The sequence below is a fragment of the Arachis ipaensis genome, chromosome B10 (assembly GCF_059453495.1).
Source record: "Arachis ipaensis isolate K30076 ecotype BB chromosome B10, ASM5945349v1, whole genome shotgun sequence".
In the NCBI taxonomy this organism is placed as follows: domain Eukaryota; kingdom Viridiplantae; phylum Streptophyta; class Magnoliopsida; order Fabales; family Fabaceae; genus Arachis; species Arachis ipaensis.
The window spans coordinates 121,955,879-122,100,057 of NC_142435.1; the positions used below are offsets into that span (position 1 = coordinate 121,955,879).

Consider the following 144,179-nt stretch of genomic DNA (forward strand, 5'->3'; position numbering starts at 1 on the left):
TACTGACTCTAGTCTGACTGGTACCGCGTATTGAGAAACAAAAAAAAAAAGATTTTGAAAATTAAATTTATTGTTTTGAAAGAACAAAAATAATTTAGAAATGAAAATCGGGCGCTAATCTTAAAAGTTTTGGCCCAAAGTTGACGCTAACGGGTTGGACCGGGCCCAAGGCCCAACATATATATGCTCAATTAATGAGCTTTCACCTCATTTTCACACTAGCAAAGAGAAAGGGGCACTGGTGAGAGAAGAAAGGAAGAAGAGAGTTGCTACTATTTATCTCCTCCTTCTTTTGGCCATATCTTGAGTTATGGAGCTCCGACTGATGAGTCGTTTGTAGCCACGCGAAGCTCTCATCGAGCTCTTCGTTTCTATTTAAACAAAGTGGTAAGATTTTTGAAATCCATTCTCTGTTTTCCAGCCCTAATAGTTTCGCATTTTTTGTTCTAGTTCTTGAGTAGATTTTGTAATTTTGGTTGTTTAGGGGTGATCTAGCATCGAAATATTATTGGGTTTTATCCCTAATATCATTGGGTAAGGTAAGTCTCTTCAAACTCTTATGGTTTGATATTTTGGTTAGCCATAGTGTTGATTTTTAATGTGTTATATGTGTATAGCTTGATAGTTAGTGAGTCTTGGAAGTGGTGTTGGGGCTTGAGGCTTGTTGGTCTTGTTGGAATCAAGGCTTGGGTGTTTGTGCATAATGAAAATCGGTCAAGGTATGATTTTGATTTCCTTTATGTATATGTAATGTTTCTGGACACTTAGGCTAGTTAATCTTAAGATAGGATTGAATGATGTTGGTATATGATTAATTATATGTGAATTTATGTTTGATGATGAAGAGGATGATATAGAGTGTTGGAATGTGTGATATATGAATTATGATGAATATATGATGAACATTGATGTTGAATATGATTATGATGAGTGGTAATAAATATTGATGATGATATTGGGTTTTGACTATTGTAGTTGATGTTGATATTGAATGGTGGTGAATAATGTATATGAAGAGTTATATTGTGTGAAAATTATTGAGATTGAGCTATTGATTGTAAATTGTGGATTTTGTTGAATAGTGATGGAAAGAGGTGGAAGAGAATGAGTAAAATAGGTGTCCAATTGAGAAAATACTATGAAATGATAAATTGATGTAGGAGGTAGTGTTTTATGATGTTTGGGTATGTTTTGAGTTATTTTGGTTTTGGAAGTTTTGGAAAACTAGAGAATTGTCACTTTTGGTAAAAACTTATTTTTGGTGAACTTTGGCGAATCATAACACGAGCCTCAGTTTTCAAAATTAATTAGTTTTTCTCTTAAATTAAAGATGATTTCAAGAGCTTTAAAATGATATAAAGTTTGATGAAAATAGAGTTTTGTAGAGGAAGTTATGAAATCTTAAACTTTGATGTTTAAAACTGAAATTTCTGCAACTTAACATTTTTCTGGAATCTGAGGTACATGCGTATGCGGCCCCATGCTCCATACGCGGGTGATGACCTCTGTCCAGTACTCTCGTGTACGCGACCCATGGATGCGTACGCGTAATGGTCCAAATTTAGAGTGTGCGTACGCATACTTGGGCGTGCTTACGCACAGCCCCTGTTTTTTTTTCAAGGGTTCTCTAGCTTTCTAAACTTCTTTATCTACTGTTTAGGAGTGTTAACTAGTAGTTAGGCCCTAAGACTAATAGAGATGGATTGGTGAATTAAATTTGTAATTTATGTATGAGTTTAGAAGACGGTGACTTAGGCTTAGTATGTCAGTTAGGTAGTTTTTGTCTTGTGAATCAATAGGGAGCCAGATTGATGATGAACTTGTGATATTGAGGCTGGATGATGAGATTGATTATGTGATTGTGATATACTTTGTTCTCCGTCATAGAGGCTATGACAGTCTCCCGCCTATGTTCGGATGTGAGGACTGAGGCAGTCTCCCGCTCACATAACCTTTCTGTCGCAAGAGTGAACTTGGGCACTATAATCTGAAAGAGTGTGCCGAGCACTATATCCACGGGCCAATAGTGTGCATGACACTATATCCCTGGCGTAGCAGATTCTCTGCTACAAGAGTGTGCAGGGAACTATATCCCTGGCGTGGCAGAAAGGCGACATCCCCGAAGATGTGTCAGGTTGGCATTTTGAACCGACAAGTGATATCACGAACCAAATAGGATAGACATTCATCATATGCATTTTTTTACATGCTTGTTTGCTTTGATTACTTGAGTTATGCCTAATTGAATAATATGTCTAAATGCTAGATGATTTACTTGTTATACATGAATACTATTTGTGCTTTACTTGTTTGCATTAAATGTGTTATACTAGCATTGAAGAGGATAGGAAGGCGGTGGCGATGGGATCGTAGCTGTGGTTAGGTTGGTGAAGGCTTCGGGATACGGCGGTGTGATTAGTATTAGTTAGAAATTCCCTAAGTTTATATAACCCTGTTTATGGTTTATGGTTTAAGTTAATTTTGTTAAGCTTAAATATCCGTATTCGATGTGAAGTTTTAGGATTGCCTTTGGCGTCCTGAAATCTTACATCTTATATATTGGGCACTGTTACTATATTGAGAACCTCCGGTTCTCGTACTATATGTTGTTGTTATTTTTCAGATGCAGGTTGTAACCCACCTCAGTGAGTTGCGAGATGGTAACGGAGCGGAGGATCTTTTATCACCTTTTGTAGTTTGATATGTTCAATGTAGTTACTCTCTCATCTTTTGTATTTTTATAACTTTGTTGCCTTAGAGGCTTTATTTTTGAAAACTTTGAGAGATAGGTTGTTGCTATTTTAAAACTTCAAAAGTCTGTTGTATTCAGTTTGACTAGCCAGCCTAAACTCCGCAGGTTGTGACTAGTCCTCTTTTTGTATATCATACTTATATATATATCTTGCTTAATTTAATTATTATCTTGTGTACTCTGGAGCTATCTACGAGTTTTTATATATATTATGTCTTATTTTGTCCGTGCCTATGCGTTTAGTTATCTGTATGTGAACGCTTCGCGTTTTGTAATTCAGCTTTATGCGATTTTGAGCTTTACTCCTTCATCGGGCATCTAGTTATATAAACTCTTGGATATATATTATATATTATCAGCTTTAGAACTTTCGTGACACTTTGTTATCCTCTGCTTTACAGCTAGAGGTAAGGGTTTAGGGTAACATGGTGTTACAAACTAACCTTAAAGTGTGAAGACGAAAAAGAAGAGCGAGAAAAGCAGGCAGAAAGCATGAACAGCAAATGGCAGAAGCGGAATTTGAAAAAATGAGTAAAGTTTTGAGAATTCGAAAGAAGAAGAAGATGATGAAATAAAGTAGAACAAATATTTATAGGCTACTGAAAGTAGAGGTATTGAGGTAAATTCATCGATATTTTAAGTAGTTTTAAATGCAGGCACAATAAACCGATAGAAACTGAAAAGACGCGGGAGATATTAAAGCACAACACATCTCTTCAAAATCACATCGAGTCTGAGCCCGACCACAACATTGATGTTTCAACTTCACCAAACGGTTGACTATTTGACTGACTTATTACCCGAGTTCCGACCAGAGAATCAAAACTCGGGTTGGGACAGTGTTCATACCTAGGCTTGCGTGTCATAAGCCTATTCCACTCTTCCTTTTTAACATACAAGCTATGCCCAAAATTGGGCCTGTCAAAGTTGACGCAATTATCACTACAGAAGACCTGATTCACCTAGGTCGAATAGGCTTAGATACGGGTCTCCAAAACCTATACTTGATCCGACTTGGGGAGCAAGTTTAACGCTCTCTCCCCCCTCCCCCCACCCAATTATTTCAGAACATGGGGGTTATCTCCCACACTATAAGGGAAGTAACCGTTCATGATCTTCAGGAGTCATTTACAAGAAAGGACAAGTCCTACTTTCCTATTATATAAATACCCACCATATAGGTTTTTTTTTTCCAGGTCAATTTCACTTAAAACTTGATTAAACTTTTATAACTTAAGCATCAGAGTTTTTTACAGGTACCCCTACAACCGTCCAGGCAGAGATGTCAGACCAACCATCATACCGGCATTCAAGTTGAAACCCTTACAAGAAGGCATTTGGACCTCACCTCTAAATCTAAAATTCATCTGAGTTTCAGGTAACACATCAGAACACATATATTATTAAGATTTAGATTTAAGAGTTTATGATTTAGGGTTCAAAATTAAATATAAATAAAATAATTTAAAAAGAATTGATTGATATTGACTGAAAAAATTAGTTCTATGACATTATTCTATTTTTTTTATAGAATTTGACATAAATGTTGTATTAGTCTGTATTTAGATTAATTTTTGTAAACAGATATTAGAGTTAATATGTTTTTGCATAATTAATTTTGATTAAAATTTGATTGATGTAAATATAATTTGTGTTTGAATACTTTTTTATCAAATGAAATTTTAAAAAAGAAATTGTTTGAATGATATTACTCAAAATTATGTTGAGATGTATAATTCGGTTATATAGATGGTGCACGAAATTGTGATCTCAGGCAACGGCGCCAAAAACTCTGTACGCACGTCTTAATAAATCGTTTTTCATTCACAACTTCGATACAACTAACTAGCAAGTGCACTGGGTTGTCCAAGTAATAAAACCTTACGTGAGTAAGGGTCGATCCCACGGAGATTGTTGGTATGAAGCAAGCTATGGTCACCTTGTAAATCTCAGTCAGGCAGATATCAAATAGTTATGGAGTTTTCGAAAATAAATAATAAATAAATAAAAAATAAAGATAGAAAGTCTTATGTAATTCATTGGTGGGAATTTCAGATAAGCGTATAGAGATGCGTTCGTTCCTCTGAACTTCTGCTTTCCTGCTGTCTTCATCCAATCAATCCTACTCCTTTCCATGGCTGGCTTTATGTAAGGACATCACCATTGTCAATGGCTACTTTTCATCCTCTCTGTGAAAATGGTCCGATGCACTGTCACTGCATGGCTAATCATCTGGAGGCATCACCGTGGTCAATGGCTGCATCCTATCCTCTTGTGAAAATGGTCCAAATGCTCTATCACAGCACGGCTAATCATCTGAGGTTCTCGATCATACTGGAATAGGATTCACCCTCCTTTTGCGTCTGTCACTACGCCCAGCACTCGCGAGTTTGAAGTTCGTCACAGTCATTCAATCCCAGAATCCTACTCGGAATACCATAGACAAGGTTTAGACTTTCCGGATTCTCATGAATGCCGCCATCAATCTAGCTTACACCACGAAGATTCTGATTAAGAGATCCAAGAGATAATCATTCAATCTAAGGTGGAACGGAAGTGGTTGTCAGGCACGCGTTCGTGGGGGAATGATGATGATTGTCACATTCATCACATTCATGTTGAAGTGCGAATGAATATCTTAGAAGCGGAACAAGTTGAATTGAATAGAAAAATAGTAGTACTTTGCATTAATTCATGAGGAACAGCAGAGCTCCACACCTTAATCTATGGAGTGTAGAAACTCTACCGTTGAAAATACATAAGTGAAAGGTTCAGGCATGGCCGAATGGCCAGCCCCCATGATCTAAGAACCATACGTCCCAAGATGTCTAATACAATAGTAAAAAGTTCAATTTATAATAAACTAGCTACTAGGGTTTACAGAAGTAAGTAATTGATGCATAAATCCACTTCTGGGGCCTACTTGGTGTGTGCTTGGGCTGAGCTTGAATGTTACACGTGCAGAGACTCTTTCTGGAGTTGAACGCCAGGTTGTAACGTGTTTCTGGCGTTCAACTCTGGTTTGTGACGTGTTTCTGGCGTTTAACTCCAGACAGCAGCGTAGAACTGGCGTTCAACGCCCTTTTACGTCATCTAAACTCGGCCAAAGTATAGACTATTATATATTGCTGGAAAGCCCTGGATGTCTAATTTCCAACGCAATTGGAAGCACGCCATTTTGAGTTCTGTAACTCCAGAAAATCTACTTTGAGTGCAGGGAGGTCAGAATCCAACAACATCAGCAGTCCTTCTTCAACCTCTGAATCTGATTTTTGCTCAAGTCCCTCAATTTCAGCCAGAAAATACCTGAAATCACAGAAAAACACACAAACTCATAGTAAAGTCCAGAAATATGAATTTAACATAAAAACTAATAAAAACATCCCTAAAAGTAACTAGATCCTACTAAAAATATACTAAAAATAATGCCAAAAAGCGTATAAATTATCCGCTCATCACAACACCAAACTTAAATTGTTGCTTGTCCCCAAGCAACTGAAAATCAAATAGGATAAAAAGAAGAGAATATACTATAAATTCCAAACTATCAATGAAACATAGCTCCAATCAGATGAGCGGGACTTGTAGCTTTTTGCCTCTTGAATAGTTTTGGCATCTCACTTCATCTATTGAAGTTCAGAATGATTGGCATCTATAGGAACTCAGAGTTCAGATAGTGTTATTGATTCTCCTAGTTCAGTATGTTGATTCTTGAACACAGCTACTTTATGAGTCTTGGCCGTGGCCCTAAGCACTTTGTTTTCCAGTATTACCACCGGATACATAAATGCCACAGACACATAACTGGGTGAACCTTTTCAGATTGTGACTCAGCTTTGCTAAAGTCCCTAATTAGAGGTGTCCAGGGTTCTTAAGCACACTCTTCTTTTGCTTTGGACCTTGATTTTAACCGCTCAGTCTCAAGTTTTCACTTGACACCTTCACGCCACAAGCACATGGTTAGGGACAGCTTGGTTTAGCCGCTTAGGCTAGAATTTTATTCCTTTAGGCCTTCCTATCCACTGATGCTCAAAGCCTTGGGATCCTTTTTATTACCCTTGCCTTTTGGTTTTAAGGGCTATTGGCTTTTTGCTCTTGCCTTTTGGTTTTAAGAGCTTTCGGCTTTTTCTGCTTGATTTTTCTTTTTCTTCTCTTTTTTTTCGCTATTTTTTTCTTTTTTTTTCGCAAGCTTCCTGTATTCACTGCTTTTTCTTGCTTCAAGAATTAAGTTTATAATTTTTCAGATTATCAAATAACATGTCTCCTTGTCATCATTCTTTCAAGAGCCAACATATTTAACATTCTAAAACAACAACTTCAAAAGACATATGCACTGTTCATGCATTCATTCAGAAAACAAGAAGCATTGTCACCACATTAATATAATTAAACTAAGTTCAAGGATAAATTCGAAACTCATGTACTTCTTGTTCTTTTGAATTAAAACAGTTTTCATTTAAGAGAGGTGATGGATTCATAGGACATTCATAACTTTAAGACATAGTTACTAAATACTAATGATCATGTAATAAGACACAAACATGGATAAGCACTTAACATAAAGAAAACGAAAAACAGATAATTTAAGAACAAGGAATGAGTCCACCTTAGTGATGGTGGCGTTTCCTTCTTGAGGAACCAATGGTGTCCTTGAGCTCTTCTATGTCTCTTCCTTGTCTTTGTTGCTCATCCCTCATTGCTTTTTGATCTTCTCTAATTTCATGAAGGATGATGGAGTGCTCTTGATGTTCCACCCTTAATTGTCCCATGTTGGAACTTAATTCTCCTAGGGAGGTGTTGATTTGCTCCCAATAGTTTTGTGGAGGAAAATGCATTTGAGGCATCTCCGGGATCTCATGGTGATGAGCTTCATGCGTCTCTTGAGCTCCATGAATGGGCTCTCTTGTTTGCTCCATCCTTTTCTTAGTGATGGGCTTCTCTTCCTCATTGGGAATGTCTCCTTCTATGTCAATCCCAGCCGAATTGCATAGATGGCAAATGAGGTGAGGAAAAACTAACCTTGCCATAGTGGAGGACTTGTCAGCCACCTTGTAGAGTTCTTGAAGTATAATCTCATGAACCTCCACCTCTTCTCCAATCATGATGCTATGGATCATGATGGCCCGGTCTATAGTAACTTCAGACCGGTTGCTAGTGGGAATGATTGAGCGTTAAATGAACTCCAACCATCCTCTAGCTACAGGCTTAAGGTCCAGTCTTCTCAGCTGAACCGGTTTGCCTTTTGAGTCAATCTTCCATTGAGCTCCTTCCACACATATGTCCATGAGGACTTGGTCCAACCTTTGATCAAAGTTGACTCTCCTTGTGTAGGGACGTGCGTTCTCTTCTATTATTGGCAAGTTGAACGCCAACCTTACATTTTCCGGACTAAAATCTAAGTAATTCCCCCGAACCATGGTGAGATAATTCTTTGAGTTTGGGTTCTTACTTTGACCATGGTTCCTTGTGATCCATGCATTAGCATAGAACTCTTGAACCATTAGAATTCCGACTTGTTGGATGGGGTTTGTTAGAACTTCCCAACCTCTTCTATGGATCTCATGTCGGATCTCCGGATACTCATTTCTCTTGAGTTTGAAAGGGACCTCGGGGATCACCTTCTTCTTGGCCACAACATCATAGAAGTGGTCTTGATGAGCTTTGGAGATGAATCTTTCCATCTCCCATGACTCGAAGGTGGAAGCTTTTGTCTTCTCTTTCCCTTTTCTAGAGGATTCTCCGGTCTTGGGTGCCATCAATGGTAATGGAAAAAAAAAAAGCTTATACTTTTACCACACCAAACTTAGAATATTGCTCACCCTCGAGCAAGAGAAGAAAGAATAGATGATGAAGAAGAAGAAAATATGGAGGAGAGGAGGGAGAGGTGTATTCGGCCAAGAAGAGAAGAGAGGGTTGTGTGGTGTGAAAATGAGGAAGAATGGAGGGCTATATATAAGGAAGGGAGGGGGGTAAGGTTCGGCCATAAGGGTGGGTTTTGGGTGGAAAATTGATTTTGAATTTTGAAGGTAGGTGGAGTTTATGAGGTAGGTTTATGGGGAAGAGTGGATGATGTGAGTGGTGAAGTGGTGATAGGGAAGAGAGATTGAGGTGATTGGTGAAGAGTTTTGGGGAAGAGTGTTTATTGGGAAGAGAGGATGAACATTGAGAAGAGGGAAGACAGTGGGTGGTGGTAGGTGGGGATCCTGTGGGGTCCACAGATCCTGAGGTGTCAAGGATTTGCATCCCTGCACCTATTAGGCATGTAAAATGCCTTTGCATGCAATTCTGGCGTTTAAACGCCGAATTGATGCTTGTTCTGGGCGTTCAACGCCCAGATGCAGCATATTTCTGGCGTTGAACGCTAGCCAGATGCTTGTTTCTGGCGTTCAGCGCCAGCTCTTCTTCAATGTGCATTTCTGGCGTCTGAACGCCAGAATGCTGCTTGTTTCTGGCGTTCAACGCCAGAAACATGCTCTGTTCTGGCGTTGAACACCAGAAACATGCTCTGTTCTGGCGTTGAACACCAGAAACATGCTCTGTTCTGGCGTTGCACGCCAGACAGATGCTCCTTACTGGCGTTTAAACGCCAGTGAGATCCTCCTCCAGGGTGTGATTTTTCTTCTGCTGTTTTTGATTTCGTTTTCAATTTTTATATTTATTTTGTGACTCCACATGATCATGAACCTAATAAAACATGAAATAACAATAAAAATAAAATTAGATAAATAAAAATTGGGTTACCTCCCAACAAGCGCTTCTTTAATGTCAATAGCTTGACAGTGGGCTCTCATGGAGCCTCACAGATGTTCAGAGCATTGTTGAGACTCTCCAACACCAAACTTAGAGTTTGACTGTGGGGGCTCTGGTTGACTCTATTTTGAGAGAAGCTTACTGTGCCTCTTTTTCATGTTTACAGAAGGATGTCCTTGAGTTTTAAACTCAAGGGAGTCCTCATTCAATTGAAGAACTAGTTCACCTCTGTTGACATCAATCACAGCTCTTGCTGTGGCTAGGAAGGGTCTTCGAATCCATCATCCTTCCCAGTATCTAGGACTATGAAATCAGCAGGGATGTAAAGGCCTTCAACCTTTACTAACACGTCCTCTACTTGTCCATAAACCTATTTTCTTGAGTTGTCTGCCATCTCTAATGAGATTTTAGCAGCTTGCACCCCAAAGATTCCCAGTTTCTCTATTACAGAGAGGGGCATGAGGTTTAACCCTGAACCAAGGTCACACAGAGCCTTTTCAAAGATCATGGTGCCTATGGTACAAGGTATTAGGAACTTTCCAGGATCCTGTTTCTTCTGAGGCAATGTCAGTTGATCCAGATCACTTAGTTCATTGGTGAACAAGGGAGGTTCATCTTCCCAAGTCTCAATACCAAATAATTTGGCATTCAGCTTCATGATTGCACCAAGGTACTTGGTAACTTGCTCCTTAGTAACATCCTCATTCTCTTCAGAACAGGAATACTCATCAGAGCTCATGAATGGCATAAGGAGGTTTAATGGAATCTCTATGGTCTCTAGTTGAGCCTCAGATTCCTTTGGTTCCTCAGAGGGAAACTCCTTATTGATCACTGGACGTCCCAGGAGGTCTTCCTCACTGGGATTTACGTCCTCAACCTTCCTCCCAGGTTCAGCCATGGTAATCAATTCAATGGCCTTGCATTCTCCTTTTGGATTCTCTTCTGTATTGCTTGGGAGAGTACTATGAGGAGTTTCAGTGATCTTCTTACTCAGCTGGCCCACTTGTGCTTCCAAATTTCTAATGGAAGACCTTGTTTCATTCATGAAACTCACAGTGGCCTTAGATAGATCAGAGACTAAGTTTGCTAAATTAGAAATATTTTGTTCAGAGTTCTCTGTCTGTTGCTGAGTGGATGATGGAAAAGGTTTACTATTGTTAAACCTATTTCTTCCACCATTATTAAAGCCTTGTTAAGGCTTTTGTTGATCCTTCCATGAGAGATTTGAGTGATTTCTCCATGAGGGATTATAGGTGTTTCCATATGGTTCACCCATATAATTCACCTCTGCTATTGCAGGGTTTTCAGGATCATAAGCTTCTTTTTCAGAAGATGCCTCTTGAGTACTGTTGGATGCATCTTGCATTCCATTCAGACTCTGAGAAATCATATTGACTTGCTGAGTCAATATTTTATTCTGAGCCAATATAGCATTCAGAGTATCAATTTCAAGAACTCCCTTCTTCTGAGGTGTCCCATTACTCACAGGATTCCTCTCAGAAGTGTACATAAACTGGTTATTAGCAACCATGTCAATAAGTTCTTGAGCTTCTGCAGGTGTTTTCTTTAGGTGAATGGATCCACCTGCAGAAGTATCCAATGACATCTTAGCTAATTCAGACAGACCATCATAGAATATATCCAGGATGGTCCATTCTGAAAGCATGTCAGAAGGACACTTTTTGGTCAGTTGCTTGTATCTCTCCCAAGCTTCATAGAGGGATTCGCCTTCTTTCTGTCTGAAGGTTTGAACATCCACTCTAAGCTTGCTTAGCTTTTGAGGAGGAAAGAACTTGGCTAAGAAAGCCGTGGCCAGCTTATCCCAAGAGTTCAGGCTATCTTTGGGTTGAGAGTCCAACCACACTCTAGCTCTGTCTCTTACAGCAAAAGGGAAAAGCATGAGCCTGTAGACTTCAGGATTTACTCCATTAGTCTTAACAATATCACAGATCTGCAAGAATTCAGTTAAGAACTGGAAAGGATCTTCAGATGGAAGTCCATGAAACTTGCAGTTTTGTTGCATTAGAGAAACTAATTGAGGTTTCAGCTTAAAATTGTTTGCTCCAATGGTAGGGATGGAGATGCTTCTTCCATGTAAATTGGAATTAGGTGCAGTAAAGTCACCAAGCATCATCCTTGCATTATTATTATTTTCGGCTGCCATCTCCTCTTCTTGTTCAAAAATCCTTGTAAGATTATCTCTGGATTGTTGTATTTTAGCTTCTCTTAGTTTCCTCTTCAGAGTCCTTTCAGGTTCAGGGTCTGCTTCAATAAGAATGTTCTTGTCCTTACTCCTGGTCATATGAAAAAGAGGGAACAGAAAAATAATAATAATAGGGATCCTTTTTACCCAGGTATAGAGGTTCCCCTGTGTGAGTAGAAGAAGAAAAGAATGTAATGTAAAGAAAGAAACACAAGGGTGAGGAGAGCAGAGATGTGAGATGAAGAGGAGTGTTAGTAGATGAATAAATAAATAGAAGGAGATGAGAGAGAAAGAGAATTTTTGAAAATTATTTTTGAAAAATGGTTAGTGATTTTTGAAATTAGTTTTTGAAAAAGGTTAGTAATTTTCGAAAATTAGGAATAAAATTAAAATAAAAAATTAAAATAATTAGTTAATTAAAAAGAATTTTTGAAAAAGGGGGAGATATTTTCGAAAATTAGAGAGAGAGAGTTAGTTAGGTAGTTTTGAAAGAGATAAGAAACAAACAAAAAGTTAGTTAGTTAGTTGAAACAAATTTGAAAATCAATTTTGAAAAGATAAGAAGCTAAGTAGTTAGAAAAGATATTTTAAAATCAAATTTTTGAAAAAGATATGATTTTGAAAAAGATAAGATAAAAAGATATTTTTGAAAAGATGTGATTGAAATTAGTTTTGAAAAAGATTTGATTTTTAAAATCACAATTAATGACTTGATTCACAAGAAATCACAAGATATGATTCTAGAATTTAAAGTTTGAATCTTTCTTAACAAGCAAGTAACAAGCTTGAAATTTTTGAATCAAAACATTAATTTATGATGTTATTTTCGAAAATTATGTGATAAAGATAAGAAAAAGATTTTTGAAAAATATTTTTATAATTTTCGAAAATAAATAAGAAAAATGAAAAAGATTTGATTTTTTTGAAAAAGATTTTGAAAAAGATAAGATTTTTAAATTGAAAATTTGATTTGACTCATAAAAACAACTAGATTTTAAAATTTTTTGAAAAAGTCAAATCTAATTTTCGAAATTTTAAGAGAGAAAAAGGGGAAGATATTCTTTTTTATTTTTGAATTTTTAATGATGAGAGAGAAAAACATGAAAATGATGCAATGCATGGAAATTTTAGATCAAAACAATGAATGCATGCAAGAATGCTATGAATGTCAAGATGAACACCAAGAATACTTTGAAGATCATGATGAACATCAAGAACATATTTTTGAAAAAAAAATTTATGCAAAGAAAACATGCAAGACACCAAACTTAGAAATCTTTAATGTTCAGATACTATGAATGCAAAAATGCACATGAAAAACAAGAAAAGACACAAAACAAGAAAACATCAAGATCAAACAAGAAGACTTACCAAGAACAACTTGAAGATCATGAAGAACACTATGAATGCATGAATTTTTCGAAAATTTTATGCAAACTTTAAAACATGCAATTGACACCAAACTTAAAATTGACTCAAGACTCAAACAAGAAACATGAAATATTTTTTTTTTTGTGTGATTTTCTAATTTTTTTGGATTTTTCGAAAATTAATTTGAAAAAGAAAAATAAGGATTCCAAAATTTTTAATATGAATTCCAGGAATCGTGTACTCTTAGTCTAAAGCTCCAATCTGAGGGTTAGGCATGGCTTACTAACAAGCCAAGCTTTAGAAGATATTGATACTTTCCATGTATAGAGCAACTAAGTATGTGAAAATCAACAAGCTCTTGTGATGATAAGTTGAAACCCCAGTCCAAAAGATTAGACATGGCTTACAGCCAGCCAGGATTCAACAAATCATCATGAAACACTAGAATTCATTCTTAAAAATTCTGAAGAAAAATATATTTTTGAAAAAATTTATTTTAATTTTTTTTTTCGAAAATAAAGGAAAAATTTTTGAAAATATATTTTTTTTTGAAAGATTTTTGAAAACAATTTTTTTTGTGAAAAGAAAACGAAAAGAAAGTTACCTAATCTGAACAACAAGATGAACCGTCAGTTGTCCAAACTCGAACAATCCCCGGCAACGGCGCCAAAAACTTGGTGCACAAAATTGTGATCTCAGGCAACGGCGCCAAAAACTCTGTACGCACGTCTTAATAAATCGTTTTTCATTCACAACTTCGATACAACTAACCAGCAAGTGGACTGGGTCGTCCAAGTAATAAAACCTTACGTGAGTAAGGGTCGATCCCACGGAGATTGTTGGTATGAAGCAAGCTATGGTCACCTTGTAAATCTCAGTCAGGCGGATATCAAATAGTTATGGAGTTTTCGAAAATAAATAATAAATAAATAAAAAATAAAGATAGAAATACTTATGTAATTCATTGGTGGGAATTTCAGATAAGCGTATAGAGATGCGTTCGTTCCTCTGAACTTCTGCTTTCCTGCTGTCTTCATCCAATCAATCCTACTCCTTTCCATGGCTGGCTTTATGTAAGGACATCACCATTGTCAATGGCTACTTTTCATCCTCTCTGTGAAAATGGTCCGATGCGCTGTCACTGCATGGCTAATCATCTGGAGGCATCACCGTAGTCAATGGCTGCATCCTATCCTCTTGTGAAAATGGTCCAAATGCTCTGTCACAGCACGGCTAATCATCTGAGGTTCTCGATCATACTGGAATAGGATTCACCCTCCTTTTGCGTCTGTCACTACGCCCAGCACTCGCGAGTTTGAAGTTCGTCACAGTCATTCAATCCCAGAATCCTACTCGGAATACCACAGACAAGGTTTAAACTTTCCGGATTCTCATGAATGCCGCCATCAATCTAGCTTACACCACGAAGATTCTGATTAAGAGATCCAAGAGATAATCATTCAATCTAAGGTGGAACGGAAGTGGTTGTCAGGCACGCGTTCGTGGGGGAATGATGATGATTGTCACGTTCATCACATTCATGTTGAAGTGCGAATGAATATCTTAGAAGCGGAACAAGTTGAATTGAATAGAAAAACAGTAGTACTTTGCATTAATTCATGAGGAACAGCAGAGCTCCACATCTTAATCTATGGAGTGTAGAAACTCTACCGTTGAAAATACATAAGTGAAAGGTTCAGGCATGGCCGAATGGCCAGCCCCCATGATCTAAGAACCAGACGTCCCAAGATGTCTAATACAATAGTAAAAAGTTCTATTTATAATAAACTAGCTACTAGGGTTTACAGAAGTAAGTAATTGATGCATAAATCCACTTCCAGGGCCCACTTGGTGTGTGCTTGGGCTGAGCTTGAATGTTACACATGCAGAGGCTCTTTCTGGAGTTGAACGCCAGGTTGTAACGTGTTTCTGGCGTTCAACTCTGGTTTGTGACGTGTTTCTGGCGTTTAACTCCAGACAGCAGCGTAGAACTGGCGTTCAACGCCCTTTTACGTCGTCTAAAATCGGCTAAAGTATAGACTATTATATATTGCTGGAAAGCCCTGGATGTCTACTTTCCAACGCAATTGGAAGCGCGCCATTTTAAGTTCTGTAACTCCAGAAAATCTACTTTGAGTGCAGGGATGTCAGAATCCAACAGCATCAGCAGTCCTTCTTCAACCTCTGAATCTGATTTTTGCTCAAGTTCCTCAATTTCAGCCAGAAAATACCTGAAATCACAGAAAAATACACAAACTCATAGTAAAGTCCAGAAATGTGAATTTAACATAAAAACTAATAAAAATATCCCTAAAAGTAACTAGATCCTACTAAAAACATACTAAAAATAATGCCAAAAAGCGTATAAATTATCTGCTCATCAATAGACAAGTCTCTCTAGTTTTATATATGTCATTGTAGTCCATAATTTTTAGAAATTGTACTGTTATCCGAATAGAATTAAGAAAATACAAACCAACCCATCAAACTTGAAAATTTACTTAGGCCTTAGTATTTTAGTTATTTAATTAGCTTCCAACAAAACACTTAATTATACAATTGTACCCCAACAGCAAGAAAATAAAATTATCTCAGAGGCCTGAATTTATAAATTTTATAGAAAAGCCTCGTTCTAATAGGTTTTCATTATGACTATAAAGTTTCGATCTCCATCTTTAGATTTATCACCTTTCTATATTTTTTTTTAATTTTTTTAGTATTTTTTATTTTGACTGGCTAATAATTAATTTGTTGCATATTAGAGCCCCGTTTTTTCTTAGATTTTTGTAAGAGCTTCGTTTAAGAACAGAAAATTGATTAAAAGTCTCTACCAAATTGATGAATTTAAGCCTTACAATAGCAAAGAGGGAGGTGAGGACTACAACGGTACAACTAAGGGTGAAAAAAGGCCAGCAACCTGCTAGAGGTCTGTGGTTTGGCCTGTGTTTAACCTGATCTGTTATAAAATAGGCAGATGCTCAAGCTCTTGTAAAAGCCTTAATATATTAATAGGTTAGATTCAGACTCATTAATTAGTTTTATTTGTCTATTAGGTCTGCTTGGGTCTGTTAAAATATAATTAAATATAAAAATAATTTTTTATTATTAATAAATTATGAGATATTTTAAATTTATTATATTTTATTATAAACACTTTTGTATGTTTTAAATACTTTAAAAGTTTAAAATTTTTTATAAATTTAAATATGATATATTATATATAAATATTTTTATTTAAAAATATTTTTTTAAATAATATTTTATTTTTATTAAAAAAAATTATCAGGTCTTTTAACAGGTTTCAGGTCAGGCTTAGTGTTTTTATATTTTCCATTCTTTTTTTTTTTCATCCAAACAATGGAAAACTAATTTTTTCATCCATTTTTTTCTCCTTCATTTTCTTTTCTTCCAAATTCTTCTAAACCAAACAAAGTGTCAAACCAATTAACTACATAACCTGTTAAGGAAAAAGTTTGGCCTGGTTGGCTTGTTTTTACTCCTATGTACAACTAGGAGTGAAAAAAAATTAAGCGACTTGCCAGAGACCTGTAGCTTGACCTATGTTTAGTCTGACCTGGCCTATTATAAAATAGGCATAGGGTCAGACTTTTATAAAATGTTTAATATGTTAATAGGTCAGATTCAAACTCACTAGTTAATCTTATTGGCTTGTCAGACCTGCTTGATTCTATTAAAACATAATTAAATATATAAATAATTTTTTTATTATTAATAAAATTATGAGATATTTTAAATTTATTATATTTTATTATAAATATTTTTATATATTTTAAATACTTAAATATTTAAAATTTTTTATAATTATTAAATATGATATATTATATATAAATATTTTTATTAAAAAATAAATTTTAAAATAATATTTTTATTTTTATAAAAAAAATTATGAAATCAGGTTGAATAATAAGTCAAATTTAATATTTAAAAAAAAAACTTATAACAGGACGGTTAAGAACAAAGGCTGGCGGCTAGGCCAGCCTGTACAGAGAATCCTTCTTTCTGGGCCAAATATAGGGTTTGGTCGAGCACTCTTAAGTTCATTAAACTATAAATTCTTCTTCTTTTTGCTTTTTTGCAGTATGGGCCTTTAAGAATATCTACACGACCAAAAGAGGGGAAAAAACACACTGACACACCTACCTGAAGCCCCTAGGAGAAAATCCATTAACATAGTTACATAACTGCCACGCTGTGTCTCTAATCTTCCCATGCCCAAAAAAAAAGGTCTTCTAAACTTGTAAATTTATTTAAGAATGCACGAAGCTTCATGGGAGTTAATGATTAATTTTGTGTTGAGAGAATATAAAATGTTAATAATTTCATTGACATATTCTTTTGGGTCTTAGTACACAACACACCCACAAGTGTGCCACTTGAACCAGGCGTCCAACCACAATTTCATTGACCTTAAGCATTGTAGAATTAGTTCATGAGATACACAAGTGATGGCACTTTGGAGTTTGGACAACCCACATGGGTTTGGGACCACAATTTTCTTACCCCAATGCCAAGCCCGTTAGATTTAACACCATAATGCAAGATGCCGCACTTATAAACACTGTTCAGTGTTCACCATAAACGTTTGATATAAACCCAAAAGGTTGCTACCCATGCTCACATGTGACCTTGACCATACGACCAAAAACATATTCAATGGCACGTGTAGTCTTCTCAATGACCGGTTAAAAAGATGTTTAGAATATTCCAATTCATAATGTCTAGGTTCTTAAATCCTAGCATTAAACTTCACTAAGATGGGGCCTGAAATTGCTGTTACTTTGTTATGTTAATTATTGGTCTATTAATCCTAAACCCACCCTAACAACGATGATTAAATGTTGGGATAGTACTTTATTAAGTACTTGTTTCACTGTAGTAATTAACGATAGTAGTAGCTTAATTTCATTAGTTGCAGCGTTCAATTAAAGGACCTTGCTTGCTTCTCAATATATCCTCCACTATCACATGCACGTAAACATGTGTCCCAAAATTTGAGATATATTTATAATTAATTTTCTAGTATTTAGTGTTTTAATTACTCATTAATCACGACGTATAGAGCCCGTTTGGAGAATTGAGACGCGTGGTCAAGTAATTAATCAGGTCAAACAAGGTACTCATCACTCATCAGCATGCACTTTCAATTCGTATAAACCATTAAATTAAACAACAACTCATGCGTTTACTTTGACCACTATTAGTCCTCTCTCTCTCTATATATATATATATAATAACGAGTACGTGAAAAGACTAATCTCTACTCAAATATATAAAGGTGTACGTGGTGCTCACTCACATAATATAGCAGATGGAAAATGTTTTCCAAATTTGAAGAACGAGAGTTAATTAGTAAGCTATTATATGTCATTATCATCTATGCTTGAGAATAAATTACACGCCCATCAATTTTCGACTACTCGTTATTGAAGAGCTTTCCACGATGAATTTTCGTGGCCCAATTGTAGTTTAGAGTCACCACTTCAAAGATTACGTGCTTTATAAAAAATATTTGAACGCCAAATCACATTCTCAACAAAATATATGTCAAGAGAAATGTTTTAAGATATAATACCGACTTTATGAATGAAATTATATGAAATAATATTGTCTACTTACGGTTTTCTTTATTATTATTTGATTTTAAATTAGGATAATTATGCTAGATAACCAATAATTTTTTTGAATAACATGAACAACCACCAATTAAATCAAAACATATTACACCTCCAAATTATCTACTTAAATCTTAATATTAGAATAACTATCTGCACACCTAATAAAATGAATATCCGATATATCTATTGTTCACATTGTTTAATATTTACCTATGCTTTTCTTTTAAATTATTGCTTTGAAAGTTGCATTCTATGCGCGCGTATAAATATAAATAAATGTACATCGGTCATGGTAGTCTCATACAAGAGGAGGGTTTGATCAAGTCATCAGTGCGAATAGTTGAAGGATGTGGAAAAATTCTGCCAAGAAAAATGGTGGAAGCTTGCAACTATTTTCTTATAGGTGTTATTTGTACTTAGCATTTATTATCACATCATTTATGGGCAATATATTTGCGTCTAAAAAGAATAGATTATGTTACATATGTGCCAAAATTAACTACCAATTAAAGTTAACTATTAGTATAAAATATATGTTAGAATATAAATACATATTAAAAATAAATTAAATTACACATATATTTATATACACATATATTGATAATTAATTTTAGTGACTAATTCTAGTATATAAATAATATTTAAAAAAAATTATTTTAATAATAAATAGTAAAAGACATTTTAAATAGGTCAGAAACTAAAGTATTTTAGTACTTTTAGTGGTAAATTTTAACTATATATTTTATGATTAAAATTAATGACCAAAAATATTGATTACTCATTTATCCGAAGAATTTATAAAAACAGATACAAATATTTGTTTTTTTCTTTCATACTAAGATATATTATAAGGCCAATTCACAAAAATATTATAGTACAAAAAAAATTTATATAAATTCTATCAATATATCTGAACCTTATTCTATTGTATAAAGAGAAAAAGAAGTTTGTTTCTTGAGTTGTTCTACAGAGATCAACTTTACTTCTGCTATACCTGAATTGTTTTCTAAATTATATTAATCATAAAGTATCCATAAAATAAAATGATGAGTATATAAAACATGCATGTTTCGCTTTCACAGGGACGAATCATGAAAAGGGAAAGGTATATGCAGAAATTATAAAGAGAAAGGACAATAGAAATTAACGAGCCCCTAGAACGAAATTAAGAAGCACGCGCAGCATGAAATTAAATCTATGGGTGAGAGAATATATAGATAGCTAGCTAGGTTGTTGGATTCTCTTGTGATGGATTCTTCGCGTTTGTCGTGTTAGTCAATGACACTTGCTTAGGTCAAAGCCATTCTTAACGTTTTCAGGTTGAGCTCTGATCTGATTCCTTTTTTTGTCGTTACTATCAGATTACTTAATTAATTTCGGAATTTTAATTATGGGTTCTTGTAACCGGACACACAGCTATATGGTCACAAGTGTTCTGATCTGAATTTTTAATTAATATAAAAAGAAAAATTATAATATAGTAGATACTACATGAATAACGAGGGATGTGTTATCTATATATTATTGTACCAACTCCCAACTAACTACAAGAAAAATGATAAAAACGAGCTATCTACAAGTCCTAACTAGCCGGCTAGAATTAGTTCATAATAAGTAGTTTAGAAACTAATTATGTATATGTATGAGATTCTAAATTTAAAATACATTGCTCTAACCCTAAATAAAGAGTTGGATGATGTCTCTAGACTCTAATTAAAACAATTGGAATTTCTTCAATTCCATTCTTTAATTAATTCTCATCTTTATTATTCCCGGCTTGCAAAATAAAATCCTTACATACATTTTTATTTTGATGTTTTCTATTTTCAAATTTTTGTTTTTTTTTTCTTTTACAAAATTCTAAACGTAGAAAATATTAAAAATAAACATGCAAACCAAATGCATCATTTACATTCTCTCTTCAATCATTCAATGTGTGTATATATATCATCAAGACTGACCTTTGATTATTATTAGGCCTGCTGAGCCGTTACTTGGTCAGGATGTATTTATACTCATGTGTAGTTAACCTAATATGAATTTGAACCATATAAAATTATATAGATTATTTGTAATTGAAGTACAAAATGAACATCCCCTATACTATCTAGAATAACCATCCGAGTACTAGCGATAATAAACATCTTCTCAAAAATTTAAATTGATTTTGGGGTTCACCAAGGATCAAACCTTTGACCTTTCGGATCTAGCGTTCTAATACCATGCATGATACCACTCATCCCAAAAGCTTCAGCTGATGGAAAAGAGTAACACTAATGATTATATCTCTAATACTCCCTAAACCTCCATTGTACACATTGTATAAATATTCCATTGGCTTCTCATACTTTCCCAAAATTAAAATATGATATATAAAAGAGAAGGGAATGAAAGTTGTGGTGGTTTCTAGCTTCTACTTTCTAGGAAGTTTCAGAAACAAAGATGGTTATCGAACCTCATTTAATTAATTTTGGTGAAGCAAGAAGGAAACAAAGGAGGGAACATGATAGTAGTTCAACCTAATATTCTGTTGCCCTCAACAAATCAAACCACCAGCTGGCTAATTATATATTAAGAATAATTGACGTACTGACCAGGGTACAGCCAATAAATAAATATAATCCCTATACTAATTTCTCTTATTAATAAGGATATGCTTTTAGAAAACATATGAAGATACAAATAAAGCAAGAGACTAAGACAACATTATGGTATTAGTATGTCGTAGCTTTCGAATTCAATTGATGGTTGCTGATGATTTGCGAAGGAAATAAAGCAAACTATATATAGGTACGTACTTGTCGTGCGGTCCACTTGTATACCTAATATAAACATCGAAAATAAAGTTGTCATCATCTTTCATTGAGTAATTAGAACAAAGTTGTATTCTCAAATGGAAAGATGACCAAGATTTATATTGCAACGTAACATCGTTTTAGTAGTATATTCAATCAATGGCTGTGGAAAATTTCGTACGTACCACTGCACTGAAGGACATTTCGGTATTATGTCACATTTAATTTTGGTCTCCCTTGTCATATATTAGTTCTATATATATTGATATGGATTAGTTAGTCATTGGATCTTATCTTAAATTAAAGGAGACCCGATGGGTGTATGTGTGTGACTATGAGGGTACGTATACCACGCATAATCTATGGTTACTAATTAAAGAGGTGAGCTAATAAACAATGGCCAAACAAACAATTAATAGGTTAAAGCTGAATTAATTTTCTTATTATTCCTATCATTGTTATCTAGAAGTCTGTATCCAAATAAAGTCATTATCTAAAGTAGCGTTTAGAAGAGAGACTAAAATTAAAAGCTAGAGATTTAATTAAATTTTAGTATTGTATTTAATGTAAAATGTACACGATTGAATTATATTTTAATATTTTGTTTGGTTCAAAATAAATATAGAGACTAAAATGAGTGAAATAACTAAATTACCGTTAGTTATTAAAATGAATATAGAACTAAAAATTCCTAACCCTATCCCATCTCTCATCCCTTTCCCCTTTTTCACTTGAAGGTGCCAGAGCAGAGCTTCACCACCGGAGAAGTCCATCTCGCCGACGATATTCACTTTTCCCAGCGTTGAGTTCACCTCGCTCCAACGAGGAAGGTTTGTCACCATTTTTCTATTTCTGCGAAGACAATACTCTCCCATTTTCTCTTGCGTTCTCTGTCGTGATTTGTCGATCCCTCTCGCTCTCTGTGGTCGCTGGCCTCTGTCCATCGCTCTCTTCATCTCTCTTTCGCTCTCTACGACAAGTGTTATGGTCGTTGATTTCTTTTTCATCCATTCTCTATTTCGTTCTTTTTTGCCATTTTTTGTATGATTTTTTTATTTTGTTTTGTTTGTTAGTTGCAAGTGTTAGAAGAGAATACGTTGAAGTAATTATTAAATATTGACATTGAGTAAAGGTAGAATGTTGCAGGTGAGTTTTTTGTACAAGATATTATAGTTATGTGTTGTGAACTGTTGAGAATTTGAGTTGTTGAAAATTTGAGTGTGTTTTATTTAATTTTCTGGATTTAGTTAATCAAAGTCTGGATTGAGGTGAACAATTGAATGGAATTAAAGTTATCAGAATATATTTGAATTGAATAAAAGTTAGTAGCACAATCTGTCTTATTTTATGCAATATTTTTTAACTTCATATGTTTAGTTGGAGTGAATATTTGAATAGAATTAAAGTTATCACAACAGATTTGAATGGAATTAAAGTTATCAGAACAAGTTGTCTTATTTCATGTAGAGTTTTTTAGATATGTTTGGTTGGAGTGAAGAGTTGAATGGAATTAAAGTTACGAGAATTGATTTGTATTGAATGGTGGTATACTAAACAGATTTTGATAATCAAAGATGTGCTAGGACTAGTTGGGCATTTGCTATTAAATAAGTTGTATTTGGACTAGTTGATACTAAACATGTATATATTACTCTTTCTTAAATGTTGTTTTGAGTTTTGTCTACTCTCACAGGTACAGACGTACAGTAGCCTATTTGACAATGGCATCTAGAAATAGAAGATCACACAAGTGGTTTTTATGGCAGCAGCAGTTCTAATGTCATAGGAGAACGATTTTGCAATTGTAGTTTGAGAACTCTGTTCCAAGGGTTACCTGAAACTGAAGGTCGATCTCGGATGAGATCTGTTGTGGTGGTCGGCGCCGATGTGTCCGACTTGTGGGTGGTGGCCGGAGCCACCATGTCCGACTTGTGGACTTGATGATGATGCTGATCCTTTGTCACCGGAGGGTGGTGGTACCTGCAAGGGACTCCGATGCTTAAGTTAGTAAGGGTATTAAGCAGGTTTTTAGTAGAATCAGAGTATGAGTTATACCTAGGTGCTCCAGTGTATTTGTAATGGTGTGGAGTGACCTTCCTGGAGATAAGATAGTTATCTTATTTTATCTTATCTTTAAGTGAGGTCATCTTATCTTCTGGGGAACCGCCCTTATCTTTCTAGGCTTTAACTGCCTTTTAGATTGGGCTATGCCCCTTCGTTTGGGTCTTCTTAGGCCTCTGTAGTGATTGGGCCGAACTCTTTGAGAAGATGTCGAGTAATTCGGACCTGAAGAGGTCGGTCGACTTGTCGCCAAACATCCCGGGTCGGACAGCTCGACCCAGGGTATGAACAGTGCCCCTGCTCAAGTACGACCTTCCTTTTGAGGTCGAGTCCTTTGGTCTTTAGGACTTCAATCCTTCTCTGGTAAAGCCGAGCTCGAGCACTTTGGTCAATTCTGCTGAAACTTTTTGAATGTGAAGCATTTTCCTTTGTTTCTTTTAGTTTGAAAAGTGCGCGCTTTGCATTTGCACTCTTGTCTTGGGAACGTGCGAGATTTTTTAAATGCTCATTAATTTCCCCTTTGCCGTTTCTCTCTTTTCTCTTGTATTTTCAAATCCTTCTTTTCAGTTTCTTTAGCTTTCAAACCTTTCGCTTCTGCTTTGCTTTTGTTTCTCTCACCCCTTTGCATTCCGTCGTTTTTGCTTTGAGGTGCTTCTTTCCTTCTGTTCGCTTTGACGTGAGGGTGCTTCGTTGCCGCCGTTACCTCTGAACCTTTTCCTTACACTCGTCTCTTCCTCCTCTTTACAGGTTAGTACTTTCTCTTCTTTTTAATCGCTTTCTTTACATTTTCCTGATCTTGGAGAAAGTTTGGATCTTTCTGCTTTTGGTGTGTCTTATTGTTGTTGTAATGTGTGTTCTGGGATTTTCTTTCGTCCTTTTGTATGCACCTTTTCGCCTTTCCTGATGGTTGGCGCTTTTAGGACTTTGCATGTTGTTACCTGTTTCTGTATTTTAGGTTGCGTCTTTGATGATTTCCTCTTGGCAAAAGTTTTGCTGTTGGTAGTTCCTTTTGCTGATAGACTGAAACTGTAGTTTGAAAGGTGGCTATTTTTGACGACTTATTTGATTTGTGGCTTTGTGGCTTTCTTCTCGGAGTGTCACTTCTGTTGAAAGAGGGTTATAATTTTCTTGTTTAGGAGGTGTAGAGATGTAAGCTTGTAGATTTTCCTGAGTCCTTGTTCCATAATTGCCTCCAAAGGACGCCCCTGGATCTTTAGTGTGGGTCCTGGGGTTTTCTTTTGTTGCTTTGTCTGACTTTTTGACACTTATATGCTTTAGTTCGAGTTGTATCCATTTATGCCCGAGTTGCTCTCTTTGACTTGCCCGAGCTATTTGATTAGTAACCCCTTTTCCTTTTTCTTACTGTAGGATTTTAGTTGACCCATGTCGTCTCGCAAAAATATTGTCGAGACCTCTTCCAGAGTCTCCGAGGGCATGTCGGACTGGCTGGACTCCCTTGTGTTGATGTGTGTTTCTGTGGTAAATTCTGAGTACTGTGTGGAGCTGAGAAAACATCACAGAATTTGTAGTAATCGAGAGCAGGAAAAAATTATGAGCTAGTAGCACCTGATTCTGATGAGAGGGTCTGTTTCCCTACTTCGGTCCAGGGGGAACGTCCCCTTTTTTTACACCTACAACTATTTCTTCAGCCAAATGAACATTACCTTTCCTTTTACTCCTTTTGAGACCAATTTGTTGTGGTCGTGCAATGTTTCTCCATCCCAACTTCATCCGAATTCATGGGGTTTTGTTAAGATTTTCCAGTTATTGTGTCAGGAGCTAGATGTTAAGCCTTCTCAAACTCTCTTTCTTTACCTTTTTATTTTGACCAAACCCAGAGTTTCTACCAAAAAGAAAGCTTCCTGGGTTTCTTTTCGGTCTGCCCAGGGAAAGAAAGTATTTTCGATGTATGATGAGTCTTTTAGAGACATCAAGAATTATTTCTTTAAGGTTTGAGCTGTTGAAGGAGCTCGGCCCTTTTTTCTGGATGAGAATGACGAGCCGGCCTTTCCTTTAGAGTGGCAAAAAAATGTTGTGGTGTCAAGGTATTCGTGAGAGATGTTGGACGAGGTCGAACAGGCCTTTGTTAACGTGTTGGAGGAGAACAAGGGACAACCTCCTTATCTTGACACTAAGAGGTTTTTAGGGGATCCCTCGCTTCTCCGAGCTGAGCTGGGTAGTGGTTGACTTATTTTGTTTTCGTTTTGTTTTATTTTTGTCGAGCTTGTTCTTTTTCTTCCAATTTGTAACTGGGTTTTTGTTGTGTTTTTTCAGAGATGGTTAAAAACAATGATTCCATGAAGTCCTTTAAAAAGGCGAGGAAGACGACTGCGGCCCTAAGCATCTCGGCCAAGGTGGCTGGGGAAGGATCTTCTCATGCTTTGCCGAAGCCATCGGTACCGAGCTCTCCTGGACCGAGGAGGATGATTCCTACCCCTCGGGTTCATTTGGTCGATCCTCCACAGACTTCTGCTGCTACCTCTTCTCCTACCGGCACTCCTCCTCCAAAAAAACAGAAAACAGCTGAGCCCTTTAACCTCGATGTCCCTGACTTTGATGCTGTCGAGTTTGTGGACCAGCAAATTGGTCCTTATGGTACCATCCCTACTGACGATGTTTCTCTTCTTCGCCATCTGGATTTTATTACTCGGAGCAGTATCAAGATGGCACACATGTAGGCGGCTTTATATCGGACTGCCCAGGATCTTTCCATTCATGCTACAAAGGCTTTTATGGAGGAGGCTAAGTTGGAGTTCGACCGGATGAAGGATTTGAAGGAAGAGCTCAAGGTGAAGGTGGCCAAGTTGGAGAAAGAGTTGGAGGGGGAAAAGACTCGGGCTATTGCTTTGGCGGCTTCTGCCAAGTTGTCTGAAGATATGGCTTTGAAGCACAAGGAGAGTTATGTCACGACCTACAGGGAGATGATGGGTCTTAGGGAGGATTTGAAGTCTGCCCAAGCTAATTACGCCGAGCTCCAGGGTCATCTTGTAGGCAGTGTAAATACTGCTTATGAGAATTTGAAGGATCAAGTTCGAGTTCTTGCACCCGAGCTTGATTTTACTCTCTTCAGCTTGGACAACATCGTAAAAGATGGTAAGATCGTCCCTGATGACCCTGACGATCATGATGATGTCGACCCTCCTCTTGTGCCTTCTGCCAAAGTCTCCGTTGCGCCAACTTCTTCAACTCATGCAGGTGGTCATCCCGAGTCAGATCCTGATTGTCAGATCTTGAACCGGGATGATGGGACGGTAGATGCGGTGCCTCTTCAGACTCGCCCTCCTTCACCCCGTGATGCTGCAACTGAGAAATCTTTGGATCCTCAATGATTATTTCTTGGTGTTTTTGTGTATAGCCCGACTTGTGGGCTTTGAACTTTTTATATTTTGTAGTTTGTGATTTCTAACTGTTGGATACTTTTAGTTGCTTCTCTGTTAGCAACTTTATTTTTGGAAAAATAAAGGTAGCTTTTCAGGCTCTTTGGGGTTGGCTTCAGGTGGCCTCTCGAGTCCTGTTATTATTATAACCTTGTTTCTTGAATGATATGTTGTCTGCACCTATCTGACACCTTTTAGGTTCTTGGGAGTGTTAGAGCCTTGTCGTCCGACCTCTTTTGATTGCCTTCGTACTTTCATACTTTGTAGCTTGATTCTCTTGAGGTCGTGGATTTCTGGGTCCAACTCGTATGCCTTCTGTTGGCCGACTTCTTCATCTCGGCCTGAAATTATTTGTAGTAATCTATTTTGTTTGGACCTTTGTTAGGTCTCTTCCATGGATTTACCTTTAATTTTTGGCATCTTGGTCAGGCCGACTTCATCATGTCGGTCCCTTCTAAGTTACTAGATCCATTTTGGATCTTTTTGTCAGATCTTTTTTGTGGATTTCTTTTATAATTTTGTCTTGTGGGAGGCCGATTTCATCATGTCGGTCCCTTCGAAGTTATTTCTAGTAATCCTCTTTTTTGGACCTTTGTCAGGTTTCTTTTAGGGATTACTTTTTATAACTTTTTGGTTTTGGGCGGACTTCTTTACGTCGGTCCCTTCTAAGTTATTTCTAGTAATTCTCTTTTTTGGACCTTTGTCAGGTCTCTTTTAGGGATTACTTTTTATAACTTTTTTGGTTTTGGGCCGACTTCTTTACGTCGGTCCCTTCTAAGTTATTTCTAGTAATCCTCTTTTTTGGACCTTGGTCATGTCTCTTTTAGGGATTACTTTTATAGCTTTTTGGTTTTGGGCCGACTTCTTTACGTCGGTCCGTTCTAAGTTATTTCTAGTAATCCTCTTTTTTGGACCTTTGTCAGGTCTCTTTTAGGGATTACTTTTTATAACTTTTTGGTTTTGGGCCGACTTCTTTACGTCGGTCCCTTCTAAGTTATTTCTGGCAATCCTCTTTTTCTAGGGCTGGCCAGGCCTCTTTCCAGGGATTTACTTTTTATAACTTTGGTTATTGTGACTGGTCCGAATTCTATACGTCGGCCTGTCTTTTAAGTTATTTTTAGCAACCCATTTTTATTAAGACCTCGTCAGGTTCTTTCTATGGATCACTTTCGATAACTTCTTGCATTATTTCTGTTTTTGTCGCTTTTTCATCTTTGCCGATTTCGTAGAAATTGGGTTTGATCCCTGTTGGTCGACTTTCTGATGAATTTGGTTTTCATCTTTGTTGGTCTTTATCGTGATCGTGCAGTAAATTTAACTTTCACTTTCTGCCGATCTGTAGCTTTATAATCGGGCGATGAATTTTTTGCGTTTCAGATTAATGCGTCTTGATAAAGAATTTGTAGGAAAGCTTGAAAAACTTTATTTCAAAATGAAAAATATGCAAATATATACACGTGGGAGTTTTACTCCTCTAAGTTAGGTATTTCATGAATCTTGGCTTGGTGCCTCATTAAAAAACCTTTTCAGGAAAAAGAATGCACCTTATCCTAATATCCTTATTACCTTTAACTATAATACCTTCATAGGTTGCAGGCGTGCCATGACCTAGGAAGCTCTCGCCCTTCGAGTTCAGACAGTCTGTAGTAGCCCTTTCCAAGTACTTCTATGACTCGGTAGGGTCCTTTCCAGTTTGCTGCCAGCTTTCCTTCTCCCGGTCGAGTTGTTCCGATATCATTTCGGATTAGGATGAGGTCGTTCTCGACAAAACCTCGCGGCACTACCTTTTGATTATATCTTGAAGCCATTCGACGTTTTAATGCCTCTTCCCTGATCCGAGCTATTTCTCGGATTTCTGGAAGTAGGTCTAATTCTTCCCTTTGAAGTTGGGAGTTGGCCTCTTCATTGTAGTGGATCACTCTAGGCGACCCTTCTTCGACCTCCACTGGGATCATTGCCTCCATTCTGTAAGCTAATCGGAAGGGTGATTCCTTTGTGGTGGAGTGTGGAGTTGTCCGATATGCCCATAGGACTTGTGGAAGCTCTTCGGCCCAGGCTCCCTTTACATCCTGTAATCTCCGTTTTAGCCCGGCTAATATGACTTTGTTAGCAGCTTTTGCTTGTCCATTAGCCTGGGGGTGTTCTACGGATGTGAATTGGTGTTTTATGTTTAGATCAGCCACCAACTTTCTGAAGCCTGTGTCTGTAAATTGAGTGCCATTGTTTGTGGTTATAAAGTATGGAACCCCAAATCTTGTGACAATGTTTCTATATAAGAATTTTCGACTTCTTTGAGCAGTGGCGTTAGTTAGGGGTTCTGCCTCGATCCATTTTGTGAAATAGTCTACCCCTGCTATGAGAAATTTGACTTGTCCTGATCCTTGAGGGAAAGGTCCGAGAAGATCGAGTCCCCATTTTGCGAATGGCCAGGGTGAGGTTACGCTAATGAGCTCCTCTGGCGGGGCGATGTGAAAATTGGCATGTTTCTGACATGGTGGACATGTCTTCACGAATTTTGTTGCTTCTTTTTGTAAGGTCGGCCAATAAAATCCAGCTCGGAGTACTTTCTTGGTGAGTGCCTGTGCTCCGAGATGGTTGCCACAGATGCCACTGTGTACTTCTTCTAAAACTTCTTTTGTATTGGAAGTCGGTACACATTTTAATAGTGGTGTTGAAATTCCTCTCTTATATAGAGTATTATTTATGATGGTGTAGTATTGTGCTTCCCGTTTTAATCTCTTTGCCTCCTTCTTATCTGTAGGGAGTGTTTCTGTTTTGAGGTAATTAATTATGGGAGCCATCTATCCTTGATCCAGACCTGTTATGGCTAGGACCTTTTCTTCTTCCGAGATTGACGGGTTCTGCAGCATCTCTTGGATGAGGCTTCTATTGTTGCCCCCTGGTTTGGTACTGGCTAATTTTGAGAGTGCATCAGCTCGAGCATTCTGTTCTCGGGGTATGTAGTGGACCTCATATTCCTCAAGTTGTCTGAGCTGTTCCTTGGTTTTGTCCAAGTACTTTTTCATGGTAGGATCCTTGGCTTGGTAACTCCCTGCTATTTGTGAGGTGACTACTTGTGAGTCACTGAAGATGATAAGCTTTTGAGCTCCAACCTCCTTAGACAGTTTCAAACAAGCTAGTAGTGCCTCATACTCAACTTGGTTGTTCGAGGCAGGGAACCCAAATTTGAGGGAAAGTTCGATTTGGGTTCCCTGGTCACTTTCAATTATCACGCTTGCGCCACTTCCAATTTTGTTTGAGGAACCATCTACATAAAGATTCCATTCTGTAGGGATTTTTGGGGTGTCTGTAAATTCTGCAATGAAGTCGGCCAAATATTGTAATTTGATGGTTGTCCGAGCTTCATATTGAAGGTCGAATTCGGACAACTCGACCGCCCATTGTAAAATTCTTTCTGCTAAATCTGTTTTCTGCAGAATGCCTTTTATGGGCTGGTTGGTCCGAACCCTGATAATATGGGCTTAGAAATATGGACGAAGTCGCCGAGATGTTGTTATGAGAGCATAGGCGAATTTTTCTATCTTTTAATAGTTCAATTCGGATCCTTGTAGTGCTTTGCTGATGAAGTATATAGGTTGTTGTCCACTGTCATCTTCTCAGACCAGTGCTGAAGCTATTGCCTGATTTTCCACCGCAAGGTATAATACGAGTGGTTCTCCTTCCCGTGGCCGGGTTAGGATAGGTGGTCGTCCTAGGAATTTTTTGAAATCCTGGAAGGCCTGCTCGCACTCTGTTGTCCATTCGAACTTCTTTCCCTTTCTTAGAGTAGTGTAGAAGGGTAGAGATCTTATTGCCGATCCAGCTAGAAATCTGGACAAGGCTGCCAATCTTCCATTGAGTTGTTATACCTCTTTGACACAGGTTGGATTTTTCATGTCGAGTATGGCCCGGCATTTATCTGGATTTGCCTCGATTCCTCTTTGTGTGAGCATAAAACCCAAGAATTTGCCTGCTTCTACTGCGAAGGTGTATTTTGCAGGGTTAAGTCGCATGCCATGCCTTATTATAGTATCGAATACTTGGGTGAGGTCGGATAGTAACGACTCTTCACTTTGTGTCTTTATTAACATGTTGTCCACGTAGACCTCTATGATTTTCCCAATATGGTCTGCAAAGATCTTATTCGTTAATCTTTGATAAGTGGCTCTTGTATTTTTGAGTCCGAAGGGCATGGCGATGTAGCAGTAGTTTGCTTTTGGGGTTAAAAATGAAGTTTTTTCTTGATCAGGTGGGTACATCGGGATTTGATTGTACCCCGAATAGGAGTCCATAAACGAGAGGTATTTGTATCCGGAGGAGGCATCCACCAGAGCGTCGATATTTGGGAGTGGATAAGGATCTTTTGGGCAGACTTTGTTGAGATCAGTGTAGTCGGTGCACATCCGCCACTTCCGTTTGATTTTTTCACTAAGACAATGTTAGCTAGCCATAGTGGGTATTTGACTTCTCTTATGAAGCCTGCCTCCAGTAGAGCTTGTACCTGCTCTTCCACAGCTTAGAATCGTTCGGGTCCGAGCTTTCTACGTCTCTGCTGTATTGGCCGAGACCCTGGGTAAACTGCCAGCTTGTGGCACATAAACTTAAGGTCTATGCCCGACATGTCTGCGGCCTTCCATGCAAAGAGGTCGACATTGTCTCGTAAGAACTGTACGAGCAATTCTTTTATGTCTTTTAGGATTGTGCCAATATTGGTTGTTTTGTCTGGGATATCTCCAATATGGATTTTTTCTATTTCGCCTTCGGGTTGTGGACGAAGTTCTTCCCGTCCTTGAACTCCCCTGAGTTTGATGGTATGGAATTCTTCTCCTCTGCCTCTAAGGTTTAGACTTTCGTTGTAATAGCGGTGCGCTGTCTTCTGATCTGCTTTTATCGTAGCTATTCCTTCTGTGGTTGGGAACTTCATGCACAGGTGTGGAGTCGAGACTACTGCGCCGAGCTGATTTAACGTTGTCCGGCCTATTAGGGCATTGTAGGCTGAACGTACATCGACCACAATGTAGTCTATGTTGAGTGTCCTTGACTGGTTTCCTTTTCCAAAGGTCGTATGTAGCGAGATGTACCCAAGTGGTTGGATTGGAGTGTCTCCCAGCCCAAACAGGCTGTTCGGATATGCTCTGAGTTCCTTTTCTTCCAGGCCGAGTTTATCAAAGGCAGTTTTGAACAAGATGTCTGCCGAGCTTCCCTGGTCTACCAGTGTGCGGTGGAGATTTACGTTGGCTAATATTATGGTGATGACCATGGGGTCGTCATGTCCTGAGATGATTCCAGCTGCGTCTTCTTTAGTAAAAGTGATAGTGGGAATGTCAGGTGCTTCTTCTCCTCCCTCAACATGATATACTTCTTTAAGATGTCTTTTGCGGGATGATTTGGAGATTCTTCATCCTGCAAATCCTCCATGTATCATGTGGACATGTCTGTCCGGTGTACGAGGTGGTCATTCAGTGAGTCCAACATCTTTGTCCCTTCTTCTTTTCCTTGGTTCGTCTGCTCTGCCAGCTAGGTACCAATCTAGCTTTCCTTCTCTCACCAGTTTTTCTATGACATTTTTCAAGTCGAAACATTCGTTGGTGGAATGTCCATAGATTCAATGATATTCACAGTATTCTATCCAATTTCCTCCTCCTTTTTTACTTTTAAGTGAGCGAGCTGGGGTTATCTTTTTAGTATGGCATACTTCTTGATAAACATCTACAAGAGACACCCAAAGAGGGGTGTAATTGTGATATTTGTTTATCTTTTCTCCATGCTGATCTTCTTTTTTCTTGGACTCTTTATCCTTATCTCGGGAGGAGTAGGAGAATCCGGACTTTGAGGTCTCTCCTAATCAAGAGTTTTCCTCCATGTTGATATACTTCTTTGCTCGCTCTTACACTTCATTCAGAGATGTGGAATATTTTTTCGATATAGAGTGGCTAAAAGGTCCTTCTCGCAAGCCATTGATGAGACCCATAATGGCGGCCTCCGTTGGTAGACTTTGTATGTCCAGACACGCTTTGTTGAATCTTTCCATGTAGCTGCGGAGACTTTCTCGATCTCCTTGCTTGATTCTTAATAGACTTGGGGCGTGCTTAGTTTTGTCTTTTTGAATGGAGAATCTGGCCAAAAACTTCTTGGCTAAGTCGTCAAAGCTCGAGATGGACCTAGGGGGCAGATTGTCGAACCATTTAATTGCTGTCTTTGTTAAAGTAGTCGAGAAGGCTTTACAACGGACTGCATCTGAGGCGTCGGTGAGGTACATTCTGCTTCTGAAATTAATGAGATGATGGCTTGGATCTGCCATGCCATCGTATAGAGTCATGTCGGAAAGTTTGAAGTCTTTTAGGATTTTGGTCCTCATGATCTCTTTGGTGAATGGGTCTTGATCCTTACAGGAGCTATCTTCGTGGTCGGATCGAGTAGTTTTGGTCTTGAGATCTGCTTCGAGTTTTAGGAGCTTGTCCTCTAACTCGCGCCGTCGTCTAGCTTCCCTTTGTATGTCTCTTTTGGCTTTTCGTTGATACTCGACCTCTTTTTCGAGTTGTTTTAAGCAATCCTGAAGTGCCTCCAAGACTCCCGTGTTTGGTGAATTCTTATCTTTATTAGGCTGAGGATTATCCTTGGATGTAGTGTCCGCATTCTTGTGCGGCGTCCTGTCTTCTAGGTCAGAATCGTGGTCGTTGTCAAGGTTGTCCGCCATGACGATGGGATGATTTCCAGGTTCTCCGGCAATGGCGCCAATGTTCCAAGGGTTACCTGAAACTGAAAGTCGATCTCGGATGAGATCTGTTGTGGTGGTCGGCGCCGATGTGTCCAACTTGTGGGTGGTGGCCGGAGCCGCCGTGTCCGACTTGTGGACTTAATGATGATGCTGATCCTTTGTCACCGGAGGGTGGTGGTACCTGCAAGGGACTCCGATGCTTAAGTTAGCAAGGGTATTAAGTAGGTTTTTAGTAGAATCAGAGTATGAGTTATACCTGGGTGCTCCAATGTATTTATAATGGTGTGGAGTGACCTTCCTGGAGATAAGATAGTTATCTTATCTTATCTTATCTTTAAGTGAGGTCATCTTATCTTCTGGGAAACCGCCCTTATCTTTCTAGGCTTTAACTGCCTTTTAGATTGGGCTGTGCCCCTTCATTTAGGTCTTCTTGGGCCTCTGTAGTGATTGGGCCGAACTCTTTGAGAAGAGGTCGGGTAATTCAGACCTGAAGAGGTCGGTCGACTTGTCGCCAAACATCCCGGGTCGGACAGCTCGACCCAGGGTATGAACAGTCCATTACAAATCTCAAATAGTATTGCAAACCCTGGTAGAGAATATTATTCATGTCCTGTTAGACGATGTGGATCGTTTAGGTGGGCAGTCCTATCTAATCAATATCAAAGTGTGAATTATACTGAAAGAGGTGCCGAAGATCACTCTTGTGATGTTAATTCTAGGATAAAGCTGAATGAACGGGTTGCAAAACTAGAAAATAAAATGCTATTACTGAAATTTTAGATTGTTTTCTTATTTAGTTTTGTAATTTGTATGTTTCTGATCATAGTCTTGTTTTTAACATTTTAATAGGTGCTTTGAATTGTATTAAGCATATGAACATTATTGTAAAAGCTAGATTCTTCAATAAAATTACTTTATGTTCTTATATATTATGGCTACGTTGAATAACCACTTTGTGGGTTGGATATTGCTAAGAGTAAATAAAGTAGTGATGGTATATATTTGAAATGATATGAGTATAAGTGTGTCCATGCTTGGGGGTTACTGAATTAGTTGAACTTCATAGTTAATCAATAGTAGGAAGTCAGAGACTATTTTAAGTGCATAATTCTTATTACATAATTCTATATAGAATCCATACAAATTATGAAATTATTATTACATCAAGAAATCAGAGATATTATGTGCATAAGTTTACAAAGAATTAATATAGATGGCTGCAATAACTTGCTAATAGCATAAATGGTAGGAAACTATGAATTTGGCATATTGAACTCATCAATATAAATTCACAAAGCATTAATAATTGGTTTTATATCATAGTCTAATAATAACTTATGCATACTTAAGAAGCATTAAAAAGTTTCATCTAATAAGTACTTGGATTTCGTGCATACTTAAATCATTCTAACTAAGTTCCTAAAAAAAATCTTAGACCACATACTCAAATACACATGACTTCACAACTTGAGACAATCACCACTCATTCTACTTAAGAATGGATCGCACTAACACACTCTTTTGAAAATCTGTCAAACCCTAAAAGCTCTTCTCCAGTTATGGGTTATCATAAAATTTCAACACGACTTGCACCACCTCATCATCACCAAATTCAAGTTGTTCAAGCTTCTTACTGATCTTTAACTTCTCATTCACTCCAGAAATGACATCTGCAAGTACTTAGACATGCTTTTCTTGGGTAGCAATTGAAAACTACACATGTTCAACCATTCTCTGTAGAATATCATTTTGCTTTTGTTTCTTTCTTGAACTCCTTCCGCTAGCTGCACCAGCATCAGAGTATGAAGCTGCTTCTTGCCCTTCATCAAAACTTGGATTTGCTAGCATTCAAAATTGTCCACATCCTAGACTATGATCTTCTTCCTCCTCATGAACTTGCTCCTGTGCATCAAAACCACTAACTGCACCTGCACTCGTGGCTATATCTTTTTTGAATATACCCTCCAATCAGTGGAACAAAAAGAATGGATTACCAAGAGTATAGAATTTGGTTGGGTGTGCCTGCGATGAAACTTACAGAAGTTAGTATACATATTCTAAAGTGACAAATCAATTAACTTCAAGTAATTTTGTTAACGACCTTCATCCATGCATCAAGAACGTCTCTACTGTCAATTTCTACACACTATTTATCAAAATCTCACCCAAATCCATTGCAAGCCAGCATCTCAAAAGCATATTGATACTCATCCTTCAGTCACTTTTGCTTATTCTTGCAATGCATGGAGGTTAACATACAAGTTGGAAAGGCATCTAACATCTTTAAGGTTAGTTTTTTAAAAGTTTCTGGTCTGAATTCCCCACAATCAGCTTTCAGGTTGTCAACAATGCACTCCTCCATAAAACCGACAAATGCTTCAGTTTCTTCATCATTCGACATGCGTTTGTCTATTCTCACCTAAGAAGAAGTGTACATTGAATAAGTTGTATAATCCAATAACATCAAACAACACCTCTTATAATAGAAGACAAACAAATAACATCAAACAACGCAATACTAAGTCATATTGATACTTTAGAAAGTCTTACAAACAACTCTTACAATAACCATTTATAAATTTCAATGACAATAAGTTTAACAACATAATAGAAAGTCTTACAAACACAAATTAAGCTATTACATCCCAAGTGTCATACCAAATTAAACAATGAGATTCAAACTGGGCCTATAAGTTATTCCTATTCCATATGACTAGTTCGCCACTCTTCGTACATCTCAATTGTAATGTTACCATGCCATTATGTCTACTCATTCATATTTTCAACCACATTAATCAACTTGTCCGCAATTTTCTCTCCAACAGGCAAAAATTCATCTAAGAGGTCAGTTGCTCTTCCGGATCTGTATCTATATTCATCCGAAGAGAGTTTTGCAATAAACAACAGGCAATTATAATCTGACTTTGTGTCCTTAGATGGTAAAAGCTAGAGCTTATTAATATTGACCATCTCTTAACCAAAGCATCTCTCAATATTATTCCTAGCAGAAGAATGCTTCTTATTAAAATACTCCTGGTAGTTGTGAGGTGCGCGTGCTCCTTAGGTCCACTTTCTAATATGATAACAGGTGCCTCTATACAGTGCTAGGAACCTAGGGCCATTTTTGTAACTAGCATCAACTAAATAGTAATTACCTTTAAACATTAAATACAAACAACGTAAGCTAAACTACAGTGAACTAAAGCTCAATGTCAAAATATAACTTGTGGTTTATAAATTAAGTACTACCATTGATATTTTGAGATTATTACTACGAGTGATTGTATCTCGGAGTATTCTTGGATCAGATGTCGATCCCTCCCAACCACTAATAAGTACATAAACAAAGCTGATATCTCAGTTACACACTCCTACGCTGTTGGTTCATATTTTATCCTTTCTTGTTCGATATCTTGGCTTATCAGACTCTGGGACTGTCACTTCTATATATAAGTGTCGTCTAATGCTCCCAAGCAACTCCATCATCCATAAAACATTATGACTTTTTAATAGACAGTCCTTCCAATTGAAAAACAAATGACACTCATAAAACATTAGCTATATCTTAAACTTTCTCCATGTTGGATCTACACAATCCTCTTCAACTGGTGAGGTATTGGCGAATAACTTGCTTTGGATACGTATAACAACCTTTAAAACCTTATTGAAATACTTACTAATTATTTTTTCATACCAACAAAATTTAACTTGTAGACTATGATTTTTTTTGTGATGTGCTAAGATAATTAAAAAAGTTGCAACTTGCTCCAATAAACTTACTTGACCATCCTCTCAAAGTTCTCCTTGGACTTGAAGTAACTCACACAAATTAGCAAAGGTATTTGTGTTCATTCTCAACTCCCAGATACAATTTCTATCATCCTTGCCAATAATACGTTCTAAAGTATCACGTCTAATTCTACTATTCATTCTTCTGCCTAATGATACTTGCCCACTATCTCTATTCCTAAAATACACAAATAATGTAAGAATAAAGAACAACATCAAATTATCATGTCTCGATCTCATCATTTGATAAAAAGCAACACATCGTTTAACAATTTTTGAACGCTCTATTCCTTCATATCAAAATAATTATTTCAGTCAAAATAAACATAAATAATCAATTAAGTCTACTGAAAATAAAATTCATAACACTCACTTTAACATCCATCAAGGGCTATTTGATTACTATCATTTATAGTTACTAATACTTCTACTTATACCTTTACAAGGACTAATGCAACAACAATAATAAATAACATGTTCTTGAGTCCCGTTCCCCCTCCCTAAACTATATTCAAACCAAGATGATGTTGCATGGCTTAGAAAATCATATTTCAACTCTCACAATTAAAACCCAAAAGTTATTATTTGAAGTGTCAATTGTGAAAAATAAAATGGTTCTTATTAAAATAAAAAAAATAGTTCACTAACTCCTTAAATGACATTGATGTTTTTTAAGATAAAATGCTATGAAAATTCAACTAAAAAAATGTAATAGAGCATGGGTAGCAAGCATTAGACATATTATTCCTAGTAGCAGCAAAACACATCACATCACATAGCAAATTTGTCGTGTATCAACAAAATAATAGTAAAAATGATAATAAAAACTTGACTAAGCAAAAACTCCTTATAAAACCTCCAAAGAAGACAAGCAAAAATTTGAACCGAACCAACAAGCGAATAACTAAACCAAATTATAGTAAAATTTTATATAACATTCCTAGAGAAGACAAGAAAAAACTTGAACAGAGAAACACAACTCTTCAAATAAAAAATCATATAACTATATAACTTCGTATAAAACGGTGTAAAAAACAAACAACCAGAGAAGACAAGTTACAAAAGAGAAGAGAAGACAATACAAACGTGAACATGGAGGAGAAGAGAAGAGAAACAGAGAGTTGAGGAGGATAACATTAATAGAAAAATGTGCCTACGAAGATGAAGGTGCGACGGCAACTAACCTGCTCACGGTGGATTCGACGACGGCAACGTGGTGGTGGTACGGGTGGCGGCCATGGGGATTGGCTTCAACTGGAGCTCTTCGATGGTGAAAAACGATTGAGACGACAAGGAAGTGAGAAGAACTAAGGATGCCCTAATTAGAAATAGCACAAATGGTAAATTTAAACTTATAAATTTGGATTGAGGATTTTTTTATGAAACTATTAGTTAATTTCAGTTCCTATCCCTAAAATGTTCGTCTCCTGTGTCCCCACTTTCTAGAAGTACTGAAGGGGCTAAAATTTTGTGTCCCGAGACTGAAATTTTAATTCCAGTCTCAAGCCAACAAACATGATACTAAATCTCAATCCCTCCAGTCTCCGCCAACAAACAAATGCTACCTAAAGATGTCAAAATGAAATGAATCTTAAAAAAAGAAAGAGTTTTAGTAGGGATTCAACTAAGATTTGAACCTGCTAAACCCAAACACTGTCAAACCTATGAGTTTTTGTAGGGCGAAGTGAGACTGTTTATTGAGCTAGAATTTATCTTTCTTTTTTTAACAAAAAAATGATAACTACTACAAGAATATATATATATATATATATATATATATATATGTATATATATATACGAAAATTTAAAATTATAATTTATAAACTGACTTCGTTTACTTATTTCTATTTTTTTGTTATTTTTTTTTATTTATTTATTTTATTTTTGTACTTTTATATATATGCTCCAAACTATTTAATTTAAATTGTTTCTTAGAATGAAAATGGTTTTTTTGTTTGTTACCACAAAATTCTATTATCATTTTTGTGTTATATTATATTATAAATGTTGTTGTTATTGTTTTAAAATAGTTTATTATTTGAAAATTGAGTTGAAATTTTTTTTTTATTCTTTGTAGTAATTTGAGAAGGGATATTATAAATTTATAATAGATAATTCCATTAATATTGAGAATTTAAAATAAAATAGTGAAAAAAATGTATTATATGTTGACTATTTTTTATTTATGTTTGAATTATCGTTAAATTTTTACTTAGTAATTTTAATTATATAAAATTTAATTAATTTCGCTACTTTTTCAAAAAACAAAAAACAAAAAGAGAAAAAGAGTTCGATAGACTAATGTCAATTTACCACAAAAAGTTAAGCAAGACCAGATGATAGAAACTTTAAAAGAAAAAAAAAGAGTTTTGGTAAGGTTCAACTAAGATTTGAACCTGCCGAACTCAAACACTGTCAAGTCTGTGAGTTTTGGTAGGGTGATGTGAGACTACTCATTTAGCTAGATTTTATCCTTTTTTTTAACAAAAAAATTATGGCTACTACAAGAATAAATATATACAAAAATTTAAAATTATAATTTCTAAACTAACTTCATTTATTTTTTTCTATTTTCTATTAGTTTATTTATTTATTTTTGTACTTTCATATATATGGTCCAAAGTATTTGACTTAAGTTGTTTGTTTGAATGAAAATAGTTCTTTTGTTTGTTATCACAAAATTCTATTACCATTTTTGTGTTATATTATATTATAAATGTTGTTGTCATTGTTTTAAAATAGTTTATTATTTGAAAATTAGGTTGAAATTATTATTTTGTTTATTCTTTGTGATAATTTGAGAACGGATATTATAAATTTATAACAGATAATTATATTGATATTGAGAATTTAAAAAAAATAGTGGAAGAAATATATTATAAGTAGACTATTTTTTATTTATGTTTGAATTATCATTAAATTTTTACTTACTAATTTGAATTATATAAATTTTAATTAATTTTACTACTTTTTAAAAAAAATAAAGAGAGAAAAAGAGTTCAATGACTAATGCCAATTCGTCACAAAAAGTTAAACAAGATAAGATAGACACTTTTAAGTCCGTTTTAGTTTGACAGAGCAGGTTAGACTACCCGTTTTGACACTTCTATCAATATCTATATGATTTGATAATATAAAGATTCCAACAATATATATATATATATATATATATATATATATATATATATATATATATATATATATATATATTGACAATATAAAATATACGTTGATCCAATTAAATTTAGATATATATATTAAGAATTTCATAATTAAAATATGTCATATTGTACTCTCTTATTTTAATTAAAATAAAATCTTTTTCTTTAAAAATAAAGAGTTCTCTCCTTCACACACACATACTTTATCTCTCTTATATATTATCATTAATTACTAATTTGACAACAAAAATGTGTCATATGATATTTTTTTCGTTGCAATTGAAATTAAATATTTCTCTAATAAAAATAAGGAATTCTCTCATTTTTTTCTCTTTCCTTCTCTATCTTTCTCCTTTCACCATGCACCATTCTATCTCTCTTTTTATTATGTATGATTAAATAAAAAGACTAATTTATCTTTTATATAATAATACAAAAAAAAAATTTAAAAAGAGAAAAGGGTCGTCCTCCATCAACTTTATCTCTCTTTTATTTTATATTTTTAAATAAAAAGACTATTTATCTCTCTTTTAAAAAGACCATTTTAAAACTTTGAAAAGAGAAAAAGGTCATCTTCCATCCATTATTTTATATACTAATAGAAAAAGAAAAATTTTAAAATTAAAGAAGTTGATCGCAGCACTTCAGTAAAAAGATATATCAACATTGTTGGTTAAACACCTGCCAATAGAACCTTACCAATTGACTAACCATTAACCTATTCAATTTTGGAAGTAAAATCCCTTTCTTAGACTTGGTCTTCTTTAGGAAGTAGATCATCTCTTGAGCAATAATAATATTATTTGAGGCTCTTCTACCATGAATAAATCCTGGGTAGGATTTATGATATCATTTAAGAATAAACGAAGCCAATTATCTAACATCTTGGTCACAATCTTATAAATAATGTTGAAAAGGCTTATAGGTCAAAACTCTTTAAGAGATGTCAGAAAGTCACATTTTAGAATGATAATGACCATAGTCTCCACCAATACACAACTTAAAAGTTCACCCCTGAAGGATCTCTATACGTTCTTCCAAAACCTCCTAACCGACCACTTCCTAATACTGTTTGAAGAAGAACGCCTGAAAACTATCAGAACTTAGGGCTTTAATGGGGCTCATGCTATCAATAGCTCCTTTGACCTCCAAATAAAAAATATGTTTTGTGAGAGAGACACAAGTCTCATGGCTAAGAATAGGCATCGAAAAAATTCATCTATGTAGTGAATATCAACCTGTTCTGTGGTGTCAAAGAGATTCTTGTAAAATTTCAGCACTTCATGTTGTAAGACCTCAGGATCATTCAACCAACACCCATCACCAATCAATAGGCCATGAACCTTATTTGCCTTCCATTTGATGATCATTTACATATGGAACATTTTTGTATTCTGATTATTATATTGAACCACTACTCTAAATTTTTGGTATCACAACATCTCCTTTTAAGCTGAGAAAATATAATAATCAGCCTTGATCTGTTCTTCTTTCTCCCTCAGATTTTGGTTATTACAGCCTTCCAATTATTTTTGAATCTTATCCGGTCAAGTTTTCAAATCTCTCTTCTTGATAAAAATATTACCAAAAATTTTGGAGTTGAAATGTAAAGAGCCTTTTTTAACTTTAGAGAGCCTTCTTTAAATGCACCATTCAAAACAACTCAAAGACTTCTACACTAGAGCTCTTTAGTCATAATTATAGTTATCAAATTCAATTTGGACCAGTCGATTCGATCGAAAATTCAGTAAATTAGATCTTAAACCGGTCTGGATTAGACATCTAACTATTTCTACAATAAATCTACAAAAAATCGGTCTGACCCGTTTTAAATCGATTAATTCAGCTTGAATTGGACCAGTTGACCTGTCAGGTCAACATTTTTAGCACACCTCCATAGTGCACTAGATCACGATAGGAGACAACTTTTTGGAATAATCCAAAAAATGGCACAAATAAAGTTCAAACTTGGGAGCTTCATAAAGCATTCACTTCAGTTTTTTATTAGGCGAGTTTGTCATTCAATATTTAATGCTAATAATTGTATATATTATGAAAACAATGCCTTTTTATTTTATCCTACTAAAGAGTAAAGACTAATAATTATATATATCATATTAAATCAATTATATTTAAATTAAAGCAATAAAATTTAAATAATATAAATATTATTTTTATTCTTTGATAATAATATTGTATTTATTTATTTTTATAATTTAATTTTGATATACTAATAATATAAAATATTTTACACAGTTGTCCAATCACATCCATTCTTTTGAATAACCATTTATGCGGTCAATATAAAGATAACTATTTTTGTTGACATAGTGGTACACAATTAGATAAAATGTATCAAAGTTAAATTCATACTTTTATTATTTAAATTTAAATTTTACTATAATTGTATATATTTATTTAATTATTACCAGGTCAAATGGTTCGACTAGTGATCCACCGATTAAACCATTAATCCAGTGACCCAGTAACTTAGTCGGGTCAATTACCAGTTTGATTTTGATAGCTATGGTCAGGATAAGAAGCCCAAGCGACTCTGAATCTAAAGGGTCTTGATCCTTTCTTTAGCGAAGCTCCAATGCAACAAATTAATAGGGACAATGATCATAATGGAGACGGCAAAGAACCTCATAATAAGCTTCACGGAAGAGTAACCTCCATTCACCATTGCTACAAGCTCTATCAAATTTCTTGCCAATATTCTTATTTCCCTGCACCTTTCGAAATATGGTGAATCTTCTGCCGTTAGTTGTCAAATCTAAGATACTACAAGAGTCTAAAGTAAAAGAGAAAGTGTTTCTACAAGACCAGTAAAAATTTTCTCCCTTTACTTCTTGAGGATTCAAAATTTTGTTAAAAACAAGTCATGGGTCCTGAATGCATAAAGAAATATCCATCATATGGTTCCAAAGCTCCTCATAATTAGTAGGTTAGGGGATTCTATACACAATGCTACACACCTAAGTCTTGTTACCTCTACTAATTTCTACTGTTAACTACTATTAAAAGCTCCAAAGGATAAAATAAGAGAACCTCGCATCTGAAGGCGGAAGCCAAATTCTATCATTATGACTAGGAGCTTCCATAATTTCTACCGCAGAAAAACTCAAATTCTCCTAAAAAATCTTTATAGACCCGAAACTCACATGAGTTTCTAAAAGAATGAAAAAGATTGGTTGATATTTCTTTATCAACTCCTTATAATGGACACAAGACATCATGTTTGAAGCCCTTCTTATATTCCAACTTATTATATTTAAAGGGACACAATCCATAGAAACACAAAGAAGTTAGAATGTCACAAACCTTGGCTCTATGTTGATGGTCCCCTATCTCTGAGCTTATGTTCTGCATCTTCCTTAACATAACAACCATACTCAACAATGATGCCATATCCCTCATTTTTACCCTCAATCAAAGATCCCTATAACGAGGTTGGCCTTCACCTCTTGTGGTTGGAGCTCACATTCATTGTGCCTTGAGCCCTCACCGTACTATTCTTTTTTTTTCTATGTTACCAACTATAGATGTTTCTTTTCTTCTTGTTGGATGGAGTTCTAAATGGGTTTGAGCTAGACCTAGGCTTACCCAAAATGGGTTTCTTGAGAGTCCATAGGGATTTCTTAGATGGAATGAGGTTTTTGATAAAAATTCTTCCTTTTGGACTTGGTCCACTTTTTCTTTCCCGTTTCTACGTGAATCCATCCCTCACCATCTGCATTATTTTTTCCTTCCTTATCTATACCATGCAATGTGACATCCAAGATATTTCCTCCTTTGGCTTTTGAAAAAGATTATGTATTAATTTCAAATTCAAAAACTGGATTATTCGTGATTGACGTTGTCTTAGTAATTTCTGTCGCTGACGTAGGTGGCTCCACCACCTTTAAGCTTATCGTTTTGGTTACATCTCCCCAACAATAATAGTGCCCTTTTCTTTACCACACTCCCTAGTAGTGGTTAGATTGCCAAAAAAATTGCTGCATTTTCCATATATTAGGTTTAAGTGTTCATAGTCAATAACATATACTATACTATCTCATATACATACTAAAAGTTAAGAATTAAATTAATTATTTTTATAAAATATATATCAAAATATAAAATTCATATAAGATGAGTTTTTTTTATACTGAAATGAGTTTATTTTAATAAATTAATAATATAGAAATTTTTATACATATTCAATTAGTTTTATGTGTTTATATTACTTTTTAAAATAGTAAGTTTAAAACTTAGTTAAATTTACGAATGTGATAACTTTTTTATACTGACAATGCATAAAAATTAGAATAACCACCCTTTTAAAATTTTTTGGGTTCAATATTACGAGATTTTCATGTTTTGATTTTCATTTCAAAATTGTCGTTATATAAATCGATCAAACTTAAAACGATTTACCAGGGAAGCCTAGTAAATCGATTTAAGTGGAATTAATTTAGTACATTACACTAAATCATTCTAATATGAATTGATTTAGTAGGAAAGTAACTTTATATAGTAAATTGATTTATCTTAAATCGATTAACTAGGAAATTTGACCTTGTTTAATTCAACTTAACTTAAACCAATTTAGTATGATTCTCCGCTTCTACACAAATCAATTTTACTTAAAACGATTTATAATGACCATCCCTCATATAAATAAGTAAAACCGCATTGTGTATAATGTGTGTTATTTCAAAATTGCTTATGAGAGTTTCTTAGTACTAGTTCATTGTGAGGGAAAAAATTAAGAAAAAAAACTAGAGAGGAAATTAAATTCAATAGCAAAGATCTATTGAATGTCATTGTTCATTCATCTATCGATTTTGAAAAATTACAAACTACCATATTACAGAAACTTGGGATGTGTGGAGTAAATAAAGCGAGTGGAAGGTTTGTATTACAGGATTCCTATTGCAATCTGTAAGAGTTTTTTGAAGTATAATTCTTTTGCAATAGGGAATGATGATAACCTTCAAGTCTTGTTTCACTGTCAAAGAAGTTTTCCTGAGGTGAGGTCCTCTGAGTTATATGCGAAGCTTGTTGATGTCATTGAGAGTTTTGGAGGATTAACTCAAAATCATCAATCTGTTGCTTTAGATGGAGCTTCTACTTCAAGGCCTGTCGTTGCAGCAGTATTAGTGGCATCCCCATTTTTTGCTATTGATTTAAATCGCAATAATGATGATGGTTGTATATTGGAGACAATTGTACGTTTGGTGAGCTTGCGATTGCAATGACAGCTACTCCTAATATCACCCTCGCCATTATTGATGTCGTAGAAGAAAATCATAAAGAAGATGCTATCGAGGATCATGATGACAATGAGGAGCTTGTCATGATATCGTGTGTCAGAGTCAGATCATATCAAGTACCATATAAAGTACAAAGAGTTTGAAAAAGATTACAATTGGTTGATTCAGATTATCCATCGGCAAAGGAAGGTACTTGGGAGGTTAGGAGATATAACGGACCTCACAAATTCTTGGCAATAGATATGTTAAGCAATGTATGCTCGAGCATACACCCTAACAGTATCCTTACTGGTATCAGGAGGGAGCACCGCAAACTCCTCCTAATATAAAGCCACATGTATGCAATAGTGAACTTGTCGATGTACGTTACAAGAGGAAGTTCCCCAAAAAACTTCTGGAACCGAACTCAAGCTGGTCTCCCACCAGAAATATGCTGCTCAAAATCTATGAGACTCCTACTAACATAATCACTTTCAATCAGAAGCCCAAACTTGTAGGCCATATCCTGCAGTGTAATAGTGCATTCACTGAGCAGCATATGGAATGTATGCGTCTTAAGACGCCACCGCTCAATGAATGTACTAATCAGGTGGCTCATCAAACTTGAACTAATGGTCGTTGAGCCTAACTAGGTGGTACAGTCCTGCAGCCTCCAAGTAGAGAATGAGGCGGTTGTGAAGTGTCATACACTGCTATTTCCTAATGGTTTTAATACAACGAGTCGGCTACAACACACAATAATTATTCCGCGATCAATATCTCATATATAACTGACTACAACAAGCATTCAAACCATAATAAACTATTGCATTCAACCCTAAATTCAAAATATATCATCTATACCAACTCTAAACCAAGACAAATTCACCCTTATATATGTTATCTATCCTAACTAATAACTTTCTACAATATATATAGACCACAAATTCTATTCTATCCAACCTTATCTATATCATTAACATTATTACAATCACTCTAAAATTAATACGCTAGTAATTAACTTTTAATCTAATATGATAAAACTATGAATTCTCTCGAGGAAAAAAATCCCAATCGGTAGAAACGATCCCTTTCATTCCTATTTTCTATCACTGATACTTGATTTGTCAGATATTCTTGATCCTCATCGAATTCTCTCAAGAAAAAAAAGTGTAGTAGGGAGAATGATAAATTGGAGTGAGTAAAAACGAATTTTATAACGTCTCCTCATGGTAAATCATTTTAACATAAATTGATTTATATAGTCATTGGGAATCCTAGTAAATTAGTTTAACATACATTAATTTATATAGCCATTGGGAGTCTCAATTTACTATATTTTTCGATTATCCTAATAAATCGGTTTAAGATAAATTGATTTACTATACAAAGTTGCTTTCTTACTAAATCAATTCATGTTAGAACGATTTAAGGGGATATACTAAATTAATTTAACTTAAACCAATTTACTAGGCTTCTCTGGTCAATCATTTTAAGTTAGATTGATTTATATAAAGAGAATTTTAAAACGAAAATTAAAATAGGACAATCTCATAATATTGACTCCCAACCATTTAAAAAGGGTGATTTACTCTAAAATTAAATTCTAAAAAGATATAAATAATATAAATATGAAATAACTAATTTATTATCTATATTTTTTTATAAGATTAAATTACACAGTTAGTCCTTATATTTTCACTGAAATTGTAAATTAGTCCCTACATTTTAAAAGTTTGTAATTGGGCCCCTAAATAAAATTAAACTTTGTAATTTAGTCCCACCCCGTTCAAACAACGTTTGATTTAACAGAATATTCGTCAGCATATTCGCTATTTTAAACATGTGAGTTGTACGTGTTTGACAATAAGGACTAATTTGCAATTTTAATAAAAGTATAGGGACCAATTATATAATTTAACAATTTGAAAATGACCAAAAAATTCTTAGGCTATCCCCACCCCTACTTCTAAGTTAACAACGATCACAAAATAGAAACCTTCAACTGGTTCAGGCCCAGATTCATATCTTGCATTTGACAGATCCCAAAACACTTCAATCTTTGATGATGATTCATCACATAACTCAATCAATTTGCTTCCTTTCTTCTTCCTAAAGAACCTTAAATTTGTGTTGAGCTTAAACGTTGGTGGTGCTGATGAATAGATGATTATCGAAGCTTATAGTGAGTCCTTGGTTGGAGTTGGTTCTGCACCATGTGACAGTGAACAAGAGCTGCTTCAAGGTAGAGAGAACCAATTTGTAGACACTAAAAACTGATTTTTGGATTGAAGGTGGTAAAGAAAAAAGTGTTGTTTGGTTAATGATGCAAGGGTTGTTGATTGATGCGTAGCTTGAAGAACATGAAGTGTAATTAGACACATTCACTATGTTTTCACTGAAACAAGATACTATGTCCCTCATATCGTTAATGATAAAAATTTTGTGTGAGAAGGCACAAAGATTTGAACTTTTTTGTGAAACAAAATATGGATCTTTCTTGGATTATATAATATATTGATTTGAGCTACTATTTTTATATTGATTTGTGGACGAAATGAAAGAAGGGAAAAGAAGAGGGGACGAGAAGGGTTAATGGAAGAAGGGGACGGGGGCAGGCTTTGGCGGTGGTGACTCAGGGTGGTAATGGAAGAAGAAGAACAAAAACGCTGAATATAAGAGGAGGAAAAAAAAGGGAGAAGAGGAAGAAGAGGATATTATGAGAAATGTGCATTTTTTGACCGTAAACGTCATTAAAAATCTAATTACAAAATTATATTTTGTGTAAGGACCTAATTACAAATTTTTAAAATGTAGAGATCAATTTATAATTTCAGTAAAAATATAAAGATCAATTGTGTAATTTAACCTTCTTATAATTATGTTATTTTATGACGATGATGTTGGGATTTGTCAAATTGCAAGTTCTCGCCCAAAATAGAATTACATCTCTCTTTTGCCATTTGAGTGATTGTGATCTCATGCAAAAAGGAATTCCAAGTAGCCAAGTCCCTCCAAATTAGAACGCTTACCTTCAATAATTCAATTCTCCCCTAGTTGTCATTTTGCAGACACAAACACGCTAACGGAATCATAATACCTAACACACCTAAGTCTCTTTACGTCTAATGATTGACCAATTTGCTTTTTAAACCCTAAATCCCTAACTTAGTCTCTAATAATAACATTCTTATTAAGATAGATATTGATATCTAGCAAATATAGCATTGCTCTCGTGATCTCTTATACATAATTTAACATTCTTAATTAAGACATTAATATCTACCAAAAGCGTCGCTCTCGTGATCTCTTATATATAATTGTACAAGATAGAAATCCATATAGCCTCTATTTTCTAATTGATTTTAGAGATACTCACATATTTTAGTGGATGTTTAAACTTTAATTCTGTTAAAAATTAGAATTAAACAACTAATAATGCGTTATTGATTTAGAAGAGTGAGGGTTAGTAGGTACTTAATAAAATAAACCAAAAATTAGTTGTTATTTCTATTTCTTTTTTGATAATTGCTCGGTGTCTAAAAAATAATTTTTAACTTGACAAAAAAATAAAAATTAAAAATAAAAAATTAATTTAAAAATATAAAAATAAATATTTTTAATATTTAAAATTTATTATAAAAAATAAATTAGACAAAAAACTAAATACTAAATAATAAGTACCATAGAATTAGTCTTCTACTTCTATCATGTAAAACTTTTTTTAATTTAGAGGAATTTAATTTTGATTATGTTAATATAAAATATTTTATATAATTATCCAATTATATTTGTTTTTCTGAATAATTATTTTTGTTGTTAATTTAAAAGATAATTTTTTTTACGTAACATTACCTAATTAAGTGTATGTATAAAAAATTTTTACGATGACAGTATATCAAAATTAAATTTAACTTAAAATTAATGCATAAAATGTTAAAATATATATATATATATCTTATATTTTTTTGACCCGGTATGTTAATTTAGAAAAATATGATACAAAATAAAAATTTTGATAAATTAAAAAAAATTAATGATTATTAAATCCGTAACTATATTTCAGTAGTTTAATTTAATTTAAGAGGGAATTAATTCCTGAATTTATCAAACAATTTTGTCTAACTTAAGGAAGAGAAAGTTTTGATCGGTTACATTGATAGTCCATTGGTGCACAGTGGCAATAAGGTAATTATGAGTAGTAACTTTGTTTGTTGCGGTAATTTAACCGCTGTTGAAGGAGACAGTTTTCTCTCTTGGTCCCCTCTGTGTGTTGGTCTTGTTCATTCGGATCCGGAAATAAAAGCCCCTCCCAAATCACCATTCTTGAAAATCATAAACACAATAAATAATAAAGAATAATGTCATCACCATTCCCTTCCTGCTTTCGGCCATCCCACACCCGCCGTAATTGTCCTCCACCACCGGCGCCACCAGGCTCCTCCAACCCCAACCTGACCACATACCTGTACCACACCGACACGGGCCTCGTGACTCTAACATGGTCACGCTCTATCTTAGGCCGCTCCCTCCACGTCCACGTCCACAACCACAACCCCTTCGATTCCCCTTCTTCTTCTTCTCCTTCTTCCTCCTCCTTTCAACTTCACATAAAGCCCTTCATATTCTGGAAGAAGCACGGATCCAAAACCCTCTCTTCCACCACGCGACTCTTCTGGAACCTCTCCAAGGCCAAGTTCTCTTCCTCCTTCTCCCCCGAACCCCACTCCTCCTTCTACCTTGCTCTCGTCGTCCACAACCGCATCGTTCTCCTCCTCGGCGATTCCCCCAAAGACGCCTACTCCAAGTCCAAGGCTCTCCACGCTAACAACCCCCACTCCCTCCTCCTCAAGAAGGAACACGTCTTTGCCGACACCGTTTACTCCACCACCGCCATTTTCGGCGGCAAGACCCGCCGTATTCAAATCGACTGCGGCTCCTCCAGGGATAACGACTCTGCCTCCTCCAAGCTCTCTTTCTCCGTCGACGGCGACAGGGTGCTGCAGGTAAAGCGCCTCAAGTGGAAGTTCAGGGGCAATGAGAGAGTTGAAATCGACGGCGTTCCGGTTCAGATCTCGTGGGACGTGTACAACTGGCTCTTCGACAAGGATAGTAATGGCGATGGGCACGCCATTTTCATGTTCAAGTTCGAGGCGGATGAACATGGCGTGGACAGGAACGTCGTGAATCCATGGGCGCAGCAGAACTGGAACTTGGGTTTGAGTGGCTCCTGCGACTGGGCCAAGATGTCATCTTCTTCCGTGTCGGTGGGTTCCTCCGCCGGGTCATTCGGCGGAAGCTCCTCCGTGTTGGAATGGTCCAGTGTGGAGGAGAACGAGTTGGTGGATCCCGTTGGCTTCTCTCTCATTGTTTATGCATGGAAGCGCTGATTCCTCTTCTTACATTGGATTCTACTATTCCCTTCTTGTTACTACGTTCATTTCAATGCTAACTGCTTAGAATTTTAGGCATTTTAGATTACATTTTTTTTTTCTTTTTTCCTCCTTCCCTTGTTGTTGTCAATGATGCGGCACTAACCCATTTGTTTCGTGGACATAAAGAGATTCCAAGAAATCTACTAGTTTAGGGTATACAGTATGATATCAGAATCTATTCCTAGATTCTGTCACTAACACATTCATTTCTCTTTTACAAGATTCAGTGTCACCAGTTTGAGGTTGTTCTATCTGATTCTCTCTCTTTTTGTTTTTGTTTTTTATTTTTCTTTTTATATATATATAAATGTTTGGGGCTAAGAGAACGAAGTTGATTAAAGCATATTACATACTACGATGGAAGGAGTTCAATTGAAGCGCATTATTGTTGCACGCTCTGAAGAAGAAAAGAATTAAGATTGTTGGTGTTCCTTAGGGTTGACGTCTAAAGAGTGGTGCTGGTGTGTATTCTAATCTAAGAATTGGATTTGGATCGGATCCAAGACATGTGAAGGTAGGACCGCACACCACTTGTGTTTTCTTTTTTTTGTTCGGAAATGGCAGCTAACTAACTTTGTAGGCTGTGGCCGTCAACTTGCTTGACCGACCTGGTCCATCAACTAGCTATAAAACAAATATGGGCACCATATAAATATTTAAGATTTTATACTTTTCAATTAAATATCAACTAATTGACATCGAACTCTTAGGCACCATATAACAAACGCCTTAATAAACTACCTTCAAAGATGATTTTAAAGCCATGAAGAAAAGGGTGCAGCAAGTTTAGCTAAGAATAGTTATTTCCGTTTGGGAAGGTAGGAAATAAAAGGGGAAGCAGTGGCTGACAGGAACTGCATAAGAAATGGCAATAGAAGCATTTGTTGATGGTGGTTGCGTACTTGGCTAGCTGTGGGAGTGGACCACCCGACATGGAGTTTGTGTTTTGGATGAAGATTCCTCTGCTTAGTGTATGTTGTGTCTTGCGAGCACCAAAGCGAAAATAGATGCCTCTCTGTTTGTTAAGCTTCTTAGCTTTTACTGGGTCAAGAAAACCTTTTCTCTATGTATTCATAACATTATTAATTAACCGAGTTTAGTGCTTGGTCATACGATAAAACTACCATGACTACCAATCTTTGTGGACTTCGTTTGTTCTTATCATCATCACAATTTAAAACTTTTAAGGAAAAGAAAAAAAAGTAAAACTTTTAAATAAATTATATTTTGTATATGTGTTGCTGGTTCATAGAAGATTAGAATTAAGTAGGAGTCGGTAAATTTTTTACGTTATTACTGTGGTGATGGCAATTGCGGAGAATGGTGTGGTTTTGACGTGGTTGTTGATAACTTGATATTGATATTGATGCCATAGTCAATCACCTTGTACATATTTCTAATAGATAATGCTATCCCGTAATTGAAAGTGAAAATTATACTTTTTATAATAGAAAAGTTAATTAAAAATAAAGATAAATACACATTTTTCTAAAAAAAAAATTACAATTTTTATTCTTTACCCAATTTTACTTTTTTTTATTAAAGAAAAAACTGCTGCTATATTCTTTCACTTTTTCGACAGTTTAAAAGTAGAGAAATAAATACAATGTATCAAACACATAAAGCCAAGGTAGGAACTAGGAACCATTTCATTTGTGGCATATCTCCCAAAACACGCTGCTTTTTGTTGCATTGCAACACTATTTCAGATACAATGACTGCGGAAGATTAATATACCAAGAAACACCCTCGTTTGATAAAATATAAAAATATTAAATTTCAATGAGAATATACGCCGACGATGAAGACCTTTTTTTTAACTGTGTGTGTGGATTTGTCATATGCTTCCTGGAACCCACATAGATATATCTAAAGAAGAAATAAGAAAAAAGGTTTTGTATAATATAAATTAGACTGAATAACATTCAACTCGTACCTTGGCGGGGACTTGGACCCTTTATTACCTGAGTAACAGACAAGAATTTATGACGGTTTTATTGGGGTGTAGAGGTTACAGGTCATTGAGTTGAAAAGGGATGTTGAGAACCCGAAAGCTCAATTAGAAATTACAATAAGGACGATAATAAAACAAGAGGCTCAAACACCACTTATTTCACTACCAAAGAAACCTTGGTTAGCTGTTTAATACAAATAAAGCTTGGTTAGGTGTTATGCTTTCACGCTACGTTGCACCATACTATATAATAGAGCTAATAAACGATAAACGAAAAATAGAATGCTGCTTACTCTGTTACATTACATAAACGAAACAAGGAATGGGAAAAGCTTGTGACCTATAGTTCTCTCATGTTTGTATATAAGAAGTATAAAAAAACACGAATTTGGAACGAGGCACAGAATTTGGAACCTCTCATTTAAAGCGTATATCAGAAACACGAACTAATGGGCTAATGGCACCATTTTGGATATTAATTTAAATTTGCATATTGTCATTATGTAACCATTTCTTCCGAGAATTTGATGAGTAGCAGCAACTAGCAGGCAAAATCTTTATAATTGAAAACCTACAAAAGATGAATAGAAGCAGGCCCAGATATGGCAGCAACTCTCTGCGCACGATGTGCTTCACTCCTATAAAGATCCTTCATTTCTTTTTTCATGCGTCTTGCTTCTCGCCGCTCCTCCTTCACAGCAGCCTACAAAAATAAACAGGCCAACCATTCCAGTCAAAGTGGTAGCAGACAAATATGCATCAAACTAGAATATATGTATGTTTTGCTCTTAAGCAGCAGCATGTGTAACTCCTCAGTGGCATGAATAAAGAAGACATTAAAGATTCAAGAAATAGCATAACCAGAGCTAGTGAAAACATGTTAAGACACCTTTCGTTCTTTTTTCTCCTCCTTTGTCTCTAGACCATGTGGCTTTCTCTTATACTCGATTCTTGCAGTGCTCGGCCCTTTAACCCTTTCAGCGGAAGTACTTTTATTACCGGGCAAGAAGTCTAGAGGCAGTTTCTCTTTTCCTCTAAGGGATATTAATTGACTAGAGGAACTCATGGCTGCAGACACAGTTCCAGCCAACTTCTTTTTCCTGGCTACTTCGGGTGCATCTATCTTTCTAGGATGGTTATCTAAAGTCGAATATGTTGAAACAATTGTCTCACAATCCCAAACTTCTGATTCATCGCTACTTTCTTCAACAAGTACAACATCGTTGTCTCCATCTTCTTCAACTTCATACACCTCGGCATACTCCTTGCAACGGCGAATCACATCAGCAGCACAATCCTCTTCCTCAACCTTTGGTCCCTCTTTATTCTTCAATATATCAGCTGGAACCTTATACTTGTCATCATTGTGTTCCAGGTCATCCATCATATCGTTGTTAAGACAGCACTTCAGCTTCTCAGCAAGGGATCCATCTTCTTCAGCCCCGTAATGTTCATAAGAATCATCGTCATCATCATTGTCATCAGTTCCATATTCTTGGCGTTCAAACTGTAACATAGAAAATACAAAGAATGATAATCATAGAAAAAAAGATGCATTTTACCAAAGACATCCTCAGAGCCAGAAACAACAAAACTCAACAAAGTTCATTAAATAATATGATCGAAACCAAAGATACAGCAGATGAACAAGACTGTAGCACGTGAATGGTATAAATTATGAATAACAGAACTCACCAAATCAAATTGTTCATCCAACAGGCGACGAGCTCTTTCCTTCTCATCAGCACAACCCACTCCAGTTGCACCATTTGCAACTCCACCCAAGGACCCAAGATTATATGTAACTCTGGTATGTGAAGAAACTTGCAATTCATGTGCATTGTTTTGGTTTCCATTTGTCATTGATTCTTCAAAATTCTTACCATCACATATATGTGCCTTCTCTTCTACATTATCACCATCTTCGTGGAGGTTCGCCCTCACAACAAAGTCTTCCTCCAAATCTTCAACATCAGAGCCAAACCGTGATAAATCACTATCGTCGAGCAAAGCTGCTACTTCAGGATCAACCACTTTCTGAACCCTTACAGTAGTAGTCTTCGATGCTACACTGTATATAGAATCTGGCTCGGGCTCACCATCAACTTCTGAGATTTGCAATCTTGAAGCATCATATGCCTAAACTCACCAAAAGAAAATCTAACTAATGAATTCTAAATTTAAGAACATAACCAACTCTTTAGAAAAGGTGCCCAAAAAACAATACAAAACAAAACAAAACATCCCTTGATGTTTAATCAGGGCCAAGAATAAGTTCTTAAACAATACAGTGTCCCACATCAACACCATTTAACTCACAATTCAGGCAATAAGATGGTTCCACTCACAAACACCAAATTCCTTAGCCTAGTTGAGTCTATAAAGAAGGGTAATGCCAAGACGTTTCATCAGTATATTGAGAAACTCACAATGTTCACAGAAACAAATAACAAACGACAGGATGCCGACATGGTAATATCTCATTTCCAGTGGAACTGAAAACCCATATAATAATAAGAAAGAAGTTTATTTAAAATGAAAATTTATCCTAGGAGTGTAGGAGTGAAGCACAAATTTGACTATCAAGAGTTTAGAATGCAGACCATTTAAACCAAAAAATATTATATTCTTGTTAAGTAGTATCTGAATGATCAATGTGTCAACAAATTCAGTCCAAAAAAAGTTCATTTTGCTAAAGAAATAGTACCAGAAACGCGTTTAGGGTTTCAACCAAAATAGTTTCAACTTCCCATTCAACTTGAAACCAAAAAACCTTCACATAAATAAATAAATAGCCGAAAAATCGAAATGAAAAAATCGAACCTTTACATCAAGAGTGATGTCTTCAACCCTGAACTTGGGGTTTTGATAATACGCAGAGCCACCACCAGCATTCTTGATTTCCCTCAAATGAATCAAGTAATTATACCCATCATCGGGGAACCCTAGTTCCAGAATCTCCCTTCTCACCTCCTCCGGAAGCGGCGTCGTTCCCGCCGAACCAATGAAACCATGGCTCCCCAGCGGCATAGAGCTCGTCGAGCTGCTGAAAGCAAAGTCGCCAGCATCGTCACCTTCGTCGTCACCGGGAGCATCGTCAAACACGGAATTTCTGTTGTCATGGTCGTCACTGGCGGAGATGAAATCGGCGGCTGGGAGTGGGTTGTTGTCAACCCGGACGAAGACACGGTCAGCACCGGGGGAGTTGCCGAAGGACGGGTCAGATGAGTCTCGAGCCAGAAGCTGGAATGTTGCGGATTTCTTCTTGTCGATGAACTTCTTCTTCCCCATGATGATGAAAATAGCAACCAGGGTTTTGAAGTGCTTGTAGGCTGTGGCAACGAGTATCTCTTCACTAAACAACACCAAAAGGATTTACAACAATCTTAGTATAAGAAGCAAAACCAAATTATAATAAAATAATATATAAAATTATAAATAATCATACAAACAGGTAATTATAATTAATTTTACATAATAACTTATCCATAATTTATCATTAGAAGTATTTTTAGAAAGATTTCTATTAACTTTACATATCACAGAAAGGATTGAATGATAGAAATCCTCAAACCAAAAAACACATAATCGCAACACAAAACAAGGTTCAATTCAATTACAAATTCCTAAACCTACTAAATATAAGAGAGCCAAAGCATATAACCATATTTAGTTTTTGGGATTCTAATCGATTTATCAGCATCATGGTTCCGATTTCTGAATCCAAACTAAACTGAAAATATATCAGCAACAACAACTAAATTGAATCCAATTTCAAACTCATAATCCAAATTAAATTGAATTCAGAATCACATCAGCATTCAACAAATTAAATAAATAATCCAATTCCGAACTCAGAACACAAACTCAGAATCTTAAAAATTAATTGGAAAAAGAGATGAAACTGAAGAAGCATTGGCCTACCGGAGAGATGGCGAGAGATGAGCGACGATGATAGAGTGAGCGCGGAGAGTGTGAGACAGGGTGTGCTCGCGGTGAGAGTGTGAGACAGAGTTACCTAAAATCAGAGGAGCAGAGACCACCCAGCAGTGATGGCGAGACACGACGCGAAGCAGGGAAGCAACAGCAAGACTGGCGAGGAGGCAAAGAAGCAGAAACGACGCACGGCGAGGAGCGGAGAAACGACGACCCACGGCCAGGAGCGAAGAAGCAGCCACGGCGAATGCAGCGAAGAGAGACTGAGTTGAGATACGCAGTGAATAGAGTGGGGGTTTCTGCCTTCGGCGATGGTGGGGGCGGGAGGAAGGGAAGTTACGGCGAGGGAGGAAGAGAAGTGAGCTCGGACAGAGAGGGGGCTCTGAAGTTTGAAGGTGGCTGCAACTGAGCCTCTGAACTCTGATAGGGTTTAGTTTAGGGTAGGGTTTCGTTTGGGAGAGAGACAGAGGGGCGGTTCTGTTTTTCTTTTTTAATTGAAAAATCGGAAATCATAAAAGAAAACGCCCGGTTCAAAAGGTTCACTAATTAACCACCGATCAATTTTTTCACCAATTGTATATTAGATAGTTTTTGGCTTCAATTAAATCAGTTAAAAAATCAATTTTCAATTAATCCGGTTGAACCACAAAAAAAGGAGATCCTTTTGAGTGAATCAAAACATTTTAATCTATTGACAATTAAAAAAAAAAAAAAAAAAAAAAACTGTTTATACTAAGAACATAGTATAACGGCGGTCGGGAAAGTAGCCTTCACCGTCTAGTGGTCCAAGACATTTTTCTTTCAAGGAGGCAACAAAAATTCGATTTTTCCTGGGGATAGAATACTACGAAAGAAAATTGATCATGAATTAATTTTTTAAAACCATGAATTATATTCTATTGTAAATTTTAAAAATATACAAATTAAAAATATTACATCGGCCAAAATTTTATAATCTCATCCAAATATAACAAAAACTCAAATAATAAAACAAATTTCCAAATACAAAGATAATATTAAAGTTTATCATCCATCATCATCAAAATCTACTAAAACTTGCCAAAATTTTATAATCTCATCCAAATATAACAAAAACTCAAATAATAAAACAAATTTCCAAATACAAAGATAATATTAAAGTTTATCATCCATCATCATCAAAATCTACTAAAACTTGTTGCAAATTTACTTTGTTGAGATCATCTTCATCTAACAAAACACCAATTAAATGTTAACACCTTCACAAAACTAATTATTAACAAATTAACAACTAGCACTAGACAAAAAGAACAAGGCAAATAAATCAATAACATAAGAAAAAGTTTAATAACACCTAAGAATATAGCAAAGAAGTGATTCAACTCAACAAAATAATAAAAACTGAAAAATAGCACCAGCAAGAACACAAACATAGTAACCTGAACAATTGGTATGATGTACAAAAGGATTATTACCTAGTACAAAAAAAAGTATAAGAACTAAACAATTAAATACAAAATTGAAGAATAGAACAAGAACTAGCAAGAACATAGTCTTCTACAACATAGTTATAGTTGTTAGAATTGAACCGATAAACAAACCAGTCAAACTACTAGATAATTGCATTATCAGTTCAACCGGTATATCAAAAGTTGAACCAATTAATCCAGTCCCACATAAATAAAAATATAAAATAGTCAACTTAGAACAACATATGTACTACAACAACAACAACAACAACATAGAATAACAATGAACAATATATTACACTATAAAATAAAAAATCGAATAATCTGGCAGTAATCAACAAGTTATAATCAACAAAATATAATCAATAACAAGTTTAGAATTCAACTCAACTATAATACAAATTCAACTCTAAATCCTACAATATTCCCATCATACAAAATTACTAAATCTTTCTCTCATATGCAATGAATTCAACTACTCATCTTCATCTTCATCCGTTTCAAATTTTTAAATTCAAAATTTTCAAATACTGAATTCTAGCCTCTCCAAAATACTGTATCTAATGGCTATCGCAGCATTCAAATCCACCATAGATCTGATCATTTCAATATCAGACACAAAACAAAGATAGATTTGGGGACATTTTTTAAATAGAGGCAATTTTATAATCACAAGAAAAAATTTTCAGCAATATAACATTAATCCACAAATTATAATAAACCAAATACAATCAACAACAATCAAAATTCAACAAATTCAGTTAATCAACATCATTAATGAATTCTTCAGTGGCTTAGTTAATCAAATTATAACCTGTTCGGTTGCTCGTCGGGATTAGATGTCGGTCGAGCATCTTGTCCAGAGCAACTAGAGGTGTGAGGTATCTGGACCTGGGCACAAGCTTTACGAGGGAGAGTGCTATCACAGTCGTCAGTAGGTCAGCGGGTGGGACCACTTGCAAGGAGTCAAGGACACTCCGATGCTGAAGTAAGCGTCTGAATGATGAGGCAGCAAATTAAGGTAAAAGATGACGTACCTTGGAGGAGGGATAGGTCCCTCCCTTTTTATACCTTGTACTCAGGTGGGCCCTCTTGCTTAGGCCCGTCTGCCTGGAAGCTTCCATCAACTGCCCAGGTCTTTCCCAGGAGGTGATGTGATGTGTGGGTCATTTTGGCTCGTATGGGTCCAAGACCCGTTGGGTCAGTAGTCCGCAGAATGGACCTCCAACCATTATTGGACGGGGCCAGAACAATTCTCTCAACGTGACAAGCCGTGAGGATCGTGGTTGGTGCGTTCTCCTTACTTGTGTCTTCTCGTGCAACTGTCTTCCCCTGCTCGTGACTCTATTTGCGAGATTCACACCTCTGGTGCGCGTGAGCTACCCTGTTAATTAGGGCGTCGTTTAAGTTTTCGTGCCTGGGGCATTAAATGCCCTTTATGATTGATTTGAAAGCAGAGAGAAAAGTCTATTTTACCATTGGCTTTTCGCGCTCCTCCCTCGACGGTTACCATACCTTTAATCATATCCCTTTTGCATTTCCTACTTTTCTCATAACAGATACCCCCACTATTGCCATTTCCCCTTCTTCCTCATTTGTGATTTTTTGCTTCTATCATTGGGTCACTCATGGATCTTGGCTCCACTGCGATCTTCCATTTCACCATTTTTGGGAAGGAAAGCATAAAAAATGGTACCTTTCCTTCTAGGCTGTGCAAAATCGGCGGATCTTCGATCTCTTCGAGTATTCATTCAATGGTTTCAAATAAACCTTCTTTAAGGTGAGACCAGCTCGGGGCCGCCACCCTTTTTGGCTTACTCTCGAAGGAGAAAGACGGATACTAATCTACTGGAGTTTCGGTGTCAATCCCAATTATTTAATAAAGATGACCTATGATAGATTAGGTCGGCAGAACCAACAGATCGCCGATGTTTTACAGGCGATTTTTGGTTCTAAAAATATGAATCCCCATCTCTTAATGGGTGACCGAGAATTCGATCGCAATTGTGTAGGTAAGATCCTCTCACCATTGGTTTTTTGTTTTACCGACTTATGCATTATTGTTTTGCTTCCGATTTTATACGTTGTTTAACCTCTGATTTCCTAGCTTTTCTTTTTGCTTCTTTTGTAGTTGGGATGGTTGCTAGGCACACTACTTTGACCCGTTTGATGACTCATCTCTTTCCAGGAGATGATAATGATGACGACAGTTCAACAACCCCTACCATTGAGCCCGAGGTTCATCCAGCCAGCGGGGGCGAAGCCCAGTCGCAGCCTTCGTCCCAAACAACTCCCGGTGACACTGTTGCTGGCAAAGCTAATTGGGGTAATGAGATCGAGGTTGAGCCCGAGGCGGAGGTGATCGTCACCCTATATCCCAAGAAGAGGAGGAATGACACCGGTTCGGGACAAGTTCTAACGGTGATGGAGAAAAACTTCGACGTAGGATTCTTTAGCAACTCTCAACTCTTCCCGAGCACTGAGAAATTCTTCCGAGAAGAAGACCTGGCCACCCAAGCGAGGTGGACGTACCGGAGCCTCCTCCGGATAGTCGTGATCGCTAGAAAGGTGGAACCCGTGTTGACCCAAGGCCAGGTTTTGGAAGGGAAACATAGGGCTGCCCAGTGGGATATCACCAACCTGAAGGCGAGGGGGAGTCCTTGAAGACCCGACTTGCCAAAGAGGAGAAGAAAGCGAAAGAGGCTGCCGAGGAGATCAACCGCCTCGTGGAACGAGACCTCACTCTCTCCAAACAGCTCAATGAAGCCCATGACCGGGCTGTCGCAGCAGAGAGTAAAGTGAAAGAGCTGGAGGAGAAGCTGGCAGGGGCCGTGAAGTTGGCAGACTCTGCTCGCCAAGAGGCCGCTACCATGAAGAAGAAGAATAAGAAGATCGGTAAGGATGCTTGGGAAGCTATCACCGCTATCGAGGAGGCGATCAAGGCTCAGGTCTCTCTCCTCGCTCCAGACTTTGACACTTCGGTTATCGGGGCCTTCAAAATGATTCAAGATGGCAAGGTTGTTAGCATCCCAAGGAAGTGATGTGTTTTATCACTTATAATTTTTTGTACTCTCTTTGAACTCTTTTTATTATTGGGCCGATGCAATACCACTTGCATGTGTTGAACAATTTTTCTTTTTTGGTTGTTGTCGGGCCGACGTGGTGCTCTTTTGAGCTACCGCTTTAACAATTTTGACTCTTGTAATTAGAATCTTTGAATTATTTTGGTCACTTTACCACTATGTTTCCTCCTCGTTTGACCGTTAAGCCGTACCTTGATGGATCTCCATATATCGTTGCTTTCAGGTTCCCGGGGTGACCAATCCTGGGAAACCGTGCTTATAACTTGGTAATAACGAGTGAATAAATCAAAGCAAAAATAAATTTCAAAATTAACACATAATCACTTTTCAATAATGGGCCTCATTAAAATCCCTTGCCGACGTCTCGCTCTGACGGCACGGAGAAAGAGTATCCCTTCCTTAACAATATATAATGTGACAAGTGATTTGATGAAATAAAGTAAATGAAGATAAATGAAAGTAGGAGATAAAAGAGGGACAACCGGTTTAGACGGGAGGTCGTTAAGCATGAGTAAAATCTCATAAGGTTTGTTGTATTCCAAGTCCTCGTGGCCTCCTTCCCGTCTAACCGCTCTAACTTGTAGGCACCCTTTCCGTGCACTTCTTTTACCATGTAGGGTCCTTTCCAATTAGGGGAGAGCTTACCTTCCCCTGGGGTCGGTGGACCGATATCGTTGTGTCATAGCACCAGGTCTCCTTCTTCGAACCTCTTGTTTTACACCATGCGATTGTAATGCAACGTTAACCTTTGCTTCAACGCCGAATCCGACAAGTGGGCCATCTCTTTGATCTCATCTATTAGGTCCTTCTCAGTCGCCTCATCTCTTCCACCGAGGAGTAACCTTGGGCTCGGTTCTCCAATTTCTAGGGGGATCACCGCATCGACGTTGTAAGTAAGTCGGAAGGGCGTCTCCCCAGTAGAAGATTGTGGTGTTGTTCTGTAAGACCACAAGATGGAGGCTAACTCGTTTTTCCAGGAGCCCATTCTGTGATCCAAGTGCCTCTTCAGCCCACTGAGGATGACCTTGTTCGTTGCCTCGGCTTGTCCGTTGCTCTGGGGGTGTTCCATATAGGAGAACTTTTGTTTGATTCCGAGGCCTGCCAGGAACTCCCCAAATTTCTTGTCGAAAAATTGTGTTTGGCTATTCGACACCACGACCTCTAGAATTCTCAACCTGACGATCACTTGTCTCCAAAGGAATTTTTGACAGTTTATAGATAATATGCTTCCCAATGGTTCAGCCTCCACCCACTTCGTGTAATAATCAATGGCCACAATGAGATACTTGACCTGTCTTGGGGCCACTGGGAAAGAACCCAGTAGGTCAACTCCCCATTAGGAGAAAGGTCATGAAGCCAGAACAGAGCTTAGCTCTTCTACTGATGTGTTGTGGAAGTTCACATTTTCTTAGCATTTCTTGCATTTCTTAACGAACTCCTGAGCATCTGCCATCATGGAGAGCCAGTAGTAACCAGCTCTAATGAGCTTCCGAGCTAAGAATTTTCTCCCAATGTGGTGTCCATAATATCCTTCATGCACTTCTTAGGACATACTCCGTCTGATCGGTCCGTAAACACTTCAGTAAGGGTTGGTTGAGCCCTCTCTTGTATAGCTGCCCCTGTATCACTCTGTACTTGGCGGCCTCTCTTCTCACAACTTTGGCTTCTTTCTCATTTTCTAGCAATTGTCCTTCTTCAAGAAAAATTTGTATTGGGCTGATCCAAAAAAGAGGTTCTTCTTGAGCTTAGGTCAAACAGAGGACCACCGACAGCTCCTTCACCAAGCCTTGGATGAGAGATCGTTTTTTTGTTCTGGGCTTGGTGCTCGCCAATTTTGACAAAAGGTTTGCTCTAGCATTTCTCTCTCTGGGTACATGTTGGACCACTACCTCCGCAAAATCCTTACATAACTATTTAGTTCTTTCCAAATATTTTTGCAAAAACGGGTCCCGAGCTTGGTATGTCCTGTTTACTTGTGAGGTCACGACCTGAGAGTCACTGTTAACTTCAAACTTTGCCACCCCGACCTCTTTGGCTAAGATTAAGCCACCAATCATAGCTTTGTATTTGGCTTGGTTGTTCGAGACAGGGAATTTGAATTTGATATATTTCTCATAAGTTATTCTTTTTGAGCTTTCTAGAATGATCTCGACTCCTCCGAATGCTTGGTTGGAAGCTCCATCTACATTGAGTTTCCACCGTGTGCTCGGGACCTCGAAAGCATCTCCAGTCATTTCAACCAAGAAATCAACCATTGCTTGTACTCTAATTGCGTGCTGAGGTTAGTACATGATATCATATTGAGATAGTTCTATTGCCCAAGTCATCATTCGCCCGGCTAGATAAGGTTTTTGCAAGATTTATCGGATTTCCTGGTCGGTTCGCAGAGTGAACGAGTGTCCTTGAAAGTATTGCCTTAACCTTCGAGAGGAGACTAATAGGGCATAAGCTAATTTCTCTATCCTGGCATATCTCAACTTTACTCCCTGGAGCACCTTACTTATGAAGTATATAGGTTGTTGTTGCTTGTTCTCTTACCGGACCAGGGCAGCTGCCATAGCCTCTTTTGTAACTGCCAGGTATAGCTACAAGGTCTCTCCTTCTTTTGGCTTACCAAGAACTGGTGGTTCTAACAAGATTTTCTTAAAGTGATTGAAAGTCTCTTCACAGGCTGGAATCCACTCGAAGGCCATCCCTTTCTTCATCAAGTTGAAGAAAGGTAGCGCTTTGGCTGCCGATGCGCCAAAAAAGCGTGATAAGGCCATCAGTCTCCCCGCCAATTTCTGTACGTCCTTCATGCATCCATGGCTTGTCATGCAAAGAACGGATTCTCACTTATCCGGGTTCGCCTCTACCCCTCTCTGTGTGATAATGAATCCAAGGAATTTTCCCGCTTCCACCGCAAACGTGCACTTCAGGGGGTTTAGCCTCATGTTGTACTTCTGGAGTGAGTCGAAGATGGCACTCAGGTCGGTTACTAGGCAACCTGGTTCGGCCATCTTCACCAATATGTCATCCACGTAAACCTCTACTGACCTGCTGATGTAATCCTTGAAGACTTTGTTCATCAATCTTTGGTATGTCGTCCCGGCATTTTTCAGCCCAAACAGCATGACCTTATAACAGTAGGTCCCCGCTGGCGTTATAAACGCCATTTTGTCTTCGCCAAGTCAGTGCATCGGGATCTGGTTGTATCCCAAATATGCATCCATAAAGCTCAAAAATCTGTATCCCGCCGCCGCATCTACTAAAACATCAATGTTGGGAAGGGAAAATGAGTTTTTGGGACATGCCTTGTTAAGATTTGAGTAATCAACACACATCCTCCATTTCTCAGTCGCCTTTTTCACAAGCACCACATTTGAAAGCCATGTGGAGTAGTCAAGTTCCCTAATGAAGCTGGCTTCTAACAAGCTACTCGTCTACCTGGCTACCTCGTCAACTCTTTCCAACAACATTTTTCTCCTTCACTGTGTGACCGGCTGGGCCTCCGACTTCACAGCCAGGCGATGTGACATAAAGCTAGGGTCTATCCCCAGCATGCCGGCTGGAGTCCAGGAGAAAAGGCCTCTATTTGCACTAATGACTTCCATCAGAGGTTTCTTCAATTCATGGGGGAGGTTTTGGTTCACCAACGTAAACTTATCCTCCGTATCTCCTACTGGAATTTCTCCAGGTCTCCTTGGGAAGTTCCTGGCAGGCCTCAGTTTCTCGTCAACCTTGGCGTCTAGGTCTGCCAAAAACACTCCAGCTGCCTCGTTTGATTTCTTTCTCAATGTTAAGCTAGCGTTGTCATAAGCAACTGCCGTTTTTAAGTCTCCCCGGAACTTGACTACTCCATCAATGTGGAGTAGTCAAGTTTCCTAATGAAGCTGGCTTCTAATAAGCTACTCGTCTACCTGGTTACCTCGTCAACTCTTTCCAACAACATTTTTCTCCTTCACTGTGTGACTGGGTTGGGCCTCCGACTTCACAGCCAGGCGATGTGACATGAAGCTAGGGTCTATCCCCAGCATGCCGGCTGGAGTCCAGGAGAAAAGGCCTCTGTTTTCACTAATGACTTCCATCAGAGGTTTCTTCAATTCATGGGGGAGGTTTTGGTTCACCAACGTAAACTTATCCTCCGTATCTCCTACTGGAATTTCTCCAGGTCTCCTTGGGAAGTTCCTGGCAGGCCTCAGTTTCTCGTCAACCCTGGCGTCTAGGTCTGCCAAAAACACTCCAGCTACCTCGTTTGATTTCTTTCTCAATGTTAAGCTAGCGTTGTCACAAGCAACTACCGTTTTTAAGTCTCCCCGGATCAATCCCATCGATCCATCGTTGGCCACGAACTTCATTGTAAGGAGCTTTGTGCAAATGATGGCCGATAATTCGTTGATGGTCCTCCTTCCAAGAATGACGTTATTAATGCGTGAGCATCTTTTCCTTATTTTCTTATTATTTTAGATATAAAATTATTGGCACTCTCTAGGGTTTGGATGAGGCCAATAAAATAGCATGTCACATCGTCAATGGTGAACGGGATGAGAATCCTTTTATCATCAGGTTGAGGATGGGGGTCTTCAATGATCTCATCATTGATTTGGTTGAGTACCTGTAAAGTCGGCGGTTATTGAGCTTGAGCTACAGGACCTTTGCCCTTGTCTCGGGCAGTAGGAGCATTGTGACTTGAAGAAGAAGCCATTGGTGTATGAAAGTAAAAGGTTGGTAATGGTGAAGTATAGTAACAGATGGGTAGTGCAGAGAACTCGGAGAAAAAGAGGAGATGAAGTTTTGAATAGAAGTGTAGAAGATGAAGTGATGGTAAGAAATTCTTCTTCAATAAGTAAAAGTTATTTTTGCCGTTTCGTATGAGGAAGTTCAAAATTTGAAATTGAGGTAACTTCTTGGAGAAGATGAAGTGGTGGAGAGAGAAGTTAAAAAGATAATGGGAAACGTGTCAGATGAGCGTGAGTAAATGAAGAAGAGTAAATTTTCATTTATGATTAATTAATGCTTTATGATGAGAGCATATTAGGATTAAGTGTTTTTCTCAAGATGACATTAAGGATAACACATTAATCCTAGGGGACAATTTGTTGATTGAAAACAATTTATTTTGAAAAGAAGAGGATTCAAAGAACCAATAAGTGTGCGTTTGCGACGGAAAGATAATATTGGAGGGGATGGCAAGGAAGTTCGAATAGGAATTTGTGTTGTGATTGGATAGCGAGCTGATCGAGATGCTGGATCGAAGGATCAAAGGTTCGAGGATTGTTTCTTTCAACGTTACTTTTTGTCCAGCAAAAGAAGCGGGAACAGTTACCTATGGATTAATGAACATGGGAGTTACACTTTAATTTGATTAGTTATGAATTTTTATAAATAGAAGAAGGCTCGAAGGTACAGGGGTTGGAACTTTGCTTCAAAAATTACTCACGCACACTCACATCCCAGCGAATTTCTGAGTCTGCTTCGAGTAAATTTTCTATAGGGTTCCTTCCACTTGTTTTTACTTTTCATTTACATTTTTTGCAAACTTTTCTTTTCAAGCAAGTTTATTTTCAAGCAACATTTAATAATCTTGTCCAATTTACACTTCAGTACTTTTATTTTTTCATATCAAAAGTCCTTTGATCTAATCGAAGGCATTTTACTGTTTTATTTAAATTTAATGCAAATCATTTCAAGTTCGGTCAATTTATTTTCAAGTTTTTATTTACTGTTTTTCAGATTTTCTTAAGTTCTTATCCGATCGAAAGGTCTTTGATGCACTTTGAAAAAACTGGTACTCGCAAAAGAAGAGTAGGTTTCGCTCCCAGACCATTAGATATCGAACCACCATCAATTTGCTAAAAATTGACAAAACAGATCTATAACATCAACTCACCACCAACAACCATAAAGGGAACCAATAGCAACATTACAAAAGATGGAAAAAATATTATAGATGGGTTATTAAAACTAGGAACACAAAATTAAACTCAGATCCGAAAATAGTCTACAATAAGAACTGTGGAGGGAGAAAAGGAAAAACTAAAGAAAACCAAAAAATTAAAAAACAATAACAAAAAAACCGAAAAAAAAACTTAAAATCAGAAATGGAGACAGCGGAGAAGAGAAAGTGAAAGAAAGGAAAAAGGAAGGAGTTAGAAAAAAGGAGAAAATTTTTCATATCTAAAAAAATCGGATACCAAGCGCAAGAAAATCAAAAAAAAAAATGGAGGAGGAGAAAAATAATAGAGAAGGTAGGTGGGGTAAGAAAGAGCAAAGGAAAGAGAGGAGAAGTATTAGAAGTTGAGAAGAGAAATAATGGAGGGCTGCTGCTGCCAAAACTGGGCGGCGGGTCGCCAGTAGTATCCCTCAAAGTAAAAGTCTTTTAGAAATTTTTTGGTGGGATAGAGAGAAATAGAGAGATCCAACCTATATTCCTAATTAAATCCTTTAAATGATAATGTTTAATAAACAAACTAAGTTTGTACAAATAAAATATATATTTTGGTCATTAATTTAAATATAAAAATTTTTATATCTTAAACTGTTGAATGGTTGTTCAGATATAATTGTTCATGTAGTATTATTACAATTTAAATTTCTTGAAAAAGTAATAATAAATTCGGTTAACACTTTTTTGGTATATGCAGTCAACACTTATTTTTTATTTTTAATATTAGAAAAGAGTGTGTGTTATTGTATTATGAAGATGAGGAGCGTATCACAGAATTGTAGAAAATAATTTAAAAAAAAAATCTGTCAGACTTATGTATCCAAAAAATTCCACTACAAAATCTGACCCACAGAATTTTCATTTTACATTAAAAATAATTCTCAATCTATCCATGCTACTGAATAACACATGTTATCCATCTCTAAAAAAATTAGCCCGTCAACATTCTTTTCTCAACAAAACTGTTGAAGATAAAGGATACTAGTTTTTATTCATTATTGTATTCTAGTTAGTTGGGCCTAGTCCTTTTTAATGTAGTCAACCAATTAGATAAGGCGTTCTCTTTGGTTTTTTTTTATTTTTGAAAATCTTCTACTTGCTACTTTAACACCTCATGATTACCACTGTCCAATTGAATGTTAAAGCCCATTACCATGAAAATTAAAGCGGAAGCCAGAGCACCTGGTCCTCTAAGTCTCATCCTCGGATATTATGCCTTCTTTGATTACATAAAAATCCCACCCCATTCCCCCGTCAAATCAAAGATAAATACGAGCATTTACGCATTACAATTTAAACAAGACTCACAAGTAACAACCCCTAATTCTTTGTTTTTTTTTTATTTAACTTATATAGAATATAAATAAAAATGAGCATTATAGAAACTTTTAGAGCATTTGTTAACCACTATGAAATATATTAACCACATTCAATCTTTAGACAAGTGATGTTATGCGTTTTACAATACAAAGACAAATCATGATTCCCTGCTTTTGCGTAGGTTGAATACTTGAATTATAATTTGACGGCCTAAAAGATTACAGTGATAGAATAAGCCTGGCTAAGATTTTCTCCGTGCTGTAGAGTGATTTAGACAAACATGTAGAGATAAAGGAACTCTTCATTCACTGAACTGAAGAAAGCAAGCATTTAAAAAATAACAGTGACAAAACAAAGCAACCATTACATAGTAGCTATAGCCACTATGGCAGAACAGAAAGATGGAGAGCAAGATGAACAATTTTCCTACCCTGTTCAAACCTAGGTTGCTCACATTTGACATAGTTCCTAAAAGCCCTACATATTCCAGAGACTTAAGAATTGAGTGCTGCAATAGATTTACTTTACTGTTAAGGTTGAACCTGAAGGAGCACTAATCAAAGATGAAGATGGTGGAAGGCAATGCCTTTGGCCACTACTTTTAATCACCCAACCTGGTGGCATAGAGACTTTGAATTGAGTGCTGCAATAGATTTACTTTACTGTTAAGGTTGAACCTGAAGGAGCACTAATCAGGGACGAAGATGGTGGAAGGCAATGTCTTTGGCTACTACTTTTAATCGCCGAACCTCGCGGCACTGATGGAGGATTGGAGGAACCCTCGTACCTGCTTGATTGACTCCTCATCTTCTTCTTCTCTCCTTCCTGAACCTTTTCTGATGTAACTTGTCGAACCTTGGTGTCGTTAAGCCCCGGAGGAAGAACACAGTTGCAGAGAAGACCTTCAATTTAAAAATCATAACATGATCGTAAATGCTAAATCCTTTCAACAAGCCCTCTTAGATCAAAATCTCACTCACATGTATTCAGGATTTCTAGATTAATTTTTAGAGATACGGCATATAAACATGAATCACACAAGAAGTGCATCTCAGAACATAGTATTTATGAGAATTAATCAATTAACAAGTGAGTTGATTCAAGTAAGAGCTACGAGAAAGAAAAGGTTAATCTGAAGGGTAAACTACCCTTTTGACATGTGAAAGATTGTAGTTCCCGCAAAACGACCCTAAACTTATAGGGACTGCCGGACTGGATAATGGTATTGTCATAAACCATTTTCCTTATCAATAATTATATCTCTAACACAACCCTTTGCGCAAAAACTTCTTTTGGATTTTGCGTGAATATTATACATAAGCTTTCATTGGCCTTATGCTAAAATTCATTCTATTAGATAAACAAAAATGGAACTTTAGACCTTTAGGTCATGCAAACATTGAAACCATGAATGCACTCCCCCCCGAAGCATATGGGAAAAAACACATTTAGTTATATCTCTGAAATCCAGAATGAGAAACATAGGATTTGAATTATCATGAGTCGAGCAGAAAATGAAATGCAAGAAGCATTGTGTGTTGGTTACCGAGTCTAGCAAGTCGATTAACCCATCTAGGGATAGATTTTCCGGTTAACTTGAGGCAAACATCGTTGCAAAAGTGGTTGCAATTCTTGGAGATGAGGTGGTAGGTGTTGCCAGAGTAGTGGTGAGCAAGCTTCTCCATGAAAGCCCTAACATCTTTGGGGCCCAGATCCGTTGTTCCTATGAATATCGATTTCCTGAAAGTGAAGCCAGGGCAGTGCCGTGGCTGAACCTCGAAGATCCCCGTCGTATCGTGCTCGTGCGCACCGAAACCATATTCGATTCCATGAACTGCTTGCAGAAAAAAACAGAATTAGGAAACAGAAATTGAAGAAAGAAGAAAGCCAAAGGTAGGGTTAGTTAGGAGATTGCCTTGAACACCAGAGTGATAGACACCGAGGCCAAGCCAATAGGCATAGCCGTTAATGGGAGTCAGATCGTACACGTTCAGATAAACCGGCACTGTGCCCGGTTTCTTCTTCCCCGGCACCGTCACCAGTTTCCGCAGCATAATTTCTCTTCTTCTTCGGAGGGAAAAATTCCAGAATAACTTGCTTTGTTTCTTCACCCAGCTTTCGCTTTTTTCATTTATTATTACTATTATTATATCGTCTCTGCTCTCCACAGCCAACTGGGTACCACACTATTATTCATCACACAGTTATATCCTCTCAGTTTCTTAAGATTTATTAGAGAAACAACTTTTGGAGGATTTTATTTCTTTGGCAAATTTATTATTCAAATGCCAAATATTTTTTAAGTTTTTCATAATTCTTTAAAATTTTAACTAACTTTTTATATGTACTATTATTTTTGCTATTTATATCTATTCATATTCATTTCAATAAATTATTTTAAATTAAAACAAAACATATAAAAATCATTTCATTTTTCTTTATTGTTTACTTTAAACCAATCATGTTACATGAATTAAAAAACTTTTCATCCACCAACCAATTATTGTATGGAGATGTATTTAGTATGCATAAAAGATATTGATTAATTTTATATCAAATTTAATTATTTTAATAATTAATTAAAGAATGTCTCTATATATATATATATATATATATATGAGTCTAATTTTGATGTATTGACAGTGTGAAATATTTTACACAGTCATGCGAGCAATTATTTATGCAATCAATGTGAAAAGTAGTTATTTTTGCTGGTATAACGTAATTGAATGCACGTGTAAAATTATTTTACAGTGATAATACATCAAAATTAAATTATATATATATACTAGCAAGACACTCGCGTTATGCATAGACAATACAAATGCAGTATATGATAAGATGAAGTGAATACGTATTTAGTTTTTTATTTGGTGTTGAAAATCGAAGAGCATCATTATGATTTAGAAAACTATATGGAAATTCTAAAGCACTTAGAACCGATTTATATAAAGAAAAAAAAGGATAGGTGAAGAAGTTGATATTATTTTGTTATCCCTGAGTAATGTTTTGATGATATGAATAATAGAAAAAAAAAATAGATGGCATATATTCTGATGATTGTGATTGAGTAAGATTACCTAAGTGAACAATATGAGTCTTAATCCCTTGTTGATGATAAGATATCTGATATCTCATGTGGCAAAATTTTAAATATTTAAAATTAAAGATTTTGATGTTCTCACTCGATCCGTAAGATTGAGCTAAATATAAGAAAATTATACATTATGATATAAATTGCAATAAGAAAATAATGTTGATGAAATGTAGCATTGTGATTGGCAATAAAGTCACAACAATGTGATCTAAGGAATAAATTGCTTTTTATGAGCAAAAATTTATGTATATATAAATCATGAAAGCTTTAAACAATACCTAATGTTGAATGCATTGTCATATATTTCTAAAGACTTCAGAGTAGACAACATTCTCAGCCTTGTCTGTGTTTTCATCATGAGCAATTAGAATTTTCAACCATTTCTTATTTGTCACTCTTGAGATGGCAACATAAAGTTGCCTGTGTATAAAAATAGGTTTTTTTTGAGTAGCAAACTCACGTGGTCCATGAATTATCCTTGACTTTTGTTTATTGTCATTACGTAAGAAAGCATCACAGAAAATTGTCTCCTTTAGAATCTAAATGGTAACCTGACATCTGACGGTGTGAGTGTCATTCTTGGAATAAAGACCTTATCGACACAGCTTTTGGAATTTAACAATTTTGCCTCGATGACTTTTTCTCCAAGTATTGTAATTATCAACCGCGTACCATTGCAAAACCCTGGTGAGTGATCAATGTTTCTAATATGCATATCAGGCAACCAACCTTTAGCTTCATTTCATGATTTGGAACCCCTAAGCACCTAATTATTGCTAAAAACTTCGGTGTGTGGATGGCTTCAATTGCATTGACACCTCCCTCGGAAACACATGTATTGGAACTAACATACGTCTTGTATTCATTGTTGTTCAATACAGTCAGGTAATCATTCACCTCATCTATGACATTAATTGTAAGAGCTAAAATCGCTCGACCTTTTAAGTGGCTTTCATTAGCCATGTTAGCAATGTAATAAGGATATATTGCTTCAACAATTCCTTGAATATGATCATTATAATCAGTGATATGGAATTCAAGCAGTATTTTTGTCATATTACATCCATTAGAGGTTCCTTCAGATTTTTAGTTTCTAACATGAAGAATCCATTTAGGAAACTGCTTTAAATCTTCTACTTGACTATCTGTAGTCATAGATTGCAATCGCATGTTTACGGTGAGCCTTAATATTTTATAATGCTGCCATAGGTATGAGGAGTTTAAAGACGAATTTACGATGTCTTGTCTTGTTCCTTTTGGGATCACTGGCAAAATTTGCCTGAAATTCCTACCAAAGACAATTGTTTTACCTCTGAATGGCAATTGTAGGTTCTTATCATGACCTCATCAAATCTCTCATTGTCTTATCCAATGCTTCGAAGCAAAATTTGCTCATTATAGGAGCTTCGTCCCAAATAATTAGCTTAGCTGTTACAATTAATTCTGCTAATAGACTTCCTTGCTTGATGTTGTAAGTAGAGAACTCATCTGGAGTTAATGGTATGGCAAGCCTAGAATGTGTAGTCCGACCTCCAGGTAACAATAGAGAGGCAATGCTGCTAGATACAACAATTAACACTATTTGTCCATTTGATCTTAGTGCGGAAGCTAAACTTTTCCAAAGGGAAGTTTTTTCTGTACCTCCATAGCCATACAAAAAGAATACACGTCCATGTTGACTTTCTGTTGCATTGATGATCTTATCATATACCCTCCTTTGCTCTGCAGTTAATTTTGAGAGGCAGTCATTGTGTTAGCCTTCTAATACGATACGATCATAATTTAACTCATCAAATATCATTTTATTTTGTGTTCTAAGATGGTTGGTATCTCGTGATGGAAATGGCATCGTAGGATAATCTCGCAAGCTTTTCCCATTATTGTTCAAGATTTGCTCAATCTCAATCAAAGTTAGTTCCTTTAATTCTTCATCACTGAAAATCAAATCTGAAATGCTGACAAAGTAAAGATATTATTTATTATTGGAGATGAAAACATATGGCAGATAAAAAAAATAACAGGAAAACATATTGCTAACATTTTAAACATGTCAAATTTAATTGAAAGGTTAGTTATTGCAATCCTTTTCTTACCATATAAGCCAAACATAACTCTATGATCATGCAAAATTCCATCACTTAATAGCATGGCTATTTTTCCCAGATAGCTTCAGGTCACACTATTGAGTTAGACCACAATAGAATCACAAACAACCTTCTCAAATAATGACCTGAGCCCCAATGAATTGCTTCTTGAATGGCATCAATATGTTTTCTATCGTCATCAAGTAAGCCACGTGCATAGCATGCATTTCGAAATGATGAGTAGATGGCGCCATTGTAAGTTCGGATATCTGCATAGCTTGTTAGTCGTTTTACAATATTAAGCAACAATCTTAAATAATATAACTCACCGGATGATGGTGGAATGTAGATCATCCTTCGAATCACGTAATGTGTTTTCTTGGGTTGCCAAGCTTGAGGTGAGGATTTCCAAATAAACTTGCTTGGAAACTCGTTATAAGTTAGTTCTCTAGCCTCATCATATTCTTTATTAGATGTGAACCAAGCTAGGAACATTAACTCTTTAACAATCGCCTTTGCAACAGCTTTAACTAATGATTCATTATCTATAAACAGAATAGGTTGTTGATCTGGCAGATGAAAGCTAAGCCTCTCAACAAATGGATTTCTGTAGTGAATGTCATAGAAAAATATCCTCCAGGCAGCTTCACAAGGAGATATATATATCGGCAATCGTAAAACATTTTCACTTCATCATCTTCTACACCTGCTTTGCCACTAATTGAGTTTGAGGAAAAAGAGGTTGTGACATGATCACTTCCCTTGTTTACATATTTGAAAAAATACTTGATAGATCTTGACTGGTTACAACATTTAACATTAATGTGAGCACAATATTTTAGTAACAATAATCTATTATGTGGCACGATGTACCTGTTGTCAAGATGAATTCCTGAGACTTCCACTATGTGTCCGTTATCTCGACGCCTATAAACAGGGTAACCATCTTTGTCAACTATAGTGACTTGATTGAATTTCTTAGGAAAATGACATATGCAACACCGTTCCTCCATGTAAGGTGAAATTGGTAGGCTAATACCACATAGACCATGAAGCATAAAACTCTTCAAAGCTTCGTAATATTCATTGTCAACATCAGGATCAGGAATTTCAACACAAATGATTTTGTCTATGTCTACAGGGGTTAGATATTTATCTTATTCATGCAAGAATAGTAATATATATGCGTGTGGGAGTCCCCTCTTTTGGAATTCTATTGTATAGATAATTGAAGAAAAAAGACAAAACCTAGACAGTGTTAACATCTGTAAGTTTGAATCATCAATCAATTTGAACCAACGTGGAAATAAATTTGCGAAAAATTTATAAAACTTTCATACTTGCTCTTGTTGCGCCAATTAATTTGTTGTATCTAAGATCCTTAATCATTTTTTCTAATTTAATTTTGAATAGTCTGCAAATCATGTCTAGCCTGTCTTTTGGTTTGAGTTTATGCTTAGCATAGTACCATTGTATTTCATCCCATTGCGGATTACAGGTGAAAGTGATGAATAATTCTGGATAGCCGACACATCTACATATTGTCATGGTGTCTTGATAATTATGTATCATGTATCTTGGCCCATCGGTAAATATTACTGGCAATATTATTCTCTTTCCTTTTGACGCAGCATCAGTCTCTCTATTAAAAACATCTAGAAGTCCATTGTATATTTCAACTCTGAAGTCGCTTTGGTGGGTGTAAATATATTTCAACCTAGCACTTTCAACTATCGAGAATGCATCAACTAAAAATTGTTCGAATTAGTGATGGGAATGTAAAAGGACACCATTGTGTGAAGGCCAATCTTGGATTCAAAATGTGAAAAAGTCCCGCATTGTCACATGCTTCTCTTTATCTATCGATTTTTTCTTTACTCTGTTCAATACAATATCATCTCTCCATCCATCCTCACCATAAGGGAATAGAAGAAGATACTGTAAGGCTAGATAAGATGGGTGTAACTCTATAATTTTTTGAAGTGACCCTGATTTACTTTCGACAATTATATCTCACTCTTGTGTATATCTGTCGAAATCACTGACAATTAAGGCAGCAACCTCAGAAACCGAAGGTAAATTATATCTCCTTCCATCTTTTCCTTTTTTTCCTATGAGTCGAAGGCAAACAGAAGTTGTAGTGTTGGCTGTAAATGCATCACGGGCAAGTTGAAAAGACTTTGCAAGTACATTATGGTTGTCCAACATAGTCTTGATAGTAGAAACAATATCCGTGTGAAACTTGTTCAATTGATCCCTTAAGCTAAAAATAACAGCCAAAAAGCAGGTTAATATAACTGTTTGTTGGAATTTTTGTATACATAGAAGTTGCTCTATTCGAGCATTTAATCAAATTGTATGGAAATAACTTTTGCTATTCCCCTTTCTGGTAGAAGCAAGCTCCCCATTAAATGATAGTTTTGGCCGTGCAATGAAGGTTAGCAGCCCATGACTATGATGAATCGACCTTTCTATCTTACCTCCAAATGATGTGAAAACAAACATGCTATTGTAGCTCCTAATATTCGATCGAAAATATTTTGCTTTTTTATTACTATCAAAGAAAAGCTTCCTCAATGACTCATGAGGTTCTTACATTATAGGAAGTTGAACTTGACCTTGTCGGTAGCATAAGGTGAACTTTGGAAATTTAGTATTGTAATGTTTTTTCATGTGCTCTTCATACCAGAATAGAGTTTTGCAGTACTAGCATGTAAATTTGGGATATCCAATATCCCAATAAACTACTAAAAAGAAAAATTAATTAGTCAATGCTTAATAAAAAAACACATGAAAATGAAGAAAAAAAAACTGTTATCTATCATTATTCAATTGAAAATGAAGCACTAATTAAAATACATAAGCATGCGTTAAAACTGCACTGATAATAATTATAAAAAATTGCAGTTACAAATATTCAAATTATAGAATGTACATATGTTAAGACTATTCGAACTGTACTTTTTGACCTAAGTATTCATGTATATGTTAGTTTACATATTACATAATCAATCTTTAAGTAATACAACAGTTGTTAAAATTCACTATGTGGTGTAAATAATTTATCTCTTCAAGCATCACGCAGGTCTGGATCCTTTATTCGTTAATTATATATGGTCAGGAATAATTATTTTAGTTACATTGTAACTGCAACGACTTATGAAGTATATCTATTGAAATGTATACCCATTCAAATATATATATATATATATATATATATATATATATATATATTATGCTATTATATTGAAAATTATATCTATTAAACTACGTAGTAGAAAGTTCTATCAAACTAAATCATGTACATCGTTGAATGACAAGTTAAGGCCGCTCTATTATTATATATAAAAAAAAACTAAGTTCATAATTTGAAGTTAAATGATTATACTGACACAATTTATGATATTAAAGCTTCAAAGTTAGATTCACAAATCTTTCATGATAGACAACATAAGAACCAAAAGAATGGCAATGGTAGAATTTATTTGTTAAGCACAAACCTAAAGTGGGAACATTAGGGGTGGTACTGTTCAATATTTCACCCGGTGTTATCATCGACTATTGCTGGCCAGTTGTCGGTTGGAACTCTACTAAATGCAAAAGATTGAATCAGTTATGATATAATGAATACAAATTTTGTTGACTGACATGAAAATGTTTCGAAATACATCCTTTGAGTCTGTTACTTGGAGGAGATTCTGTAGCGTCCTGTTGTTCACTTAAAGTGGAACTGATGTTTGTGTTGGTTGTACAATCATATGCATCATGTGTGCTGAGTTGATGTGGATGGTTAAAATGGTCTTGGCGAAAACAAATTTTTCGTTTATGTTCAGGGTTTAAATGCATTTGACTTTCTGTTCAATATTGCTTCAAACACTGTGCCTTAACAAACTTGTATATATTTTCATAGATGAAGAAGTACACTTTTTTAAAAAAATAGGAACTAAATGTAACCAAAATTAGCCAATGCTTGATAAAGAAAAAGAAAATATTATTAAAAACTAAAAAATATATCAGTAACCCAAAAAACAGAGAAACTCTTCTCTATTATTATTCAATTAAAAATAAAGCACTAATTAAAATAAAAAAGCATGCGTTAAAAGTGCGATAATAATAATTATAAAATAGAGAAGAGTTTCTCTGTTAAGAGTATTAGAACTACACTTTTTGACCTATGTATTTATGATGTATAATAGTTTTTCTACTCTTTAATTGTTAAGATATCCTACCAATTGTGAAAAATTTTTTCAAGTGATTATAAATTTAGAACATTCATGAGGTACATTCAAACATGTCATGATATAACTATCTTTTTTATTTTGTTTAACATTGATGATGTCTTTCATTTTCATTCGTTAACTTCTCTTTGGTTATTAGCAAACTAACAAAACAACGTGAGAGGATAAGATGGGTGTAGCTATCTTGTTTTTCGGGTACTTGGTTCGTTACAAAGTTGAGATTAAATTGAATACATTTTTATGGTTATTTCTTGATGACAAATTCATTCTAACCTGAAATACTAGAAATTTTTCATAGTAATTATTTCTCAAAATAATAAATTAAATATTACATGCTTCATAAAAAAATAAAATTATATAATATATAATAATTTTATATACTACAATTGTTAACTTTTGCTTAAAAAAAGTAGGGGAGCCAATTCCTATGCTTGGTCCCCTTGGATCCGTCCTTTGGCATCGATTGGAAAATCCTAAATTAAATTTTCGGTTTGACACTAAATATAAATTCAAGGCATTAGTGATGAGCAACTTGTAAGTAGTGTAAAAATAAGTCTGTCAACATGTCCATTAACATGACCTATTTTGGGACAATGTTTTTAATTATCAGAAAGCATCACTTTTCCTTCAGAACCAATTAATCCTCTAACTCAAGAGGTGGTGGTTAGACAATTATATATCATGAAGGGTTAGTTTTGTGGTTCACTTTAATTGAATCTTTGGAAGTGGTGTCTCCAAACTTGCTTCTTGTACATACATTTCATCTTGTGCAATATTTATTTATCTCTTATGACTTAAGGGACTATTGAGAAGAGTCAGGTGATTGTATATCTCTATAGCGAATGCTTTACTTGGTAATTCTTGAGTTTCTATGAAACACTGATAACAAAAGAAAAAAGATTTTTTGTGATGCATTCTGATACATCTAATTTGTTTCTTTACTTATAAGCAAAGAAGATAATTGCTGCCATATTGAACTACTTTACTCGTATAAATATGCATATTCGAAGAGTTCATCATTTTGCATTCATGGTTCTAATGTATACGAAAATAAATAAAGAGCTAATTCAGATATACTATATTGTTGACGGCTATGAAAATGCAAATTCTGCAGTTCTCGAAGGTGCTTCGGTTGTCTTTTATATGGATGTTGTTGGCTTGAATCCAAATGACTTCTATAGTTGATATACTCTTATAGTGCAAGGTACATCTTTCCATTTATTGGCATTGGCAAATTTCTTATTGGTTTAATTACTCTATTGGTCCCTATAGTTTCGCAAAATTTTCAATTAGGTCCCTATATTTTTTTTCTTTTTAATTGGGTCCCTGCACCAATTTTTTTTTCAATTGAGTCCCTAAACTTTTTTTTCATTTTATTTGAGTCAATGCACCAATTTTTTTTTAGTTAGGTCTCTGTACAATTAAGCCAATTGTTATCAAGAAGGACCTAATTAAAAAAAAAAAATTTGGTGTAGGGACCCAATTAAAAGAAAAAAAAGTATAGGGACCTAATTGAAAATTTTGTGAAACTATAAGGACCAACAGAGTAATTAAACCTTTCTTATTATGATGCAATTTTTGTATTTTTTGCCGGAAGTTGACTTGTTTTTATTTGATATTTTGTTTAGCTGCCAAGAATGTCATTAGTGCTGGCAGACAATGTAAAGTGAAACACTTGATTTATAATAGCTCTGCAGATGTAGTCTTTTATGGTTTCCATGATATACATAATGAAGATGAATCATTGCCATATCCATAGAAAGTATGGCTTTCTTGAGAGAGCTTCTCAATTTATATTTTAATAAAAAAAAAGGTTAAATGTTTCCCATTTACAAACAAATGAGTGTTAATAGGAGGATGTGAATTGCATATTGAAAACGTGTTAAGTGACTTTAAGGATCAAACAAAGGCATTGATCCTCAGTGCCAATGACATTGATGGCTTGTTGACATGTGCTCTTTGTCCTTGTAATGTTTTTAGACCTGGTGACACGAAATTTGTGCCATTTATTCTAGAGTAGGCAAGATTTGGATTTGTAAAGGTGTTTTACTTCTTTCACTAATTTGTCTTAGTTATTTGTTGGACTTTATGGAAGATATTCTGAAATGTGTAGAACAAAATTTTCTCACTAGTAATGATAAGCTTTACAAAAATACATTTTCCATCTTTTTATTGAGTGTGAACTTTGAAATGAATATCCTGTCACTTTTGCAGAACACGTGAAAATTGCTAATTAGTTTAACAAATGTCCCCCTTTTTCCATATTTTCTCCTTGCAAGTCTGTCCAAATGGACCAAATTAGCATTCATGGAACATCTTGGAGCTCATGAATATAATTAGTTTTTGTAAAAAATTTAGAATAAAAGCATAAGCCTTTCACCGTTATAACTAATTAATGTATACTGTTAGAGTTTATCCGCTTATAAAAGGAGTCCAATCACTATTAAACTAAGGGTTTAGTGTTATACAAGATGGTGGGAGATTAGTTTAGCTATATTTAAAGTGATAAACTCAAGGTGTAAAGTCCATATATACATATTGTGTAATCATATAACGGAATACATCCGTCATTATGTCTTGTTTGCTAGTAACCGCAATATCTGAAACTAATTTAACAACTTCTCCAAAGACATAAGTTGTGAAAAACTCTAATTATTTCAGCTGCATTTTATTTTTACTTTGTGACTATAGAGCAGCATATCACCACAAAATATTTTAGAGGGACAACATGGTATCAATCTAAGTTGGATTAATTCTTTTCTATATCACACTTTATGTTTCTATCAGCCTACATAAAAATGGAAGCTGCTAAGAGATGTAGCTTCCTTGCTTGTCATGCAGTTTAATGAAATTGACATCTCCAAATAATCATGCACCTTTTAAAAAGAAAATATTTTTTAACCCAACTTCATGTTAGAATTGAAGCATAAACTCAGTGACTTCAAGTTAAAATGCTGACCAGTTCATTTTAGGAGAGTATAACAATATTAGTCTATATTAGTTCATAGCAACCAAAGCAATAAAATACATGATATTATATATATGGGCTAGCAAAGATACATTAACATGCACTGCATAATAAGCTTTAATATACACCTTCTACAATTAATAAGGATGCATAGACCGGGGATTAATGACTAATGACATATTTGAAACATAGCATACCAAAGATGCACCATCCTTAGGCCCAAAACTAAGTTCATTACAAACAACAGAGGTAACATAGTGAATTTATAACATGTGGCTCCTTATAACCTTGCTGAAACTGAATGTACTCTGTGATTTTGACTTCATACTGGGTATAATGTCTCATAGTACTGATGCAGTGAGAAAATCCTTACTTGATCTTCATATTCTACCTAGTGAAGAGTTCTCTTTGTGTCACTCATGGGACTATATCGACAGATATGAAAGTGTGTAAAATGTGAATCATCTACACCATCGTTTTCAAAATATCTTTTCTTGATTTGTATTATATCTTCATCAATGAAGATGGTAGGAGTAAAGAGAGAACCAATACCATTATACATAAACAACCTAGTCCACGTTGTGTCTTCCTCAGTCACATCAACATGCCAAATAGAAGTGTGGAACACTTCCTCGTCATGATCAGATAAAGCAAGGCAAAACTTTTAGTTGAGAATCATGAGCATGTAGCAATGTGTTGAGTTAAGAAATTAACTAAATTAATTAGTGATGACAAATATTATTTTTGGGCAAAATAAATAATTAGTGTTGATTATAATTAATTGTATATTGCTAATTATTAATTAAATATTGCAGGCCAAAATTCAATTTAGCATCCCAAATAGAATGAAAAATGAAACAAGGCTGATGGGTTGATAACTCAAACGAAGCCCAAAAGAAAACAAAGATGAGAAATCAAAACGGGCCAAGTGAAGTGATCTAACCCAAGCCCGATTTGATACTCAGCAAGAAAATTCCCTCTCACTTTCTTTCACCAACCCAACATTCTCTTTCTCTGTCTCAGTCAAATCACAGAACTCAGAAAAAGTAAGAAAGAGAGCTTAGTTCCTAAGCTAGTCTTGAAAGAAGAAAACAAAGAGAAATACTAAGCTTGAAAGGCAGAAGTCTAATCATCCATTTCAAACCAAATCAAGCTTAGGTAAAGGTTAAAGGTAACCCATTTCCTTTTACATGCATTAGATCTTCTTCTCTTCATCTTCAACGTTCTGCCACTCCACTTTGGGTTATATGGAAAAGAGAATTTCTGTTCTTCACTGCTGTGCATCAACGGTTGAAAATATGTCTTAGGGACCAAGTTGTGTTTCAATGGTCAAGATCTGGGTTTACCATTGAAGAAATTTTTTTCTGGTGATAATGTGGCTTTCAGTCAAGATAGGGAAGTCAGAAGCAAAGTTTCCATTGTGAAGATTAATGGAAAAAAGTGAGCTTGTGGGTTGGTGAAGCACAGTGCTCAAGGAGTTGACCTAGGAAGAAGAACCAAGCAACATATAAGGAAATAAAAGAAGCTTGCTGTTCATTCAGAAGGCAAGGAGAGATAACCAGTGTTCTTGAGGTGTATGTTCTGAGAAGAGCTCTCTGAAGAAGTTCGTCTACTTGGACAGTGCTTCCTACTCAAATGAGCATTCTGCCAGAATGAAGAACTGAATCAAAGGCTAGCAAATCTGGTTTATCACATAGCAAAGAGGCTATTGTAGAGTCAATCTCCTTCATATTTTATAGATTGTATTTTACTTTTCAATATTTGTTTTTCTGTAATTTCTTGAGTGAAAAGGCATATTGAGAGAGCTTAAGTAAAAGCCAATGAGTGAAAAGAGGCTGAGTGATACACTTGAGAGAAAAGCCTGGAATTATTTCAGATTTTTTTAGGTATGTCTGTGTCTTGTATTTTGTACCTGTAAGGTATCCCTTTTTTAGTTGGGTTAGCACTAAGAGTGAATAGTTAGGTATTAGCATAGCCAATGTCAAGTTAGGTTAGAACTTGAGTGTGAAAGGATTGTGTCAATCCTGTGGAATTGGTGTATGTAATACTGTTAACTATAGTGGAAATTCCTCCATTGTTGTGGAGGAGACTGGATGTAGGTTGCATAGCACAAGGCAACCGAACCAGGATATATGCTGGTGTTAGCTTTTCTCTTCTCTGAACTATTCTATTTTCTAATATTCATGAGACAAAAATAAATTGTCTCATAAATTTCTGCTGCTGAGTTCAAACAGAATCAGAATTCAAATGTTGTTTTAAGGGGTCAGTTCAGTAACTTAAAAGAAAGGCATAGATTCAACCCCCTTCTCTAAGCCTACCACAACCTTCACAATGGCCCAAATCTTCTCCAGGAACGAAAACCTACTGAAAATTGTTAGATAATATGGAAAAGCATACGATATATGGGGATCTTCTTTCAACATCCTCAGGTGAGCATGTTTGGCAATAAATAGATCTATTAAGTATAACATAGGTTGCATCTAAAATTTGCACATATGATGGACATGTTATGACCACATCGCAATTTCTTCTAAAGCTTGTATATATGGTAAGTGTGCATGCGAGACTTTTCGGACTGTGTTTGAAGACATGCAAGATGGCATAGTCTAGAGTGTACGGAAAGTACAACAATGCATATATATATATATACACACACACACATACACATGCACCATTTTAGGTTTAAAAACATAAACAGGGTCCTGAATAATTTTGGACCTTCTGCTAATAGGGTTCCAAGCTAGCAAGTAAGACTTCCTTCCCATGGAAGAGTATCTTGTACAGAAGATCCCATTTTCAATGCTTATAATTTGGAACCAACCTTTATGTGTCAGCAAAAAAGGCAAGTGAAATGGAATAGTGTAACCACTCGAAGCATCTCTCCTCATCACCCAATCAAGTGAGTTTAGCAGAGAGGATGGATAACAAAAATGCAATATCGGTGAGTAGCCATGTTGCTTCCACCTTTCAGCAATGCTTGTGATAAATTCATAGCTGCTGAGTTTTGCTCTCTAGTAGCGAGACATGATTCAGGCATTCAAAATAGTTGAAGCATCAACAAGGTGGAATATGTCTAGCTGAACCTCGCTAGGGAGATCTGGCAAGGGAATAGAAATGGGAGAAATACCACTCATTCCGTTTGAAACGTGAGGATTTTAGAAATTCGATTTCTCGGACTGAAAAAGATATGAAAGTTGGGTATGAGGTGTGTTCATATACTCTAAGGACTTCTCTTCATTTTAGAGGAGTATAGCATTAATAACACAACAACTATTTCTCATATGTATTTACCCAATTGAATTAAATGTAAACTGAACTAAATGTATATTGCTTATTCTTTTTTAGGTAATATTCAAAGTTGACAAATGAATCTGTTGTTACAACTAAAAGTGAGAATACCTTTAACTTCTGCTATTGTCAGGGGATTCAGAGTTTCTCGAGGCCAATTTAGTGAGCCTTCTAATCCCTTAAAAACCTTGTAATTCTCAATTAGTAAGCAGTGTTTTGGCATGTTGAGAAAAGCCAATGACTGCCCACACTCATCTCGAAGTCTACAATGGCAAAATGCATGGAGAGTTGGCAAAGGTGACTCGTGTGGAATGGTAGAAAGATCATATGAAGAATTTTCAAGGCCTTTTTATGATATAATAAAGGCAAGTGTCAAAAGGAGCTACAAATCAGGTGAAACATATTCTTGGTGAAGATTGACCATTAATGCTAACATGATTGCTAAATCAAATTTAGCTGAGTGTGTGTATTTTCTATTCTATCCCTATCCTTTGTTTGTTTAAATCATAATGAGTTCTAGTTTGCAAAGAGTTAATTGTGTTTTTCACAATCATTTCCTCCTGCCATGTCCTTCCTTTAACATAAAATGGCTAGCCCTCCATAAGTTATACAATGTCTGACTTGCATATTAAATGCTTAAAGAGACTTGTTTGAAATGATAACATATTATGAGTTTAATTTTCAAAATCTGGTTGCAGGATATCTACATCATTATCTCTGTAATAACATTGATATAAATGTAGCAAACTAAATGGATACAATATGCCCGGCTGTTAGCGTTTCTTTCCATTCCAATATATTTGAATTGAGTTCCCTTAGTATTTGATTGAACCCTCGCCATGTAATGTTCAGGTATGCTACTCGTGCAAGGTCAAAAATCATAACTAACAACTATACTATAATTAACATGAAACTTAATTGAAGTAGCCTAATTTGAAACTACACTTTTGTTACTTGAAAATTGGTTTAAAGACATACTTATTAGATCCAATAGAGCCACATAATAAAGTTATTATACGAATTATAAAATCTTTGGGTAACACAGATCATTGGACCAATTCACTTAGCTGAGATACTCTAATCACCAACAAATTTTATAGGTTTTCATCACAATAGATGTCACTCCATTAAATTATAGGCCACAGACTTACTGATATACTTGAGGTGGTTGAAATTATGCTACACTGCGTTTGTTATTATAATAAGAATGTTGCATAGTCTTTTTTCTTTATCCCTAGAAAGAAATGTGTCATATCATAAATCTATAATTTACGAACCATGGTGGAGTTTGTAGAAATTTAATCTAAATTTATGTAATTGAAATCTAATTACTTATATAATTATGATGCAACTAACTTATGCATTTATCATAATAAAGTGTATCTGTCGGCCAAGTTATCAAGTTAGTGTTAAATTTTGGTTGTTTTTCTACAAATGCATGTCCAAGTTAGACTTCATTATGATATGGCATTTGCAAACCACAATTGAAGGGTTTTCTTTAATACTTTTCAATAAGTGCAAGAAGTTTTGGCTGAGAATAATGAGCAGGGCCCGGTGGAAACAAAATTTTGGACATTGTTCTCAGGTTATTGTTTAAAATTCTGACCTTACGAAGACTTATTTTTTTATTGATTGCTAAAATACTTGCTAAAACATTTAGTGACATACTTGATTGGGATGGTTTGCATACTTAACTGTATTGTTTACTTAATTTCATATTCATAGATGTAAAGCATTAAAGTGGAAAGTGTAGTCACACTTTGAGCAGTGCATTATTAATCACACCTTGATCTCAGAAGATAAGCATTTTTCAAATAATTGATAGATTAGGTAGTTGCATTAAATAAAAATTTTCTTCTATCCACAGCTTGGTCTATGTGATAGTCTCAATCATACTGTCGAATCTGAAAAAGTTACAGGTAAAGACAAATGTCATGGCAAAGCTAAATAAATTTAACATGTTCAATTGAATAGATAAACATTAAAGTATTTTTGGATTATGAGATTTACTAATCATTGTCTCAATTAGAAGTTCACATGGTTCATTCTTATTAGTTATTATGATATTGGTATGGCTTAAATTTTAGTTTGCTACAAAACATGGAAAGTAGGCCTGATTCTCTTTTTCTCGAGTAATTTTCCATTATCTTTCTACTTATGATTTCAAACTGTGTCTTGATGTATCATAATAATAATGATTTAGTTGTGTTTGATAACAGAATCCATGGAGCAGTAAACATGATATGTTAAAAGAGAAATTAAGGTTTTGCCATTTGAAAATCATATCTAAAAATCATGGTAAACACCCCAGATTTTATTTGCTGGAACTAAGAATGAAGCATCTATATTACAATATGATAAAAATATATTTCTACACCATGTCAAGGGCCTGAAACTATTATTGAGTCATTATAAATTCTAACAAATCTAATCTATCCATTTTATCATATAGCTTTCTTAAGAATCATTAGCAAATGGCAATGCACACCATTATACTCAACTTAGAGTTTAAAGCAACTCTAAGCAAACAACAGTATTCAACATGCATAGTCTGTTCTGATGTTATTTAAATACATAAAATAAAATTGTAACTCAAAATCAACAAAAAAAAAAAAAAATTCAAGATGAAATATCTACAGTATATTCTATGGGTCAAAAATATCCAAGAGCCTATGATGAAACATACCAGATTGCTAATCCATTTTTTGCAAAATTGTGTGAATGTGGAATAAGTAAAAGCAATTTTGGGGAAAATGCTAAAACAGAGAAATTTATAACAAAGCAAGCTAATTAACAAAGCAAGCCAATCTGAGGAAACATGACGCTTAACACAAAGGACTATTGCAAGGATAGTGAAAACATAAACCATGACGAAAACACAATGCTAATAACTACTAAGCTAGAATGCTGACAAAAGATTTGTCTCATCACGACTTCTTAAAGAAACCAACACCATCACTAAGATACAAACTGATCAATCCATATTTTTCTTTCCACAGTTCCTCTTAAATGTTTTGTTCGCCGATGCTTGAACATCTGCAAACGCAGATGCTTCTGTCATGGAGCCATCACATGCATTAGTGCAAGATCTCTAAGCTGGAGTCTAATAGGAGCTGTCGCTATTGCTCTCAATAGCAGAATCCTAAGGTTCACAAAAACTCAAAAATTAGTCAATCCAAATATGAACCACCTTTTCATTAGAGTCACATATCACTACATAGGGAAATCTAATGATAAAAAGAACCACAGATAAACTGGTTACCCTAGAGAGACAAACTGCAGCATGTCTATTGGTTTCATCATCCATTTCAGTTATAGGGTATTTGCTAGCATTTCATTAAACTGCAGGATGCAGGATGAATTTAAGGGATCAAATTTAGTTTCAACATTAAAGTCTTCAACACATGTATGTTTTAGTTCCTGTGACAACATATACTATACTTACAAAAGCATCAGAAGGTTAGCACAACTAAAACTAGACAGGAGGCACTTATCATCTGAAAGTTTGGTGACGATGTACATCCCATCCATGGCATTTATATTCTTGTAGGTGATGTTAAGCTTGAACAAGAACCTTTTGTCAACGATATTCTCCAAGTATTTAGGGTATGACTTTGTTTTTTTCCATTTCTTTACATGCACATTAGCATTTCTTTGTCAGTTGCAGAACCTTATTTGACATGACAAATTTTTTTTAAGTCAAATGTTGAAGACTTACACATAACTCCTTAAATTTCACACTAGCCTTTCCCATCATTTGTTCTTTTTCTTTGTTCCAAAGAAGGAGCTTCATACAACCACTTCCATCAGTCACAATAATTTGTAGCTGATACTTGCATGAACATCTCAGCAGCACATTATCCCTAACAATAAGATATCACCACATGTAGCTACAGAGAATTTGCCAGTTCATGATGCAAATCAGTTGCTTAGAGGAGCTAAAAAATATTGCTCGTCTAACAACTAGCCTTAGCATAGCCCTGAAACCTACATGCCTATAATGATCACAATAATACCTATCTTTATTTTGTTCAACCTTCTTTGGACATGTCTTGCACGGTGTATAGGACCAGTCATCTTTACCAACCTCTATGGACACAACATTACCAACAATCCAGCACGAGATTTCTTGACAAAATGCTTTAAGATTAGTAAGAAAATGGTTACGGCTTAAGTAATCACGAAGCAACCTCACCCGAGTCATATTAAGGACCTCCTCTATAGTTTGCATTTAGACAATGCCTGCGCTGATCTCATCTGCCATATAGTACTGAGGTCGTGTCTCAAGCTGAGTTATTCGTTGTAAACAGGACACAACATCCGTTGCCAATCTGTGGACACAACCAAAAGAGTTGATGCAGGAAGGTCAATATTTTTTTAAAATTTTGATTCCTAAACACATAATAAAGAATCAATTTGGCACTCATGAGACAAACCTTTTCTTAAAGTCAATAACCTCAGAAAGGTTTGGATTGAAATAGCATTTGGAGACATAGTAAATACTTTGAATATTCACAGAAGTATACGTTGGACTTAAAGAGTTGAACCATGATTATGAAAGGCTCTCCATCATCTCGTTGGAGGTGTGGAACCACTTGGTCAACCAATTCTCCAAACAATGTACATTTAATTTTTCATTTCCTGGAAAGAAACACAAAGAAAGAAACACATACAAAGTCCCTTAGACGATTTTTTTCACAGTTCATACCCATCATAAGCCTGATCTAAATGATTGGAAACCATAACAAAATTTACACCTTCAATACAGTACAAATATTAAACATTACTCTAGGTCTTCCAACTATAGCTAGGGGTGTTCATAGGTCGGATCCAATCCGCATATCCACGGTGTTTATCCAAATTCGATCCGCATATTAATAGGATCGGATTGCGGATTTTGTGTAGGTATCCGCATATCCGTGTATCTACAAAAATAAAGAAATAAATAAGTAAATATTCTTTTTAAGTTTTATTTCAACTAATAATTATCATATATGTTATATTATTTTAATTTATTATTTAAGAAAAGTATGTTTAATATTATTTTAAGAATAAACATATTTAAAAGAATACAAAAAATAAATTTTATTGATATTTTTCAATAAAAATAAGCTTTTAAAAATATTTTTTTGTTTTGCGGATATATCCGATATCCGATCCGATCCGCAAATGTGCGGATCGGATTGGATCCAAGCTTAAAAACTGCGGATATTGGATCCGATCCGATCCGATCCGATGATTTTAGTGCGGATCGGATCGAAATATTGGCCATATCTGATTCGCGGTCACCCCTAACTATAGCGTAATATGCTTGCTTTCTTGAACCGTCTGGGTAAACATGTTTCTGGCTTTCTCCTTTCCAACAACCTCTCTTATGTAATCTGCATTCCACAATATATACGTTTAAATATAAAGCTGTATAAAAGTTCCTTATTATATAGGGACTGAATAAGAACTATAAGAATTTAACTTACCAAACAATAGATTTTCATCACTTGGACCATTTGCCTCAAAGTTTAGCAAATGGACAAAAGTTGAATAGGTTAAAAGTGAAAGTCTCAATGGCTAAGACTACCACTTCAGTCTTTGTATAAAAGCTAAGCATGTACTTATATGGAGTTTTCCTAACCTTGCCATGTTTAATTTTAATAATAAAATTCTGCATACTATAAACAACGTTTTCTTTTATTCTGTGCTTGAACAATTCCAGGCCAAGCTTGCAAATGGTTGCATGTATTCTATCTCTGCAACACATTTTGAGACACAATGAATAAAAGTTATTTACCAACCACTTTAAAAGAAGATGCAATATAAAAGAATTACTTATCCAAATACCTTTTCATCTTGCAGAACCAACTCTAAGTTAAAGACCTCATTCTCATTCCACTGGCTGGAAAACTCATACAATCGGGCAATCCCCACAACCAACGACCAAGAGAGCTTGATAGGATTGATATCTCTGATGAAATCTGTCTTTCTAGCCATTTTTTGAAACATAAAATAGTTGCAAGCATCAGGTTTATCTGGAAAAAATAACAATGTATTTCTATATTTTCTATATACAGTGTAGCATCCTAATATTTATACACATTTTTTCCTCTCTCCATCACAACGATGAGCTTGAAAATCTACTTTATTAACCTCATATCCTTTGACGTGCGTGGGAAAATTTTTGCATATAGATTTCAAATTTGAAAGGACCTAAACCTAAGTAAGCCGTGAGGCTAGCAATTTTCTTTCAGGAGAGACTATAGCAATCTCGTTTATTGGGAACCGTCATGGTAGAACTTTTTTAGGAGGAAAGACTGTAGCAATCTCGTTCACTGGGATGCTATATCCGCCAGAAACCCCCTCACCTTACGCCAATTTCTATTTGGATGGGAACACTGCCCTTAGAGGATTGCACAAGGCTGCTTATATGGAGTTGATGAGATTAGTTTTAATATCAGTCTAGACAGGTGTCGACTATGCGGTTGCCACGCATCTTCATGTCCATGGAAGGAACCTGGTATTTAATTGCGACGTGTCGTCACCAAGGATGATGGCTACTGAGCTGTTTTTGGGATGTTCTTGTGAATTTTGGGATTGTTCATCATTTGAATTATCTCCTAAGCCTATCTATATGCCATCACTAAGAGGGTTTATTTATTAGCTATTGTTGGAGGGAACACTGTAACTTTCTGGCACGTGTCGTTGTGAAAAAAGCCTAGTTTTAGAGAAAATACTATTCATATGCTTCATGAACTAAACTACATAAGTATTATAAAATCTTTTATTTTTAACTATCAATAACACGAAATATAATGCTTTAAAATCTTCCCTTCACTTAAATTAATTAAAATAATTTTTTTCACAATAATTAAATTAATTAAAATAATATAATATTATACAAGTAATAATTTTTGTGTCCTTTATCTATTTTAATTTTTAATAGTATATGTATCCATATCCTATATGAGATAATATGTAAAAATATTTAAAAAAATTAAATTTTTTAAATAAAAATATACATAGTAATTTTTTGTTATAAAAATTTATAAAGAATTAAATTTAAAATTTAACTATTTTTAATATTAGAAATAATAAAAGTAATAATTTTATTATTTCAAAGTATAACAATTACTCATTAACAGTAATATATAGTTTGTGATTAAATTAAAATATTTATATTAGAATTTTATATTTTTAAACATTTTTCTTTAAATATTATTAGTGGTTAAATTTGTAGACATTTTCTCATGATTCATGAGTAAAACTTTCAAACTTTCTTACTCTTATGTTAAAACCGATTTGAATAAATACAATCTAACATGAGATAAAATTTGTCCTTAAATTATCTTCTTTATTATCATAGCAAAAAAAAATATTATGAAAAACTATTTTTGTTAAAAATCTATCTATAATTGTTTTATACTCTACTATATTATATTCGTTCTTGGAATCAAAATAATATGACTAAAGTTGTAACCTCTTAAAACTTACTAACATATTTTGTCTATTCTTGAGTTAAAATAATTTTATTTGTATCTAAAAATAGTTTCATTTTTTTTTTTAGTTTAAACACTACTAAAATTAAATATAAGATAAATATATAATTGAATACATATATAATATATTGTCACAATAATGGCAGACTTATTGGTCTAAATTAATTTATAGTATTTTTTTTTATTTCAACATAGATAATAAAAAATTTATTAAGAGAAGATAGGATACAATCTATATTTACTATTTATGCATAAGCACCATTGTATATATTTACTCATGATCCATACAAAAAAAGAGGTAAGTCATAAAGATAAAGAAGACACACAACAACCATCATCGATGTTATTTTGTCACTTAATTCTCCCGAATTAGAAATGAAATTAGGCATGTAAGAAATATAATTAAATATTGAGAATATTTAATATATGAAGAGTTATGATAAATTAACTTGTATTGGATAAAAATGATCAATTTTATAATAAAAAGTTAAATAAATAAAAATAAAATAAAAGAAATAGAAGTGATAGAGTGCAATAATAAATAATAATATTTTATAGTTTATAAAAAAAATCAAAGAGTAAAATTAATGCATCCTCTCAAGTATTATTGAATAGAAGATTAATTGGTAAAAAAATGAGATTCACTTCTAGTATATATAGCTTTTTACAATGAATAAAGTATGAAATACAGAAATAGATAAAATAAAAAAGAATAAATAAAATTGTATTTTTTTAATATATTAAAAAAATATTTACGATTATATAATTAGTAGTGGGCATATAACTATTAGACAATAAATTGCAAAGAACTACTACTAAAAATATTATATTTGATATTAAAATTAAAAATATAAATTATGAATATAAATAAAAAAATTAAAATTAAAATATTTAAGATAAAAAAATGATGAAAAATTTTTGGTAAATAACATTAACGTGACAATAAATTAAATCAAATAATATATAATTAAATTAACTAAATTAAATAATTGATATAATATGATAAATTAATTATAATTATTTAGTTCAATAAAGTAAGTTAAAAAAATAAAAATATCTTATAAATATATCATGTAAAAATTATAACACTTTTAAAAATCATGCGTTAATCAAAATATATAAAATAAAAAATAATGCAAATTAAAATAAAATTAATTTATTTATTTCAGTCAAATTGAATTATTAATATAATTAATTAGTTATAATTAATATAGTCAAATAAAATATTAAATAATTTAATATTTATCTCATTCAAGTTAAATAAATAATTAATTATAATATTTTTAAAAATTATTAATCAAAATAAAAGTATTTGATAACAAAAAATATTAATTAAAAAAGTCAAATTTATTTTATTTTAATATTCATTAACTGTCACTAAAATTAATAAATACTAAATAAAATAAGTTTAGACTGTTTAGACTAATTTTTATTATCCTCCTAATATTACCGTAATCAAAATATATAAGAAAAAATTAATACAAATTCAAATCAATTTATTTATTCTAATCAAATTAAATAATTAATAAATTATAATTAATATAATAAAATAATATAAAATAATTTAATATTTATTTTAATTAAATTAAATAATAATTAATTAAAATGATATGATTCCTTCCTCTTTAATTAAAATGAATATAATTTTTATATATAGACAATTATGCCACATTAATAAAAGTAAATAATTTTTAAATAAATTAATTAAAAAATTTAAACAACAAAAACAATAATAAAGTCTTATCTCATTAGGTGGGATCGGCTACATAGATCAAACGATGCCGTTGAACTCTATCATGTATTATGTCTATAGAGAGATCATTTACATGTAGATCTCATTTCACCACCTGATGGATGATCTTCTTAAATCTTAAGTTTTCCTCTACCTTTCATCGCTTGTCCATCTTCCATCTCATCCACCCTCCTGATTGGGTGCTTTGTCGGTCTTCTTCTCACCTGTTCAAATCACTTGAGACACGATTCTACCACTTTTTTCACAATAGGTGCTACTCCAACTCTCTCTCTTATATCTTCGTTCCTTATTCTATCCAATCACGTATAACCAGTCATCCATCTCAACATCTTCATCTCGACCATACTTAACTTATGTTCATACTCCTCTTTAGCCACCCAATACTCTGTACCATAAAGCATAGCTGGTCTGATAGCAGTACGATAGGATTTACCTTTAAGTTTTAAAGGCACTTTTTTGTCACATATAAAATCAGACGCACTCTGCCATTTTGACCAACCTACTTAGATCCTATGATTTACATCCTGTTCAATATCTCTATTATCCTGTATGATACACCTAAGATACTAAAAATATTTTACTTTTCGTAGTATGTTTTCTCCAATCTTCACTTCTGTATTAGGATTTTTCCTTCGACAGCCGAACTTATATTCCATATATTCTGTCTTGCTACGGCTTATGCGTAGACCATACACTTCTATAGCTTCTCTCCATAAATCTAACTTCTTATTTAAGTCTTTCCTTGACTTTTCCATAATGACGATATCATCGACAAAAAGCATGCACCATGACACAGGCTCTTGGATATGCTCTGTGAGTACTACTAAGGCTAATGTGAAAAGGTATGGAATTAAGGATGATACTTGGTGTAATCCTATACTAATAGAAAATTCCTCTGTCACACCACATTGAGTCTTCACACTAGTTATAGCCCCATCATACATGTCTTTAATTGCATGAATATATGCAATCCTTTCTATCTTCCTTTCCAAAATGAAGAGCTCACTTAGCACCCTATTGTACGCTTTTTCCAAATCAATAAACACTATATGTAGATATATTTTATTACTACGATACCTCTCCATCATCCTTCTTAACAGGTATATCGCTTCAGTGGTGGATCTGTCTGGCATAAAACCAAATTGATTCTCTATTACTTGTGTCTCTTGTCTCATCCTCCGTTCTATCACCCTTTCCCATAACTTCATGGTATGACTCATAAGCTTGATCCCTCTATAATTTCTGCAACTTTGTATATCCCCTTATTCTTGTAGATTGGTATCAAGGTGCTCTTTCTCCACTCATATGACATCTTCTTTGACTTTAATATCTCATTAAAAAACTTTTTTAACCAACTGATGCCTTTCTCTCTTAGGCCCTTCCAAATTTCAATCAAAATATTATCGGGTCCTACTGTCCTGCCATTTCACTTTAGAGCCTCTTTTACCTCGAAATCTCAAATCTTTCGATAGTAGTCAAAGTTTTGATCTTCTTTCCTCGTGCATAACCGACCAAGGCTCAGAAGAGTCTTCTATCCTTCATTAAATAACTCGTACAAGTAGCTCTTCCACCTTTCATTGATCTTCTTCTCTTGAGCCAAAATCTCTTTGTCTTTATCCTTTATGTACTTAATCTGATCTAAATCTCTCGTTCTTCTTTTATGGCTCTTTGCAATTCTATATATACCTTTTTCTCCTTCCTCCGTACTAAAGATTGGTTGAGACCTTCATATGCTCAAGTTCTTGCTTCACTTACAGCCACTTTTGTCTCTTTTTTAGCCGCCTTATATTTTTTTCAATTATCTGCATTGCGGCACAGAGACCACTTTTTAAAAATACTTCCTTTTTGCCTTTATCTTTTCTTGTATACTCACATTCCACCACCAGAACTCCTTGTCTCTTGGTCCTATCCCTCTAGATTCACCAAAAATTTTTTTATTGTTCTTCTAATAACTTATGCCATCTCCCTATACATCACCTCCGCGCTTCCATCCCCATCCCACTTTGCCTCTTCTCCTACCAGTCTTAGGAAGCTTCTTTATTCCTCACCTTTCATCCGCCACCTCCTTGTCATTAGATTTTCGTATGATGTCTTTTTCTCAACTTTTGCTCAACGTGAAAATCCATGACGAGCATTCTATGTTGTCTTGTTAAACTTTCTCTCGAAATAATTTTATAATTAATGCAAAATTTTCGGTCGACTCTCTTCAACAAGAAGAAGTCGATTTGAGAGCTTGTCATACTACTCCTATAGGTTATAAGATGTTCGTCTCTCTTTTTAAAATATGTATTTGCAATGAGAAGGTCAAAGGTTGAGAAAAAGTCCAAAAAGTTTTACCCTCGGTATTGACCACCCCGAAATCATGGCCTCTGTGAATACTTTCATACCCAGTCAATTCTCTTCCAACATGGCCATTTAAATCTCTTCCTAAAAAAATCTTATCTCCTGAAGGTATATCTTAGACCAAACTCTCTAGATCTTCCCAAAATCTTATCATGTGTTGCTCGTCCGAACCCACTTGTGGTGCATAGGCGCTAATCACGTGAAAAGTACCACCTTCCACCACAAGTTTGATAAAGATGATTCGATCTCCCACCCTCTTGACATCCATTACGTCATTCTTCAACTGCTTATCCACGATAATACCTACCACATTCTGATTCTTCATCTTTCCTGTATACCAAAGTTTGAACTCGAAAGTATCCAACTCCCTATCTTTCGCACCGACCCATTTTGTTTCTTGTAGGCACATGACGTTAATCTTCCTCCTTGTCATGATATCTACCACCTCCATGGATTTTTCTATTAGAGTGCCTATGTTCCATGTCTCAAATCTCAACCTTCTATCCCTTCGACCTTTACCTTTACCTTTTTCTTTGTGAACTAGTTTAGTTACCCTCGTCCGTTCACAAAAACGCGGGAACCCTTGCTTGTTTAACACTACACGCGGTACCGATGCAGCGGCTCTTGCTTATTTGACACGGTACTCGAGCCATATAGCGCGTTGTTTCTGGGCAACAACCTAACTTTAGTACAATAATGTCTTTGGTCCATGCATGAAAATTCGATAAGTTTTTGTGTTAGCTGTTGAAACTCTAATACAACATTCCTCTTTTATCCGGGTTTAGGACCAGCTATGTACCACAAATATAGCATATGCGGGGTTAAATTAAAAAATTTGAACATAAAAATATAATTAAATAACCTGACAAATTTTTTTTATATTATTATCAAAATTAATTTCAATTGAAAATACGCTTGGCTGTACAATTACTTTTGTCCCGTGAGAATAATGTTAACATTAACATGCTTAAATCCAACTAAATACGTCGTCATCGTATGATATTATTTGGTATTTTTGGATTATTTTAGGGAAGCATATCACGGATTCCATGTTTGCCAATTCGCTTTATGGAAATATATAATATACAATAAGAAAGTGAAGGCTGATTGTTATATTTTCACTTTATGTTTCCTTTTGTTGTTCTATGAGATGGGCATCGGTTTAATTTCCAATGTGAATATATACTTACGGATATAAGAAAGAGTTGGTGTATAATTTTTTTTAAAAAATATTTTTTATTATATATAATTATAAAAAATATTTTATTAATTTTAAATATTCAATCTATAATATAATAAACTTAATATATTAAATAATATTAAATTTATCATTATTATCTTTTAATTAAAAAATTAAATTAATAAATATATTAATTCTTATTAATACACTAGTATGTATATATAACACGAGTAACGAATCTTAAGAAAACACGGACATCTTAAGATAAGTTCTTTATGTAAAATTAATAATCACTTTAGAGTTTGACGCTAACGATGGTGTATCTCACTGATGGAGCGAAAAAATTTTAATGGTGAGGATAAAAAATACGTAATATGATAATAATTTTTATCATTATTTATAGAATAAGATTATTTTTAAATGATTTAATCAATAAATTAAAATAATAAAATAATAATTTAAAATAATAATAAATAATTTAGATTTTTATTATTCTAGATTATATTTTAAAAGACTAAATAATTTTTTTTGTCAATATAACTAAATGTCTTTTTTTTATATATGTTATTATATAATCACTCAAAAATTTATCTCCCATATATAGTTATGAATCCGTCTCTTCATAATGTTTATAACAAAAAAAATCTTTCAACTAATGCAATTATTACGAATAAAATTAAAACTAATTTCAAAAAAACTAACTGTTTTCAGATTCAATTTCTAATAATGATATTTTTTAAAAATATTTTTCTATTTTTAAAAAGATAAATTTATAAACCTAACTTAATTGATTAATAAAAATAATTCACAACTCTACATGAATTTAACAGTACAATATAAAATTATAAATATAAAGCATATAGCAACTCAATAAAAAAAACACTAATAGAATTTAGCGTACAATAAAAAAAAATTAAAAATGTAGTCATGTAAATGCTACAGCCAGCAGTAACTGTGACGGTGAGGCATCAAGGCGCAAGGCCACTAATTGATTGCAGTGAATATCAAATAACGGTTTTTTTTTTAATATAAAATTAAAAAAATAAATTTTTTTAAACATAATTTTTGGACTTTAATTTTTTAAATATGATTTTTTTTTACATTTAAGTAAGTTCATCGGACCTCCCGACCAACTCTATAAAAATTAGCAAATTCGCCTAACCTTCTCGCCAACTTTATAAATTTTATAGAGTTCGCTTAACCCGAATTCCACTCAAGTTTTTTTGAAATACGTTTAGAAAATAGTATATAGATCTACAAATAGTATATAGGAGTACACAAAAATACACAGACAACAAGTATGACTTCTTCAATAAATTTTTAAATTATAAATAAAAAAAAGCCATATTTAACAATAACAACAATTGTTGTCGTCTCTAAAAATACATAGATACACCGGAATAAGTCATATTTAACAAAAAAAATTTTAATTATAAATTAAAAAAAATAACTATTTCCCAAAAATAATAAGGATTGTTATTCCTGTGAAACGATGATAATGGTTACCATTATTAACTTTTCAATCTAATATATTTAAAGTAGTGGATTATTTTTGGGAAATTGTTATTTTTTTAATTTATAATTATTTTTTTTTTGTTAAATATGACTTATTCTGGTGTACCTATGTATTTTTAGAGACGATAACAATGGTTGTCATTGTTAAATATGACTTATTTTTTTTATTTATAATTAAAAAATCCTTGAAGAAGTCATGCTTGTTGTCCGTGTATTTTTGTGTACTCCTATATACTGTGTGTAGATTTATATACTATTTTCTAGACATAAAAGTGTGTATTTCCAAAAAACTTGAGTGGAGTTCGTTGGGGGTTAGGCGAACTCTATAAAATTTATAGAGTTGGCCGGAATTTAGGCGAACTTACTAATTTTTATAGAGTTTCCGAGAGTCTGACAAATTTACTTAAATACAAAAAAAAAAAATCGTATTTAAAAAATTAAAGTTCAAAAATCATGTTTGAAAAAATAATAATTTTTTTTATTTTATAATTGAAAAAATTCCATCAAATAACTGTCCCATCCCAGTGTGACAGTATCCACATTGTTCCTCATTTTATAACATCTAATAAAAAGATCCACGTAAAAGTCATTCAAATTAATTTTCAGCAGCTACAAAAGTAATATCTTTATATCCTAATTCAATTATAATTGAAAAAACTACAATTTGTACCTATGAACTTTGCAAACGCTGACAAAAGTACCCATGAAAAGTGACTTTGTACCCATGAAAGGCTGAGTCCGTCTGTCGATAGTACCCGAACGTCAATAAAACGTTAGCTCCGTTAATTTAAAGGCCAACATGGCACGTTAAGTGCTTACCTGACTTTGAATCAGTAGTCTGATGTGTCCAAGCATGTTGTTACCGTTATAACCATGGGTCTCCTCTGTAATTTGCGCTTCAGTTTGTACCCCTTCTAATTGAAGAATTCTTCTAGGACCTTTTGCCTTCTTTAGAGTTGGAGTCCTCCTAACACAAACTTTCCTCCTCCTCCTTGATGGAGTAACATTAACCTCACCAGGTGCTTCTACACCAGTTTCTTCATTCGTATCTATAACATCTGCTTGGCTAATGGGGTGCTCTGTGTATAACTCAATCTTATGTCCATTCTCCACTGCAGCTTCATACATCTTAACAACATCCATGTCAAGTCGCAGAAGCCTCAAACCACCCTCAATTTTCATTCCAGGCTGTCGCCAGTAAAATCGGATATGATTGGATACCCAATGTCTTTCAGTAGGTCACTAATGAAGAAGCCATTCAGAATATCCATGTTAACGCTCTCCACCTCAGTAATTTCACCTTCTGCATAACACAACTTGCCATCCGACCCCCTTTCAACTCTACCTCTATGGTGTATTACTAATGTGATATGCGTCGTGGTAGCCATTTCTGTCAATAACAAAAAAAGAATTTTCATATCTTCTAATATTACCCAACACCTAAATAAATGAATCATCAAAAATTGAATGAACCATCAATAAACATAATCAGTTTATAACATTACCCAACACCCAATTTTTTTTAACATTAAAACATGAATACAACATCAAAAAATGAACAGTCCATATCAATACACCTACTATTGTATATGCTCATTTATGTTCAAGAACACATGAGTAAGCAACTCAGCAACTCACTAAACAAAACATGGTATGCACTGCTACAAATTTCACAAAAAATATGATTAAGAGCTAAAATCTGCACATATTAACCAAACAAATTCACCAATTTGGTGTGCAACAAGGACATTCAACTAGCGCATAACCAAAGTTTAATCACAATCATCATCAAGAAGTTCAGAAAATTGCATATTTGTGAATTAAAATGCCTAATGAAAATAAAACTTAAGCCCTATGCTGATCAGACATAAGGTTTAAATAAAAAACTCCATTCAGGCGATATATCGAGCATGTGGTGTGCAGCAAATTCAGACAGCATATTTAGTTCGATGTAGGCATCAAACAACCCAGAAATTTCAGCCACAACAAACAAATTCAATCTAAAACACAGAAATCACCTAACTTAACCTAACCAGATCACTAAAACAGAATGAAAAAGTAATAAAAATAAAGAAAAGAAAGACAGGAAAGCAGGGGAAGGGAATGGAACCTGCGTTGATGAGAGGGAATGACGAAGAAAGTGGGGTGAGGCGGAGGAGTGGTGGTCGCAGCGGTACAAAAGTTCGCCGCCGTTGGTTGCTCGCCGGACTGGAAGATGCGAAGCAGGGGCTGTTCGCGCAGAGACAAGATGACTTCGGGCAAAGGAGGGAAGAAATGGGAAAATGGAGAAGAAAAGGGAAGAAGGATTGGGCGATGCTGGTCGCCGGTGGTCGTTTCGGGCGGACGGAGGCGGTGGGGCGGATTGGTGGGTGGCATAGGGTTCAGTCCATGATTCACGTCTCTCTCTCTCTGCTAGGGCATGCAGAAAGGTAGTGAGGAAGAAGATGGAATGGCGCGAAGTGCTTCTAACGTTTCTATCTCACTCTTAAAAAAACAAAAATTAAAAATCAAAAGCCAGGTAAGCACTTAACGTGCCATGCTGGCCTTTAAGTTAACGGAGCTAACGTTTTATTGACGTTCGGGTACTATCGACAGACGGATTCAGCCTTTCATGGGTACAAAGTCACTTTTCTTCTTCTATGGGTACTTTTGTCAGCGTTCGCAAAGTTCATGGGTACAAATGGTAGTTTTTCCATTATAATTTAATACACACAAACATAAGTCATTCAAATTCATTTTCATCAGCAACAAAGAATAATATCCTTCTTAATTCAATTATAATTCAATCGACTATGTTATGTATACATAAAAATTAGTCACCAAAGTCAACCATCAGTATAAAATATATGTTGGAATATAAATACATATTAAAAATAAATTAAACTACATATATATTATATACAATACATTGGTGGCTGAATTTAGTGTACGAATAACATTTTTGTAATTCAATACACAAACAATTAACAAACAGATCAATAAAACCAAATTAGCAATTATATCATGAAATAGTATCCTAATTCAATTACAATTTACATTTCACAATTAACAAACCAAGTACTAACCATATCAAAATCAAGCAATGAAACAACTCAAGCAAGCAGAATTGTGAACGTATTATGTACCAAAAATGGAGACTCGAGAGTTGAGAGGCTGAAGAGCGAAGACTAAAGAGGTGCGGACGGTGGACCCGTGGTTGAAGGCTTGAAGCGGCTAGAAACTGGAGAGGCGAGAGCCGTGAGCCCGTGAGACTCAAGAGACGATGACGGAGTGGCGAGACTCAACAACAGAGAGATGAAGAGGCGAGAGACGAAGAGACTAAGTCGAAGAGCTTGTCGGTGAAGAAGAATACAGAGGCATAACAGACGGTTAGACGTGGATTAATGAGAGAACACTGCAGCGACACAGGCGACAGTAACCCTAGTGGGTTGGCGACAATAACTTTGGAGTAGTGGAGTTAGTGACGGAGAGGTCAGCAGATAAGAGTCCTGGAGCAGAGAAAGAAAATTGCGATGGAAAAAATTGTTACAATTAAAAATTTGGGTTGTTGTTTAGAGTGGGGTCAAAATTAAACCTAGAGTTGAGGTAACTTACTTTTATTATTAAAAATTACTCAAGATTTTTCAAAATCTCATTAGGGACACTTGCCTCCACTATTCACTAAGTAAATCCGTCCCTGACTATACCCTGAACTTTAACTCCCATGTCAATATATGTCTTTTTAAAACAATTTACACCACAAATTAATTGTCATATTATTTATATTGGGTAAAGCAAATTATGGATTTCAGAGAAGAAAAAAAAGATTCATTTTTCCTTTACCAATGACTAATATTTGAATTTTTTATCCTTCATTTTTTTTATAATATTTTTTTACAGAATAAAAAAGGGTTGCAGGAATGTAGTAGTTGTAATTGAAGATGAGAATTTGATAAAAAGAAATTTGAGTGACAATTGTAAAGAATTGAAAATTGGATAGTGATAATGAAGTCTTAAAAATTAAGAGTAGAATAAGTTAGATTAAGAAAAATAGTTAAAATATTTGGATAATATTTTAGAATTTGAGTAATTTTGTCTAAAAGTGATAAACGGATTAAATCTCGTCAGATTGATCTATTTAACCAATAAAATAGATAAGCAAAACAAAAAAAATGAACATACTTTTAAAAAAAATCCCATCAATTTGTCTTGATTAACTTGCAGATACAAGTAAGGCGAGACAGATAAACACCTTTTTACTTTTTTCTTTAAACTTACCAGTAGGATGACAGTAGGATAGATTCGTATTCTAGAACCCTTTAATTAGATAAGTTGAATAGAAAAAACTATTTGTTATTTTTAATTTGTTGAATAAAAAAATATTTTATAAATACAAAATTAATTTTTTTTCCAATAAAATTGTCAGTTATTTATGGATAAAAATAATAATTTGTTCACTTAAAATCCTATTTATTAATTATAAGGCACCTTAAATTTTATGTCATAGTAAAATTATTCTACTTCTATATTTTTTACCAAATAGAAAAATTTTGATACTTATTTTTCATAAAAAAAAAAAATCATATCTAGTAAACTATCCGAAGCTCATATTTTTTAATATTGAGTAATTATTGTTGTAGGGGCTAACAATTCGCAGGAGGCGGATTATTTTAGACAGTTTTTTATTTTAAATACAAAAATACAATATAAAGAGGACGTATTGCCACGTATTAACTATGCAAGTATTTTATGGGAGGTGAATGAATTGTCAAAAATAATACAAAGGAGATGAATTCTTGTTCCATTAGAACGGCGCCCTCAGCCTCCTGTTAAACACCGTTTATAAACATTTTCAAATAAAATTCCATCTTCTCACCAATAATAAAATAAAAAATTCACTATCCGACGCTAGCATAATACTTTATCTTTTTTTGCGAATCTAGTTATTTTTTTACAATGAACCTCAAAAATAAAAAAAACAGATGAGTAAATTATTTATAAATATAAAAAATAGTTATTATAAATTTATATGTATTATAATATATATTTTTAATATATATTTTATATTTTAATATAAATTTTATATAAATAATGATCTTATTATGTCTAAACCTTTATATTTCCGTATAATATATAATGGAAATATAAAATAAGTTAATGAACCATTTTTTTAAAATATTTTTTATTATATATAATTTATAAAAATATAGCTATTATACATTAGTAATTTTATTATTAAAATGTATGATATGAAATTTTTTATTATAATTAAATTAAATTTTTTTTTCTTTAAAATTAAGATCTCTTATCTCTTTTTTTTTTTTTTATCTACTCTATCTCTTATATAATTATTACTAATTTGATAACTAAAATATATCACATAATATTTTTTTATTATCATTAAAATAAAATGTTTACGTCTAAAATTAATGAGTTTTTTTTACTTTCTCTTTTCAATTTTTTTCTTTTTTTCTCTTTCTCTCTTTTTTATTATTATTATTATTATTATTATTATTATTATTATTATTATTATTATTAATAAAAATTTAACAAGCAAATATATCACCAAAATATATTACCTTCAAAATAAATGTTAGTCACTCTCTTCTTTTTTTACCTCTCATTCTTTCTTCGTCTCCCTTTTTTTACTCTTTTATTCTCATTCTATTATTATTATTATTATTATTATTATTATTATTATTATTATTATAACTAATTTAAAAACTAAAATATGTCACCTATATCATCTCTCATTACAATTAACTAATTGTTTTGTTCAAAGTTTTTTCTCAAAATATATGCAATACTACTTATACTCTTATATTATAGCTATATTCTCTCTTTTTATTACTGTTTATTTTTTTCTTGATGTAATTACAATTCACATATATTAGGCTTCTCAAAATATATAATTTAAATAAATTCATAAAATTATAAAAGATATATATTAAATTTATAATAAAAATATATAAAAAAAGGTTTAATTTATTATAGTATTCAATTAATAAAATATTAAACTCTTTTACAAATTAAACAAATTAATAAGATTTTTATAAAAAACAGAATTAAATAATTTATTATTTGACTTTTTTTTTTAAATTACAAGAGCTTTTGACTTCACGATCTTTTAATAAAGTGATTTTGAATTTTTTTTTTCTACCATAATCCACAGACTCAGGATCAAATCGACATAATTTAAAAAATTTTATGATTCCATAATATTAATTATTATAGGTAAAAATAGTAGCTTTTATTATTTATAACTCTTAAATATAAATTTTTTTATTTAAATTATAATAACTTATTATTTCAAATAATTTTATTTGTATTATTTTTACAATTTTACTATATATACAAGTTTTTTTAGCAAACAAGTTTAAACAAGTTAATAATCCTAACCCAACAAAATCCACTTACATAATGCATGTGTAAAATCACGTGCGTTCTTTTTCGTGTTTCTTCTTCTTTTTATTCGTGTTCCTCCTCCTCCTCCTCCTTCTCCTTCTTCTTTGCGTTCCTCTTCCTTTTTCTTTGCGTTCCTTCTTCTTCTTCGCATGTTTCATCCTCTTTGTCGTTCTTTTTATTGCTGCATTTTTTTCTCATCCACTTTCTGTTGATTTTGCAAAATTATGTATTTTTTTTCTTTAATTTGTTTGATTTTTTCCTCTAAAAAAAATTATGAGAAAATAAAATAAGAAGATGAAGAAGAAGAAGCAGCAAAAGATTAGGAGGAATAAGAGGAAGAATTTTGAATTATGCAGAACTTATCAGAATAAAAATATACCAAAATTTCTTAATAATAACACATAACTTTCTTAGTTTTTACATCGAAATTTTGCTACAAATGCACAAAAATATTTTCTTTAATGCATTTTTTTTCTTCTTTTTTTTAGTTAAATGAATGTAGGTTTATCATTTTTCAAGTTATTTTGCAGCATTATGTGTTTCTTCTTCTTCTTTGTTTGATTTTTGTTATTCTTGTTAAGAGAGTAAAATAAGAAGAAACTTGAGAAAGTAAAACAAGAAGAAAAAGATGAATAAGTAAAAAAAAGAATATGATGATGATGATGATAAAAAAGAAGAAGAAGAAGAAGAAGCAAACGATGAGGAGGAGAAAGATGAAGAGTTTTGAATTATGCAGAACTTATCAGAATATAAATACACCAAAATTTCTTAACAATAACACATAAATATCTTAGTTTTTACATCGAAAATTTGTTACAAATACACAAAAATATTTTCTTTAATGCTGCATTTTTTTCTTTTTTTTTTCTTTATTTCTTTCTTTCTTTTAGTTAAATGAATATAAGTTCATCATCTTTCTAGTAATTTTGTGTCACTATGTGTTTCTTCTTCTTCTTTATTTGATTTTTATTTTTAAATTCTTATTAAGAGAGTAAAATAATAAGAAAAAGATGAAAAAAAAAGAAGATGATAATAATGAAGAAGGAGGAGGAAGAGAAATTTTGAGTTATGCAAAATTTATCATAAAATAACATCGAAATTTTTTAATCATTACACAGAAACTTCTTAATTTTGACACCAAAATTTTTTAATTGTGACACAAGATTTTAAGAGGGTTATCAATAAGTAATTTCGATACATCGAGAATTATCATTAAGTAATCTTGGTGCATTCTGGATCTAAATAAGGTGCACTTTTTGTTTGAACTTGTTTTTGGAATGCACCTCAATTAACTTTGAAATTAGAATAAAAATACACCGAAATTTCTTAATAATAACACATAAATTTTTTAGTTTTTACACCAAAATTTTGCTACAAATGCACAAAAATATTTTCTTTAATGCTGTATTTTTTCTTCTTCATTTTTTCTTTATTTCTTTCTTTCTTTTAGTTGAATGAATATAAGTTTATCATTTTTCAAGTAATTTTGCAGCATTATGTGTTTCTTCTTCTTCTTCTTTGTAATTAATTTTTTTTGTTTTTATTCTTGTTAAGAGAGTAAAACAAGAAGAAACTTGAGAAGATAAAACAAGAAAAGATGAATAAGAAAAAAAAGCAGAAGATGATAATGATGATAGAAAAGAAGAAGCAGCAAAAGATGAGAAAGAGGAAGAGAAAGAGTTTTGAATTATCCAGAACTTATCAGAATAAAAATATACCGAAATATTTTAACAATAACACATAAATTCTTAGTTTTTATACCGAAATTTTGCTACAAACCTCAATTAACTCAGAAAATACACCAAAATTACTTAATAATTGTAACATACAAACACAATTTGAAAACAGCACACAAAAATGATTGAATTATCAACAAAAGCACATACAAATCAATTTTGGATCAGGCAACGTTATCAATATGACAAAAATTCTATGATAACGATAACAATAACGACGATAATTATAACGATGATGATCATGATGATGAAGATGATGGAGGAGAAGGAGAAAAATGAAGGAGGAGAAGAAATTTTAATGAAAAGAGGAGGAGGTGACGATTATAACAAAAGAGAAAAATAACGGAAAAAAAGGAGAAGAAGAAGAAGAAAAAGACGAGGTATCAAGGGTGACGAAGAAGAAGAAGAAGAACGAGAACGTGCAGCAGGGGCGTGAAGAAGAATTGGCACACGTGAATGTAAATGATTTGGTTGGACTTATTTGGTTAAATAACTTGTATGTAAAAATTAATTCTTATTTTTATATGCATTTTGTTAACTTGCATTCTAAGAATATATGTTAAGTATATTATAAAAGGAAATATTTTATAAAAGTTATTGCAAAAATTATTTATTTATTTTACATTGAATACATCAAAAGTATTAAAATTATTTTATTATTTTATTTTTAAAATATGTTTTTAGAATACAAATTAGTTAAATTCTTTTTATATATTTTAAAAGGAATAGTTAAGGTTGCTAGTAATAAAAAATTTTAAATAATTTACTTTAATAATACACAATAAATATATTAAAAATTTAAATTTTGTATTTTTTTATTAAAAAAAATTAATTGGTAACTTTGTCATTGTGCTCTAAGTGCACATAATACATATTAACTAAATCTTTTAAAAAATTAAGGTTAAATAATATAAATAAACTAAATGGCTTTCAATATTACACTAATGTCCTAAAACGAAACAGCTTATTTGCATGTCTCGTTTGCATATCTTCTATGTAAATCGAATCAATTGGATTCGATTTAGCATGTATATATCATATCAGTAATAAATCGAATCTAATACATAAAATCATTCAGAACATGCATGTAACAAAAATTAAAATTGAATATTAGGATAATTTTGAGGCTAAAATAATTTATTAGAATGTTTTACCTAGGGCTAGAAGTGAGCCAAGCTATACCAAGTTCTAGCTCGACTCATCTCATTAACAATCGAGCATCTTCCTTAAGTTCAAACTCGACTCACCAAAAGCTCACCACTGGCTCAAACTCACGAACTGGCTCAAATAATAGGAACATAATCTATAATTTTACATCAATAAATTATAACTTATATATTTTAAAAAATTAATTTTATATATTGTCTATCTATCAATAAATTATATATAAAAATAAATATAAAATTTTAAATAATTAAGATTATTAATATATATAAAAGTATATATTACTATTTCATACGTATATATATAATATAAAGTCTAGATTAAATGTATATAAGACATGTGTATTAATAATTTTATTTATATATATAAAATCGAGTCAGCTCATGAGCTATTAAGTTGAGTTTATCCAAGTTCAACCTCAATTCATTTAATTTATGAGCTCAATTTCAGGCTTAAAATTCGACTCATCAGCTCACAAATTTAATCTATGAAATTATTAATGAGTTAAATTTGAATTGGCTCATAAGCTAATTTAACTCACTTTCAGTCCTAGTTTTACCTAAAAATTAATGAATATGTTAATACCTAATAATACACTCGTATTAATAACCACTAGGGGTGCACATGGGTCGGGTGAAACCGGGTTTGATGTGACCCAGATCCGACCCGAAATATACGCTGGGTCTATTTATTAGACCCGAACCCGACCCTATATCCGATGAAACTAACACACTTTCGGGCTACAATTGTATCGGGTGAAAACTGGGCCATTAATATTACATTACATTGATACCTTCTTGTAAGTTAGGGTATAAAAATATCCAAATTTCCAAGACTCCAACTATTATTTGACATGGTAAAATTTACTTAAAAAAATATAACAAGAACCAACCCTTCTTCAAAATTAAAATATAACCACAATCAATACTGAAACATAACCACAATCAATACTGAAGCATAATCACACTCAATACTAATATTGTCTAATAACACCAAATATTTAAATCAATACAAATAACACAATATTATGCATTAGTCTAAAGTTTTATGCATTATAAATATAAAACATTAACTTATAGTCTTATAATGACTAATAACACAAAATATTAATTGTGTATGATGACCGAGCCACCGGACCAAGTTCAGGTGACCCGAGTTATGGCTCAGATCTGACCCAAAATAATGACCGAGTCTATTTTTGAGATCCTTATTCAATCCTAAACCCGATAAAATTACACCAAATTAGTCACTAAAATACTCAAAATCAGACCAAATTTTTGAGTCGAGTCTTCGGAACAGACCGGGTCATATACACCCCTAACAACCACGGATAGTACTAGTAAATTGATGAGATTTGATGTGGTAAGACATGGAAAATTGCGATGGTGCGTTAATTTTGCATCTGGGGAACAAAGATGTAGAGTGAAAGTAAAGCACGATAAGGGAATTTGCATAGGGAAGGGAGAAGAGAACAGAATAGAACAGTCGGCACTGATTGATAAGGACCTTTTATATTTAAGGCTGTGTGTGTTGTGTAGAATAAGAAGGGAACATGCAGGCTGTGACTTTGAGCAGACAGCAGAAGGGTTTTAATTATCTGACATGGATTCCCCCTAACGCGCATGCACCCCCACACTGCACTCAGCGTGCTGCACGCACAATGTACCGCTATTTTCATCTCTCTCTCCTACAAGGAAAAAAAATTAAAATTACAAATCTTTATTTTACTTCAGAATGTTTATAAACATAATAATTTAGTTAAAAAGTCTAAAATCATTAGCTAAGAGTACGAAGGATGACAAATTTTTATTTTTTAATATATTAAATGTATAAAGAAATTTTAAAGTTAATATTAATTTCACAATTGAAAATATTTTATATTTATTTAGGTTATTAATATATTTTAGTTAATATGTGCTCTAATAATATAAGAAATTTAATTAACATGTATCTTAAGAATATATGATAAAATCATTATTAATAAAATTTTAAATATTTTTTAATAAATATAAAATACAAGTATTAAAAATATATTTTTTATTTTTAATAAAATAATTCAATTTATATTTTTAATATGTATTTTTATGATACAAATTAATTAATAGAAAAATTTATTATTTTTGCATTTTTAATAAAAAATTATAATTTATAATTTTAATTTATATCTTTAAAATACATGTCACTTAAATTTTTTTTATATATTAAAATTTGTCTTTATATCACTTATTAATAAGAGCATTTAGTAAATTTATAAAAAGATAAACACACATTCCAAAATGAAGATAGGACATGCCAAGGAATTTAACCTAGCGGTAATTGCAAAAAATTGATGATTGCGAGACCGCTGGGAATGTATTGTGACAACCAAGGTGGGACAAGATGGAATTATCATAAGCAGAGATTGTCGGGGTTTGGGTTTTCGAGCCCCACAAGTTTGAAAAGCATCAATTTTATCTCTAACTTTCATTTAATTTTTTGTATATTTAGGATTCGAAAAAGTAAGTAAAGCATCCCTTCCTTTTATCTCAATATTGTTCCTTCTTCTTGTCCAAATATAAAAAGTTACTATGCACATGTATAGACAATCACATGCGTAGGGAATACAATATGATGTTGGATATGTTGACATATAAATTATAAATTTTAAAATTTTATAAAGAATAAAATTTAACATCTAAACAAAATTCTTATTCAAATATATTCAAGTTGTTGTAACAATTTTTAAATCACGCGCTCCTTCTCCTTCTTCTTCTCCATTTCTTCCTCCTCCTCCTCCTCCTCCTCCTCCTCCTATTTCTTCTTTTTCTTTCTTTTTTTGAATTCGCGCATGTTCTTTTTCTTCCCTCCTTCTTCTCCTCCTCCTTCTTCTTTTTTTTCTTCCAACGAAGCACACACAGACTACTTCTTTTTTTTTTTTTTCCAAATTTGCACACGCAGGTTTTTCTTCTTTCATTCTTTTCCTCCTCCTCTTTCTTCTCCTCTTCTTAGAGATTATCAATTCAATTCAATTAAGAACATCTGCATCCATTCAATTCAAAACAATTCAATTCAATTCATAATGAACCAAACATATTATTAAGGTGAAACCATTGTATAGTACTAAATAAATGGAACATTATCTATTATATAAAATCAAATTCAAAATTGCTTTTTGCACAATGAACCAAACACGTTATTAAGGTGAAATAATTGTATAGTACTAAATGAACGGAACATTATCCATTAACTCAAATTCAAAATAGCTTTTTGCATAATGAACCAAACATGTTATTAAGGTGAAACAATTGTATAGTACTAAATGAACGGAAGATTATTCATTATATAAAATCAAATTCAAAACACTTGTGTCTACAATTCAGAGATTATCAATTTAGTTCAATTCAGAACACCTGCGTCCATTCAATTCAATTCATAATGAACCGAACATGTTATTAAGGTGAAACAATTGTATAGTACTAAATGAACGGAACATTATCTATTATATAAAATCAAATTCAAAACAGCTTTCTGCATAATGAACCGAACACATTATTAAGGTAAAACAATTGTATAGTACTAAATGAACAGAACATTATCCATTATATAAAATCAAATTCAAAACGCATGTGTCTACAATTTAAAGATTATCAATTCAATTCAATTCAGCTGCGTCCATTCAATTCAATTCAATTTAATTTAGCAATTGCATTCCATTCAATTCGATTGAAAAAATAATCCATTAGCAAAATGTTGGTGTTGTTGGTGATGATGATAACGAAAGAGAAGAAGAAGAAGAAGAAGAGGAGGAGGAGGAGGTATGCCTGAATTTGAAAGAAGAAGAGGACGTATGCGTGGATGTGAAAGAAGCGCGGAGGAGGAGAAGAAGAAAAAGCGCGTGTAATGACGTTCTTTTAATGATAGTGGATTTTGTTGGTGTTGGACCTACTTGGATGAAAAAATACTTGAATGTGTAGCAATCTTGTTTTATAAAATATAGCAACATGTATATATATAAAATATAAAATATTTTTTAAATAAATTATAATAATATTTTAATATTTTATTTTAATGATATAAAGTTTTTAAAATATTTTGTTGTTTTAATAAATAATATATATTATTTTTAAATTTATTTTAAAAATACGTATTAATAATAAGGTTGGATATGCTGACACGTAATGATAGTATTTAGGTGTGTCTAAACCTATTCAAAGAATAATTTTTTATTTTTTATTAAGACACGGTTGGATACAACAGAGACACATGTTGGACGAGTGTCATTGAGTGTCATGTTCAAAATGTGTCCGATACACGGATACGGCAACTCAACGAAGTATCTGTGTTTCATAGATAAAAAGTAAAAACAAAAAGAAAAGGACAGTTATGGATTAAAATCCTAATACTATATTTTTTATTTAAATTAATTAAATATTTTATTTATAAGATGTGAAATAAATATTTAAAACGATAAATATTTCATAGAATATGCATATTAATAAATATAATATTTATTTAAATTAAATAAAAAATTCCTTAGCATTATACACATATTATCTACTAAATAAAATTATTTATCAAATTTATTTTAATATAATTTAAAAATGAATTAAGATCATATTAATTTAAATTTGATTAAATTTTGTTTTCAATAAACCATGTAGATTAGCTCAAATTTTTGCTTCTCGATATTTATCAAAACATTGGAAAGAAAAAAAAATATTGATAGAGAGAAATTGAGAGTTTTGAATTGAATATTGTTTAATGTACATAGAAGATTCTTAAGCATTACACAACTTTTTATATTGCTAAGATTTCAAAAATAGAAAAGAAGAGTAGTTAATGATGGTTGAGTGAACTAAATTTGTTTTATATCTATTATACCTTTATCATTCCTCCTCAACGTTAAGGACTTTTTTGAAGTGACATTGGATTTGAACTTAAATTTCTCAAACACTGTCATTACTAAAGGTTTTGTATATATATCTACCATTTGCTAAAGATTAAGAATATGAACAATGTACAACTTTTTTTTAGTTATCCGATCTCTTATGAAGTGAAGATCAAGCACAAAATATTTTGTCTTGCTGTGCATAATAGAATTAGTTGAGATTTGGACTGTACTCGCATTGGCAGAAAAGGCAATTGGTGTCCCTGAACATGTGAAATGCAATTCTAAAAGGAGATTTTGAGCCACATGATTTTTGTTGAGGTTGCAGTCATGGTGCTAAATTCAGCCTCTACATTGGACTTACTAACATAGTGTTGCTTTTGGCTGCACCAAGATACAAGGTTGCTTCCCAGATACACGCAATATCTAAAAATAGGTCTTTGATCATCAATATCTAATCCCTAATCTGAATTTGAAAATGCAAAAATTCTCAAATTATTAAAGGGATGGAACAATATTTCTTGGTCAATTGATCCAGCAAGATATCTAAAGACTCTTAACCGATTTTCATTGGCTGACCAAAGAATTCTGCATGTATTGACTCAATTTATTTCCAGCATAAGATAATTCTGGGCTAGTTAGAATGCAGTATTAGAGTGTACCAATTATAGACATATAGGATTTCGAATTTTCATAGAACTCGAAACCATGTTTAGACAATTGTTCACTAGTAATTATGGGAGTAGGAATAGGTTTTGCATCTAGCATGCTAGTTTCATGTAACACATTCTTAACATATTTTGATGTAACACATGGTAGTTGGATGATGCCCTTGATACGGTTGCATTGTAAAATCTGGGGCTCCAGCTTTCTGGAGAGTAATTTTTCTAGGTGCTGTCATTCTATCTGCACGTGAATTAACTGAATCAGTAATAAAGGAGCTTGTTTCGCTCTCAGATGGCGGTTCAGATTCGCCCTCAGATGAGACTGGTGAATCGATAACAATCACTTCACCATCCTCAGAGGCTAACCGACGTCGAGCTCACCTAATACGTGAAATAGTTCTTTCAATTTCAGGATCAAATGCGGCTAAGTTCGGATCAGGCAGTGAACGCGTCATTCAATGAAAGAAACATGTAGCTCATGGTAATAAAATAAAAATAAAATATGCAAATAAGAATAAAAATATATACACTAATTAATAATTTAGCACACAATTGCAACTCCCCGGCAACAGCGCCAAAAACTGGTGCGTAGCAGAAGTTAGGCCAATTAAGAGATTATAATATAATAGAACAGCGTTGCGAGTATAGCTCTTAACCAGCTAAAATCCGCCTCACCAATTTAGAAGGGTGTCACAAAATTTAGAATAGAAAAATACTGGGAGTATGAGTCCCAGGTCGTCTCCTAACGAGTTGCAAGGAAGTGTGCTATTTTATTAATTAGGAAATTTCAAGAGAGTTGAGTTTGGATAATGAGTAATTAAATAATTGTAAATTAAAGCAATAAAAACTAAGAATGATTATTAATATTCTAGATAAAAAGTCTTGACTGGGGGAATGATTAATTGTAAGTTCTATCCTTGTTGGAGTCTCTTAAGTGTAGTATTAAAAATGTTGTTGTTTTTACTTAGTTAACCCTTACTAAATAAAGGAAAGTCAAGTGATTGAGCTAACTCTTATTCGCAAATCCTAGTCCTCTCCCTTGGGAAGGTCTAGCGTTAGTAAATACAGAACTAGCCAACAACTTCCAGTTTAATCAGCACTTAAGCCTTCTAACTCAAGTGTCTCCTTTTAATCAACCCCCATGTCAAGTATGGAGTCTACTACATTGACATGAATATAACGCTCATAAAAATATAGGAAGAAAACATGATAATTTAAATAATATAAGGATTCAAAATTAATTAAAAGTAAAAGTAATCCTTTGCATTAACAATTTATGAACATAATCCACTTACTACTTTAAACAAGAATTAAAAATATGGAATAAATAAAAGAGTAAGTAAGGAAACAAACTAGAATAGTATCTTCAATGGAGGTAATGACTCTTCAATATCCAAAAGCAAAAGCAATAAATTGGGAATGTAAAGAGAACCTAGAGGAAGAATAATCCTCTCTAAATTCAGATCTCAAAACCTAAAACTATCCTAATGAGAATGTATCAATGTGTCTAAAGTTTTGTGTAAGGTGTGTTGAGTCTCTGCATATTTCCTAGCTTTATTCTGTATTTTTGGGCCAAAAACTGGGTCAAAACGCGGCCCGAAATCGCCCCCAGCATTTTCTGTTAATTTTGCAGATCGCGCAGGTCACGCGTACGCGTCAGTCACGCGTGCGCATCATTTGGCGTTTTTCCTTGTCAAGCGTACGCGTCGTCCATGCGTGCACGTCATTCGTGCAGACTCCAATCCACGCGTACGCGTCAGGCACGCGCACGCGTCGCTACAATTTTCTCCATTCTGCGCGCTCGCATGAGCCATGCGCGCGCGTCGGTGTTCGCTGGTCATCTCTTTGGTTTCATGTGTTCCTTCCATTTTTGCAAACTTCCTCTCTATTCTCTAAGTCATTCCTGCCCTATAAAGCCTGAAACACTTAACACACGGATCACGACATCGAATGGTATAAAGGAGAATTAAAATATACTAACTAAAGATCTCTAGGAAGCAAGTTTTCAACCATAGAGTGAAACTAGGAAGGAAAATGTAAAATCATACAATTAGTATGAATAAGTGGGTGATGACTTGATGAAACCACTCAATAAAACACAAGATAAACCATAAAATAGTGGTTTATCAACTCTCTAGCGGAATTCAAAAAAGTATTGTCAAAATCACATTGTAAAATTGACCAATTTGATGAAATAGTTAAAATTAGCACAACCCAAATTGTAGGTGATTTTATGACTAGGCTAAACACTTCTTAAAAATCGATTCTCTCTCTATTTGATGGTTACTCATCATTGCTACTAGTCTAGCCTTATATCTTACTGTTGATCGAAAAAATATTTTCGATAGAAGTAAGTTGAATCGAAACGAGTCAAGTGTGGTTTTTCGAGAAGACACGCGCGTACGTATAATGTTGGAGGTAATCGGTGCTGATTTGGATTTCGATTGTTTTGTTGATCGAGTGAGCCAAATCGAGTAGAAGACTCGATTCGAAGAATTGAGTAAGGCCTTCGAAAGAGCCGGTCGAGTAGTTATGAAAGTGGAAAGTTAATAGCTTTCATTGCACGAGGAGATCATGGGGAATATCTATAATCATGCGGCGGGAACGGTTACCAAGAGAGACTGCACTTCAAATTTGAAATGTCATATTTAATTTTAATTAATTGTAAATTAATCGTCAGTTATGTAAGATTAACCTATAAATACTAGGAAACATTAGTGAATAGGGGTTAGAACTTTTACTCAGAAAAAACACTCTAGCACTCTCATATCCCAGCGATTTCCTGAGTTTGCGATCGAGTTACATTCTGTAGGGTTCCTTCCATCTTCTTCTTTCTTTCAATTTATTTTTCTGTAAACTTAACATTTCAATTAATTTTATTTACCAAGTGTTCTTTACTTTCATTGTTCAATTTATCTTTCTGCGTTTAAATCTTTCATATTGAAGTCCTTTGATCCAATCGAAGGCATTTTATTGTCTTTTTTTAATTTCATTGTAAACCTTTCCATTTATTATTTATTTTGTTTTCAAAACCTTAATTTCTAAGTCCTATTTATTAATTTACAGATTTACTTTATTTTTTATTTTCAAATTTGGTCTAATTGAAGACGCTTTGATGCACTTCTAGAAAACTGGTACTCGCACAGAGGAGTAGGTTTCGCTTCCAGACCACTAGATATTGAACTACCATCGATTTGCTAAAATTCGACAAAACAAATTGGCACGTCCAGTGGGACAGTTTTAAATCGAAGTGCGTCAAATAAATATTTTTCTAGTAATTTTTAGTGTATGCGATTACGAAGTGGGAAGATCATTTACATGGCTGATGAATTATCGAATATGATGATAGCATATCAGTGTCCATACAATAAGCCGACGTGTCTTCACGTTCGGAAGGTGCAATTGAGACTGAAAGTATAGTCGTTACGACTATTCAAACTAGAAATGTTGGACGCAATATTCGTCCACGTGACCCAGTGCCACCATATCAACCTCCATTAACCGTTGGTTGGTCTCCTTATGGTCTTCCTCCTGGTTATACCCCGCCGGTGGGTGGTTTTGCGCCACCTGTCTGTTTTGGGAATAGAAATGGAGTGAATAATGTTCAAAACCCACAACAGCATTCTGAGTACTCTTGTGATTATACTGTGGGCTCCACTTCGAATGCTGCAAATTCGATGGCAGTATATTGACAATAAGTGGAGGAAAGTCATCATGACTTAGTCAATTTATTGACTCAGCAAATGACTACAATTCTAAATCCCATGATGGCTGAGCATGAGTCAAAATTCGAGCGTCTTGCTAGACATATTGAGAGAATTGCTTGAATTGTTGATTATGAGGAAGGTGAAAGGCATAATGCCAGGGGAAATAATGAGGGGATGGAAAATATTTTTCAAAATGAAAATAATAACCCAAATCGAGAAAACCCTCACATGGTTCCCCGGGGTCAAAATGCTGATGACTTTTTAGCCAGATTGCGTGGTGGCGAACGCTATCAAGTCACTAGAATTGTAGAAGAAGTTTTAAATCGGGTTGGATTGAATTTTGGTTTTATAAATCAGCCACATTTTGTGTCTCCTTTTCCCCAAGTGGTTCAAATGGCGGAAGTGCCGAGAGGGGTGAAAAATCCAAAAATAACTAAAAAATTTGCTGGTGAAGTTGGAGAATCGACTACTGAACATGTGGCTCATTATTTGGTTGTGATCGGGAATTTAGCTAATAATGAAAATTTAAAAATAAAATTTTTTTCTTCGTCATTGACAAAAAATGCATTTACTTGGTTCTCGAATCTTAGACTAAATTCGATTACAACATGAAATCAGTTAGAAACTGTCTTTCACACTCAGTTCTATCGAGGTGAAATGAACGTAGCAGTTTCCGATTTAGTGGCTTTGAAACGTGAAGATGGTGAGACCATTGATGATTATTTAATACATTTCAAAAATGCTAGGAGTAGATGCTATGTGTCATTGCCTGAGAATGAGATAGTGAAAATAGCAACTATGGGGTTAGGATTCTATATGCGCAGAAAATTGCTTAATGTGCATATTCCCGATTTGGCACATTTGGCTAAAAAGGTTTGACAGACTGAGCTCATGAAGAAAGAAAAAGAAAAATATAGAAATGAGAAGAGGTCAAATAGTAGGCCTTTTACTCGAAAGGAAAAGGTTGCTTATGTAACCATGGAGTCTTCAGAGGAGGAACTCGAATTTGAGACTGAAGTTGATTTGGCTGAACTTAAGAAAGGTCCTCCATATGTTTGTTCTTTGTTGAAGAAACTTTCTAGCAATGAAAAGTTGAATGATTCAAAACTAAAAAGTGGAAAGAAATATAGTTTTGATATTTCAAAATCTGATCAGATTTTCGATGTGTTGCTTAAAGATAAACAATTAGTTTTGTCTGAGGGTAGAACTTTGCTTTCTGTGAAAGATTTAAAAGGAAAGCCTTGTTGTAATTTTTATCAAGCAACAAGTCATTCGAATAACAGTTGTGTCCGTTTCAGAGATTTGATTCAAGAAGTAATCATGGAAGGACGATTAAAGTTTGATAATGTCAAGAAGGAAATGAAGGTTGATGTAGATCCCTTTGATGTGGATGCCAGTTGTGTTGAACCTTACCTAGGGGTGAACATGGTTGGCATGTCCTATGATTTTGATGTGGCTCTAGATGACTTTGAGTCACATGTAAGATCTGTATACCCTAGGACAGGAGATGGTCTGCTGGATTTCTTAGTTCAGTAAAAGATCAAAGACCGGGATGTATCTCTGTGTCCTCGGTGCAATGCTATTTTCGATGCTGAAGCAGCGTCAATCTTTGAAAAGGAAAGGATGAAGAAAGAATTGGCTCATAGGGAGTAGGGCTGGAAATTCATATCCTACTCGCGGGTACCCAATCCGGTCCAATACATTCGGGTAGGGTAGGCTACCCGATCCGCTGCGGGTAGGGTAGGCTAGGGTCCGGGTATGCCTGCGGGTAGGGTAGGGTACGGGTTTAGGGTGTACCCTACCCTACCCTACCCGCACCTTATATATAACACATATTTTATAAAAATTAGGTATATAGTGAAGAAAGTGAGAGTTGAACCCACAACCTCCCTTATATAATGACTTACAATAAGTGAACAACCACTAAAACTAGTTAGTTAATTTAGTAATTTAGAGCATTAGTTTTTTATTTTTTATGTTATTAATATGTATAAAATTCGAAATGATTGAATATTATATTTACTTTGAAAAAATTTGATATTTTTGCGGGTAGGGTAGGGTAGGGTAGGGTTTAGAATTTTAGGGTGCGGGTAGGGTTAGGGTTGAGAGATTCTCAACCTGCGGGTAGGATAGGGTAGAGTTTTAATAAAATTTTTAACCCGCAGGTAGGGTTAGGGTAGGGTCTAAACCTACCCTACCCTACCTATTGCCAGCCCTAATAGGGAGGAACAAGCACGACAAAGACAGCCAATTCAACGGGTGGAGGGTTTTAGTTCAAAGATCTCTCAGCATGATGTGACTGCACCTTTAAGCCGATCCCAGGCTCTAGGTGTTCAATGGATTAGGAATTGTGAGGAATTCCAAAGGCGTGATCATCTGTATCGACGTAACCCTCAGTGGGGGTATCGAGCGCCTTCCCGAAATCAGTATGCCTTCTATCGGGGTCGAGCCAGAGGTTATCCAAGAGGTAGAAGTGGAGGAAGAAGTTTCAATCGGAATAAGAAACTTCAAATATAGACAGGAAAAGAGATAAGTAAAGGGGCAACGCCTTCTGTGCATTCTCGGATTGTCTTTCCTTCTGATGGAGAGACTTACCCTAAGGAAATTCCATCACCTGCAAAGATGAAAAAGGGTAAGGCAGTGGCTCAATCCTCTGGGGTCGACAAGCATAAGGACGTTGATGTTGATGAGGAGTATTTTGATGAAGGAGATGATGATATGGTAGGAACGATCTCGATCATTCCAACTGAATACCTTGGGGAATGTGAAAGTAATCCATATGAGGATTATGATCAAGAAGATGAGCCAGGGTTCTTTCCTCGGCCAACTGAAAGGCAAATGTCTCATCTACGCACCCTTCATGTTATCGCAATACTAAATGGGTTTAAAATAAACAAGGTATTGATTGATGGTGGGGGCATCAATTAGTCTTCTGCCTGAGAGAATGTTGGGAAAAGTAGGAAAGCATCCTGATGATCTGGTCCCTACAAACATTGCTGTGACTGACTTTAGTGGGACTTCTACGCCAGCAAGAGGGCTGGTTACTTTGACTGTAAAAGTGGGGTCATCGGAAAGACATTTTGTGTTTGTGGTGGTGCCGTCAAGGGCTAGCTACAATGCCTTGTTGGGGAGAGATTGGATCCATGGTGTAAGAGCTGTACCTTCTACTGTGTATCAGAGCGTGCTTCTGTGGACTAAAGAGGGTAAACCTGAAATTGTTAAAGCAGATTCAAGTCTGTATGTCGAGCAGATGCATGCCAATTTTCAGATTTATAATCGAAAATTGAAGCCTTTAAATGTTGATCGATCTCTAAATCCTTATAATTGTGAAGGGTGTTGTTTTACTTCAGAAGGCCTTTCGGTAAAGTTGCGTTATCCAGACGTGGGTTTCGAACCGACTGGTTGGGACTGTCTTTCTTGAAGACTCTGAAGACTGCACCATGAGCCAGGTTGAGGAGGTTTCCGATTACCTAGTAACATTACATAATTATTTAAATAATTTTTAGTTTTTAGAAAATAAAGATGATTCTTCTGATGAAGTTGAATCAGATAGGGTTAGTAAATTTGTTAATGGCAGTATGTTCGATTCGATGCTTCTAGTCAAATTTAGTTATGATTTTCCTACTTCTTGTAATAAAACTAATGATGCGAGCCGGACTGCCGATTTAATAGCAGATGCCCATTGTGTAGGAAATAAAAGTAGTAATGATTTAATCGAAAGTCAAGTCTCTTCTATTTCTCATGATTCTATTGATTTTACTTTCGATTGTATTTATGATTTGGAGCCTTTGGGATTTGAAAAATATTCAATTAAAGAGGATGATCACTATAAAGGGTTCGAATCTCAGGATCCTTTAGAAGAAATTAATTTGGGGACTCATGATGATGTTTGAATTACGTATATTTGTAAAGATCTTGTTGATCCTTTTCGAACTGACCTTTTCAATTTGTTACATGAGTTTAAAGATTACTTTGCGTGGGATTACCATGAAATGCCTGGTCTCGATCGTTCATTAATAGAACATCGATTAGCATTAAAACCTAATGCTCGACCTGTGAAGCAAACCCCAAGACGTTTCGCTCCTGAAATCAATGTGAAAATTAAAGAAGAAATAGAACACTTGATCAAAGCAAAATTTATTCGAACTGCACGTTATGTGGAGTGGGTATTGAATATTGTCCCTGTGATGAAGAAAAATGGGAAGTTAAGGGTGTGCATTGATTTTCGAGATTTGAATAATGCCACTCGAAAGGATGAGTACTTTATGCCGATTGCGGATATGTTAATTGATACTGCAGCAGGAAATGAAATTCTTAGTTTCATGGATGATTATTCTGAATATAACCAAATTTTCATTGCGGAAGATGACGTGGCTAAAACTGCCTTCCGTTGTCCTGGGGCATTAGGAACATATGAGTGGGTGGTTATGCCTTTTGGTTTGAAAAATACTGGAGTGACATATCAGCGAGCAATGAATGCCATTTTCCATGAGTTTATTGGAAGATTTATGGAGGTATATATCGATGATGTGATGGTCAAATCGATTTCTGTGAGTCAACATATAGACCATTTAAGAAAGACATTCCTTACTATGAGGAAGAAAGGATTAAAAATGAATCCGTTAAAATGTGCTTTTGGAGTGTCGGCTGGAAATTTCTTAGGATTTGTTGTTCATAAAAAAGGAATAGCCATTGATAAAAATAAAGCAGATGCAATATTAGCATTGTTTGCACCCAAATCGAAGAAGGAAGTGCAATTGTTTTTGGGTAAAGTAAATTATCTTCAAAGATTCATCTCGAATCTTTCAGATCGAACTAGGGTGTTTGCACCTTTAGTGAAATTAAAAAATGGTTTGAAATTCGAATGGACCACAGAGCATCAATCGGCGTTCGATTCGATCAAGGCATATTTGTCAAAAGCACCTATTATGGCAAATGTTCGTCCATCTGAACCTTTAAAATTATACATTGCAGCATCTGAAAATACTATAGGGTGTATGTTAGCCCAAGATAATGAAAACGGACATGAACGGGCAGTTTATTACCTTAGTCGAGTTTTAATCGATATTGAGACAAGGTATTCCCCGATCGAAAAATTGTGTTTGTCACTATATCATGCTTGTATGAAGTTAAAATGTTATATGGTGGCTAAATCGGTGAAAGTTATAGCGCAAACCGATCTTATTAAATATATGTTAAGTTTCTCTATGTTGAGAGGACGTTTGGGGAAATGGATGCTAGCGTTAACAGAATTTGATTTACAATATGTCCTAGCAAAGGCTGTTAAAGGACAGGTCATTGCAAATTTTCTTGTAGACAATTCGAAAGATCTGCATGACCAGGGGGCAAATATAGTTGATGTAGAAGTCAACTATTGGAAGTTGTATTTTGATGGATCCAAGCATAAAGATGGTGCGGGGTTGGAATCCTCATTATCTCACCAGAGGGTATTCCATTAGAATTCTTGTTTGAATTAAAGTATCCTTGTTCCAATAATGTAGTAGAATATGAGGCTTTGATTTTGAGTCTTGAAATTTTGATCGGCAAAGGAGATTTAGAAGTCCAAATTCTAGGAGATTTACAGTTAGTTTTAAAGCAGTTGTTGAAGGAGTTTAAGTGTAATAATGAGACGTTACAAAAATATTTAGTAACTGCTTGGAAATTATTGACGTCTTTTCAAAAAGTTTCTTCGATGCATATCCCTAGAATTCATAACAAAATTGTTAATGAGTTAGCCCAAATTGCTTCAAGGTATCGGGTCGGCCCGGAGACTTTTAAGAAATTATCTGGTATCCATCAAATTTTGGTACCAGCGAATGAAAGAGAGGTCTTGTGTATAGATGGATGGGAGAATTCTGATTGGAGAAAGCCGATTGCTCTTTATTTAAAGGATCCCAATGTTGCAGTTGATAGAAAGATAAAATTACGAGCAATGAATTTTGTCTTATTGGCTGATGGATTATACAAAAAAGGGATTGATGGGAGTTTGTTAAGATGCTTAAGTTGAGTTGATCAAAGCATTGCTTTGTGTGAAGTCCATAATGGAATATATGGTGCCCATCAGGCAGGGAAGAAGATGAGATGGGTATTGTATCGAAACCATGTATATTGGCCGTCTATGATAAAAGATTGTATTGATTATGCAAAGGCATTCTGGAATGCCAAAATCATGGTTCGATTCAAAAAATTCTAGCATTTGAATTACATTCGATAATAAAGCCATGGCCATTTAGAGGTTGAGCTTTGGATTTAATTGGATTAATTCATCCCCCTTCGTCCAAGCAACATAAGTTTATCTTAGTAGCGATTGATTATTTTACAAAATGGGTCGAAGCGATTCCTTTGATCGAAGTGAGTCAAAATAAAATAATAGATTTTATTGAGGAACATATTATTCATCGATTTAGAATTCCTCAAACATTAAGTACTGATCAAGGAACAATGTTTACTGGTCAGCGGGTGAAAAGTTTTGCGGCTTCAAGGAGTATTAATATGATTACTTCGACTCCTTATTATGCACAGGCTAATGGGCAGGTAGAAGCAGCAAATAAGATATTGATAGGCTTGATTAAAAAGCATATCGGGAATAAACCTCGAACATGGCATGAGACTTTAAGTCAAGTATTATGGACTTATCGGAATTCACCAAGAGGTTCGACAGGGACTTCACCTTATAAATTGGTGTATGGTCATGATGCAGTGTTACCATTAGAAATTAATTTGAATACTCTAAGAGTATCAAAACAGAATAATTTTTCCAGTCGATGATTATTGGAATGCAATGTTTGATGAGTTAAATGAGTTAGACTCAGAGCGAATTTTAGCACTTGATAATGTAATTTGACAAAAAGAAAGTGTTGCTCGAAGTTATAATCGTCGAATTAAGGAGAAGTTTTTTTAATACAGGTGAATTGGTTTTAAAATTTATTTTGCCAATGGAAAAGAAATCAAGATTTTTGGGTAAATGGTCCTATAGTTGGGAAGGCCCTTTTCAAGTGATAGGGACATTTTCTAGAAATGCCTATCAGATAAAAAATATCGAGTCAGGCAAAGTGATTAACTCGATTAATGGGAAGTATTTAAAACCTTTCTATTGTTGGCAAACATAAAAGGTCAATATATATAAAGTTCATAAAAATTGAAAGTCATTACAAAAACAAAATCACAAATGAAAAGAAATTCAAGGTGCCACTAGTTTAGCCAAATCGGAGCGCAACTTTGTCCTTTTATTTTCCAGAATTGAAAGCATTTCAATTTGCTTGAACTTGTCAGTTTGGATTTTCTCGAGTTATTTTTTATATTCTCCCCTCTCGGTGTCTATTGAGACAAGTTTTTGGATAAGGAGATGTTGCTCTTGTTGGGTTGCAGCCAAAGGTTTGGCTATGGTGGCTCGATTTTGGGGTATGGTAGCAAGTTGTTCCTGAATAAGCCAATTCTTCTTCGAGTCTTGCTTCTTCTTGATCAGGAAAAGCTTGAACAGAAATAGCATGGGAAATCCTTAGATCAAACTCCTCACGAGAGGTTTGCATTGGTTGAGCAGTTGCAAGACAATTTTCTATTTTAGATTTGGCCGTGGCTTCTTCATTTTCAGTTTCTTGGAGTTGAAACTGAGAGGCAACGCTATCATTAAGAAGTTGTCTAAATTCTTGGATTGAAGTAGAATATGGTGTGTTGGTTAAGAATTCAAAAGAGGAATTCAAACAATCTTCCAAGAGTTTGTTGAGAATTGGGTCATTAACCCATGAGGTAGGTGGATGATCCAAGAGTTTGATGAGTGATCGAAGTTGTTCCCGAGTGTCAGGTTCTAATTTAATTAGAGGCCTTGATGTAGCAGGCCTTGAGATTGCTGGTACAGGTACTGGCACTTTGTTTTCTTGGATAACTTTATTCAAAACAGAAATCAAGTCATCCAAGGTAGCACTAGTTGGAGTGGTAGGAACATTCGATGTCCCTGGTCTTGGTCCTGGAAGGGTCTGGAGTGAAGGATCAGGTTGTAACTCTGGAGGGGTTTCTGAAACTTTAGATCGAGAAGTAGTTGAATTGGTGGTGTCAGTAGCTTTGGAAGCAGAATCAGAGTCTGTGACCATTATGTTTTTTGTGGAAGATACAGCTTGATTATTTGGTGAAATTGATTCAAGTCTATGGGTTTCTTCTGGAGAGTGCTGCAAAGGATTTGCTGTCAGATCAATCACCTGTGTTGTGTGAGGAAGAGGTGGATGAGTAGCAGGAATTAATTGTAGGGACCCTGTGAACTGAATTGAATCATGTGATGTGGAGTGCTCTGGGTCATTTTGTTGTTGAGGTATTGTTTGATCAGGAGCTCCAGTGGAAGAAGCCGATTGGGCAACATTAATGAGCTAATACAAAAGGTACACAATTATGAGTTTAAGATTTATTTTTAAACTAAGTAAGATGTGTGTAGTGATGATTACCTAAGGATTTTTGGATCTTAGTATCAATTGAGGGCCAGGATCAGAATCGGCTGCATCTTCCAATTGAGAGGAAGCAGCAAGAGAATCCTTGTTGGTTGGTTCACTTTCATCAGCGCTTTCGCTTGATGATTGCAACACTAACTGTTAAAAGTCCAGAATCAATTATGTTTAAAAATATTATGGTAATATTCGAAGGATATTTCGAGTTTGAAAATAGAGTTATGAATAGAAGAATTACTTTACGAGAAGTTCTGGTAGGAGTTCTTCTGCTCTTAGGTGGTGGTGGTCGAGCAGCTTTGGCTTTCCTCTTGTGAGTTCTTTTTGGGAAACTTTCAGTGACAGCTGTTTGAATGGCAGTTTGTTGAATTTCTTCCAAGGTATGGGTGTACCTAGAGTAGTAAGCAGCCCACCATTCAAAACAGGATTTGGTGATATAAAAGCTGCGATCGTACACCACGAAATTGAAACGGTCCCTATGCTGTTGATTCTTTAAGAGGCAAGAATTAAAATCCTCTTGAGTAGTCAAAGTAATGTGGCAGAAAGGATCATCATTTTGAGGTTGTGGCGTTGGGATGGCTTGAGAAAATCCCAATTGTCTGGCTGTCAAATGTGGAGCATACAGGGTAATTTTGAACCTTTCTTTCTTATGTAGAGGTAGTCCTATTGGTATTACTTGGACAGCCAACATATTCGCCCAACTTCGATTTGCAAGTTCATTTGCTTCATTTGTGTTAGGGAAGAGTAAACGTTCCAACCAAGCAGGACCACGATTGCGATGCAAGAAAGGAGTAAAATTGAGTTGGTCATTGTCGAAATCTTTACAAGTATGGAAAAGAGAGAAAACAGCCCAGAATCTTTCTTCATCTGATTCGGTGTCCAAAAAATTGGGCTTGAATTTAGCTAATCGAAAACCATCAATGTATTGCTTATCAGTACTACCACCTTCAGATTTTGTCATGAAATTTTCAAAAACGGCATTAAGCCATAGTTGAAGAAGCCATAGAGGGCCCCATGTACTGATGATCTTGTTGTCTCGAAGGTCACAAACAATTTGACCAAGTTCTTCGAAAATATGTCCTAGAAGAAGCTTGGCTAAATTGAGGGCTTTTCCTTCGTGGAGAAGAGTAGCTAAAGGAAGGTAAAATTTTGACATTTGGACACTTCGAGAACAGAATAGGATGGCATTTAACCAATAAAATAGGAAGGCAACATGTTTATTTTTAGTGATTTTCGTACCTTCTGCACCCATGTTGTGGGCGATAAAGTCACTGTAAGAACTGGTTAAAACCACATTGTATTGACGCTTCGACTGCATGTCAGGAGTACAGTCTGGAGAGTTGATTGGGAGCCCTGTAATAGCAGCCACGTCCAGAAGAGACATTCCGATCATTCCACATGGAAGGTGGAAGTTGTTGGTTGTTCTATTCCAGAAACAGGTCACAGCCCCAATCATCCAAGGGTATGTGGTAAGTGAGAAGTGGGAAAGCCTTAAGAGTTCGTGGATTCCTAAAGCTTTCCAATCAGCACTTTTAGTAGGTTCAAGACGTCGATACCAAGCTGTGAAATCGTATCCCCGAGGATTAATCTTTGGATTGTTCCTGAAGGATTTTTGGTTGATGAAATGGGAGATATTAAAGGATTGGTTTATCAGTAAATCTTCCCCTTCAGCACTTGGGAAGAAAGAGAGTTTTTTATTTGCTTTCTCCAGAGACTCAATCGGTCCAAGGAAGCAGTGTGTATCGGCACCAATTGTGAATAGAATTAGGATTCTGGTGTCATTAGTTGGCAAATGAGGATCGTCAATGACTTCATCATTGACTTGATTGAGAATGCGAAGGGCCGGTGGAGATGGCAGTGCTGTTTGGGGCCTTTACCCTTATCTTGGGTGGCAGTTTGAGAGGAAGAACTAGCCATTTTTAGAAAGAGTAAAAAGGGAATAAAGGTTAAAGATTTTTGTGAAGAGTTTGCCGGTGTAGAGGAAACTCAGAGAATGATGAAAATTCAAGAAATTTAAATAAAGGAGAGAGTGATCAATTTAAAGTATCACTGTAGCCGTTATTGTAGAAGGGGATGCGAATAGAGGTAACTTCGTGGGGAAGATGAAGTGGTAGAGAGAGGAAGCGTAAGTCTCGGGAGACGTGTTGATTGAATCAATGGTAATGGGGGTTTAAATGACAATTATTACAGATTTGAAAAACTGACGTCTTTTGGATTAAGTACTTTATTATTCGATAATGATATCGAAGACAACCACATTAATCCAAGGGGGCAATTTGTTGATCGAAAAAATATTTTTGATAGAAGTAAGTTGAATCGAAACGAGTCAAGTGTGGTTTTTCGAGAAGACACGCGCGTAAGTATAAAGTTGGAGGTAATCGGTGCTGATTTAGATTTCGATTGTTTTGTTGATCGAGTGAGCCAAATCGAGTAGAAGACTCGATTCAAAGAATTGAGTAAGGCCTTCAAAAGAGCCGGTCGAGTAGTTGTGAAAGTGGGAAGTTAATAGCTTTTATTGCACGAGGAGATCATAGGGAATATCTATAATAATATGGCGGGAACGGTTACCAAGAAAGACTGCACTTCAAATTTAAAATATCGTATTTAATTTTAATTAATTGTAAATTAATCGTCAGTTATGTAAGATTAGCCTATAAATACTAGGAAACATTAGTGAATAGGGGTTGGAACTTTTACTCAGAAAAAACACTCTAGCACTTTCACATCCCAGCGAATTCCTGAGTTTGCGATCGAGTTACATTTTCTGTAGGGTTCCTTCCATCTTCTTCTTTCTTTCAATTTATTTTTCTGTAAACTTAACATTTCAATTAATTTTATTTAGCAAGTGTTCTTTGCTTTCATTGTTCAATTTATCTTTCTGCGTTTAAATCTTTCATGTTGAAGTCCTTTGATCCAATCGAAGGCATTTTATTGTCTTCTTTTAATTTCATTGCAAACCTTTCTATTTATTATTTATTTAGTTTTCAAAACCTTAATTTCTAAGTCCTATTTATTAATTTACAGATTTACTTTATTTTTTATTTTCAAATTTGGTCTAATCGAAGACGCTTTGATGCACTTCTAGAAAACTGGTACTCGCACATAGGAGTAGGTTTCGCTCCCAGACCACTAGATATCGAACCACCATCGATTTGCTAAAAATCGACAAAACACTTACCATTGTACCATCGTAGTATTTTTTTTATGGCAAACACCTATTTTGAACCTATAATAGTATTGTTAATGGGTGGAACGACAATATCCAATGTTTGTATTTTGGAAAGAGCAAAAAACTTAATAAGCATTGCACTCTTCTGATGAAGAAGTGAAAGAGCTGTCGTATAAGAGGTGGGAATAATTTGTAGATATTCCAAGTCAGGTATAGAGTTAGATATGATTATGTGTAATATTCTAGGTTTGGTTATCCCTAATTTGGATCTTGTGATCATGGGATGTAAATTAGTAGTGATAGTGCATGCAGAAGAAAGAGAAAGAACTACATATATACCATAAATTAAAGTTATATCAGCGGTGTTACCATATGTAAATCATGCAAAGAGTCATAAGCAGAAGAGTGTGAATTATTGTGAGAATTAAGCTCATGCATTTCAATTAAAATAAATTTAAATAATAATAATTTAAACTAAATTCGATTGAAATAAAATATTAAAATTAGGGTAATTTACCTAATTAGATAAGTATAGTTCAAAATTATACAGATATCCTAAATAGAAATAGGTTTCACGCTTGTCCCGAACATTTTTATGTAAACTAAATTAGTATAACTCGATTTAGCAATTTATATGTAAATCGAATCAAACCAATTTGATTTAGTATATTACTTAGTAATTGAAACAAGAGAGTTCTAAAACTCAGCAATATCCACAACAATTTTCGACTTTAGACTTGGAGATCATGGCACAGCAGGATTTTCCAGACATAGAATTCAGATTTGATGGCATAGATTCATAGGATACATCAGCTCCAATTGAGTTTCAAGTTGGTCAACAATTTCAGAGTAAAAAGGAAGTCATCTTAAGTGTCAAGACTTATAGCATCCGTTGCGGGGCTAAGTATAGAGTGTTAGAGTCGGATCACATCAAGTACTGTGAAATGTGTAAGGAATTTGGAAAAGTTGTAGTTGGTTGATTCGGATCACTCTTCGCCAGTGAAAGGGTATTTGGCCATAGAGATTTCTAATGATCACAAGAAGTTTGATTACAATGTCATATGTACTTATAGTCCGAGCTAATGCAGCTGTGTCGATTAAGGTATTGGAAAATGCGAGAGGCAAGTTATGGTTTTAGACCGAGTTACAGAAAGGTTTGGTTGGATAAGAAGAAGGCAGTTGCGCAAATTTATCGGGATTGGGAAGAGTCATACAATGAGTTGCCAAGATGGGTTCTAAGTGTGCAAACAACTATGCCAGGTAGTATTGCAATGCTGAAGACGAGTCTTGTCCAAGTTAGAGACCAAGTTGACGAGTCATCAGCTTATTTTCACCGGCTTTTCTGGATACCCACCATGCATCGAGGCTTTCAGGCATTGCAAGATGCTGGTTAGTATTGATGGGACTCACTTGTATGGAAAATATAGGGGTACCTTGATAGTGGCGATTGTGCAAGACGGGAATTCTAATATCATCCATATTGCTTTCACAATTGTTGAAGGTGTGAATGTGGGAATTATGGTCATTTTTTCTATCTCACCTTTAGCATCATGTCATGCCTCAACCAAGGATTCTAGTTAAATTGGATATACATAATGGAATCAAGGCTGTTTTGGAGACTCCTGATGATGGATGGCTCTCACCTAGTGCTTATTGTAACACCCTAATTACCCTAAGCCTTACCTCGCACCATAAAGCCAAGGTTAATCAGAGATTACGACAATTCTAAAGCTCATACATATAATATATAGAAGAAATGATATAATCTAGAAACTCGATGAAGGATATAGCTCAAAAACAGGATTTTAAAAGCGCACAACGTACTCACAAAGCTACTAACATAAAGCACAAGATATAGATAATAGTATAATATCATGAGAACAGTAAAATCAGCTTATACAAGTTTTTCTCTCTCAATACAAGCCTCAAGGCAAAAGCAAAATACAAAAGTGAGAGATGGAAAACAAAATAAATCAAAAAGACTCCAAGAGTAACAGAATCATCCGCTCTGTCACCATCCAAGCAACTCACCGAGGTGGGTTGCGACCTACATCTGAAAAACATAGCAGAAATATGGTATGAGAACCAGAGGTTCTCAGTATGGTAACTTTGCCCAGTGATGTAGGATATAAGACCCCGGGACGTCAAAGGCAATCCTAGACTTCATATCCATCACAAGATTCATCTTAGGCATACTAAAACAATAAAGCATAATTATATAAATCTTAACATAAATAAACATGGTACTCTATCTTAGGGGATTTCTATTCTAACCAAACACCGTTGTCCCACAGCCTTCACCAACCTATCCTCCATGCGATCCCATCGCCATCGCCTTCCGAACCTCCTCAATCCCAGTAGAAAGCACAAGTATATACAATGCAAGTAAAACACAAGTATTGGAATGTAAGGCAAGTAATTCAAGTAGCAATTAGGCATGTTATACAAATAGTCATACAATTACAAGTCGGTAAAGCAAACAAATAGATAGAAGATGCATATGATGAATGCCTGTCCTACTAGCTGTGATATCACATTGTCGGTTCAACTGCCAACCCGACACACCTCCACGGAGATGTCGCCCTTCGGAATCATCATTGGGAACCCCCGAGATATGGTGCTCGGATCACCGTCTAGGATTTTGTGCCTACACACTCTATTGATCCGAAGGGATGCGAGTGGGATACTCTTGCCACAGACCTCACATCTCAACGTAAGCGGGATTAACCACTGTCCTTACGCCGCCGCCGCTACCTCGACAAGCAGGATTAACCATCGTCCCTGCCGGGCGCAAAGCGTCTCATCAATCTCAGAATAAAACAGTAGTTTAGTGGTTTTTCAGAAAATATTTTCAATACATCAATGATTCATCATTGCACATTCGTGTCCTCGACTCATCTCAACCACTGTCACATCAACATTTCCATTCCGAGTCCTCGACTCATCTCGACTGCTGTCAATTCACATTTCCATTCCAAACTCAGTAGTTAGTCAGTTCTCATCTCATATACCAATCATTCTTTACACACCATCAAATGCATCCTCAGTACACCAAAAACCTAAGCCTCCGTTTTCTAATTTTTCATAATAATATCAAACTAAAACTCTTAGGTTATTTCCCATGTTCTCATACTCAAAATTATGTCCAAAAGTCTTAAAATGGTGTCATAGAAACTTACAATCTTGTTGGGAAGGTGAAATAGTTGAAAACAAATTTTAAATTTGAGAAACAGGGCGTGTGCGTACGCACAGAGGTGTGCGTGCGCACGCCCAAAGAGATTTTTAAAACGTGTGCGTACGCACAGGGGTGTGCGTACGCACAGGTACCAAATTTTGAAAGGTCTGTTCGCTCACACAAGGTGTGTTAGCGCCCTCAACAGACTGCCCTTCCCAACTTGTGCGTACGCACAGGTTGTAAATCCTCATTGGTATGTGCGCGCACCAGCTGTGCTAGCGCTATAAACAAAAAGCATTTCTCTGCTTGTGCGCATGCACAGACCTGTGCATGCGCACATGTTTAAAATTTTGCAGGGTTGTGCATGCACACAAGGTTGTGCGTGCGCACATACCAGAAATAACAAAATTCTACAACTTTGCAGAATTTCAGATTTTGACACCAATCTTTGAATGATCATAACTTCCTTTACAAAAATTCTAATTTTATAAACTTTATATCGATTTGAAGAGTTTTCAATAAGATTTAATTTCAAACAAATTTCAACCAATTTTGAAAACTGAGACATAAGTTATGATCAGACAAAGTTCACCAAAAACTAACTTTTACCAAAAGTTCACAATTTATCAAATTTCTCATTTTCACAACTCAAACCAACCAAAACCAAATAAAACCTTTCCAAACTCCATTTTCCATTAAAATCTATCCTTTATAGCATATTACATCGTTCTCAACCCTCAAACCTCAAATATATGATACCAAAGTCAATCCTCCACCAACACATTCATCAATAATCATTTTACCACTATCAATTCTCATCATCAACCTCATTCATGCTTTATATCAATATCCAACAATATACAATCATTCAAGGTCATCAAGCATCATACCTCAACATCATTATTTCTCAACATAACAATATCAATTCAACATACATTACCAATCAACCATCATCAACAACCACATAAATCCAAACCTATCTTATGGGTCACTAGCCTAAGTGTCCATGAATATTATATACTACATAGAGAAAACCGAAACCATACCTTGGCCAATTTTCTATATGAACCAAAATCCCAAATTGAGCTCAACTCAAGCTTTCCACCACAAGCAAGCTTCCAATTTCACTCCAACAAGCTCCAAAGGCTTCCAAACTCACAATAATCAAGCTATATACACACAAATCGTTACTAATCAACCTAGGGCTCATCATAATTGAAATTTCACAAGGGTTCAAGACCTCTTACCTTTTTCAACAGCTTTGGAAGCCAAAATCCAATGCTAAGCAAGGATTAGAGTATATCTAAACACCCAAGACACAAAATTTCTCTCAAAACCAAACCCCAAAATTCGAATTTTTCAAGGGCACAAAAATTGGGCAGGAAAAATTCGAAAAACTTACCACAAAGCTTAGATAGAAGTGACGGGCTCGGCGAGAGTTTCGCGTAGCCGCTGACGGCATGCGAATCGGAGCACCGTAGCTCGAGATATCGCGAGTTGAAGCAAGAAGTGAATAGTGTTTTAATGGAAACCCTCATCTCTTCTTCAATCTCTCTTCTGCTGTGTGTGTTGTGTTTAATGAGCTGAAGGGTTCATTTAATGGCTTATATATATGTTGGGTTTGGGCCCAACTTGGGCCCGGTCCAATCCGTTAGCGTTTTTAATCCGTTTGACCCAACTTCGGGCCAAACCTTTAAAATTAACGCCCGGTTTTCGACTTCTAATATTTTCTAAGGTTTTTGACTGTTTTCACTTTTTCTCACGCGGTACCAGGTAGACTTGAACCGGTTCGATCGGTTCAACTGCCGGTTCGCAGTTTTTTGCGGAAAGCACATTTTCTGCCTCAGAAAAATCTGCTGAGTCCAAAAATCATATTTAAATCCTCAAATTCTCGTTCTAAATTTTTGGATTCTATTCGGGGCCATCTAATTATCTAATTAGGTGGTTAATTAAGCTCGGTTCTTACACTTATCGTGTATTTTGTATGTGGCATGTTGTAGCAAATGTTGCTCTGAGTTTCAAAGACAAGGATGCAAGAAGGTTTCTTATGAACGCTGCCTATGCTAAGACTAAGGTTAAGTTTGACTACTGATTTGACATTTTTTGAAGTGAAGACCCAATCATGTGTGAGTGGGTTATCAGGATGGAGTACGAGAGGTGGACTCAGCATCGAGACGATGGTCACAGATTTAAGAACATCATCACTAATATCTATGAGAGTGTTAACTCTGTTATGAAAGGCATAAAGAATCTTTCAGTATGTTCCTTAGTGAAGATCACATATGGGAGGTTGGCTGAGCTCTTTGTTCAGAAGGAAAGAGAGGTTGAGGCATAGTGAGGGATGAGACAGTAGTTTACTCAAACTTTGATGAAAGCATAAAGGCTAACTTGAAGGCCTCGAGATGTTTCATAGTGACCCTGTATGATAAGGATAACTTTGAATTTAACATGGTGGAGACGATACCAACTGGTAACTTATCATTTAGTTCTTATTGAGTGTCAATAAGGATAAACCCTCGACTACGCTATAAGGCATTCATGTAAATTGTAAAAGGGAAATAATTTTAAAGATTTTTAGTTAACAATAAACACATCAAAGGAATACACACTATGAATAAAATATGCAGTTAATGAAGCTAGAGTAATACTCACATCCTTGGGCTCTTTCTCACTCGAAGATGGTTGATATCCCACCTACCTGCAATTCGCTACGTTAGATCAATAATGGCAAGGTATAGAACAACTAGTAATCGACATAACATGCTTAAGAAACATATATATCGATGCTAATTGCCAATGAAATGTGTTAAACCCAACAGCCTGAAAGTATAGAAACACCAAAAGATTCATGACTGAAGTAGTTGCAATGGACCAACCAACTTAACGACGTTCTTGTTGGCAACGCAGCACTTGCATCGATATAACCATGTAAGAGGGATGGACCACCAATTGTATTTGTCCAAGTCATCCAACCTAGCTACATAAGGCAGCCATTGAATGTGAAGACGTATCTCCTCATGGTCTCCTCATATGCATTTGGAGGAAGCTCACTGAATATCTCTTAAAACCACACACATTTCACAGTGAACTTGTCAAGTAGTTTGCAGGAGGTAGCACACTAAGCAGCTTCTCGAACCAAGTCCAAATAAGTCGGCCACCCTCGATAAATCCCTTGAAGTTTGTCAGGCACCCACCCACGTCATCACCATCTATCGAAAGGCCTAGCTGGTACGCCACATCTTGTAATGTAATGGTGCACTCCCCAAATGACATATGAAATGTATGCATTTTAAGACGCCATCTCTCCACAAAGTGCTAACTAGCGGCGCATCTAGCCTAAATCAGTAGTCATTGAGTCTTGTAAGATGGTATAATCCGACCATCTATAAGTATGGTATGGTATGATCCGATCGTCCAGGAGCATACCATGCTGCCTCCTCATGCTGGTAATACATCGGGTCGACTACATAATAGTGAAAAAAAGTTTACTAACAATTCATAATAAACTTTACATAATCAACAAATAACTATATTAAAAAAAATATTATTCATGTCCTATTAAAAAAATTAAATAATAGTCAAATTCATAATGTTATAATTGATTAAGTACCTCTTATCAAAAGTAATGACAATCTTATCCTAAAATTTTAAAGTCCAATTATATCATATATGCAAAATTCAATCATAGTGTTCTCACCATATATATTACTCTAACCTTATTCATAGAAATCGGATCTCCACAAATTCTACCTTCACCTATCATTAACATTTCTAACTTAAAATTCTAATTTAAAACAATTCTAAATTCCTATTATCACTAATGTTTCTAATTTAAAAATTCTAATAAAAATTTTTAAATCACTACTCTAACTAACATTTATAATCTAATAATTCTAAATTATTAAGGAATCTTAATATTTCTAATCAACATGAAAAAAGGAAATTTTATGTACTCACCTTCACATTGATATTACCAGTAGTATGAATAATTCCATACACTGAGTAGATACAATCTAGATCGTCTTTCATGACTGTAATTTTGAATTTTGTCGCTTTGTACTCTCAAAATTTTCTCTGGCGTGTTTTTTTAGGAAGAGAAAAGATTATAAATATAAATTGTATGAAGTCAATTCAAATTCTTATATAGAAAAATCACCATTAAATCAAATCAAATTGATTTGTTTTATATAAAGAAACACTTATCACTAATTTAAATCAAAGTGATTTAATAAGTATCATACTAAGTCAAATTGATACGATTCGATTTACATGTAAATATGTAATTTAAATTACACTGATTCAATTTATATAAATATGTTAAGGACAGATGTATAATTCATTTCTATTTGAACATCTGTTAGACACTATTTATTTTATTAAAATGAATTACCTTTAAATTAAATTAATATAATTTAAATTCCAACAAACTATATATTTTGTTATATTACAAGCACCCCTGCACCTATATCTTGCTCCAATTGACTAAGTTTATTAAAGTCTAAATTAAGCGATGAGACAAGAATGCCCACTTTAATTAGGTGGAATCTAAATACTTTACAGACTAAAGGAGCAAATATGAATAAAATACTGTGCAGTAGCTTCACGATTATTAAGTCGCTCTTAAATATCAGTAGAGCACATTCTGGTTTAATTTCTTGATAATTTTAGTTGACATATGTAAAATAATAAACTTTAAAAAAACATAAAACTCTAGAGAGGAATAATAGACTAAGTATATTATTAAAGTTATGATTATATATTTATATGAATTTAGTTAATACGTGTTTTTAGAGTATGTATCCTAAAAATATTTTTATAAAAAATATAAAATTTAGTTTTTTTTGGTGTAAATGAGTCTATTTGGTGTAATATAAAATTTAGTTTTTAATATACTTATTATGTATTTATTAAACAAAAAATTTAAAAACTTCTATCTATAATCTTAACCTATTCTTTTAAAATATATATTAGCTAAACTTTTTTATATTCTAATTATCTAACATAAGACATTGTTGAAATTAAAATTCTGGAAAAAAAATGAAAATTAAAAAAGCAAAACTAACTCACATGCGACTCTTTAAATCCTCTTTTTGTTTTTTAACAATTTGGTACAACTAGAGGAATCGATGCCTTTCTTTTAGTTTCCCTTATCTTTTCTGTCATATTCATCTTCTTTCTTGTTTTTAATTAGACGGAAAGAAGACGTGGGGAACAGAAGTTAGATGCCTTTTTCTGGAATTTCTATGTGCAGTCGTTCGGTGGGTGGGAGAAAGTAGTTTCTGTAATCAAAGTTAAGATCAGATCACAAGCATTTTTAAAAGTTTTCAATACTTTTTATTTGTAGATATTTTTAAAAAATTAACTAATCAAACCCTTAAGTAATAATAGTTTTTACCAACATATATGTGAATATTATTTTCACTCCCTTTTTAATTTCCTTTGGAGAAAAATACAATACGAGCTCCAAATATTTAAAGAAGGACTTCGTTGAAGGATCGTATTTGTATCTCGAATACAAGTTTAAATACGATATATTTATTCGACATTCGTAAATTTTTATATCTAATTATGTCTTAACAATAAATAAAAAATAAGATAAAGTATTATTTTAGTTTCTAATGTTTGAGCCGAATTTTAAGTTGATCCTAACATTTCAAACATTCTATTTCAGTTTTAAAAATTTTTAAACGTCAATCCAAAAAAAGTTTTAACTGGTTCAATATTATCTTATCATTAAATTTGACCCGAATAATTTACACATTCAATTTTAGTATGTAAATAAAATCTATCTACCAACTATCACTAATATAAAGATTTTCGTTATATTTTTTCTAACTCATGGAATATATAACTTAACTAGTAAGATTTTTATCATCATGTCACTAATTTTATTAATTATTAGTATCAAATTTAATGGTAGGACCATATTAATCCTGTTTAAAACTTTTTTGAATAAAAATAAAACGTTTGAAATTAAAATTTGACCCAAATGTGGAGGACCAAAATATTATTTTATCCTAAAAAATAATTTTTTTACCACATTTAAATATATCTAAATACAAAAATATTATTTCCAATAAGTTATATCTCAAATGGCATAATCTCCCCACACTCATCTAAGAGGTTGCGAATTCGAGTCTCCTTATTTTTGGTAAAAATAAAAAACGAAAATATCATTAGTGTGACCAATTTTATGAATAATATATAATTTAAAAAATATTTAAAAGATTAATTTATATTTTAATATACCTGCCGTATGCCATGCTTTTGTATCTCATAAAAAAAAAATTAAAGTATACAAGTATCTGGTATCTATATGAGTGTCTATTATTCATAAATTTGAACAAATAAAAATAAGTATCCTTATGGTTATATAAGATGACCTTTGGATCCCCTCAGGCCTCAGCGACCACTAGTTCCCATCTTCATGGGCCACGGTTGTTGCTGATGCATAAGTTGTGCTCAATTGTCTGCCATCACTTTTAAATCCTAATGCTAAGAAGCTTCTGAAGCACTACTGAGACAAACGTAGCTTTGTAGCAACCATAGTATTCTAATTTTTAATGCCATATCAAATTATTAAACATTATTTATTGTGATGTAGTTTATTTGTAATGTGATTTTTGTTTTCCTACTTCTTTCAAGCAGTGTTAATAATTGACGAGTTTTAAAACAGTCAGCAAGAATAATAGCATAAGCATAAGGAATGGTTCATATTTATGGATGGGGACATGCACCTTGTAGTTTGGTCATGTATGGTGTAGAAGAGTACCCAGCTGAATAGGTTTTGGTTCTTTATGTGATTTGTCACGGGCAAACAAACTCACATGTATGGTGTATTCAGCTTTAGTACTTTTCTATCTCACTTGCCTGTCAATTAACAACTACTCTCTCTATTAGGCAAGGTTCTAAAAACCAAATTAGAGATTTAAGGATTCAAAAATTCAATCCGTGTTTAATCGGAATTAAATTGAATATAATATATAATTGATTATTTTGTGATTTATTATTTTAAACCAGTTAATCGGGTCGATCCTGATTCTAACCATGCTATATACTCATATTCTCTCGAGGTGCAAAAATCAGCCCTATATATTGTCAATTAATAAGGAAAATCTTTTTTCACATATACTCAAGGTATTCATGTGTATTTCAAATCTCACATCAATAACTTTTTTTCATTTAGAGTTTATAAGTGTGATACAATTTTCACTAGCTTTTTGGCAAACCCAATTCTTAAAGGCCATATGAAAAGAATAAATAGGATAAGGGGATCTAGATTATCAATTTGGGACATTCTCACTTTCCTTAGATCTTGTTAGGCTCACTAGTCACTACCGAGTATTCCAAACCAGTAGGCTCATAAAGTCAAAAAAGAGAGAGAAATGTATCGATTCCATTTTTGGGGTAGGCCCATAAAGCCCAAAAAGTAAAAAAAGGACAGAGAGAAATCAGAAATGTATGCACAATCAATTTTGAGATTTTACGTCACTGAACTTTGGGTTAGTTAAGCAGTGAAAATTAGCTCTAAGTTAGGGTGATTGCTTCAAAACCTGAGGCAAATTCTTGGGTGTATGTACTGTATTGGTCTAGATACTCGCTGTAATGATGTATGCTTTTTTAAGTTTATTTACTTTTTGTTAGATTTTATAATTTTATTAAATTTTTAATCAAATATTTATTGTTTAAAAATTTATAATTAAATCTTTATATCAAATAAAAATTTGTAATTAAATTTTTATTAGTTACTATTTTAAAAAATATTTAAAATATTTGTTTTTTAAATATTTTATATTTCATCTTACATCAAACACAAAAAGAAGGATTTCAAAAAAATATATTTTTAATAAAAAAAATAAAAAAATATAATTAAAAGTTTTAGTCTAATATAAAGACTTAATCACTAATTCTTATATTATAAAAACCTAATTAAAAATACCAACAGAATAATTAATCCGCTAATTTATTACTATTCTGGTCTGCGAGTTTATCATAACTAATCACATCCTCAACTAACTTAACCTCACTTAACAGTTAACATCATTTTTTAATTTTACAAATATTTCATAAAACCCAATTGTTAGATAATATAAATCAAGCACAACAACTTGGAACTATCTTGAAGTTATAGTCAAACATGAGTTTAAAAGTTTGACCACCAATAAAATGCTAGAATTTTAGAAAATATTAAATCAAAATTAACTACTACTTAATATTGTGATATTGCCTTAATTATTAGTAAGCAATCTAGAACATGCAATTTGAAGCAAATTCTACAAGTTTTATTGTGCCACCAATATATACAACTAAGTATTAGTTAAAAAAAATATTATTTTATTAAAAAATTTTGTCTATATAAAGACATATATATTTATGTAATGATCATCTTTCTATGAATCAAAATATGGTATTTATTTTAAAATTTCTCTTTTATATTCTTATGATTGTTAGTGAATTTGAGTGATGAAATATATAGTAGTGCCATTTATTAGAGTTAGTAATCTTGGGATCAATTAATTATGGGTATTCTATTTACACCTATTCAGATTTACCATCGTGGATTCACAACCCTAACCACTTCGAGAGTGGAAGCTGTTGCAGCTCTTGCTTGGCATCAATAATGGTCTTGGATTCATAAATCACAACCTGAACCTATTCAGCAAAAAATGTTCCTCAAATCGTGTTGTGTATTGTTCTACAGTTCCCCCGACAACGTGTGCAAGAGTGGAAGCTATACAACTCTTGCTTGCCATAATAAGACACTTGTGGATGGGTGACAATTAACGTTGACTTTTAGTTTGTTACTAGTGGCGGTTATTAATTTTGAACCGTGGATAAGATTTGATTTTGGCAATTGAAATAAGAACTTAAGTTTGTGTTAGAATCATCTTTAATTTCTCTACAAATTTTTTTGTTGTTCTATGTTATTTACAAAAACCATGCATAATCCCTCTTTACTGTTTGAAAATGTGAATATAAGGGAGGTAAAAGTTGAGCCATAATTTCCTTTATCATTTGCACATTTTACAAATTTAAATATGAGTAAATTGTTAAATTAATCCTTAAAATATCACTCGTTCTTTAATTTGGTCTACGAAAGATTTTTTTAATCAAATTTGTCTTTTAAAATTTTTAAATTAGTCATCTTAGTCTTTCTGTCACTTTGTTTGTTGATGGTGTCAAAATTTGCTAATGTGACATATTAAGTGACACTCCAACACATACCTATGAGTCTTAATTGACTATTAATATAATAAGTTTATGAAATTAGATCAAATCAAAACCTAATTATGGGAACAACTTGAGATAATTGGAATTCATCAATTTGTGGTTGATTTTATCTAATTTTATAAATTAATCATGTTAATAGTCAATTAAGACTTTTAGGCGTAGTGTGTTAGGGTGTCACTTAATAACGTGTAACGTTAGCAAATTTTGACACTATTAACAAACAAAATACAGAAGGACTAACATGACTAATTTAAAATCTTTAAAGAACGAATTTGATTAAAAAAATTTTTTAGAGACAAATAAAAAAACGAATAATTTTTCAGAGACTAATTTAATCATTACTCATTTAAATATATATACCATGTTCCATTGTTGGATTTTTAGAACGAAGTGAATTTTGATCAGTTTCATATATTTAAATCTATTTATTTAATGGTTTTTTTATTTCTCTAAATGGGGATAAAAAGGGTCCACTAGTATTGAGTGGGATTAGGGGTGTTTGCGGTGCGGTTTGGATCGATTTTGAGTAAAAAATTCATTCGATTCGAACACTAATTTTACTTGCGGTGTGGTTTAGATTGCATGCTTTTTAAAAAAAATTCGATCTGATCCGATCCAATTTCAAGCGGTTTGGATTGGATTGGAGTTGCGGTTTTATAAATTAAAAAAATTAAATACATATAACAAGTCTCAACATCAAATTTTAAATAAACAACAATGACATAACAAGTCTCAACAATATCTTAAAAAACCAACGATAACATAATAATAGAAATAAAATTATAAATTAGTTAAAATAAATAAATAAGTAAATAATATTTTGAATTTAAAATATTTATTAAATAATAATAATACATGAATAATATAAAATGTATAAAAAATTGAACATGTTATAAGTATAATTGTAAATATAATAATAAAATAATAATATTATAGCAAATTGTGCGATTTGGATTGGATTGGATTGGTTATGAAAAGTAAATCCGAAATTCGGTCCGATCTAGCAGTTTATAAAAAATAGAATCCAATCAAATTTGAATTAGTGTGGTTTTAATCGGTTTTTAATTTAAATTGGATTGAATGAGCGGTTCAATTTAGATCGGTTTAAATTTGAACACGCCTAAGTGAAATTATGTTAACTGAGAATGTGGTTAGTTATATGGTAGACCCAGAATAGTAATAAATAGCATGCATCTAGCATCTAGACCAATAAGATAGATATGTAACACGTTAACTTGGGTAACTCACCCAAGAATTCGCTTTGAGTTTGGAAGCATTCACCTTAATTTGGATGGCTTGTCTTTCAGGCTTGCTTCGTTTAATTTTATTAGTTGTTAATCTTGTCTTTGAAGTTTGAACAGAGATAAATTAGCAAAGCTTCTTCATGGTAGGATGCTAAGCACCTTTGTCAAGCATACATTTACCTGCTAAGTACTCAAAATATCAACATACATATATTTTATATTAATTGATATATGTATGTGTCAAGGGATCGTTTAATTAAGAATATTATGGATCAGTATGCTGTTAGAAAGGAATCGGTCAGATTGTACGTTAAAAGTATAATTTTAACATTTCTCGTAAAGAACATTAAAAGACTGGAAGAGTGATAGAACTGGTATCTTAATTTGTTGAGATTAATTTTTTTTTTCACAATTTTATTTAGCTAAGTAAACTTAAAATAAAAAGAGAATACTCAAAAAAAAAAATTATAAGTTTTGACAACTACCTCATTAAATGACTAATTTTAGAAAAAGAGAGGAGTAGATTGAATATGTCATTATCAACATGGAGTAATGTGCTCTCCCTCCAAAATAACTTAGTCACTAAGAACATAATACTATAAAAAGGTTTCACTCCAATTCAATTAATTTGAGACTTTTGAGACCATCTTTTTCACTTACTCTCCTCTAATTCTTATTATTCTTTATTTTTTATTAACTAGAAAAACAAGAGAACTTATAATGTTAGTTTTCAAGTGTTCTACAAGAACTAGAATACTTGACAGCAACTTTCACGTAAGTTTTGTCCACTTTAAAAAAGTTCATCCATCCTTTTGTAATATTAATAAATATCTCAACACTTATTTACTACACTACTTCTGGTAGATAACGGCTTGATTTTGGACCACTGTAATATTAGGTGCTATTACACCTTTAGCGGCGGTTTTGTCAAACCGCTGGAATAACCGCTGCAAATCAAAATTTTGCTACAAATTCCTTTTGTGACAGTTTATAACCGCTATTATATTTGAAAATGAAACTACTTATCCTTTAGATATGTTTACAGAAAATACAAAAATTATGCGTTATTTTGCAGCGAGTTGGCAACCGCTGTCAAATTTTTTTATTTTTGTTTTTGTTTTTTTGATTTAATTGCCTTTTATTCTATGTCACAATCAATATTTTTGTATTTTTTATTTTGCGTTATTTTTAATGTTGGTTTAATTTATTAAAAGCTGATCAAAATAAGCAATATTCAATCAAATTAAAAAACCAAATACTAGATATATAATAGCAATTTGTCATAAGTACATCATTACCCATAAACTAAAAAAGTAATATTAGGTAAATAAATAGTGAACACTAAACAAATAAAATTCTACGATATCTATTTTAGTTGATTCAAATTCATAGCAATTTGTCATAAGTACATCATTACCCATAAACTAAAAAAGTAATATTAGGTAAATAAATAATGAACACTAAACAAATAAAATTCTACAGTATCTATTTTAGTTGATTCAA

The 144,179-nt window shown here is 34.3% G+C and overlaps 5 protein-coding genes and 1 non-coding gene across 6 annotated transcripts; 2 read left to right on the forward strand and 4 right to left on the reverse strand.

Moving 5' to 3' along the window:
- Positions 1-11,162: 11,162 nt before the first annotated feature.
- LOC148581532 (small nucleolar RNA R71) lies at positions 11,163-11,270 on the forward strand. The gene has a single exon (XR_015896854.1). It is a non-coding gene; the product is annotated as a small nucleolar RNA R71 (small nucleolar RNA).
- A 38,798-nt stretch (positions 11,271-50,068) lies between these two features.
- Positions 50,069-51,536, forward strand: LOC107623940 (uncharacterized). The gene has a single exon (XM_016326349.3). It carries the CDS (start codon positions 50,212-50,214, stop codon positions 51,238-51,240), a length of 1,029 nt encoding a protein of 342 aa, XP_016181835.1. The 5' UTR covers positions 50,069-50,211; the 3' UTR covers positions 51,241-51,536.
- Positions 51,537-53,488: 1,952 nt separating this feature from the next.
- On the reverse strand, positions 53,489-57,661 carry LOC107622998 (Low temperature viability protein). The gene is made up of 5 exons (XM_016325097.3): positions 57,164-57,661; positions 56,063-56,594; positions 54,935-55,378; positions 54,129-54,746; positions 53,489-53,942 (listed from the first exon to the last, which is right to left on the reverse strand). The coding sequence occupies exons 2-5, from the start codon at positions 56,528-56,530 to the stop codon at positions 53,811-53,813; spliced, it is 1,662 nt and encodes a 553-aa protein (XP_016180583.1). The 5' UTR covers positions 56,531-56,594; positions 57,164-57,661; the 3' UTR covers positions 53,489-53,810.
- Positions 57,662-61,851: 4,190 nt separating this feature from the next.
- Positions 61,852-62,775, reverse strand: LOC148581533 (uncharacterized). The gene is made up of 2 exons (XM_088492434.1): positions 62,453-62,775; positions 61,852-61,948 (listed from the first exon to the last, which is right to left on the reverse strand). Exons 1-2 carry the CDS (start codon positions 62,773-62,775, stop codon positions 61,852-61,854), a joined length of 420 nt encoding a protein of 139 aa, XP_088348560.1.
- Positions 62,776-69,235: 6,460 nt separating this feature from the next.
- LOC107623545 (deSI-like protein At4g17486) lies at positions 69,236-71,242 on the reverse strand. Its single transcript, XM_021114875.2, has 3 exons — positions 70,868-71,242; positions 70,499-70,786; positions 69,236-69,854 (listed from the first exon to the last, which is right to left on the reverse strand). Exons 1-3 carry the CDS (start codon positions 71,004-71,006, stop codon positions 69,607-69,609), a joined length of 675 nt encoding a protein of 224 aa, XP_020970534.1. The 5' UTR covers positions 71,007-71,242; the 3' UTR covers positions 69,236-69,606.
- A 1,467-nt stretch (positions 71,243-72,709) lies between these two features.
- Positions 72,710-73,105, reverse strand: LOC148581534 (uncharacterized). The gene has a single exon (XM_088492436.1). It carries the CDS (start codon positions 73,103-73,105, stop codon positions 72,710-72,712), a length of 396 nt encoding a protein of 131 aa, XP_088348562.1.
- Positions 73,106-144,179: the final 71,074 nt, after the last annotated feature.

Coding starts and splice junctions, on each gene's coding strand:
- LOC107622998 (XM_016325097.3), bottom strand. CDS start 56,530: ATGGGGAAGAAGAAGTTCATCGACAAGAAGAAATCCGCAACATTCCAG. Junction 55,379..56,062: donor ACATCACTCTTGATGTAAAG/GTTCGATTTTTT, acceptor TGGTGAGTTTAG/GCATATGATGCTTCAAGATT. Junction 54,747..54,934: donor TGGATGAACAATTTGATTTG/GTGAGTTCTGTT, acceptor TCTATGTTACAG/TTTGAACGCCAAGAATATGG.
- LOC148581533 (XM_088492434.1), bottom strand. CDS start 62,775: ATGGAACACCCCCAGAGCAACGGACAAGCCGAGGCAACGAACAAGGTC. Junction 61,949..62,452: donor GATTCGGCGTTGAAGCAAAG/GTTAACGTTGCA, acceptor ACGGTTTCCCAG/GATTGGTCACCCCGGGAACC.
- LOC107623545 (XM_021114875.2), bottom strand. CDS start 71,006: ATGCTGCGGAAACTGGTGACGGTGCCGGGGAAGAAGAAACCGGGCACA. Junction 70,787..70,867: donor CTATCACTCTGGTGTTCAAG/GCAATCTCCTAA, acceptor TTCTGCAAGCAG/TTCATGGAATCGAATATGGT. Junction 69,855..70,498: donor TAATCGACTTGCTAGACTCG/GTAACCAACACA, acceptor TTTAAATTGAAG/GTCTTCTCTGCAACTGTGTT.
- LOC107623940 (XM_016326349.3), top strand. CDS start 50,212: ATGTCATCACCATTCCCTTCCTGCTTTCGGCCATCCCACACCCGCCGT.
- LOC148581534 (XM_088492436.1), bottom strand. CDS start 73,105: ATGACAAAAATACTGCTTGAATTCCATATCACTGATTATAATGATCAT.